This window comes from Leguminivora glycinivorella, chromosome Z, assembly GCF_023078275.1.
Source record: "Leguminivora glycinivorella isolate SPB_JAAS2020 chromosome Z, LegGlyc_1.1, whole genome shotgun sequence".
NCBI lineage: Eukaryota > Metazoa > Arthropoda > Insecta > Lepidoptera > Tortricidae > Leguminivora > Leguminivora glycinivorella.
Window position 1 is genome coordinate 29,905,581 of NC_062998.1, and position 144,179 is coordinate 30,049,759.

Sequence of the window (144,179 nt, forward strand, 5' to 3'; positions counted from 1 at the left end):
CCATCAGCAGATCTAATCACATAGTAATGAGATTTGCAAGTGGTCGTAGAACCGTGACGCTGAATTTTACACCAGCTACTGAGTTATGAATTTATGAACAAATGCCGAGGCTATATCTTATCGAAGTGTGTCACGATTTACTATGTATTTTACGACAGGAACAGTCTCAATGATAAGAAAGGATATTTTAGTATGATTACATTGTTAACGTTCGCAATTAGCGACAACAAGTATATACTTAATACAAGAGTAGACACTACTGATTGATAAACAAGTTTTTTTTACAAAGTGTTGAACAAATTCCATGTTATGTATATTTAAGAATTGACTGTATAAAGTTATTGGATCGTGTTCGTAATCAGTGATGACGAACACTAGACAAAAATATCTTCTCCTTTAGTTAATAAATAATATATAGGAAATATTGCGAGCGACGCTCAGCTGACCAGAAATATTTGCTTGTAATATAAAAAAATATAGTTAATGTAATATTAGTAGCTAAATTAATGTTGTAAATATATCATTTTCCTAAGCTATGTCTTTCATTTTCATCTCAACAAGTTTTATACTAGGATTACGTACCGAATGATCCCAATCATCGAAATGTAGAGAGATTTGAATGCATTTGTTGATGAATAAACAACAGCAACAGCAGTGATGATTGATATCGATACTCGCAAACAAATAACAAAACAAACATTTCAGAAGAAAATTTGTATAATAGGTACTTTAATCTTACATGTATCAGCACTTTAGGAAATACATACTTTATGATTGTAATAATAATATAAAATAAAACTTTAAATACACTTATATGTTAATCGGAGGAATCGAACCGGAGGAAGCTGGACTCGTCTGATGACAACTCCTGAAAAGAAAAGCTATTAAAAGCAACTAACTATGGTCTAGAATAGCCTTACAATAGAATGTAATTAATGAAAAATTTAATTTCATTCGTGCTTTTCAGTAGTCACACTAGTAATAAATAAATTACAAACTAAAATAGATATCACACACTAAAGAAAAAATAATAGTTACATAATTATGATGAAAATTAGCTTACACCACAAAACATTGGGACGGGTGCAACCGCCAAGGAGGTTCGTTTCTTGTCTCTGCTACCAATTGATAGGTTATTTTTCTTTAGTCTACTCTATGACATCTATTTCAATTTATTGTTGTACCCTGTCATATATTTTTGTATGTTTTATTTGATACTCATCATGGTATATTTGAAATCAAGACAATTATTGTACCATACCATCTACTCCATGGCGTCATGTTTACCATTAGACACACTAATTTCACGCTTATTTTATATTCATTGAATGGAAATATGTCAAATTGAATGGAAATATGTCTATATCTGAAATTACTTCAGCTAAAATCCATTTGTGAAGGGAGACTGATATTAATTACTGATCAACGATACATACAATCAATTACTGTTCTACTAACATAGTCTCGCATAACTTCAAGTTTTACTTTGTAGAGTCGACAAAGTAGGACTTGTTATTTATCACCACACCAACAACTGGTAAAGGATCTCTCAGTTCGTCAAAAACGGATCAGAAAGTTGCATTTTATCCACAAGGGGCAAAGTAATTTTAAACAAATTTAACTTTCGAGGTGGTAGAAAAAATTGTATTTTACTCTATGACAAAATTCGTTTAACCTTCGTGCCTTGAAACCTTCGCAACGCTCAAGATTCCACTTTTCGAACCACTCGCTATGCTCGTGGTGCAATATTGAAATCTTTCGCTTGTTCGTAATCAATATGGGCACGTGCGGTTAAACAATTTTGCTCCCTTGTAAAACCAATATAATTATGGATACATACATTAACAATCGCATGAGAAGACAAACTGAACGATGATGTCTACAACTCTGCTAAGGGCCACTTGCACCAACGAAAATGGTGGGCGGGTTAACCCACCATTTTATAAGGAATTTGACAGATGACAGCCCACTAACCCTGAGTTAAGTGATTGGTGCAAGTGGGCCTTACACTATAATTTTGTATCCTATAGACATTAGCACTAGTTACCTTAATGGTAGACCATTAGATCCGTTTATTTACGATTAATGCAAACAGGTAAATAAATAACATACATACATATAATAACGCCTGTATCCCATAAAGAGGTAGGCAGAGCACATGAACTACTAAGTTTCAGTGCCACTCTTGGCAAAAAAGCCAGCCTCTCGCCTACGCCACAATTTAACCCATATCATATCCCACAGTCTACTTCTACGACACCCACGGGAAGAAAGGGGTGGTGAAATTCTTAACGCGTCGCCACACGGAAAAATAAAGAAAAGTTAATAAAATACTAATAGTAACAATATCTACCAACATGTGATAAATTTCTTCTTTCATATTGTCTCCGGTTACCGTCGTTACTCATGAAATAAAACTATGGAAACGGATTATATCGCGTATAATGAATTTACAAATTCATCCCAACGGCTTCACGTCGTTCGTGGCCAACGGGTGACTGAGGAAAAATTACAATGTGCAAAAACTACCCACATACAAGAAATATTAATAAACCATAAATAATATAGATTTTTAAGGCTGGTTCACACACTGTTAATAAAGCTAGTTATACAATATTCAAATTTTTTACATTTACTATGTTAAAAAAACGATCAATTAATTAATCTACATAAAATTGACAAAAACCAAACTGCAAATGTCCAACACAAATGCCTCACAGTCTTCGTCGTGCTTGTTCCTTTATCAGATTCATTACTGTAATAAAATAGTTGACATATTTTTTGTCGATTTAGTAACTAACTGAATCAACGCTCAGTATTATATTGTATAATTGCTTGCTACCGATAAAGATTAAATTATAAAATTATTTGCTTTGTTCAGGATTCAATGTAAACCCTCTCCTTAACCTCCTGATTCCTGGAAGCATTTGTTTTGGTTTTGAATTTGGAACCTTTTATTAGTTTTATTACTCAATGAAAGACAATAAATCAATTTTGCAATATTATTAATTTATTATACAATAGTACATTGTGCAACAAGGGGAGGAAGTTGAATATTACTAACGAGAGTAAGTTAAATCGCGACGGCTTGCCGGAGCGATTTAAAGACTCGAGTTAGTAATATTCATACTCCCCGAGTTACACACAATGTTTTTCATCACACTCGCAATGTAAAAAATATATAAATAGATGTAAAAAAGTTAAGTACGGTACAAGAAATTTCATTATTCCCTTGGGAGAACGATTTTTCTATAACTCACGCTCCGCCTGCGAGCAATAGCACATTTAAAGTGCGGGTGTGATGAAAAAATATGTACAGGATGCTCAGGAGGGTAAATATATAATTTTGCTCCCTTATGACACAATCTAATATTCAACGTGCGCTAAGTAGTGTGACTAATAAAAAACACAGATCAAAAATAATTGTTATTCTCTCATCTAACTAAACCAACCTAACGAACCTATGTATCTCTATATCTTAATATAATTATCTTCTAAATGTTACACTAGAGCTTTACGATCTGCCGCCATCTGTAGTGTTCTTATTTCAAAAGAACATTATTTCTGCTATAGTGAGCACGATCGTTTTAATTTATGGGACAGACGCAGCGTTGAACGTATGTGATCACGGAATGCAAGGTTAACTCGGATAAGTGTGTCTGGTTTTCCCACTGCGTACCTATATCAGTATACGTTCATAAATTGTCATTTGAATTGTATTTGTTCCTATATCATAGTTTACATGCGTTCAACGCGGCGTATCGCTAAAAACAACCGCGGTCGTGGGTAAGAAAACCTATCAATATAATTAAGAAATCAAGACAAAAAGTTCAATTTTTTTTGTTACTACTTTATTGCATATTTGTGCAAAACTATTATTTAATAACATGACATAGTTATTTGCAAGCCCATTAGGCGAAGGAACTTCGCGAGATTATGTGTTTTAATACTTAGGGTCGGTTGCACGTTGCACCAAACCATCTATCACCACTGTAACGTTCACAAACTTATTTTGTATGGGACTTTCCATAGACATTTGCTGCCTGGCGCTGGTGTGTCTGTTAACTGTGGTAGATGCAACTGGCCCTTATACTTATAAACAGTTCGATTCATAAGATCTACAGAGTACGAGTCCATGTTTGTCCATGAAGGCATCATGGGGCCGGTCAGAGGTCACTCACCAGAGCCTCGTCGTCCTCCAGCGCTATGCCGTCGATCTCCTTATCGATCTCGTCCATTATGTCGAGGGGGTCCTTGTGATTAGATGTGCTGTCCGTTGGTTTAGTTACAATACTGAAACAAATTACAATACATTTAGCCGAGGCTTTAGTGTAAGTGTAAGACCAGAGTGGACGCTCGGAGCCGAGCGTTCGGCGGGGCGGGTGAGCGTGCGGCCACCCTATGCAGCGCCGACTCAGGACACTTGTATGAACATCAATTGTTTCACATGCTCGCCACATGCTCAATATGAGCGTGCACTCATATTTCCTATTCCACTTCAAAAAGTGGTTGCAATTCTTATGCCTTCTTATCAGATAGGCAAAAGTGTAGGACTGTAATTCATCAATAGCTCGCTTGTGCTTGAAATTAGCAAATCGCGCGGGTTTTAGTTACGCACGTTTTGGTGCCGTGGTTTTCATACTATAACTTGTTTCTTTTTTCCAGGCACGCAGTAAATGATAAAACATCAGGCCGTCTTATCGCACCTACAAATAGTGCGATAGGGACGGCCTGATGTTTTGTCATTTGTCGCGCGACCATGCTTGCCTGCCTGAACTCATTTTACACATTAAAATAGATGAGAATACATAATATTGTTTATATCTTACGCTTGTTTTCTCAAAAGAAATAAAAGAGTATAATTCTCCTGATTTATACTAACGAGAATGTGTGTTTGACGAACGTATATTACTCAACCGCGATTAGTTTGGGATTGAGATAGCTGTCACATCATACAAACTTTGAGTACGTACACATATGGCAAGCCTGTCATTGCTAATTCACAGGTATAGCAAGGAAGGAGATCGGACATGCCAGACGATTTGTATGAATACGCCTGTCTGAAGTTCACACACGTCGATGGACGTTCGGTCCTATTGGGCTATTGCGCAACAAACGCGCATCATTTCCATGTCGGCGAGTCGTTTCATCACGCACGCACAGAACATCTGCGTCACGCTCGCCGGAGGCGGAGGCTAGTATATTATCCTCTGACAGTTATACATGTACAGTTACCGGCATAAAGAAGTGATGATTTCTGTACCTTGTCGCTTTTAATCGTTTGACAATTTCTTATGACATTTCAAACAAGACGTTAATGTGACAAGGTACAGAAATCATCACTTATTTATGCCGGTGACTGTACTGTAGGTAGTAACGTTTGTTGTGAACCAACCTGTCAGTGCTGGGTCCCTGAGCGGCCTTGGCCAGCTTGTCGTCGTCGGGCGGCGGCGCGGCGCGCTCGGGCCGCTTCCACCGGCCCGCCTGCTCCGCCGCCGCCTTCTCCGCGGCCAGGTCGCGGTCGATGTTGCACTGCTTCCAGTTCGACGGGTACGACGCTAGCTGTGAACTGTCCGAGAAGCCGAACTCGTTCTGATACCTCTCCAGTTCTAATGATTCCTGTAACGAAAACATTGGATAAATACGTGGAGGTGGGTACTTTATCTGACCATAAATATTGCACATTTTGTATAGGTTAGGATAGATGTCGCCACTGCAACCAAGAAAGAAAAGCTCTATGTTATTTGACAGTGACAGTGACTGCAAAGTAGCGTCACGTGGCGTGAAAATGGTCATCTGCCTTCGAATTGGTTGTTTCAGACGATTTTTGAACACTGGTATGTATTTACATACAATGTTACAAAGGCAGGCTAATCGATCGATTTTTTTAACAAAGACCGACCGTATGTTTAACCTGCCAGATTAAATCATTCGTTCCGCTCTGCTTACACATATTGTACGCATAGTTTACTAACCGCGAATTCGGGGAACAAGTTTTCGTAGTTCTCGGGATCAGCGAGTGACTGTCCGGATCGTTTGTTGGTGGCGCCGACGGACTCGCGCCACAGTTTCACGACTTCAACCATCTTTGAGGGAATGTATGATCTGCAACAAAAAAAGTATTAAGTTATAAACACTGGGATTTAAGGACCTTATTCTTCATACTATTTTAGACGGTGTCGCTACTGTACATAGCTAAAGCAAATTGTATTCAATGTTTACTATAACCACTCTCATGCTTCCAGTAGCCAGAGCTGCGAGCTTACACACCTCTAAATTGCTTGCAGTAGCTGTGGCTATATAGCGGAGTATGGAAATGTTTGATTAATTTTATGTCGAAGCAATTTAGAGCTCCTTTTATGAAAATCCAAATCACGTGAGTAGTTAATAAAACATAATATTGCATCAGGCGTTGAGAAATCCGCCGTGAAGTTGGCTGAGAGCGTATTGTCGTCTTCGATAAGAAAACCCACCCTGGGTTTGTCGAAACAAACGATCTCGGAACGGCATCGGTGAGAGTTAAGCAGCTGTAGACTGGCGTCGGCGGTTCAGCGAGAAGTTGGCTGACAGAGTATTGTCGCTATTATATGGACTAGAGTGGGTATGAGTCTGACCTGGCGAAGAAGGCGGCCTCGGGCAAGCGTCGCCGGGCTATGAGCAGCTGTAGGCAGGCGTCGAGGCGGTTCAGCGTGAAGTTGGCGGCGAATGCGATGTTGTCATCGCCGTTCGCGGCCGACAGTGTGGCTACTTCCTCCAGCAGTGCTTCGTCAGCTGCAACACACGTAATGATTATAACTTCAGAATTGTCGTTAGAAGAATTATAAGCGATACGAGCATGCTGTAGTGTCAAAAATTACAATATCTTTGACATACTTAATTTTGAGGCATTAAAATTTTGACTTTATTACAATTAACATAATCAATCAATCGTATTTATTAACGTAATCGGCCAGGAGTCGACGGCTAACACAACAAAAGATATTCAAATTCATTAAGAGCGCTATGACAAAAAAAGGCGATATATTGTAAAATGTACAATATTTATCGGCAAAATTGTACACTTTACTCATACTAAAAGACAGTAAAAGTACTTGTTTCAGTTAGAAAATGTAATTAACTGTCGGTTCATTAAAAAACATATGGAAGAAAAAGCGTTTTCAATTAGTAATGATTTTTTTTCTGATGCTCGTTTAGGAAAAACCGCGCGAAGCACAGATTTCGGAGCTCTTATTATGTACAATTTGATAAGCTCAATCTCATAAATGCGGTAAATTTAAATTCCTAATATCTTGTACTTTAGGCCCATTAAACAATATTTATCATTTAATCCTTTGAAATTGAGAAATTGAAAGTAAAACGAACTCAATTTTGTCTTGAAAATACATCGCAACAAGTGATCATTTCTCCGAAAATCTACATGTTATCGAAGTTATTTTAGTATATAAATAATCTGCACAATGTGCTTAAATTGCTGTTATCCATTTGTCGTTATAATATTTTATCATGATTTTTTGCCAATTTTTTGAAAACTAGCCTTCCTGTCGCTATTTTACCGGCGACGGACGCCTGCGATTTCAGTGCCGCGCCGGAGCTCGAGGAGGTGAGACGTATGTCGCTTCGCTCTCCGAGTTTTCATCGCAAACGTCGAGAATATTTATCGTTGTGTGGGTCGGACGCCTTGTTTATACACGGGCTATCCTCGCATTGTGTGTGTGTAAACAGCGACCAACGAATTTGATCCTAGATCCGTAAATATTTGCTTTTGTAATACTTTGTTATGTTTGAATGTTAAAGTATTACAACGTTATGATGATAAATATGTGAAAATTACAATACGGTCAAGATGATAAGACACATCAAGATGGTACTCGGGATCTGATGATGAAGCCAGAAGGTGGTCACCAGTACCAGTGAACCATGTAAGTAAACGACTTCGTGTTTAGGCTCGTTGGGTTCGTCTCAACAAGACCTTTGACAAGAGGTGGTACTCAGGGTCTGATGATGGAGCCAGATGGTGGTCACCAGTACCAATGAACCATATGACTAAACCACTTCGTACTTAGGCTCAATGGGATCGTCTCAATAAGACCTTTGACAAGAGGTGGTACTCGGGATCTGATGATGGAGCCAGAAGGTGGTCACCAGTACCAGTGAACCATGTAAGTAAACGACTTCGTGTTTAGGCTCGTTGGGTTCGTCTCAACAAGACCTTTGACAAGAGGTGGTACTCAGGGTCTGATGATGGAGACAGATGGTTGTCACCAGTACCAATGAACCATATGACTAAACCACTTCGTACTTAGGCTCAATGGGATCGTCTCAATAAGACCTTTGACAAGAGGTGGTACTCAGGGTCTGATGATGGAGCCAGATGGTGGTCACCAGTACCAGTGATCCATGTAACTAAACCATTTAGTAATCAGGCTCATTGGGTTCTTACTTCTTCTTAATCAGACCTTTGACAAGAGGTGGTACTGAGGGTCTGATGTTGGAGCCAGATGGTGGTCACCGGTACCAATAAACCCATGTAACTGAACCACTTCGTTTTTTTATGTTATTCAAATATGCGAGTTGATTTTTGGTGACCACAATCTCTCTCCATCATCAGACCCTGAGTACCACCTTGAAGTAATTAGAATTATATTTGACTTATTTTATCATTATATTAATATATACTTTACTCTAATACTTATCATATAACAAAAGCAAACATTTGGGATGGGATCTACTTAAATATGATCACAGTTTATAATTATTACTTTAAATTTTTAAATAAATTTTAACGTAATTAATATTATTTTGCGCTATATTCTAGTCTTTTCGTACAAAATAATGTTTATTAGAAATCAAAAGTTTATATCGAGATAGTAGATTGTGGTTGTTATCAAAATTCCATAGGAAGGATCAAGATTGTTTTGTCCATAATTGTAGTGCGAGCGAGTGATAAGACGTGCTAGAAAGGGTCGACATATTGGGCTCGCGCGGCGGGTAAAATACCTAATTTCGCCCGACGCCGAAATGTTATAACGCTCTTAAAGGGTTAATGTGCGTGTCAATATCAAAGTGACGTATTTCCGAACAAGGGATAGCATCCCCGGTCTAGAGCGTGTTTAGTATTCTTTGAGGATGGTGAGATGTCTGAGATGATAACCTCTTGTTTTGTTGCGTAGCTGGCTTCGCATCTGCATTTATTTTGTTGCGAAGATAGAATGACAGAAGATAAGTCTTACCAGTACTGGCGGCGAAGAGCAGCAGCGCACTATAATCCTGCGCCTTCTGGTAGCAGGTCTTGGTGAGTTCCTGGTCGGCATGCGCGGCGGCGGCGGCGCCGAGGCGCGCCCAGCGCGCGGCGGCCGTGCGGGAGGGCGCGCCCTCGGCCGCCGCCGCCTCCTCCGCGAGCGCGCGCGCCCGCCCCAGCTCGCCCAGCGCGAGCGCCAGCTCGAACTGGTGCTCCGGCTCCGTGGATACGGCGAGCGCTTGCTGCTTGAAGCCCTGGTCACATAATCAAATTATTATTAGCATTGGTCTATTAACACTTTTGCAACTAAGAACCCGCTTGGTAGGCACTCGTGAATTTTGCACCGCTGGGCGGATTGTCGCCATATTAGCGGGAGATAAATAAGGTCCGGTTTTTGACGTAGTGAACCATTTTTTGTCTGGTAAGGAATGTATTGAGAAGAACTGACACTTTATTTGTGTAAAAGTGACAATAAACTATTACACAGACATGCAAAATACAGCATCAATAAATCAAACCATCAATCACACAAAATATCTTGTAAATATTTGAAAAGTAAAAGGAATAATCATATTTCTTCAATTAATGATGGCGTTTACAAAAAAAAAAAAAAAAATTTTGAGAGTTTGTCCACATTTAAATTGACTACTTTAAATATAACGATTGTATGGTATGTCTATCAAATATGGCAATAGGCGAATAGCATACCTGTTTCTCTAGGAAGTGCGCGACCCTGGTGCGGTGGTCGTGCGGCACGGTGGGCAGCACGCGGTCGGCCGTCTCGAAGTCGCCGCGCATGACGGCCGTCTGGTACTCCAGCACCGACAGCAGAAGCGAGTACGAGACCACGTTCAGCTCCTTGTCGTTTAAGTACAACCTGCACAGGCAAACAGTCACGTCTCTTATGCTTTTCTTAAATGGATTATTTGTGCAGCCAACGTTTTCATAGAAAAATATTCCCCAAAGACGTTAGTAACTTATTAATAATCTGTGCCCAAAGTTAAAAGAGAATATTCTATAGAACATCACAACATTTGTATAGTTGGCGCTGGTTATCAAGTATAAATGAGTTTTATATTTCAAGTTTTAAAAACAAGAGTGTGCCAGTGGTTTTAAAGACTTCATGTAACCTTTTAATATTCATAGAGGTTGACTGAAATGGTTTCCAATCACTTTCGAGAGTATCATATACATATATTATAGTAAACTGAAAATATAATCATCCAAAACCTAATCTATTATTGTCTGTTGTCTGCTTTACCTAATAGCGACTGATGTTATGTCATCTATTACATGCTTTGAGCCAGAACAGTCATGATAAAGTTAGCAATATGACTTCAGTCACCAATTGATACTGAGGATAGTATGAGTACTAGTGGTTGCATTACCTGTTCTCCTTGGCGACGTATCCGAGGATATACATGGTGTGATCGAGGTGCGATATCGTGACGATCTCGCCGCCGACGTAGTAGTTGAGTCTGTTCAGCGAGTTGGTGTAGATGAAACAGTCGCCCACCCACAGACCGGTCTTCACTGTCTCGTTTACATCTCCGACCACCTAAAATAGATACCTAACTTTAAAATACAATATAGGTGAACATTTTATCTCATAACTAAAGTATTAACAACCCACTTGGATTTTACGTCTCGGTCGGATTGACGATTAAAGAAACTGCTATCAACGCTCAATTGCTGAAGGAAACCATTATTCAATAGGCGAGTCCACAAAGAGCGATGTACGTCTCGAGGCAATACCACAGATTATTAATAAGTTACAAACGAAACACGACGATCACTTGCCCTAAAAACGACAAATACCTACGCTTTATTTTATTTAACTAATACTAATAACTTACTGCGTAAAACTCAGAAGAATAGGTATGTCCCCTCGCGACTACCAGGCGGGTGCGTGGCGCCCCTCGGGCACTTTTTGTTCATTCGAATGAACGGCTAGCGTGTAGCGAGCGAGTGACGTAGGCATTAGTCATTGCCGCGTAACGTGCCTCGCAGTTTGTGGACCCACCCTAATCGTGTATTGTTGGTACTGCCTTGACTTTAAGAGAAAATAGAGCCATGTGGCATAGCACTATCAACATCGCCTGTTAAATTCGAAACACAAATCGACGAGAATTTTACAGTTACATCCCATTTATTGTAAATAATAGGTGATGCTGATGTAGTTACCTCGAAAGCGTCCTCGATGCCGTCGTCGGTGATACCGGTGTTGGAGGCGCGCGCGCGGGTCACGACGGCCGCGTTGAGCCGCAGCACGTAATAAGTCTCGTCGGTGGCCAGGCACACCAGCGAACCGCTCTCCGACCAGTAGACGTGACGAGGCTGGATCTCGATGCTGCACACAGTGACACGGAATAAATAACACTGAACGGAAAAGACACTTCCAAACCGAATATTCGCCTGAACCGAATTCGTGCACGATCTCTTCGTGTATTTAGGGAGGTAAAGTTGGGCCAGGTCGCCAATAATTGTACGTAGCAATGCTGTGTGTGAGCTGTGTTGTCGCTCGAAAGGCACAGTGTCGTACTACTGATTACATGCATGACACTCAAGTTAGCAACAACGTTCCAAATACAATCAATATTTATGTTTTTTTGGAAAAATGCAACACTCGCTAAGGCAGACTAGTGAATAAGCACAAGCTAAGTAATGCAGAGCCTAGTGGGTCAAAAACCTGAATGCCCTCAATGTTTCGATTTACTTAGTTTGTTTTTGACATAAAGCAGCAACTCAATTGTGTAAGAAACTTCCAAATAGAGGTATATTCATATTCATTTATTGTTGCATGTCTGTCTATGGTATTACAATCAATGGTCTACTTAATACTGAAAATCTGTTCTTTGAAAATAACTTGTAGGGTAATCTACAAAAATCGATTGAACAAGACCTTGTATAGATGTAATGCGAAAAGGTTTTCCTTTGTATTTTTCCGGACACGTTCGTATTTGTCATGCTAGTTCAGACAGTGTCAGTACGTTTCCGTAAAAATACGAAGGAAAAACTTTTCGCACTACAGTAAGCTAGTTTCCCGCATGATTCACGTGAAGCCTATTGATGTAACAGTTTTAAAACTTAAGGGGCAGACGTCGCATACGATACGAGTACTAGAGGTTATTGAAACTATAGCTTTATTTGACGTTCATATGCGCATTGTAATATGCCTACTTGAAAAATAAATATTTCATTTTCATTTCATTTCATTATATCCTGTTTAGACAAAATAGCATACCTAATACGATAAACCAGTGGTACAAAGCTTGCGTATTTAACAATTTACATAAAAATTTACGTGTCTATTAAAAATAATGAGATACAATCTACTGACAGACAGACAAATCGACGGATGTGGACATGGCATGGTTCCGTTCTACGTTTTCCAAATACGGAATTCAGTGTAAAGCTTCAAAAGTAAGGCTTCAAAAGTCAGGCTTTTTATACATATACGGAACTCAAATTAAGCAACGATTAAACGTAGGAAATGTAATAATGGGTGAACAATCACAGAACATGACAGCTCTTCAGATATTACTTCACTATTTATTTGGCAGATAAGTAAAGATCGTTATCAGCGTGCTGTATCGGTGGCAGCGTATGGTTGACAAAAAAACAAATACACAAGTATTTAAAACATTATATGAGCCATTTTTTTTCAAAGTTGTCCACCCCACTTATTTTGTAACATGGGTATTTTTTACGCGATTAATACTCAGAATCGCAAGCTTTTTCGATCCTGATAGGAGAAAAAAAAAATGTCCCAAGATTTCCATACATTTTTTCGAACCTTCCTTTCCGTTACCGCCATACAAAATGTATGAAAAAATGGTAACGGAATGGAAAAAAAATCTGGGGACACTTTTTTTCTCCTATTAGAATTGAAAGAGCTCGCGATTCTAAGTGAAAACCACATACAAATTTCCAAATCAAAAAAAAAGTGGGGTGGACAACTTTGAAAATAAAAATGGCCCATATACTTAACAAATTATGAAATATATACATATTTATAATGACTTATCTAAATTACATTGAATAAATAACTAAAGTTTGTTCAACAGCTTTACAGATAAGTTATGTTATGGATTTATACAACAAAAAATCATTCGCTTTAGCCCAATTGGAATTGGAACCACTTACTATATAAACTTTTAGTTTTGTGGAAAGTTAGGTCACTATGCGTTGAAAATTATGTGTTGTATTACTTCAGTAATATTTGTAAAATGTCATACTACTCCCACACTCAGAACTTCGAAAAAACCGACGACTAAAATTGCAAAAATACCTAATCCAAAATTACAAAACTCGCATCAGGCTAACAAAGAGAATACTACAATTAACAGTGAATTTCGCATACGTCGATTGAATAACTTCTTACCGTCTAATCAACTCCAGGTGCTCCCAATCATAAAACGAGAAGGCCATTCCGCTGATCGACTTCACTCCGAGCATGTACCCGCCAAATATTCCTGCGACACAAAACAATCATCTCACAAAATGTTAAGGGCAACAGACAGTAGGTACCTACGCAATTAGGTTAAAAGCGATTGGATTTCTTACCTTCAGCGCCGTACTCAGGCTTGAAGCTTTTTCTTTCTTTGAAGTTCTTAAAAACTTTGATTGTGCTAGAGTTCTCCAGGGTCGCGTATTCCGAGCTGTCGAAGGCCCACACGAACTCCTGGGCGGTGCCGAATGCCTTGTTCCTGAGGGCCATGGCTGTGTATATGATGTATTCTCCGTCACCGCACACGACGACGAATCTGCCGTTGGGGTTGTGTGCAATTGTTTGAGGATAGATTTCACAGGAGCCCATATCTTTGGCAACTACTGGAACCCGTTCGCCATCCTTCATCTCAGTACCTGACGATGATAAAGTTATTAGTAGATAACATTGCCGTCAGCTGTAACAGTAAAAAGGAATATTAGAAATATATACAAAGATTACCTTCAGGTAAAGCTTTCAAATTTACTTGTTGCATTTCGGAATGTTTCGCCCAAATTATTTTGCCTCCATTGACATCCATGGAAATAGCTGGCTCTTCTCTTCCAACTTTGATCATTATAGTGCCTTCATCATAACTGAAATAAGATGTCAGTTGATTAATACATACAGAAAACATATAAATAACTCCAATAAGAAAAATATATTTAAGTATACTTACCCAATAGCCACATTATTCGAAGCGTGCATTGAAGATATGGTCCAAACTCTTTCAAATCCGTAATTAAGGGAAGATTCGAGTCTGTAAGTCCCGGCATGCCATATCCTGACCGTGCCGTCCTCGGAACCGGTAAGCAAGATCGGGAGTTCCGGGTGGAATGAAACAGCAGACACATTTTGCGCGTGACCTATATGAAATATAACCATCATTTCATAAATTGTTTCACATGAAAAACAATACAAGAAGTTTTTCAAAATACTAACCTTCCAGAGTCTGCACACATGTTTTGTTCTGGTAGTCCCAGATTTTAACGAGACGATCGTCTGCCCCACTGATGAGGTAGGGTTTGTCCCCTCCATGGTAATAATCAACACAGTTGACCCCTTTCTCATGCCCTTCTAATGTGAAGTTTGACACGGACGAACCCAGCTGCCACACCTAAAATATTGACACAAAAAACCTATGAAGCATACTGCTTGTGAGATACACGTAATAAAATTTAGTAAAAAGGGCGTAACATACCTTCACAGTAGTGTCAAGACTAGCACTAGCAAAGGTGTTATTGTCTTTGGGGTTGATGACAATTTGCATGACATAGTGAGTGTGCCCCTCAAATACCTGCTGGCAAGCCCAGTTTCGGTCCCAATTCCATAATTTTATTAATAAATCATCTGCAAGAAAAATTAATTACATTGATTATACATAATTAAAGGGATAATTGTCTATCATATTTGTGTTTTGTGTTTTGTACAATAAAGAGTTTATACATACATACATACATACATATACACATAGCCATTAATGACACTTGAGCAAGATGTTTACAATAATAGTTCAAATAAAGAGTACCTGTTTAGATGATAAAAAAGGACATATACTACTTTTGTTATACTTTTGTATGTTTGTTATTTTTTTTTTTTTTTAGATGTATTTTGACATTTAGAGACTCTATACATCTCTAACATCTCTTATTAATCATAACTTGTACTTTAAACTTGTTGAATTCATACTATTTATTGCAATTGTTGACATGTAAAAGTGTTCTGTGGCCTACTTGCTGAATAAATGTTTTTGATTTTTTGATTTACTTACCACTGCAAGTCAAAATGTAAGGTTGTGTGGGATGAATAGCAATACATCGAACATAGTCTGAATGAGCTTCAAAAGAGTGTATTCTTTCCAGCGTGTTGTAGTTAAACACCCTAATCTGCATGTCATCGGAACCTGTGACTACCCAATTTTTCCTGGGTACGAATTTGGCTGAACGCACAGGTAAATCCATGCATACCTGTAATATGGCAAATATGGTAAATATTATTTTTATGGTTACAAAGTGATAAATGTTACAGACCAATGTTTCTTATTTTTGATACATGCTAATATTGCTTATATCTATATTTCTTTCGATAGGCAATCAGCACTTGTGAAGACAAATCTAACAAACCCAAAAACAAACGTTAGATTATTTTATCAGAGCTCCTATGGTCACTTCCTGTGTCAATCATCAGCTGAGCTAAATAGTGTCATAAACTTTTTTTTTACATTTAAATGTATATCAAGTTTAGCTCAATTGACCTTTTGCCAATAATTTAATTTGTGGTGAAACCTTATATGTTGGACTGTACTTTTCACAGGCAACTTATACTCATCGATACAATTCTAAAAACCTTTAACCTAACACACTTTACATTGTTTTGTCACAGTTTTTATGGCTAACATTATGGGGAGCGGGTAAATTACATTTATTACAAGTTCAATATAAGCTTGTAAAAAATAGCTGAGTAATTGGCTATGCTGTCAACAGAATCTGGTTTTAAATTTGATTTTAATTTGTTACAGTGGGTGTTTTCATTGAACAACTGGAGTTTATAGGCATCTTTTTCATCATTCATCTTGTGTCAAATTCCATCACAATATTTGTAAACATTTTCTGGAACTAACATATCCATTTAATAAGAAGCTTATCAAGAGTTTAGAAAACACTATCATAGGAGTATTTAAAACTATCTTTTAAACAACGAGATAATAATAATAATAATAGTTTGCATCTATGACAGATGATTTAATCAGCATCCTTACAACACTTGCGTTTGTGGCTATATAAAACAACGAGATAACTTACTAAAAAATAAAACACACAAAAATAATTCAATTATTTGTCTGAAATACATTAAATATATGTAATCATATTATTTAACAGCAGCCCATTATAAAATGGTTTATATGCTGCAGCTGTACAAACAGTATGATACAATCATATTTACGCATCTTAACAATTACCTCTTTTAATAAAAAAAATATTAATTGTGTGATGAAACATTACAATATAGGAATAAAAGTAATTTGCTTTTTGCCACTTGAGTCCAGCACTAGCACAAACAGTAAACCTCTCACTCTATGACATAGGGTAACACATATTTACGATGCCACAAATAGTTTTTGACAATTATTTACAGATTATTTGTATTTGTTACAAAGAAATGTGACACTGAGTCATCAAAGTGGTTTGTACACTATATACACAATAGTGTCATTAAATTAGGGAGATATTCAGCTTGAATATCTTAATTTTGACTAAAAATGTATTGATTACTAAAAATGTAATAACCAAACACAGCAAAAAACAAGCCTCATGTTATTCAAATACTTTTTATTTGGTTGTGTGCTACTTTTTAATACAACATATAGGAATGAAATACTGTAACAAATTACACTTTGTGTGTGTGTGTCTAAATGAGACTATCAACTATTGTACCCATCATTGTTCTCTGAGCCAATCAATGAGAAAGTATAAATAATATACCTAATGTTACAATTTAGCAAGCTGAAGTCATTGCTGTAGTTATTATATTCTGAGATTTTTGTTCTCAATTCTATTTTTACTGTAATTTAATTAAAATGAACTTAAAAAGCAATAGGACACAATACTACTTGAAATAGAGAGTGGGGTGAACTTCATTCCATGTTATGGCAAGAGTTATTTTCATATTTTATGTTTGCTGGTGAGACTAGTCACACAAAATATAATAGGTAAATAAATTTCACTGGATAGATACATAAAATGACACAGATCACAACTAAATAAAGGTAGTGTTATTAAGAATAATCATCACCTCTAATTGGAATATTAATACTAGAACTAGGCAAAAATATAATGAATATTGTATAAATTACCTCGAATCTCTTGATCTGCAGCTGGGTCTCATAGTTCCATATGTTCACGTCACCGTTGTAGAGCGAGCACAGCAGCCAGGGCTCTGTGGGGTGCTGGTCCACGCACTTGACGCGGTCCGACCTCGCCGTCAACTTCCTTTTGATATCCAGTCTCAACGGCTTTAAAAACATTAACATTTTATTGAGTAACACTTCAATATAAGGCAAAATAGGGAATATCAATAAAATCAGCACAAACGCCGAAGTATAACGTTGGCGATGATGACACACTATGTAAGCCGTTTTACTACGATACGTATGAGTTTGCACTGATTGTGTTTGTATTTTATGAAATCTAAATCACAAGGATCATCTTATAAATCTTACCATTTTTTTAATTATCAAACATGAAAAATTATAATGCAGAAATTAGTGGCCGAAGAACCGTGTAAGTTTGACAGGGTGGGTGGACGTGTCACTTAAATTTTTTAACTAACCACAGACTCCACGAAACACTTTAGATAAAGGTTAGTATGCATAGGCAAGCTTTAGTGAAATTCTAGGCTAATAACCTTAAGGCATAGCACTATTTTAATCTAAAAACTACTATAATTATGCGAATAAATATATAAGTCTGTTCATTTAATTTAATTCAGAATAAATGCTTAAGTAATATTTTTCTCTACACGTCGCCCGATCCAACTCGACTCCTTACAACTTGTCAGTGAAACAATCAAGAAACTTTATTATTTTATTAGGGAATATTGATCGCTTTATACAGGTATGGAAATATTTTAATACACATTACAGGCTCTTATTAGCTTATTCCTTCTTTGCTTCCTCTCGGTACAAAATAATAGTTTTATTGTAATATAAAACGTTTATATTTTTGAACGAATCATAATTGACAGCTGTCAAGTTCAATTGTGTTTCTATTTCTGTTGACTTGATTGGCACTACTGCCCAAGTACGATTTTTTGTATAATTACAATGAAATTTGTTGTGTTCTAAAAACGGCAACTTTACAACGTACAAGTTATTTCGATGCCATGTGTTCTTGTTTCGGGACTGTGCATGGAAATTTTACGAAATAGTTAATTTATATTGTTTACACGGCTATAATTGTCTCTAATTTTGAAATAGTGTACCGTATCTGGATGTTAAGTACATAAGATAAAGTTTAAATTACTAAAGTAGCCTCTCCTAAACATACTAGTTGCTTTTGCTGAAGCCGGCAGCTAGATCTCTTCTTTATTATTGTAATTAAAAATGTGAAGGGTCAATTGCTGTAATGTTCAGAACAACAAATTAATGAGATAGTATACCGTAGACCTTATTATTCATTACCAAGTTTAACTTCGTCGCCAGTAGTCGGTATACGAAATTAAGATGGGTGAAGAAAGGGTTAAAATGCGAAAACAGCTTGGGTTGTTAGAGGGGGTAGCTATAATTTTAGGCATCATATTTGGCAGTGGAATATTTATATCCCCTAAGGAGGTGCTGGAAAACACAGGCTCAGTGTGGGGGGCCTTGTCAGTGTGGGCTGCTTGTGGATTGTTGGCTACTCTGGGCGCTTTGTGCTATGCAGAACTAGGTAAGCTGAATTATTTTCTTTTCGTTTTGTCGTAGGGTGGGTAAAATAACTACATTGGTATTATAATCTAGTAAAAGGAGAATACAATTTAATTAATTACTAATTAAGTTTGATATTAATACACCGTGTTTCACTTAACACTAAAAACCTGAAAACAGTTTGTTCAGAATCGAGAGTAGAATCGATTGAGCTATATCTTGATTAGGGATTGCAATCCGGTCCGGCGGATCCGGTAATCCGGCCGGATCCGGTGCTTTTTTCATGGTAATGTAATTTAATATGTTAGAATAGTGCAAAAAAATAACATTTACGCTAACATTTGAACGTAGCTTAACGGGATTGAAATCCGGTCTGATTTCCAATCAAAAAATAATTTAATACGTACGTTTTTTGCATTACTAGGCCGTTTGGAAGTAAAATAATGTGCTCAAGTGACACGTCAAACTTTCCGTCTTTGAATCTGTAGTGAAATCTGTGCAATTGTTTGCTTGGATGCAAATTGTGGAATAGTGGAGAGTGACAAAGGGCCATACGACAAAACTTTTCGTTAACATGTCACTGAGGTCGATCCTTCGCGTTTTCTGGCCAAACACTATCCGAAATCAAGACCTATTGAGTATGCCAGCAAACACCCATTAGTGAGAAAACCGCGACACAAAAAGTACATTGGTAGCACACAACTCCAAGAGTTCCCTCTAACGAAATAACGCAACCATTTCTTTCGGCTGGAAATAACCCGCCGCTGGAAGGAGCCTTGGCTCCGGGCGCCCTGTAAACTCATGGAAGCGTTCCGTTGAGGATGAACTACGAGCGACCGGGTCGAGCTGGAGCGAGGCCACGAGGGTAGCTGAAGATAGGAAGGCATGGCGCGAGCTTGAGAAGGCCCTTTGCATCTCTGTGGCGACGTAGGACTACAAGAACAACAACGTTTTCAGCATGATATAAGAAGTAGATAAAAAACGCAAAAAAAAAAAAAAAAAAAACGCAGAACGAACTTATGCAATTAACACTAAGAATACTTAACACCATGGCGAAAGCAGCAGACATAGAAAATTTCGATATATGGGAAATAAGTGATATTCATAGATTAGGAAGGAAAGGCGACAAAAAGATAAGACCCATACTGATCAAATTTACCTTAGCTTGGAGAAAAATTGCAATTTTAAAGAATAAAAAACTCTTTCCGGATAACATATTTGTAACAGATGACTTCCCAAAAGAGATCTTAGAAACTAGAAAAGAGCTGAAAGCGGCACAACAAGACGAAATTAAAAAAGGAAACCTGGCAATTATTCGCTACGATAAATTGATAGTAAGAAAGAAAACCAGCCATGGCACGGGTCAAGAAAAACGAAAGCGCTCTCCATCTACAACACCAGAGCAATCAAAACAAGACAAAGCTACAAATGACAAAACTGCACCCAAAAAAATAAACAAAACAAATAACTGTGAGTTTGCGAGCCACCATAGCGCTAGCTCTGCCTCTCACCCTTATATGAGCGAACATAATACTCAATAACAATAAGCACACACCAGTCCCCGGAAGAAGATCAATTCAAACACAACCAATATTAAACAACTACCAAAAAAACCTTCCCCAAGCCGGACAGTGGTCACCGTGGGGAAACGAGACCACAACCTTCCAGTTACCAAGGAACATCAACATATAAAAGAAGTTTCATATAAAAACCACAGCAATACTCAACACTCAAATCAAAACAAACTCTATATCGCAACATACAATATAAGGAGTCTATCAAGCCATGAAAGACTACTGGAACTATCAAATGCATTAGATTCAGTAAAATACGACATTATTGGACTAGCAGAGGTAAGAAGACAAGGGGAAGCAATAGAGGAATATCAGGACTTCATTTTATGCTATAAAGGAGAGACGCCAGGTCAGTTTGGAGTCGGCTTCCTTGTTAGGAAACATCTAAAGCAATGCTTAGATAGCTTTGTAGGCCTAACAGAACGAGTGGCTGTAATAAACCTCAATTTTGACGGACAACTGTTATCGATAGTCCAGGTGTATGCACCGACAGAAGCTGCAAGCACTGAAAAAGCAGTAGAGATTGCACACAAAGACATGATAATAATGGGTGATTTTAATGCCAAGATAGGTCAAGGTTTACCTGAAGAAAAACTCATAATAAAAAACCATTGCTATGGTATTAGGAATGAACGAGGAGAGAGATTGGTGGAATTTGCCTTCGAAAACAGGCTATCAGTCATGAACACGCACTATAAAAGAAGACTAAACCGCAAATGGACATGGCGTTCACCAAATGGCAAAGTCAAAAATGAAATCGATTTCATACTAACTAACCAACCCAAATTATTTCAAAATGTAGAGGTCCTTAATATAAACTTCCCCTCAGATCACAGGATGGTCAGGTCAACAATTATAATACAAAAAACCAAGAAGAATAGATCACATTTCAAAAATACAAATACAAACTCCGTACTAGACAACACAGTCAACATTGAAACATACAGGTGCAACCTATTAAAGTACTTACCAGACCTTCTAGACCAAAAAGAAAGCGACACAGTTCAAGACTTCTACAATAAACTAATATCTGCAATCACCTCAAGTTTGCAACAAATCAAGAACTCTAACAAGAATGAAAATCCAATCCTATCAGACCGCACAAAAGCTCTACTCGATAGAAGACAACATTTACAAAAAACAAAACCCAAGTCGCGCTCTATGAAAAACGAGTTGAAGGCACTATATAAACTGACAAACAAATACATAAAAAACGACTATAGAAATTATAGACTTCAAATCCTTGAAAAACATCTTACTAAAACGGGTAGCATAAAGAGAGCTCACAAAGAGCTTCAAACACACAAAACCTGGATCAAAAGTTTGAAGAATCAAAAAAAATCTGCTCAGAACCGCAAAGACGTCCTTGACATAGCTACAAACTATTACAGAGACTTGTATAGCGCAAAAGAAGATACAGAAGCAAGAACAAGTTATGAAAACAACAAAAAGCAAAATAATAGTGATCGACAAGAAGACAAGGTAGAATGTATCACTGAAGAAGAAGTCTTTAAAGCAATTCAACGCTTGAAACTTGAAAAAAGCCCGGGTCCAGACAACCTGTGCAACGAAGCCATTAGAGCTGCAGACTCCCTACTAAGTACTCCGTTGACATATCTGTTCAATTTAATCTTAGAATCCACAATGATACCGAAACAATGGTCAGAATCTAACATCATCTTATTATATAAAAAAGGAAATCCAAATGACGTCTGCAACTACAGGCCTATAAGCTTAATGCCAAACTTATACAAGCTATTCTCATCAATAATAGAAAAAAGAATAGGCATCGCTTTGGATAGCTACCAGCCAATAGAACAAGCTGGTTTCAGACGTGGTTTTTCAACTGTGGATCACATACACACGATCGAGCAGATCATAGAGAAACACCAGGAGTTCAACACACCACTGTACATTGCTTATATCGATTACAAGAAGGCATTCGACACAATACTGCACCCAGCCATCTGGAAAGCATTACAGGACCAAAAAGTACATAACACCTATGTCAATATAATAAAAGAGATATATAAAAACAGTTCAAGAAGAATAAAACTAGATAACCTTGGACCTTCCTTCGCAGTTAAAAGAGGCGTGAGACAGGGAGACCCATTATCTCCAAAGCTGTTCATAGCTGTCCTAGAATCTGTTTTCTGTAAGCTGAATTGGAAGACATACGGCTTAAACATCAGAGGAAAAAACCTCTCTCACCTCAGATTTGCGGATGACCTAGCCCTATTTGCTAACAGCAGCTCAATACTCGAACGCATGTGCAATACACTGAACGTGGAGAGCAAAAACGTAGGGCTAGAAATGAATTTCACAAAGACAAAAATAATGACAAATAGTTTCGAAACTCCAATATTCATAGAAGATGAACAAATAGAATACGTAGATCACTATGTTTACGTAGGGAAACAAATAAGTTTCAATGCCAAAGCAAACGAGCTAGAGATAGAAAGAAAGGTAAAAAACACTTGGAACAAGTTTTGGAGTTTAAAAGAAACATTAAAAAGTAACCTATCTATCCGGCTCAAGAAGAGAGTTATGGACACATGCTTGCTTCCAACTTTAATATATGCTTGCCAAACTTGGAAATTTTCTTCCAAAGCAAAAAGAATGCTAGTAACATGCCAAAGGGGTATGGAGCGAAGATTGTTAAAGATCAGTAAGATGCAAAAGATTAGGAGCTCAATAATAAGAGAAAGGACAAATGTCATAGACGCTCTAACCCAAGCCCGAAAACAAAAGTGGAGATGGGCTGGACATATTGCCAGGCTTACGGACGAAAGATGGACCTCTAGAGTAACAGACTGGATAGGACCAGGAGGAAAAAGAAAAAGAAGACACCCACTGGCACGATGGAGAGATGACATCACCAAAATAGCCGGGGTCAACTGGACCTGGGTGGCTCAAGACCGCAATAAATGGATGCAACTGGAAGAGGCCTTTACCTCATAAAGGGTTCTGGTGTGACTTTATTTTAATAGTTAAGATATATATTTTTCTAATTTCTGTAACATTACTGTCTTACTAGAAATAAAAGGCTTTTTTATTTTTATTTTATTTATTTTATTTATAAGAAGTATGAGGGGCACATTGCTACAAGAATCATAAAAAAACAATTCAAAGCTTAAATATGAACATTTTTAATAGGTATCCAGTAAGATTGTGGTTTCAGCAATAGCAAATAATACTAAGGTCAATTACTCTTGATGACTTTAATTTAGCTACTGTAGTTTTTTTTAGTTCTTCTTTGCGTGTGAGAAAAGTTAACTGTAAAATAACACAAAACATAATTATCTTTTTTTAAATAGTTATCTCATTAAAAGCTCTATAGGTATTACTGTAAAACAATACAGTAAAAATAATTTTGTAATGCTATGAAATTTTAAAAAGAACGAAATAATTTTATTTGCGACTGATTATTTTAGTAATACTTGTAACTGGTAAAAATGTTGATTTCTAAGCTTTCAACTTTTGGTTTATTAATCGTGAAGCAAAATACCATCATATTTCTCATATTATGCTGAAAACATACAAAGAAAGTAACTATTTGGGTACTTTTAATCCTCAAGGCCAATCCGGCTGGATCCGGCCGGATCCGCCGGATTGGGACCGAAATCCGGCCGGATCCGGCCGGATTGGATATCAGACCGGATTGCAATCCCTAATCTTGATGGGGGTAATATTTTTATTTAAATTAGTATTATTAGTTATTTTTTACGTGCCCATTCTATTGTACTCGTAATACAACATTGTGTATATCGCATTGCTAGAGGTTGTTTACCTTTTTTCAGTATTTAGGGGTATTAATACTGGCCGGTTACTTGGACGATTATTTTTTCCGCTACTAGTTTGACGTTGTTTGTCAGTTAAATCTTAATGTTTATCATAAGTCATAACAAATTGAACTCATACCTAATTACAACCTTGTCATTTTGAATATTGAGTTTATTTGTGCTTACTGCGATTACCTGTCCAATTTGAAGTTTACTGTGACAAAGCTTTAAAGTGTTTTACAGTGACATCTTAGCTGTCTATTGGTAAACCTTATGTCGTTGCAGTAACGTACACAAATAAATAGTCTTATGGTTTATGATGGTAGTTAGCAATTATTTTATTGAGTGTAGAGCTAAAAGTCAAGTAGAGCTGTACAGAAAATTAAAAATTCAATTAAAAAAAAAGTAACGATCAAATTAAAAGATGAATACTCTAGATGAGTTTAAAAAAAATAAAACCGCCTTCAAAAATAAGCGCGTTACAAAACACGGAGAAACTAAAAAGCCAAAAATAATAAACCTTTCAATTCAGATTTCTTATCGTATTGCAATAAGCTAAACATCCAAATTATAAACAAATCAATTATTTTTGTAGTCGGTACCAGACCTGTTCGTCGCCTTGCTATTGCCTGTTTGCCCCACCCAACCATACAAAAAAAAAAAAAAAAAAAACATTCAGTCGAATTGAGAACCTCCTCCTTTTTTGAAGTCGGTTAAAAAATAAAAATCAGTTGGGGTGTCTGAGGTTTTGAGTGATACCGGAAACACCGTGTATACACAATAGAATTCAATATGCAAGATCTGGGGCAATTTATATTACCAATTGATGAATTACGGATAATGATAAAATCAAAATAAATGACCACTGGATACATGGACACTGTTTTTATCAAAAGGTCATTTTCCATCACATTGGTGGAATTTAAACAGTGATAAACAAAGAGCTTAACCCTTTAACCAATTGATGTTTGTTTCTAGACATTTGATTAACCAATATGACAAGTGAGGGAGAAATCATATTAAACATGAAGCATTACTGCTGATTTACTAACATACATTTTACATATTTTCACTCAGGTACTACTTTGGCTCAAAGTGGAGGTGATTACCACTACATCAATGAGGCTTATGGATCACTGCCAGCATTTCTTTACCTCTGGGATGCTAATTTGGTATTTGTGTGAGTACATTTTGATATGTATTTAATAGTGTCAGTGTCCCAGAGTATATTTTCTTGCTCAACAAATCAAGAAAACATTAAATTTGTCTACCCCTGTAGGTGAAATCTTGATGTTTTCAAGCTGGAGGATTTGCTTACATTTTAATATGACTGAATTACAAAATTTATACAAATCAATGTGATGAATACAATACAAATACAGGGTGATTCATGAGTCATACTATAGTACTATCAATTAAGTCATAATTAGATCGTAATTGATAATTAGCTATCAATTAAGTCATAGTTAAGAAAAAAAAACACAATTCAGTGTTGCCCCATTATGAAAGTTGCTCAGTGTGACCCTCCCCAGTACCCTGTTCACTCCTGCTCACAAATCACCCTATTTAATATACACTGCTCAGCTTAGGGTAATTGCACCAGTTGACTGCAAAGACATTAATATGAATAAAGGGATGTTGTGACTGTTTTAGCTACAACTTTTTTATGATTTTATAAATTATACCACACCACACCACATGCAAAAAATTATATATTTTTTAAAATATGTATGTAATTGGTTTAAATACTGTATCGTTAAGTATGAGGACAACTTTGAGTAGCCGTATTTATTTGCTATTATATTTTTTTCTTAAAACAAGACATAGGCTTGATAAGGCACATAATAAGGTTCACATTTTGTCCTAGAAACTCGACGTGAAGCAAGTGGTTTAGACAGTATTGACTTAATCCTCCCGAGTAACAATTACGATTCCGGACAAATGCTACTAGAAAATTCACAAAGTGCGTAAAAAACGATACGATTGCGAAAAAAAATTGTACTGTGTGAACCTCAACGACATATGATCCACAAAGCAGAATATCTGGACATAGTCTAGCCATAGTTATTTTTAAGAAATAAAGTTCAGGATCTGTGTATGGCGGCCATTTAGAGAATGTGGCATGGTGCTTCCTCTAACTCCGACTTTGATGTCGAATTTAACTATCATACACTGTTTATATCGATTTGGTTTAGGCACTGTTCAAACACCGTGAATGTCAGTTAGACTTTGGCCTATGGCTAATTTTTTTATCTGTTTCTCTCATCCTGCTTGCATCAAAAATTTACGACAATCCGGAACGTTGCTCAAAATAGCGTTTTTTTAAATTATATAAATTCACCGCATTTATTCTGCAAGTACCCAATTGAAAAACCATGAAGAGGACTCTTAAAGAATATATTTTGGCAGCATATTAACCTTTGTTTGTTGAAATCGTACAAACAGTCATTGAAATATTCTCAAATTAAGCCAGATAGGGGTTGTCCGAAATTTATTTGCTAGACCTTAATGAAAGTACCATAAAGTCTCTAAAATAAAAAAAAATTAGACCTTCTTATATCAAATAGTGCTTACCAATACCTTCAGATCATACTCTCGGAACATAATAATATAAAATTATGCACATGTCAACATTTAAACGAGGTTTGTTTTGTCCTTATACTTATCGATACAGTCCTTATTGTAAGTATAACTACAGCTATTACAATTTTTCTCCATTTGACGAGAACACATTTCTAACATTTATTATTGTTTTTAGACCGAGTACAAATGCTATAATGGCATTGACTTTTGCTAACAACTTATTGGAGCCCATATTTCCAAATTGTCCCATTGAACCATTAAGCCAGAAATTAATTGCAGCAGTAACTATTTGTAAGTACAATCTTCATACTAATTGAGAACACACTGGCTTGATTCCGGGATTCATTAGAATGATGAAACATAATAGTTATGGTACTGTTATTTTAAATCCTATTTGTTTGCAGGTTTCCTCACATTTATAAATGCTTATGATGTTCGGTTTACCACTAAACTGCAAAATGTCTTCATGTTCACAAAAATATCTGCATTGTTCATAATAATTATTGGCGGTATTGTGTGGTTGTGCCAAGGTAAATTTCATAGCATAACTTAAAAATAAACAATTAAAGTCCTATTGTACAGTCAAGTGTAAAAATATGGGTGCGTACAACTTATCAAAAATATGTCCCATAGCACTTTATGTCGGCGGAATAAGGTCTCGGTACATATTTTTGAGCGGATAAAATCGATACGTATTTTTGCACTTGACTGTAGGAGTAAGAGCTAAATATGAATGCTTGTTTTCAGGAAGGGTTGAAAATTTTGAGGATGGCTGGGAAGGAACAAAGACATCAGTTAGTGACTGGTCTGTTGCTTTCTACTCGGGAATATTTTCGTATTCAGGATGGTAAGTACTATTCAATACGGAGTAGATTACTAAGTACATTATGCGGTACCTCTGGTTGACATTCGATAATCTGGATACTACCTACTTAATGCAAAATATGGCATTTTCAACACTCGCATCTAACTCGGCCGTAGGATTTATTATGATATTGCCATTGATGGCAGCCAATTTTGCCGCCGAAGATAAGCCGTGCTCTACGCTAAGCTGGGCCCTTTGGTCTGGTCCGCTTTTTCTTCGATCCGTTTAATAACCTGTAAGGTAAAAAAACCTACTAGCTTGTTTTTATCATTTCATGTACCACAAAAAGGAGTTACTTGAATTTCATGACGGAGGAACTCAGGGATCCGTTCGTGAACTTGCCTCGCGCTATTTACCTATCTCTGCCGCTGGTGACCGCCATTTACTTGCTGGCAAACGTCGCTTACCTGGCTGTGTTGGGACCTACTGGAGTTAGGGCCACTGAAGCTATTGCTGTCGTAAGTATGGTCAATGTAAAGGTCTTGTGACCGCGCAATGTTGCAAAGTAAATTTAGATTTAACCTGACTGCATATCTAGTTGCTTCTGTGTCTAGTTGCCGTATTGTTAACGTCGTACGTCGGTATTATTTATCTACCTAAGTTCGGACTCGGCAACGTATAGCTGGTTTCGTGCAGCTGTGTTCGATTTATACCTATAGTCAAAAATAACTAGAAACCACGGTAATACGTCAATGTCTGCAGCCACCTCATTGCGCCGGGTTTCAATTTGCACCTTTCATTTTTTTTTCTCCTTTACCATTTTTGTAGTGTTAAAGTAAACAATGTTTCCAGGATTTCTCCATAGCCGCATTAGGCTGGGTGCGGTACGCCATGCCCTCACTCGTCGCGATAGCTATCCTGGGTGGGCTGACCGTGCATATCATGACGTCATCGCGCATGTGCTTCGCCGGCGCCAGGAACGGCCACATGCCTGAACTACTTGCACACATTAACGTTAAATGTATGTCTCCGTTGCCGTCCCTCGTTTTCTTGGTAAGTCGAGGGTTTGCAATGCAATTAGTCCTACGTGGAAACTCGTCATGACAGACTAAGGTCTCTTGGAAATTAGATTTGAATTTGACTCATATTCAGGGACAGATAGTCAAAATATTGAGCACTTTTTCCTATTACATACTTGTTACGAAGAAAATGTAAGCTAAAGTAGGTACAAAGGGCATTATTTAGACGCTCTCATTTCTAACAAATCTATTTTGGAGCCTATGAACGAGTAAATCGACTTGACCTCTATGTTTTTATTGTTTCAGATGATAATTTCACTGATAATGCTGATCCCTAGCAATCTGACGTCGCTGATTACGTACTGTACCATAGTCGAGTCCTTCTTCACCACCCTCAGTTGCAGCGCCGTGTTGTGGCTGCGGTATAAGAAACCGGACTTGCCTAGGCCTATTAAGGTATTTTTCATTTATTAATCTATTAACTGATCAGTTGGCACTACGGTAACAGCTTATCTTCATCTCTTATTTTGTCTGTATTCACTTTTTGTAGTAAAACTCATGTACCTAATCTAAATCTATCCACTGTGGAATACACCTGTGGATTGGATGACACCTTGGACTTGTTCGAAAAAAATAGCTCATAACATAAAGTTCACATTAAAGTCACACGTCGGACACTGGCGATCAAATATATGATAGAGGCGCGTTCCTAGCACACAGTCTAAGCACGTGTAGGTGAACGCCTACTATGTATGTATGAGTGAAATATGACAGATCGACTGTTCGCGTTTTTGACAGGTGGTAACTGTGAGGTCTGTGAGGTAACCGAAAGGGGTTGGGTGGCACTTTCAGCGGGGAGCGGAAGTGGCCATACTGTACGATAGTACTCTTTATTATACTATGCTGAAGTACAGCTTAGGATACAGTATCGCTTATCTGTGGTGACCGTCCTATCGGGTTACATAGTATACCGTCTGGTGCAGGTGCCGACATGGATGCCGGTGGTGTTCGTGTCTCTGTGCGCAGTGCTGCTGGTGGTGCCGGTACGCGCCGAGCCGGTGGCGGTGCTGGCGGGCGCGCTCATGACGCTGGCCGGCGTGCCCGTCTACTACGGCTTCGTGCGCCGCCGGCCGCAGTGGCTGGTTCCCGTCGCTAGTGAGTGTTGACTATAGGTCCTGTGCACGTGGATGCCGGTGGGCGGTGCTGCTTGTGGTGCCGGTGGTGGCAGTGATATGAACTTAAGTTGTCAATTGCCCTTATATAACTATCAGTTGTTATTTTCTTCTTCTGCGTTAATGTGACGTAGGTAGCCAAAAAATACCAACAATTAAAAGAATTCCGACCCTAGTACATAGTTCTAAATACCGATCATTAATAAATATATTTTCCCACGTTATACCTAGCATTAAACTAAATAGTTTTTTGCTGTTAACGAAGACTTTTTTGTCACTAACATTGGCTGTTTCGTAAGTCTTAAGGTATTCTTTTTATTTCAGCTCAATTCACCCACGGATGCCAAAAGCTGTTCCTATCAGCCGTAGAAGACAAAGAAGAATGAATCCTAAGACTTAAAACATTGAATCTCACATCATATCTCCCAGTTTAGTTGTTGTACAGTCTCTTGTTGAAGTTTAGTACCTTTTGCTCTTATTATTAGTACTCTCTTTAGATTATGTTTGATCTGCTTTGTGTGATTTGATTAGACTTTAGGTTGCGTTGTTTTTATTTAACTTTAAGTGTTTTGAACATTAATGTAAGTATTTTTGTGTGTTCTTTATGTAGGTACCTATTAGTAAAAAAACACACCAAAAAAGAGCTTTATTTGAGACAGTCGTTGCTGTTAACGCGCTCAAAGAAACGTAGTCCTCATTTTATTATACTTACTTTTTGGGTATTAACATAACCTATTGAAAATTCTGTGTTGAAACAATAAAATATGTATAGTATTTCAACCATAACTATTTCCCTACGTTTTAATTTTAACGAATATTCAAATGGAAGAGTATTAAAAATAGGTGAAATCTGTTTTCTGTTTCAAATTTTTTCAATATTAGAAAATGGTTATAGAGGAAATAGGGATTACTTTTGTATAGAATAACGGCTGTCCTTTTTTCTCTTAGTGCTCTTTTATTAGGTATGTTATGTTGTTTTTGATTATATTATTATAATGATGTTTTTACTCGGCATCTTACTGATTCGATTTACTAATGTAACAGTATTGCTCTCAACATTTTGACTCATTTAGTTACTTACATAATACTTAGTATGTATAGAAAAATCGGAGGGCAGCTATTATGTACTTTGGTGTAGCTATATTAATCTCATGCCTGGTTCCTGTTTTTGTCATATGCGTATAATTTGTTCACTTAATGAAAAAATAATCATTTAATCAGATATTGTTACAAGTAAATATTTACTTGGCGTTTTATAAAAACTTGGTGTTACACATTTTTACAAGTTGGATATTAGGTGCGAAAGGCCCTAGAAAAAAATTATATTCGCTTCTTTTCCTACTGACAAACTTGTGTAAATGACTATACAATGTGTAAATTCAATACCGACCATAACTTGGTTCAAGTTAGAATTTGTCCATGTCCAAAGAAACCCGGTTGGTATATTAACTTGTATGTTGCGTTACATTGTTTGCTTAGTTATTTGCAGTAAATTTTCCACATTAATTAAGTATTTACCTATAAAAAACCTTAGATTTAACAGTAACCAGTATAAATATTGGGCCGCATTGAATTTTCACACTGTATGTGTATTGTGTATCAAACTCACCATGTGATTTTTGAAGTGAAACTTCTAATCCGACTTGCAAACGAGGTTGTAGGGGGTATGAAAGCACTGTAGTACCAGGGTTCCAGAACCGAAAGGTGGTAAGTCGGGGTTACACACACGTCTGTCTGTATAAACATTTTCATATATGAACTTCCCTAGCTACACTACACCATAGTTCCGATCACATGTAGCACCAGGGGCCGCAGAGCAGAAGCGAAAGGCTAAATAATACAAATTTAGCTAGTTATATTTCCTATCACCTGTAGTACTAGGTCCCCAGAACCAAAAGGTGGTAAAGCGGGGTTTTTTCAGTGACGAAAATTGATTACCTATTTACGTCGACTTGCTGTAACTGCTCTAAGTCTCGGTGGCTAGGCGGTGTTCGTGCCGGAGTCACAAGACAGAGATCCGTGGTTTGATCCCCGGCACAGGTGTACTTTTTATGTTTTTTCTACTCCCGAACTGTTATTCGTCATTTACAGGGTCGTGCATATATCTTTTAAGCCCTATATAAAAGTCTATTTCCCAAAGCCAGCGTCCGCCGGCTTTCCGCGCATGCGCGCAGTATCGAAAAAACTAAAAACGCATTGTTTGGCTCTGTAACCATGGCAACGCATTGTTATAACGATAATGCGCGCGTGCGCGGGAAGGCTTTGGGCAGCTGAGCTGAAAGTGCAAACTTTTGCGTCAAAATACAGGAAACAGTGTGAATTTCACGAAAGTTATTCAAGAAAACAAGTGCATGGTCGTAGAAAAAGTATTGTATGCAACGGTGTTTAACTGAGTCAAAAAGTACTCGCGGCGTCTTAATAACAATTTTCGGCTTCGCCTCAAATTCACTCACGCAGTCACGCTACTCGTCTTTTTTGACCTCCTTTAAACGCCTGTTGCATAAAATACTATCGTTTGTGTTTGTTCGTATTAGAAGTTTCACTTCTTCCGCGCGAAGGGACTCCACGCCATTTTTTTGATATCTTACATGTTGTGTAACTCACTAACTACTCATCAAAAAGATGATGCCTACTTGGTGCTTATTATCAATTTTTCATATATACAGAACCATGTGTTATGGCTTCATTAAAATTGTACTTATAAAATGATGTAGCTATAGCTACCTCCTTGTATTAATTTTGTATTACTTAATTAAATGTAAGTAGATACTTATTGTGTGAGATCATAGACTTTTTTGCTTTTTACCTCATCATTGTTGTGACTGATATGAATCGCTTAATCAAGTATTTTATGAAATACCTGTTAGTGTAGATATAAGACATCCTCACTAATCTGGTCATATATGTATCACAAGTTTTGTATTATTTTTTAGTGGAATTGTACATTAGTAGCTTTTATACAAATTAATATACATTGGTTTTGCTGAGTTGATGTTACATTTACTAAATATCCCGCATCAATTGACTGAATCCCTCACTACGCTCTGGAGTTTGGATACTATTTAAGAATCTCTCTCGGAATTATTTTATGGAATCCTTCGCTTCGTTTAGGATTGAATGTACGTAGTATTAACGAATCAATTGCTCTTTTGAATAATAAGGTCCAGCAATAACAACTATGTTTCTAACAATCAATTAATCCATATCGTTTCTTTTAACAAGCTGTTCGTTAGCGATGCCGTCGGGCCAATTATTTTTTTATTGGGCTAATCAGCCCAACAGTTCCAACTGGGCGCCGACAAGGAGCGAGGCGGCATTGTAGGAATGTGGCTTATTCTTTATTTAGTATTTTCCATCGGGATATATCAGGTAAGGGATGAAAATCTGTTTATGTAGGTCTGCCATCACCAACTATTTGTTACTGCCTAGTAGTTACCAGACAGTTGAACTGCCTAACTTGGTGTGGGCGCTCCCGTGCACCCGCAATCATTATAATCAGCTATATTATAAGTACCTACCTAAGTGGTTGTTTAAGCTATAAACGCATGCACGCACGACCGTATATTGTTTCACACTATCAATGTCTTCATCTACCTAAGTGTAAAGTACCTACATTGTTGACTGTCGAGATTACTTACAATTCAGATTTCGAATACCTACCGAAATGAAACTCGCGTGCGAGTTCTCACATCCTGTAAATGATCCCTTATGGTATTTCAGGGCCATGGAGGACCAGCAAAAAACAACACGCGACTGCAGTCACACGCCTTCACGGTGTCCCCGGACGAGATCGTGCCCATGCTGCCGGACGAGGGCATGCAGATGAGCACCGTCATCGCCGGCCTCATGCCAGACTCCTTCGGGGAGATGTTCAACTTCCTCGACGGAGACAGCTTTGGAATAGGTTGGCTTTATTCTTTCTTCATCTACTTATATGTACCCGCTTATGCCCTATGTCAAGGAACATCGGTGTCTCGCGACTGCAGTCGCACTCTTAGTGCGTTTTCACATTATCCGATCCGATATCGGATGTCGGAAGCATTTCAAAGACAAAAATCAAAGATGTCGGCTTCAATGTATGGGATTTAGGTCCTACATCCGATATTGGATCGGATAATGTGAAAACGCACTTACGGTGTCCCCGGACGAGATCGTGCCCATGCGGCCGAAGGAGGGCATGCAGATCGCCGGCCTCATGTCAGACTCCTTCGGAGAGATGTTTATCTTTCTCAACGGAGACAGCTTTGGGATAGGTTGGCCTCATTATTTTTCCACCTGTCCATATTTCCGCTTAGGTTCTTTAGGAGACTAAGGGACATCGGTATCTAGGCCCTATCGACGAATGTTTTGTATTGAGTAAAAGTCCTCATGTGTTATATAAAAATTTACGGCACAATACAAACTGTATGTACATAATAATTGTATCTGTTTAGGTCCAATGCACGAATTCGTGTACGGCTGGCAAGCGATCGTGAACACCATGAGCATGAAAAACAACGTGGAAGTGCGCAAGCGCGCGGGGATGCAACGGTTCGCGCTTGCCGGTATCAACGGCATCACGCTCATCTCGCACATTGGCGTGACGGAGATCATGATCAACGGGACTAGGACCTACTGCTTCGGTGGAGTCTCGCGACCGCCTGGCAGGCGAAGTCTTATATGCAAGGTTTTATTTTAATCTACATAATTCACTCTGCTCTATTGTCCTAAGAAGTGCCCATATAATAAAAGACGGAGGGCATTTATTTTATACTATTTTGAAATTGTGATTCCAGGGTGCAATGTACCAAGAAGGGAGATTTTCGTGTAAAGTTCCGTATCTTCGCTTCCCAACGGTTATTGGCTACAAATATTGTATCGATAAATACGCTGCGGTGAAGTCCATGGATGGCACATACAAAAGTAAGTCCTGATAAATAATATACGTATTATGAAAACCAATGAAAACGCGCTCACTATCGCACTAATCGGAGACAATAATACTATATAGATATTTAATTTAATAAATGAAATAGTCAAATTATATTTCCAGAAACGTACTGTGCTCGAGGAGATGTAGTCCCCAAGTTCCATTACGACTATATTTGTGAGCGCCGGGAGATCAGAATAAAGAAAATCAACATGTCGGACCCTAACGAGCGGTTTAATATTAGGAATCCCGTCGTAAGGAGAGCCGAATACTACAGGGCACCATACGACATACTTAAGGCTTGTCCTGACTGGTAATTGTGTTACTTTTATATTTTTTTTATTTAAGTATGGGTACACCCGATATTTTGTGAGGAGACAATGCCTTACAGAATATTATTCGCATATTCGACTGTCAAAACTTACCTATACCACCATAAGAACATCTCCATTAGTGAAACTTATTCGTACCAAATTTAGGTAAGGCGAAAATTGGGAGCGTGGGTTCGCATCCTACCGGCTGCGCCATGACAAATATACAAAACCACAAGCATAAACAACTTTGATACATTTCTCACTTAGCCTATCCACATTATTGTGATTATCAAGATACCTACATTGTTTTTAGGGTTCCGTACCAAAAAGGTACAAAAGGAACCGTTATGCCGATGCTCTGTCCTTCTGTCTGTCACATCTCTAAATATCTCGAGAACTACTTATGCTATCGACTTGAAATTTGGAATAGTTATGAACATTGTTAACCTCTACAAATTGAAAGTATTATTTTTTAGTATACGTTTTGGTTGTCATCTGACTATAGGCAGTCGTATATGGAGTACATGCTCGTAGTCATTTATTGTAACACTGGCCGATAATGCAATGTTACACGGACAGGTATGGGTGCAATTTACGCATATCTCCAGAGTTGGCCACTGCGCAGCTGCCGCCGGACCTCCTGCGCGCCAACGACACGGAGTTCATCGCTCACGGCGGCAAATATTGGCTGGCTCTCTATTACACTCAGGTAACTTTATTTTTAACTACTTAAGCTGTTATAGAAAAGACAAAACGAAACGAGCTCTTGCAGCATAACTGTCTCATAATTTCTAACTTTAGAGAACTTATGATCATCAAACAAATCTTGTAAGAAGTCTCTTAAAATATCTTTCCGTAGAGAAAATATAATGTTCCTGTTTTGTGTTGCTCAACATTTATTTTAAATTTCAGCTTTCGACGTACGCAATTTACTTCCAAGCGCACGCTGAGTACCCGTGGCATTCCAACAGACCAGTAGTGCCGGCCGATAAAGGTAGTTATTGTTCAGTTCTGGCACATAGCTAAAACCAATATCTATACCACTTTCCACAGTTTGTAAGGTCAAGTTTGGTGGCTATACTATACCATAGATTAAATATAAGAAAATCATACCATCCCATACATTAAAATATTTAAAATGCGACCTCCTAAAAACGCGCATACACTACACCACACATAGATGGCGCCACAAAACAAATTAATGTACCTTTCGATTATACTTGTAGATGGAGTTCAGTGTTACTTTTGACATATATTTATGGCTTGAAAGTGACACTTAACGCCAATCTACAAATAATCGATGGCAACAAGGTATTTTTTTGTGGCGCCATCTATGTGTGGTGTAGTGAATGCGCGTTCTTAGGCGGTTGCATTTTAATGTATGGGATGGTATGATCTTCTCATATTTAATCTATGACTATACAATTATACATATGAGTATACTTGAACGGATTCTAAAATTAATATTAAATGTATTCACTGCTAGCAATCCGCCAAGCCTCTATCCGTGGTCGATTTCCTCTACAAACGGGTTTCTCGTGTTGATGTTATTGGTCGTCAAGCGTAGCTTGTCCTGGCACTTAATGTCTTAAATAACTTAATTAGTGTATAGCTATACTTAGAGTCTTCAATCTTCTATGTATTTTGCTTACAGGTGGCATTTGGGAGCAACTTCTCAAAGCTAACATTGGGCCGGACATGAATCTACATTACAACTTGAACGGCATTTTCAACAGGTTCCCGAATTACCCGGCAGCGATGGATTTGTTGAAGAACGACGGACAGGTAACAGGGGTCCTTTTAATGGCACGACGGATGACTGAGGTTGTAGAGAAAGTAAAATCTTTAGGTTATACAAATACATAAAATTCAAGATTATGAGTATTATGACATACACTACTTTGCAATAAACGGGGGCATCTCTTAATAGGCTAGTTTCCTATACTTAAAATATTTTTCAGTACAGATGGTCGTTTTTTTACGCACTAGTTCGAGAAGTGGTTCATTATATGCCAGGTCGAAACTTCGGAGGCTCATCTGTACTGAAAAACGTCGTACGATACACGTGCGAAAAGGAAATTCGTAACTCGTGCCGATTTAAAACACTCCCTTCGGTCGTGTTTTAATCTATCGCCACTCGTTTCGAACTTCCTTTTTTACGCACTTGTATCGTAATGTACTATTATGCAGGACACGAAATAAAGCACCACATAATTAGAAAAAAATATGGACAATAGTTATGTTTAAACATAACGAGGAAACACACTAAAAGGTTATGACAGATGGCGCCACCCTATTAGTTCATACGTGAGAGCGAGAAGATGATATGTTTTTTGAATGACATATGAATGACAGTGACATGCCTAGACACTTGCACAGGCGCCGCCTGGCGGGATAAAATGTCAGTGAAAAATATAAAGATCAGAAGATCAGAGAAAGATATAAAGTAAATGAATTGACCGTGACGTCACTCCTCAGTATTTCATAGTAAGGTGAAATAGCCCATAATGGACGGTGATGCCATTATGGACAAAAAAACACAAATCCTTAAAAATAAGTATCTAAAATTAGTTTCTAAAAACTGACGGCTATGTACCATAAACTAGAGTTGTAGAGCTGTTTCATTTTGAAGTTTCAATTAATTCGGTTATTTCTGAAGGATTTGGCGACAAGATAAAATTCATCAGTTTACTGAAAAAAATATCAAGACGAATTCTTAGTAATGTTGCTAAGAGAGTTGAGTTCATGTATAAAATAATAAAAAAATAATACTCGGTGTAAACTTGAATGCGTTTTACTTACTGCATTAAGCATGAGATAAGGTATAAAACATACTAGTTTGTTGCTCCAAAGATATAAAGAAATGGCGTTATTTTGCGAGTGTCCATTACTGGAACCGAAAAACTGCCTACCTGCCTACTCTATGATGGACAAGGAACAATTTACAAAACCAAAATTTACAAGAAACAATCCTATGTTAAAATAACTCAAACTAATTGTATTTATGGTATATAAAATTGACTCATTGAGTATCAGTTGGCTTTAAAAGTAAAATTTTAAACTTATTTCACTGTCCATAATGGGGGATCCATTACTGGAGAACTGCCGTCCATAATTGGAGAAAAAACACCTAGTTTTAATTTGTTAAGTATGAAGAAACTATTAGGAATATCCATTCTGCAATACGCTTGAAATGTAAAAGAAGGATAGGACATTTAAGATTTAACACGCTTAGCGGTAGAATTTTTACATTTATGAGTGAAATATCAAAAACAGGCGAAAATTTTCCTTAAACTGTCCATGATTGGGTCCGTTACCTTAATTAGTATTTATTTAGCAAATCGTTTTAACAGTTCTTAAAAAGAAGCTGATTTGCCTAGTAGGAAAACTAAGACGTGAGACGGTTGAGGTTTTTTGTTTTCGAGAATTTCGTGCTATATGTTCGACAGGTAGTTTTTTATTTGACTCATAAGTGACTTCTTCTTTTCGCCGTGCAGGTGCAACCAGCAAACTTCCGATCACCTGTGTCTGCGACCGGCGAAGAAATCATATCCAATCCGCATTTATCTGATGGACCAGGTAAACATGTTACTTTGATGTTACTAAACCGTATTGTATTCCGTATCCTTTGCGTATTCTTATGTAACTTGTAAAACATTACCTACCTACAATAAATTACTTGTAAAAAAGGGTCTACCGAGAACATCGAAATCGAGTAATTATCTCTTTTACTCCAAGCAAGGCGTAATTAGAATGATAGAGACCGTTGTCCGAAAAGTTGAATTTTCTTGGTTTATTTAGTGTCGTGACTGGTGAACTAAATGACTCGAGCATTTCATTCGTTAACATAACACCCTCGATAACATTTTTTTCACTTGCATAATGGAAAATACTCCTTTGTTATAGCTGGAGATATGAGTGCCCAGGGGCCCAATTACTTCAGACGTGATTCACAAGGCCAGCCGCAGTTCGACCAAGGATAAGAACAATATTGAAGACGTTTCCTAACACCATCACTTGATAAAATATACAAATTAGTAGATTGTCTTTGTTTTATCTCTATCGTGGTTTCAGTTTAGCGTACTCCAACGAGCGTATACTTTTCTAGTTAATACGCTCGTAAACGCCTTGAAAGAGTAAAATAAATAGTAATTTAATGTTAAACAATGTCATGTCAGCCTGTAACTCCAGGGTACCTAGACAACGTCACCATCGCTTACGCATCGTAAGTTCGACGTTGTCTAGTACCGCGTAGCTAAGTCTTCTTAGCACTGGTCCCATCTACCAAAAGCGAGTACCTAAGCTATGAGCTATCGGCTATAAAAACGAACAAAAGATAATCGCTCACGTGTAAATAAAAGATTTGTAGGTCATAGCTCGGCGACGAACTAATTATAACTCGCCTATCATCGCGTCTGTTTTATTTATACGGGAGCTATCTTTTCGTTTTTATAGCCTTTTCGGCTAGGCCGGCAGATGTGTTACGAGATATAATTTTAACCCTCTTTACCAAAGTGAACCCCACAGTGAAATAGTGTTCATACGAGGTGATAAATACGCTCCCAGAACCTATTATGCTAAACCTCGGCAAACCAGTCTTATATGGCTAGCCATATGAATACAAGTTGCTTGTTCAAGTGCCTTTATCAATTAGATCGTAGGAAATTTTTGAGTTTCGCGCATTTTTCTACTGACAAAGTAATTCATATGGCGAAATTCAAAGCCAGCTGTCATAGGCCGAAAGTATACTATCATATTATCTTTTAATTATAGTATACATTACAAAAACTTGTTTCATTTACTTGAAAATATTGGAGGTTTAGCAGATATCACATCAAATATGTAATCATCAATGCGATAAAATAAGTTCTCAGGAATTTTATTTAAAATGTGATAAGCCTTCAGCGGATGGACTACTTCTGCTTTTATTGTTCTCGTGCTCTTTCGTCCGATTGAAACGTCGATATTTACGCATTTTCGTCAATCCGTTTCGATTTGTACACATGAGCACACTTAAGGAAACAAATAAAATGATTTTGGAACATAACTGGGATTGGCTTCCACATCGGCTTTTCTACCTCCAATAAAATGTGCACTATGAATTCACCGTAAATTCAATTCAATACTTGTATCAAAAGATTACGCACTTTTAAGTAATACTTCAGAGGTTGGACGACACTTTTCTTCTTACGGCAATTATTCACTTAAACGGTGGTTTCGTTTTCACCACGGTCATGGAAATAGCTAAAATTTTTTCGATTCAAAAACGATATGAAAATGTTTACAGCTGGTTTACAGCAATATGGATTTGACAGCGTAAGTCAGCGACTAAGATGTCAATTTTGGCCGTAGTGTGCGCTGTGATCGTTTTAGCTACCCCCTCCACCCGCTTTGCACCCTGCCAATATAATATGATCAAAGCTCTTTTTCTCCAACGTGAAGAAAAAGGACGGCATGTCAGCCATAGTAGTCACTTAAGTAGTCACCACCACGGAAGTATAACTAAAGCATCGACCTACAATAGGGACTGAGCTCACACTTTTTTTGCCATACTAAATTGAACCTTATCACCTGCGCATAAAGGCGTTCTTGACAGACTAGCACAAGTGTGTCCACATGAGAGGGTCAAAGTTGGGGCTGGTGTCCCTCTCGCACGTGTGACCAGTGTTAAAAAATTACTATAAGTAGTAGTAGTATTTTTACCTGTATGATAACTAAGTTTATAAACTTCTTAAATTATTTTCGTATTATATTGAGGCAAGGGTATTAATACCTTGTAACGAATTGGTAAGTCATTATTATGAAGCCATAAAACCAAAAAATTGCGCAATTATTAAAAACCTTTAATTGGGTATTAGTAGATTTGGTAGTAACTTTGAATATTGACTGGTATCCCCAAATGATGACAGTGATGACGTCATTCAAATGATTTTGATAGTGGTAATAAGTGTGAGAGGGACACCAGCCCCAACTTTAACCTCTCATGTGGACACACTTTTTGGGCTAACAACTCATTCTGGTTTAATTATAATTCTGTGAACTAAAGCAGTAGTCACATTGTCACTCGCAGTCAGTTGTAGACACAGAATTACAGTTAAACCAGAATGAGTAGTTAGGTCAAAAGTGTGTCCACATGAGAGGTCATTGTTTGGGCTGGTGTCCCTCTCGCACTTACTGACAATGTCAACATTATTCAGTGACGTCATCACTGTCATACATTGGAGATACCAGTCAATTTTCAAAGTTACTACGTGGTTACTACCAAATCTACTAATACCCATTTGAATATATTTTTAACCGCCTTCCAAATCTCAAGGAAAGGGGTTCTCAATTCGTCTGTTGGCCGCTGTACACATATGGCCAACGGTTCCACCAACCCCCTTGGCCAAGCGTGTAGAGGGCTACTTGGCCGTAAGTTGGCAGTTGGCGCTTGCGCTTGCCGGCCAACCGATTGGTGTCGGTTTTTTGTCCACACATCAAAGGATCTTGGCGCCAATGGCCAACTGCGTTTACACGTTAGCGCTTCATTCAGTTTGTCGTCAGCCGTCAGAGAGGACAGTAGTAAAATATTTACGAAAATAATAAGTTTATCTATGCCAATAATAGTGTTGATTTTAGGAAATAAAATAACCTTGCAAGTGTTTAATGTATTGCCTAAAAAAGATAAATGTGCTTATCAAAACATTCAAAAAATTGTTAATATTTCAAATAATTTTATTTTACTACGGGGTTATTATTTTTTAATCAAATTTTGCTAACTTAAAACAACGTTAATGACTTAGAATTTCCTATTATTTTTCATCCAAAAATTATTATATAATAATTCCACGTCCATCTTTCATGAAGAGCCAATGCCATGTGGTTGGTTCGCCAATGTGTAAACAGCGGGCCTTATCTTGGCCACCAAGGGTTGGTGGAACCGTTGGCAACATGTGTACAGCGGCCATGTAATTTTTTATTTTTTTTAATGTTTGTTCCTCGATACCTCCGTCGTTACTGGACCGATTTTGAAAATTTTTTTTTGATTGAATGTATACAGATTGGTCCCATTTTTCTCAGAACCCAGTTCTGGTGGTGGGATCCTGGAGAAATCGAGGAACTCCTCAAATCTGAAAGGCATACATATGGTGATTTTTGTGTTTTTAAAGGAACAGCATGCATTTACGTACGGAACAGTGACATTTGGTGCAGTGGAACTCCTGATGATGGTCAGAATGGAACTCCTCAAATCTGAACGGCACACTTATAGTGACTTTGGTATTTTTATAAGAACAGCATGCACTTACGTCCAGAACAGTGACATTTGGTGCAGTGGAACTGCTGATGATGGTCAGAACGGAACTCCTCAAATCTGAACGGCACACTTATAGTGAAATTGGTATTTTTATAAGAACAGCATGCACTTACGTCCAGAACAGTGACATTTGGTGCAGTGGAACTGCTGATGAAGAGTGAGTCGCCCCTGGTTAGAGTTCCGTTCTGATAATCATGAATTGAATCATGGCTTAGATATTGGTAGTTTTATAAGTATTATTCTTATTAGTATGTAATATTCAACACAATGTACATTGTTATTAATAAATAAATGAAATGAAATGAATCATTCTCATTTGTAAGTACTTCAGAATCATCCAAATTTCAAAATTGGTTCAGAAATGACGGAGATATCGTATAACAAACATTAAAAATATACAGACGATATGATAACATACAGACATAAGGCTAAAGGTGATGTGGATTCTACCTCTTTCTCTCTTGATCAATTAAATTGTCACTTCGCTAAAACTACTTCCCTCAACTCACTCATTAAATTTAAAACTTTATGCCATATCGCCTCTCTCTCTTCTCCTGATATCGAACCTTTTTCCTTTAGTCCAGTCTCTCCTGAAGAGGTGCGGAAAATTATAATCTCCATAAAATCTAAGGCCGTAGGTCACGATAAGGTAAGTCGAGTCATGGTCATTCATATTCTAGATGATCTACTTCCGGTGGTCTCACACATTATTAACACATCTTTATGTACTGGGGTCTTTCCATCCTGTTGGCGTAAGGCTTTTGTCATTCCTCTTCCTAAAGTAAACAACCCCAGCTCCCTCAACCATTTTCGGCCGATCTCTATTCTTCCGTTTCTATCCAAAATTCTCGAGGCAGCGGTCCATACACAAATTTCACATTTTATACACCGGAACAATCTTCTGTCCCCACTTCAGTCTGGCTTTCGATCAGGTCACAGCACCACCACCGCTCTTCTTAAAGTTACCGAGGACATTCGTATGGGGATGGAAGCTTCAAAGATCACGGTTCTGGTGCTTATTGACTTCTCAAATGCCTTTAATGTGGTTGACCATGACTTGCTCCTTGCTACTCTGGCACACTTCCAGGTTTCGGCTGATGCAACAAAGTGGTTTTCCTCCTATTTGTCGGATCGCGTCCAGGCGGTGCGTGCTAGCTACTCACTGTCTGATTGGTGTGAAGTCAGCACCGGAGTTCCTCAAGGTGGTATTCTGTCGCCTTTGTTATTTTCAGTTTTCATTAATTTGATCACCTCAAATATTCGTAGCTCTTATCATCTGTATGCTGACGACCTCCAGCTGTATGCTCAAGTTGATGTGGATGACATTAACACTGCTATTTCACTGCTAAACGCTGATCTAGAGCACATTGCTGAATGGTCTGACTGTTTCGGAATTCGTGTGAATCCAGCTAAGTGTCAAGCTGCAATTCTGGGCAGTCAGCGTCAGATCTCTAAGCTCAATACAGTTGCCATCCCACCGATCCTGTTTGATGAGTCTGTCATACCCATTTACACTAAGGTCAAGAACTTGGGATTAATGTTTGACTCTACACTTTCCTGGAGTGCCCAGCTTGCTGACGTTAGTCGCAAGGTCACTGGCACTCTAAGAACACTGTACAAATTTAAAAATTTTCTCCCAGTGAGCACAAAAAAGATGTTGGTACAGACGTTGATTTTGCCAATAATCGATTATGGTGATGTGTGTACGACGAATGCCACCCAAGAGTCCCTCAATAAACTGGAACGGCTCCTCAACAACGGTATAAGATTCATTTTTGGCCTTCGTAAATACGATCGCATTTCCTTTTACCGTCGACAGCTCAATTGGCTCTCCATTCGCCGTCGTAGGACCCTTCGGATACTCAGCACACTATTCTCCATCCTATTTGAGCCTTCTGCCCCTATATATCTCAAAAATAGATTTCTTTTTGACACCCCTCGGCCAGGCGGTGAGCTGCGTACATCTCGTATTCTTAAGCTCTCTATCCCTGCTCACCGCACTGGGTTTATGACTAACTCTTTTGCTGTCCAGGCGAGCCGTCTCTGGAATTCGCTCCCTCTCAGTATTAGACAAGCCCCAAGCAAGTTAGCTTTCAAGCGGGTACTACATCAGTATCTGCTGAAACAAGAGTTCGAGTAGAATCCATCAATATATATATGTATGTATATATATATATATATGTATATATTTGCGAATATATATCAATTATAAGTAAGTATATTTATTTTTGTTTGCATATATTTATATTTATGTATTATATAAGTATTTTTATGAAGTTAATCAGTTGTTTTCGATAATTGTCATTGTCATTTTTCTTTCTCCTTGCACCATTTTTACATGTCTCTGTTTGGCCCGATGGTTGACTGGTAGAGAATGCCATTAGGCATTAAGTTCGCCATTTGTACATTTTTGTTTTATTTGTGCAATAAAGTTTAAATAAATAAATAAATAAATAACATAATCCAACATTTGAAAGTATTTATCACCAGAACCCTTTTCTTAAAAATTATTTAATTATACAAACCTTTGATTTATTGGCATCAAAATAATTACATTATAATTATTTTCCAGTTCTTTGAAATATATCGAAACCTTAGTTTGAATATTTTATTTATTATTATTTGGAGCCCGTCGTGTCCCACTGCTGGGCAAAGGCCTCCCCCCAATTTCTCCACTGATCTCTATCCAGTGCTATGTCTGACCATTCCTCCAAGAAGGAGTCTAGTTCATCCCTCCATCGCCGGCGGGGTCTGCCGGATCCCCGATCAGAGTTTTCGGGCTCCCACACTGTAGTGAGTTTGGCCCACAACTCATTAGGCATTCGGCAGACGTGACCAGCCCAGTCCCATTTTAACTTGGCCGCCTTCCGAGTTACATCGACGATTTGAGTTTTAGAGCGTAGCGTGGTGTTCCGGACTCGATCCACCAATTTGACACCTAGTATGCTACGCTCCATGGCTAGTTGGCAAACCCCGAGTTTGGACTTCTGAGCTATTGTCAAAGACCAAGTCTGTGCACCGTAGGTCAGAATAGGGAGTATGCATATGTCCATGAGCTTCCGTTTATGTGTCATCGGAAGATTACCTTTCATAAGATGTTTCATGGACCAATAGCTCCTCCAGGCGTTTTCAATTCGTCTTTCGATCTCTTTATAAGAAGTTTTAAAGTCAGGTAATATACAGATAAAAATACTACTACTATGGTAACCTCATTAACACTGGCCACACGTGCGAGAGGGACACCAGCCCAAACAATGTCCTCTCATGTTGACCGTTTTCGCTAGTCTGATACGATCACCGTCCTTTCTATTTCAGTGATAAGGTTCAATTTAGTATGGCAAAAAATGTGACTCCACAATCTAGTTTAATAATTCTAAATCTATGGTTGTAGAAGACTGGCAAAAAAAAGAGTAGAAATGAAAAAGTGGCAACATCGTCGTGCCGTCCCTTTCAAATCAATACTTTTTGCTAGGCTGTACGATTACTTTTATAGAAATAGAAGAACGTTGGCACGGTCCGGTAAACGATCGTCTGTTAGCACTGTAAAAAGCAAACAAAAAGCAATGGTAGTCAGTGTTGCCCGTATTTGTAAAATAAACAAGTTTCTGAACGAAAGCCACAGATTAGCTACGGGCTGAATTGTACAGTAATTGCCACCGCACTTGAGCTCGATTTAAAAAAATTTTAGCCTTCTCTGACATCTTTCTTTGTGCAATTTCTGTCAGGTCTCTAATGAAAAATCCCGTTATTTTGCTTTTGTAATTCATCTAACAAAGGCTTTTACTTGTTCTGACGGTTGACCGCGGTTAGTGGAACACGCGTTACAAACGCTGATCCATTCAGTGACATTGTGTAAAGATTTATTTTGGTATTTTAATTTATCGATTTTAGACTTCCTCTCAAAAGATAGTGTTTATTTATTAGTGAGTTCGAGTGATTCCTGCCCAAGCAACAATTTTTTGTGCCACAGTCCCATTCAAGGTATGTAAATGTAGTTCATAAAGAGTGGTTGTTAGTTATGAAACTGCAGAAGTTCGAAGTACTACTTGTACTTATTAGTTCTCTGATGGATACAGTTGCTAATGCACACTAACATTACCCTTCATCAAAGCGTAATTTTCCTGGTCCTAGATTGCCTAGCAAATACGTGGAATATCTATGACAGTCATATCATTAATTAATTGATCAGACATTAAGGTGTACTCCAAGCCAATTTTCAAAGTGCACTCATTCTAGAAACACTTATTGCCATGAAACATTAGGAGTATCACCTCATTCATATGGGTGATGATGATGAATGGATTCTGCAGAATTACCATAGGGAAATATATGGGAAAATACATAACAATGTATCATTAAATCTAATATTTGAAGAGTGACAGTCATTATCCATGACTTCCATGATTCAATTTTATATTGTTGATTTACACCACATATAACTTTTACAAATGTAAGGTTATGTAAGGTTTAGGATACTAATAATAAAGTTCTTGGGCTCATATAAAAATATGAGTCTATAATGTCCAAAAGAGTTTGAAAAACTATTAAATAGATTGTGCCTTATACTACTCCTATAAATAGGGTGTTTAGTGATTTCACAATGCTTTTTATCAATATTATGAGATTTATGCGGTATTTACTGTGATTTCTGCACTGTATTATAAATAAAATTAGCAGTAATTCACTAAATTTATTTTGATACAAATAACAGCATGAATCATATACTCTCTAGTTTTAAAATATAAAGGTTGTTATTACAACATAAAAATATAATCATTAATAATTAACACCTAAACTCATCATCATCCAAGACAGGAACAAATACCTGCGCTCATCACACTAAATGTCCTTACCGGGAATGACGTGATTAGTAGGTATGCCTCAAAACATGTACACAAGGTGTTTTGATATGGTTCTAATTGCCTGCAAGTAATCTCATTGTCTGAATTGAACCTACTGGCAGGTCTATCTAGCTTTTTACTACTATCTGCTTGGACTGGTACTTTATCTTGTTTGCCCTTTAATGTTACCAGTCCTAAGATACACTTATAGTCCTGCATATTGAACATATTTCTTATCATAGGCAGCAGTTAATCAACATAATTGGCATTTAATGATTGTAGTTATTTAAATAGAAGCAGTGTGTATACTTCTACCTGCTGTTATTCACTCAAATCATGAACCATACTGCATATAAACAGTAAAATGAATTAAAAGAAACTTATATATAAATATTTAAAGAAATACATATATTAAAGTCATTTCTTTTAACTTCATTGTGGATTACCATTATCTTGCATAATTTTTTTTGTCATATTTTACCTTCGTATAACAATGCTTGGCAGAATCCTCTTTTCGCAGAACTTTTTGCATAAATTTCTTGGCTTACTGTCATTTTGCAGAATTATTTAAAGCAGAGTAATACAATGGCATAACGGTAAATAGTATAATAGTCATATAATCGATTTATTGTTTTGTCGAAAATTGTGTCGCATTCTATTGACTTGGCATTCCATCATTTCGCACAGTTGTCTTAGGCAGAATAATACATTGGCATAATGTTGATGCGCAGAATAATGTCATTTATGTTTTATTTATTTTTTACATTAAAAAGGAGTTTCTGGTTTACTCACTGTCAACCTAACACGCTCCTCCTCGCTTCGCTCGTCGTCGCACCTATACCGACTCTGTGGCAAATTAGAATTCTGTGTCGTGTGAGTATTTTGTCTGGATAGGGATTCTAACCTAATCTACATTTCTGGGATTCTAACCTAATCTACATTTCTGGCAACATGTCAAAATAAATTCGGCGGATCGTCTATTCGGTGCAAAATAAAATTACATTCAGCAACATGAGTAGGTATTATGCGACATAAAATGCTGCAAAATTAAAGTCGACGATATTAACAGTATGCTATTACTAATTCGGTGAAATGTAATGTATATATATATACATTCTGCTATATTAAAATCGACAATATTATTATTCTACTATCCAGAATTCTGCCAAATGAATGATATGCTATATGGCAGTTATGCTATTTGTACAATTATGCAAAAGTATCATTCGGGTAAAAATGTTTCTGCTAAAGCTGCTATGCCAAATGTATTTCGGACAATCAATATTCTGCAAGATAAAGGGAACCCCTTTATTGTAAATAGTAAGAAAAATATTGAATGCATGAGACCATTGGCGAATGTAAAGTGTCAATGAATATTATGTTGGTCCACAGAGAGAGCCGTGTCTTGGGGGAGAAGCACCCCGGGCACTACGGTGGCCCCAGATACACCGGCACCAGCACCCCAGCCTCCGGGTATGTTATATTTTTACATTATGCCTTATTTCTTAATATCACGACGCAAAGGCGTATGTACATGTCTGGCACGTTATATTTATTAAACACTACCATGAAAGGGACAAAGCTTATAGGCTTATAAGCTGCATATGAGTACAAATAAGTCTAGAGATCAGAATTTGCACACTTGCAAGTGGCACAGTCTCATATCACATATCCAGAGAGGAAAATAAGAATACGATTATAACGGGTCCATTTTATTAGACTTATATTGACCGGGATATAGTTAGACCGTGATTACCTTTTTGATTTTTGTCGAGCTCCCGATATTTCGCCGCAGTTGCATGCATCATGATCACGGAAAACTCAAGCTCATGGAGCTCGACAAACAACGAAAAGGTAATCACGGTTTATATCCCGGACAATATAAGTTTAATAATTAATAAAACAGGTCTGTCGCAAAAATACTCATTCCAACCAAAACAGACCTAATAAAATATATTTGAGGATGATAATCGCTACAGTACTGATAATTAGGTATTTAGTTTGGTGTAGGTTGTAAAGCAATGCGAGTTAGTAGTAATAACTCGCGAGGTTACCGAGTAGAAGATGCTTTACGGTGTGGAATGTATATAATATGTCTATGTGCAAAGTGTACATACGCAGGGCAGGCAGGCGTATGTTTATGTACAGCCACGCTGCAATAACTAAGGGTATGTATGGCAAAGCCGCGCGGCGTCTTTTTTCATACAGTTGGCCCGACGCTACGCTCGCAAGACGGTAGATGTGGATGGGGCCTAAGGTGAAAGAACTAGTGCTCATCACGCTAATGCTCAGTTGATGACACCTTTCTGTCACATTTATTTATAATTTAAGATTGAAAGTGGTATCTACTGTGACACTGTCGAGCACTGTTACTTACTATCCACGGTATTTATAGCAAGGTATGTCATATTCTCATATTCATATCACTCATATCTATTAATAACTTTAATAGGTAGACCAGCAAATTACTATAAATTCGTTTGTACATATTGATTTTAGTACGACGATCTTCCTTATAGTTTCTACTATTCATGTATAACGTAATTTATTGCCAAATATAACAACAAATGTGCAATGTGTATTACAACATGTAGCCATCCGACTATTTAATTATTATTTGTCATGGAACAATGGTATTCCGGACCTTTGAGAGGCGTACATGGAGCCGAAGCCAACATGCTGTCTCTCTTTTGACACTAATGAAATATACGGGGTACACCGATTATTATATGTATTATTTTAGCGCAACGGTGGAACCTCGTTTTCTTAATCTGTTATAATCCAACATTCACGCTCCGTGATTGTTTAGCCTTTCAGGGTTCAAGGTAAATTGAACATTGCATAGAGTAAGTATCTAGTAACCAACTTAGCCAGGACCATAAATTGCACCACAATAACAGAGCGTAGATAATAGTATTAATAGTACGAATATTTCTTTATAAAGTAGACAGCGTAAGTAAGTGTATAACTGAAAATAATGGAAATACGCAGATACAATATAGTTCCAAATGTATTACTCGGATTGGCACTTAGGTACATACATCCTCATAATATTATAATAAGTATAAAGTTATTATTTTTTCTGTTTTGGGAGAGTTGAAAGAAAAGTAAGATCACGAACATAGCTTCTAATTTCGTGTCACTGAGCAAAAGGATCTTCAGCAACGCCACAGCGTCAAATGAACGTCTTGTGAACGTGATAACATAGTTCCTAGAATGTGATGTCAACGAGATATAAGCTGAGTTGAATAATTACGTGCTGTCGTAATGACGCGGTGATAAAAATATGACGATAAAAAATCCCGCGTACTAAAGATGGTGTCATTCTATATGTTGAGATTCGGACAACATGCTTATATTACATTAACGGCATAAATTTATATGCCATGTTTTTGTTATTGTATTGATCTTGTAAATAAAATTAACTTCTGTTAAATTAAGTTTCTGCTATGTAAAAGCTGGCCATGACGGCTATGATCAAAAGTTAAGACTTTTTAATGTGTAATAAAAAAAGTAATCAAGCTAACTCTGCAGGGATATAGATTTCACAGACTGAAGGGCAATTCCACGTAACTGTAATGTAAGTGACCACTTCATTGCATGTTTTTTTATTTATGATGCAAATTGAAGTCTTAATTTATCTCTAGATACCTACTTTTAATCCTTAGATATATTGATATTTAAATTAGCACCATGAATAAAAAAACATGCAAATAATTGGTCACTTACATTACTCGGTTACATGGAATTACCCTGAAAATGTTACTTTAAACGTCACCATTTCACACATCTGACGTTTATGATAATATTTCCACGTCGTTATGATGCTTGGAATGTTGTGTAGTTGACTTTATGTTTACTACATCTAGGTGAAAAATCAAATTAATACGGAATCGTTCAACCACAAACCTAATAAAAAGTAGTCTACAGTTGCGAATCGTTCAATTACAAACCTAACTAGTCTACAGTAGCAGAGTTGCGTTTAAATCATATTCGTGACCGGAACGCACGACGATTTGTCGTGTAAGTGGTCACAGGGGTGACGAGGCATGGAGCGCTGGTTGAGGCGTCTTTGTACTGTCACGGGCCGTTCAGTAGAGTACCTATGCGATGCTTTATACTATACCAACCCGATCCCTTTAGATTTGTGGACAGTACAGGTCTACAGGTTCATGGTTGTAAGCTCACACTCATATTCAAATGGAATACATATTTACATGTGTATTTTCTCAATAACTACAACGTAATAAAACAGTGATTAGTTATTGAGTTCAAAATATCCGAATGGCTACATAATCGCAGTGTTATTCTTTGATGTTGGTCGGTCACATTAGCAATAATTAGTATAGTATTGCTAACGATGCAGCAAGGTCGCAGCGTGACGCAATCTCGGCGTTCCTCCGCGGACCGCGGCGCGGTTGCGTCGTCACGGTGCCGGCTTCTTACGAGCGAGTACGAGCTCGTACGTGGTGCCACCTTATATCGGGTGATTGCTGCTATACAGAACAGAAAAACTAGATTCAAAGATTTCAAATTAGATTTAACACTTGTCAATGTTTCTTACAAAGAAGATTAAGGGCCCAGGGCCATGCGCTATAAAATCATAGACAGAAACGACTCCGAATGTTAACAGTACGACAACATTATGGTTCAGATCTCCCATTATTTCGGTAAACAACTTAGGGACATATAAATAAGACACGTAAAAGTTTACGAAAGAAATGTTTTGCACATCAATTCTGAAACTTGAATTGTTCAAGCAGTAAAATTACAATTTAGTTTAATTTAGGCTCAACTCAATTAAAAATCAATTATCGGATTTCGTGAGTACGTACCTATTGAGGGAATGATAAGATTGGCTCACCTTACCTAAGGTACAGCGGGGTAAATCTCGACTGGGTTCAAATATAACTGGTCCATTGTTTCCATGTTTTACAATGTTTGCATTATTAAATAGAGTGTCCACCGGCTATATGTGGTAGCCGTGTTCAGTGGATACATGTAGAACTCAACATCATAGTGTATTAATGGAAAAAATGGATTAGTTACAATTGCCCCCCAGTCGAGATTTGTCCCGCTGTACCTTATAAAGTTTTGTCAACATATCTAATACATTATGCATATTTTAAAATTGTGTGTATTTTATTAGAGTACCCAATAGGATATGAGAGTAAAATATAAATTATATAATTATATTGCAATCCAATGATATATTTTAAGTAAGGGGTTCAATTAGTTTCTTGTTATAAAATTCAGGAAAAATGTATCTGTACAGTATAAAATTAAATACAAATAATAGTCACTTTACCAAGATATTTCCCAGTGTCACGGGATTAGTTCGCACCATTCTATTACGAGTAGGTACTAATATTTTTTTTCTATTGCGCCTGTATGGAGTACCGCTTTTTATGATCAAACGATGAACCGGCTCATATTTATTCCGAGAGTACGGTTAATGTACCTAACTGACAAATTGCAAGGGGACGGGTTTCTAGGCAAGGCCTGAATCAGGGGAGACCCCAGTACTCCTAGTAACGATTCAGAGTCATGCATTTGCATTAAAATATGTACAACACATGAACCTACTAAAAATGTAGTGCGTTCCATAGTATTTTTCCGGAAACGTTCGTATTGGTCATGCTAGTTTAGACAGTGTCAGTACGTCTTGTACTGAGACTGACTGAAATAGCATGACACGTATCGACATCGTACGTTTCCGTAAAAATACGAAGGAAAATCTTTTCACACATCATCTGTAATACGGCTACCTAACGGCTACCTGTTCTTAAACAATGTATAATGTGAAATTGTTTTCGTTGCGGTAATAATTTACTAGTACATATACTGGCAACATTATGTTCTTGAAAAAAATTGGTGAATTGTAAACAATACATACTCGTAATTTACTAAAATTAATCCTTGGAATCAGAACATGATGATTAATATAAATAAGTAAATGAAATAAATGTGAATTACTCTTACAAACGATCTAACAACTAGATTTTTGAATCCGCAGAAAACTTTTTACGCAAGTTCAAGGCTCCAAGCCAACTCACAAAAAAAAAATACCAAATGATCACTCGACCAATTTTGTGTCGGCCAATTTTTACATTTACTAAATGATTATTTGTCGAAAAGTAAATCGGCGTATCAAATTTCTGCCTACCGACTCCGTTTACGAACGGATATTATGCGAAATGAGAATTTTCCAATCATTATTCGGCCTAAACAGACGTCGGCGAATCGTTGTTGTCGGCGTAACGAAAATCGGCGTATTTTATTTCGGAATATCAATCGGGCACCCTGTAATACATATGATTGGTTTGTGACATCCGCTATGCTACTTAGTATGAGGAGTAGAGGAAGCTAGTAAGAAACAAGTATTGGTGTTCCAGGGGTGCTGGATATGACGGCCACGGACAACATCCGCTTCAGCGGCCACACGCTCGACAAGGCCACCAAGGCCAAGGTCACCTTAGAAAATTTCTACACTAATCTCATAACTCAACACTATGAGAGGAAACAGAGGTAAATACTTTTATTCACTGAACTTGTCTCTGTTTATAAAAGATAATGGAGCATTCCATGGGCTGTCCGTGCCCCATACAAACGCAATTTATTTCGTGTGTTGCGATTTATTTTTTCAGCGTTTAAAGCAGGTCATTATTTTTCTGCACATTCTCTTAGAAAAATATCCTCTTTCACTTAGCGAATTAGCAGAAAATTTGTGTTTGTACGGGACCGGTAGACTATTTCATAGAATACTCCTAGTAACGTATAGTTCTTAATTTTTAATCTAAATATTATTTTAGGCTGGAAAAGCTGGAGGAATCACTCAAAGACGAAAACTTGACAGAGAGCCAAAAACAAGAGAAAAGACAGCAACATGCTCAAAAAGAAACCGAGTTTTTGAGGCTCAAAAGATCGAGGCTCGGCGTAGAGGATTTTGAACCGCTCAAAGTAAGTTAACTAAGTTGACTCTAAGAAAATAATGAGTTGACTGCAAGGCTCCTAACTGATAATCAGGGAGCGTACTTTTCGTGCCGATGACATCAATTTGACGTCACACTCCATATAGGGAGATCACAAATTGTTTTATTGTAAATAGTTAATCATTAGTCATTAATCATTTTAAGTTATGAATTTCTTTGCATGGTAATGAATGCAAGAAGGATGGTGTGCCTTACGTTAGAGAGGAATTCTCTTTTCTACGTATTTATTGGAATGTGTTGTTAACAATACTATTTAATTAAATTTATGTATAAAAACAAATGAAATAATTTTATTCACGTTTCACATTTCAAGTAGGTATTATTTATGCCACATGTAAATGGACTACCTGTATTTAAAGTAATTTGTACACGATTAAAATGATTGACGACTAATGATTAATAATTTACAATAAAACTATTTGGGATCACCCTATACGGAGCGTGACGTCAGATTAATGTCATCGGCATGAAAAGTACGCTCCCTGCTGATAACTCAATGCGTTGCCTATCAAAGTTGACAGCAGGCTTATGATATCTATGGCGCGAGCTAATAAAGCGCCCGATACTTACGATACAGAAGCTAAACATCTCCTCAGGTGCTAAACATTTGTTTATTTACAGGTGATCGGGCGAGGCGCGTTTGGCGAGGTCCGCCTTGTTCAAAAGAAAGATACCGGACATGTTTACGCTATGAAAATACTCAGGAAAGCTGATATGCTTGAAAAAGAACAAGTAAGAATACATACAAGTATACCATATCTAATTGTATTGAGAATTTTCGTGACATTTCATAAATGACATCAAATTTACTGTGACCTTGTAACTTGACAGGTGGCACACGTACGGGCTGAGCGTGACATCCTAGTAGAAGCGGACCACCAGTGGGTGGTGAAGATGTACTATAGTTTTCAAGACCCCATGAACTTATACCTCATCATGGAGTTCCTGCCCGGCGGAGACATGATGACCCTACTCATGAAAAAAGACACCCTTAGCGAAGAATGTGCCCAGTTTTATGTCGCTGAAACGGCTCTGGCGATCGACAGTATACATAAGCTTGGATTCATACATAGGTAAATCGCCTTTTGTGACTTAGAACAATTATTATATATTACGTCTTCTCTTGGTTCATAATTTGAATTGGAGACATTGTCAGGGTGCTATCGAGCAGATTTAGCTATGGAATGGATACGAAAATGTATTTCGTGGGCTCGTTTGAATCTAGAGGTAGTCATGGGATATATAGAATATGCTAACATTTTCAATCGACATGCATGCATTGAAACTTAATTTGGAAACTTGAAGTAACAGTTTTTCTTGTTATTCGCAGAGACATAAAGCCGGACAACCTACTGCTGGACGCGCGCGGGCATATCAAGCTCAGCGACTTCGGGCTGTGCACGGGCCTCAAGAAGAGCCACCGCACCGACTTCTACCGCGACCTCTCGCGCGCCACGCCCTCAGACTTCAGTAAGTATCATCCATCCATTCCGCTGCCACTTGAAACACGCATTGCTTTTAATAATAACGTATCTGTACCATTATCTCACGAGTAATTGTTATTGTCACTTACATTCCGTTTGTACAATTAGGTCAAAACTTTCATGAACATTGAATATTTTATGTTAAATAACTCATTGGTTTTATGCTCGCTATTACTTTAATGCTTTCATGTTACTTTTATTTTTACCATGTCGTTATCATTCATGAATAATTTAGTGGGTGCGTCACGTTAGACTTTTTTTCAGTTTCAACATCGTCGTCAGCGATGGACTCGAAGCGGCGCGCGGAGTCCTGGAAGCGCAACCGGCGGGCGCTGGCCTACTCCACGGTGGGCACGCCCGACTACATCGCGCCCGAGGTCTTCCTGCAGACCGGCTACGGCCCGCAGGCCGACTGGTGGAGCCTCGGCGTCATCATGTAAGTACACACACACACTACCCAACTTGTTGGCTTCTTATGCTCCAAATGCGAACTACTGTTTGTTACATGTAAGGATAAAAACTGTATAATTTAGAGGCAAACACTACAAAAACAAGAAGACAACGAATGAATGAAATGTAATGAAAATAAAAAGAAAGCTGCTCTGTAACTTCAGGTATACATCATCTACCTTGATCTTCCGCACCAACCTGCACCAACTTGATCTTTCAGTTTAGCCAATTGTTGACTGGTAGAGAATGCCACCTGGCATTAAGCCCGCCATTTGTAATTTTTTGTATTGTGCAATAATGTTTAAATAAATAAATTTATCAACCAGAAAACAAAACAATAAGCTCGCTTAGTCGTGTGATTTGTCTTTAAATATATGACTCATCGTAAAGGTAAAAATAAGTCATATCTGAGTAGCATGTCGGGCTGTATATTCTGCCTACAACTTGGAATGTCGCTAATATGGTCTGAAGTAGAGCGCTTAAAGCATGGCGAGTTTTAGGTAATTAGAGCTGTGTGCCCCAGCGACGTTTTGATTGATAGCCTGAAAAGACTTTGGTGACGTCTACATAATACGCAGTACATCAACAGAGAGTAAACACTGAAGATTAATTTAGCCTTATCATCCAACGTTCCTTGAAAAGTGAATTATAGTTGCCCGTATAAGGCGAGGCATTCTAGTCTCTCATAACATTTACATTTTTACTATGCGTGTAAAAATAATAAACACAATAATGATATTGTGTTCTAGCTCTGCTCGATGACATCACTAATTGGTGCCATTTGAAAATAATGTGCTTATAATAGTTAATTGTTTAGAAATTCTATTGACGACTTCATTGTTCTCGAATAACTCTGCATTGCGAATATACAGATGTATACAGAGGTATAAGTTTGCTACAGCATCAAAATGGGAACAAATAAATCACTATCAGAAGCCGTGAGTTCAAGTCTCACCCAAGGCAGACATTTTCCACTTATATTCAAATAAATCACTACACCTTATAACGAACACGCAGTTTAGATTGGTTTCAAAGGAAATTTTAAAATATCAAAATAATAGTACATTACGATACAAGTGCGTAAAAAAGGAAGTTCGAAACGAGTGGCGATAAATTAAAACACGACCGAAGGGAGTGTTTTAAATCGACACGATTTTCGCACGTGTATCGCACGACGTTTTTCAGTACAAGTGGCCCTCCGAAGTTTCGACCTGGCATATAATGAACCACTTCTCGCACTAGTGCGTAAAAAATACTCGGTCGAAACTTCGGAGGGCCATCTGTACTGAAAAACGTTGTACGATACACGTGGAAAAGAAAATTCGTAACTCGTGTCGATTTAAAACACTTCCTTCGGTCGTGTTTTAATTTATCGCCACTCGTTTCGAACTTCTATGTTTTCGCACTAGTATGGTAATGTACTATTTTCTACTCCCGTAGTGTTGTTATTAGTCATTTACAGTGTCGTGTATAGATCTTTAAAACCCTTCATAAAAGATGCCAGCCTCCGCCCGGCGCCCCGCGCACCCACGCATACTTTATAGCTCTTAAAGCATTGTTAGGAAGCCTTTAATGGATATAGCGGGGGCGCGGGGCGCCGGGGACTGGCGGCGGTGCGGGGGAGTGCGGGCGCCAGGGTGAGGCACAGAGGGGAGGCCGACAAGTCAAAATACAGGAAACAATGCGAATTTCACTAAAGTTATTCTAGAAAACTATTGAAAAGTAAGTGCATGGTCGTAGAAAAAGTATTGTATGCAACAGTGTTTAACTGAGTCAAAAAATACTCGTGGCGTCTTTATTAACAATTTTCGGCTTCGAATCAAATTGTTACTCACGCCACTCGTCTTTTTTGACCTCACTTAAACGCCAGTTGCATAAAATACTATTATGCAGTGCACGAAATAAAGCACCACATAATTAGAAGAAAAATGCGGACAGTGGTTATGTTTATGCATAATTTTTTTTTAATAAGAAGTCAAAGAGAAAGATATAAAGTACCTAAATGAATTGACGGTGACGTAACCGTAATTCCATATTAGCAAATCGTTTTGACAGTTCTTAAAAAGAAGCTGATTTGACTAGTAGGAAACTAACCTATTGTATTTTATGGGCACAGTATTGGTTTAAAAAAAAGTCAACCAATTTTATACGCATTTTAGTTCAGCGTTGAAATAGGAGCGATGTGTTTTAACTGTAATAGGCTGGCTACTTGCCTCCTAGTCAAATCAGCTTCTTTTTAAGAACTGTCAAAACGAATTTGAACGACTTGCTAATATGGAATTTATATGAGATTGAATTGAGTAACGTCACGGTTAACTCAGTTACTTTGTATATTTCTACCTGACTTATTAAATAGAAATTAGATTTAAAAATAACTTCTGTCCATGTTTTTCTTATAATTGTCTGAAGATTTATTTCGTGCGTGGTATAAAATATTTTATTTTAACTACAGTCAAGTTCCCTATTGTGTATGAATACATAATTATTTGTGCCGTTTGTATATCCGAGGTCTTTATAGAGAGTACGTCGTAGACGTCGCATCGGACCGATAGATGGCGCCATCGTTCGTTGTAAGTCGCTCCGGCGTCACACCGCCGCGATGTTGGTAGTCCCGTTTTTCCCCACCTGCAACCATTTATTTAAAAAGTGGCTTATAACGTTTCGGAATTATGAAATTTTTAAATTTCAATTTCATCCGTCAATTCTTTCTTCCCTTTTAATTTACGCTCGTTCGTCTTGAATAATGAGATATATTATGCCTCGCTAGCGATCATTGTTCGTCTTTCGGGGTTCTCACTATAGAAATGAACGAGCGGTGCTTTATGATTCTACCCACTTTTTTGTAAGAAAGTTCCATGCTGCAAAAATCGTTACCGTTAGTCAGTTTTCTTTTTAAACTATTCGCATTTCCGAGACTAAAGTAGGAAGTGTTATCCGCGTATTAAAAGTTTCGCGCGAGAATATAAGCGGTAACGTAGGTAAGTTGCTCCGCCGGGGACCACGTGCTCCGGGGACCACGTGCTTCGCGACCGCGGGCTGCGCGACCTGCGGGCTGCGGCGGCGGCGGCGGCGGCGGCGGGCGCGGTGGAGGAATACCGCGCTCCAAGGAGGTTTGAATTTCTCCGACGAATGGGTGAGCAGATTCATATTATTTTAGAAAGAACATGTTCGGTTTCCGATTCGGTGCGGAGGCCCCAAGCCACGTGTCGGCGCCGAAACTTACTGTAGCGCTGCGATAGCGCCGCTGACCGCGGCAGTGTTGTCCGCCGCGTCGGCGCCGCCGAGGTTGCGTAGAAGTTGCCTCCTCGTTAACGATGGCCATCTCTGCGGTGCCGCAGAACAACGTTGTGGCCGCCGCATAGGCGTCGCGTGCGACGCTGTAAGTATGTCTGCTGCTGCCCCGACGCGAGCGCCGTGCCGTTAGTGATCAGTCGTCAATACGCAGGCTACCAGCGCGGCTACCTTCTGCCCCCGCCACAACGCCGCGAGCCTGCTGAAGCTTTAACGTTTATTGCCAAACGTTAAATAGTTACTGTAATGATTCACTGTGGCGAACTTTAAAGAGTCTATGGGTAACCTTTACTGGAGATAAATTAAACTTTAAATGTCCGATATTAACTCTGTATTTAATCCGACTTTATATGATCAGAAGGTTACAATTATAAGTACACAAAACTATGTGAGGGCCAGGCGGTGCCGCGGTACGACTACTAGTTTGTGTGCGCGCTGTATGCCTCGCGCTCAGTGACTGTTAGCTAAAGCTCCAAAGTAATAAGTTCATATTTGCTGACTCTAATGCATGCGTCACCGCCGTGCCCCTACATCATTCCCCCCCTTTTCTTTTTTTCAAAAAGAAAAGAAGAAAAGAAAAGGTCCAAATTAATACAACATCATACAAAAAATAATCAAAGCTAACAATAGCCAAGTACTTGCTAACAATGTAACACAAACCTTACAGTGCTAAAGGTTCAAGGAACGCTTACCAAGCTAACGTTCATATGGTATTAAACAAGAGTTGCGAAATCATATCCGCTCTAGTTACATTACATTACACAAACACTGTTTCATTTATAATAACATACATCTAGTTCTGAGAACTTAAAACTTAATAACACAAGCTAAACATGTTTCTTCACATAATGACACTTATTGTTAATACACTTGTTGTGGGTTAGCAGGAACAGTATGGACTTTGATCGCTGTGGGTGGTATGTTCTCCACAGTTCTCTGTACCCACGATCTTGCACATTGCTTACATTTCGTTCTTACAATGTAACACATTGCCAAAAACAAAATTATTCCCAAAACGATGAGTCCAATTCCGACATAATTTAGTTTTGACTCCACTTGATTAGACAAATTTTCTACTTTTGCTATAGCTATAGCACTGTGAGAGTTACTATCGTCCTGCTTTCCTTGAGATAATCCCATTGTTACACAATCAAGATGTTCTGAGTTCTGACACTATGTGATACTCTAACGTCTAATACGTTTCGAGATGAATTTGGATTTAATACATGTATTTAAAAAAACATCTGTTTAAATATGCTACAACAATCATGAATCAGTATATTACTACTTATGACATATCACGTACCACCTTGATACGCATACTTAGCAATTAAACATCGTCACAGTACCTACGCGACCTGCCGTACATTAACTCTAAACTAAGTTGCGGAACTCTTATATAGAGCCCGACTTGAAACTGAAAAACTTTAGCAATAAGTAATTATGTTTGAATGTAGCCATCCACCCGGTGGAGTGACTAACGTCCTACTTTAGGGGATTTCCATCCCCAGGGTCCAGTCTCCATCCAGGAGATACTAAGTTAAAAGACAAATGTAGTGGACCCGGGTTTCCTGAATTTAGGAAAACCTGGATTAAGAAATGATCACTTGCGGGAAACCCTCCGCGCAAGTAACTTTACTCCTCAGCTCTCGACATAGATATTCTTAAAGTCATTGTACTCCCATATATTGACTGTGGTACTACTTGTATTGTATGTGACAACTATTCATCAAGCAAAAATCTAACTGGCCTATTTATAACTCGCCCGCTCCGCGTGGTACGAGTCACAGGTGTCGGCGTTTGTTGCACTAAAGGCTGTTTAGGCTCATTTGTGCTAAAACTTGTATTACTATTACCTGTCTTTTCAGAGGAACTTTCTACTTCTGGCTGTTCATTTAACAAAAATGCTGGTTTTAACCTATCTATGGATATCTCTACTTGTCTGTTAGGTAACTGAATTTTATAAGTCTTAGGCCTTCTATTCAATACTAAATATGGTCCGTCATAATTAGGAGTAAGCGGTTTACGTACCATATCATTTCTTACAAAAACATGAGAACATGACTCTAACTCTTTATGTACAAATAATTTTCTCGAATCGCTATCCGCTCGTGACGCGGGACGTAGACTCTCGACTACCGATCTAAGTCTTTCTACATATGAAAATGGGTCGTCGGAACTTTTTTGTGATTGAACGTAAAAATCACCCGGTAATCTCAATACATGACCGTATAGCATCTCAGCTGCACTTACCTCATTGTCTGACCTGCACGCTTGCGGAGTCCTAGTAGAACCGTTGGAAGCTCGCCCGTCCAGGATGCGTTGTCTGCTAACCTGGCTGTTAGAGCACTTTTAGCTACCCGATGCCAACGTTCGACGATCCCGTTGCTCTGAGGGTGATAAGGCGTTGTACGTACCTTCTGAACGCCTAGAAATTTCATCAAACCCCTAAATAGATCGCTTTCAAATTGTCTACCTTGATCCGTTGTAATTAAACTTGGACAACCGAATCTACAAATCCAATTTTCATAAATAACTTTAGATTAGATACTGTTTCCGCTGTCATGTCAACAATTGGTATGGCTTCCGGCCATCTAGTGCGACGATCTATCATAGTAACTATGTACCTAAAACCTTGAGCTGTCGTGGGTAAAGGTCCCACGATGTCCACATGAATATGCTTAAACCTTTCCGCGTCCTGAAATTTACCTAACTTCGATATCGTGTGCCTATTTACCTTTGCCCTTTGGCACTGTACGCACGCCCTTGCCTACATCTTTATTCATGCCTGGCCAAAAATATCTTTGGGCTACCATCTTACGCGTGGTCCTAATCCCAGGATGACTAACATTATGTACTGACTCGAACGCTATCTTCCTGAATTGTTCTGGTAAATACGGTCGAGCCACGTCACCTGATATTTCACAATATAACCTTACGTTTGAATTTGGCATGCCTAACAATTTATACTTTGTTCTATCTGTTGTAAACAGGTCCGCGAACTGCTTATCTGCTTCCTGTGCTTGCGCAATTTCTTCGAAATCGCTTGCTACAGGGCACGCTATTGTTTCTACACGTGATAGCGCGTCAGCAACTATATTCTGAGAGCCGCTAATGTGTTCTATTTCGCTCGTAAATTCGCTTATAAACATTAGCTGTCTCGCTCGCCTAGGTGTTTCTTTCGCTGAGCCTACTTTTGTTAACGCTACCGTGAGGGGCTTATGGTCCGTATACACTATCAACCTCCGGCCTTCTACCATGTTTCTAAAATGTACTATAGCCATGTATATTGCAGTCAATTCCCTATCATATGTACTGTACTTTTTCTGAGCCTCTGAAAATGCTTTTGAGAAATACCCAAGGGGTCTCCAAACGTTATTCGTGCGTTGCTGTAGCACGCCACCTGCACAAGTTCCAGACGCGTCGGTCATAAGAGCTAGTGGAACGTCCGGTACCGGAAATGACAATGTAACGGCGCTTTTAAGGCTTTCCTTACACTGCTCGAACGCGGTCTCTGCCTCGGCGTCCCACTCAATTTTCGTCTGATCTTTTTTCTTCGAGTTGTGCAAAAACTTATTTAAATGATTCTGTATCTCCGCGGCTTTACCTAGATGTGCTCTATAAAAGTTAACCATTCCTAAGAAACGCCTAAGTTGCTCAACGGTCTCGGGTCTCGGATAGTTAATAATAGCCTTTACTTTGTCGTCGCGTGGTCGTAATCCGTTTTCTGAAACTGTATAACCTAAAAAATCTACCTGCGATAATCCAAACTGACATTTACTCAAATTAATCGTTAAACCGACTCTTTCGAAACGCTCAAAAATTTTTGCAAGATGTTCCCTATGCACACTATCGTTCTCTGAAGCTACTATTATATCATCTATGTAACAAAATAATGAAGACTTTGCGCCTAGGTTATCAGTGATCGCCTCGATGTCCTGTAATTCAGCGTTCATGAAACGCTGAAACGTTTGTGCTGCGTTACGTAATCCAAAACATAACCTTGGGAACTCAAATAATCCGAAAGGCGTAATTATTGCCGTTTTCTCGATGTCTTCAGGTGCGACTTCTATGGCATGATATGCTCGATTGATATCTAAAGTGGAAAATAGTGACTTACCCGATAATCCGTACGTGAAGTCTTGTAACCTGGGAATCGGGTACCTGTCCGGCTTCGTGACAGCGTTCAGCCTCCTATAGTCTCCGCACGGTCTGATCTGCCCGTCCTTCTTCGGAACTATGTGTAGAGGGCTGGCCCAAGGACTCTTACTCGGCCTGCAAATACCTAAAGCTTGCATGTTACGAAATTCCTGCTTTGCCTGCTCATATCTATCTCGCGGTAACGGCCTAGCTCGCGCATATACCGGAGGACCTGATGTCTCTATGTAGTGCTTTACACTGTGTTTAGCAGGTTCTTTAAACGATACGGGGTTTGCTACGTCCATGTAACGCATCAAGATGTCACGGTATGGGTTATCATCCCGAATACATTTTATGGACACATGTTCACAATGCTCAATAGACCCTACGCATCTAAAGTTTGTCACTTTATCAACTAATATTCTACTGTCCAAATCTAGAGTCCTTAAGAAATCTGCACCGATGATGGCTCGAGTCACGTCACACAATATAAATGTCCACCGAAACGCTCTTCGCAGTCCTAAATTGAGCTCTAGCGACACTGTACCGAAAGTTTTAATTTCCGTGTTATTAGCTGCGTACAATTTTAAACCACACTCGCGACGCACTGTGGCACTGAATCTACTAGCTGGTACGATGGATACGTCTGCTCCGGTGTCTACGAGAAAATTAATACCACTATTGAAGTCTAAAACACACAAGCGGTGGCTTTCCGATCTCGGCTCCACGCACCCCCCAGCCGCTCCAGGGTGCACCGCGTCTAGTTTCCCTGCGGTGGCTGCCAGTTGAACGCGGTCGGCGGCTCCGCGCCTGCCGACTGCTGCTGCCAGGTATATGCTGTCGGCGGCGCTACGCCTGCCGACGGCTGCTGCCTGCCCCAGGCACACGGCTGGGTACAGCTCCGTGCATTTTCCCGGAACTTGAAGTGGTATCTACACAACCAATTCGGATTCCTGTTCGTGCCGCGCGACCTTGAACGCGACCGGTTCCTGTTCCGACGGAAATCTCTCGTCGAAGACCTTGACCTGAGTTCGTTCACTTCAGTCCTAAGTTGCCTTATTTCCAAAGCCATATCTCGGAACCCACTTATCAGGTCAGCATTTATCGCCGTGGTCAACTGGCTCTCCGGGGTTGCTACAGCTGCTATCACCCCCGAGCCCATGGACTCCTGCACCTTGTCGGCCATCGCTGCCAGATCCTCCAACTTTGCGCTCTCTGGTACCATTGCGAGGAGCGCTCTCGATGCTGTCGGGAGTCTCTGCAACCATAACCTCCGGACAGTCTCTTCTCCGACGTTAGCGTCTCTGGCCGCTTCAGCCATTCTTCTGTAAAGCTGCGACGGCTTCTGTTCCCCTAAGTCCATTTCTTTCACTAGTTTGTTGAACTGCCGGTCGGCGCTTTCCTGAAACGCCTTGATGAGCCTAGCTTTCAGGGTGTCGTAATTCCTTTCCGTATTATCTAATATGTCTCCTATCGTGGTCAGCTCTTCTCGGCCTAATTTGCCCACTACCAGGTCGAACTTTGCCTCTTTGGACATCTTCTGGAGACCCACGATCGCCTCGAACTGGTTGAACCATTGCTTAGGCATATCTTTCCAGAAAGGATATATCCTAGCTGACACTGTAATCGCGGCTAGTTCACTCTCCATGGTCGCTGTTTTCTGTTCAGTTGTCCCTGTAGTCTGCTGTTCTAACCTCTCGGCGCTGGATGCTGGACGCTCTAGCGGTACCTGTACCTGCACGGTCGCTGGCACTGGCACGCCCGCTAGAACTGGCACGCCCACTGGTCTGGATCCTTGATCGCTCATTTACGCACTTGTCACTGCACGGAATGTCACTTTCATTCACAAAAGTCCTCACAACTTCGCAGCCCGCCTGGCTCCTCTGACTTAAATGATGTTCACCACACCGGTTTAAAGATCACGTCGGGGTCACCACTTTAACGTTTATTGCCAAACGTTAAATAGTTACTGTAATGATTCACTGTGGCGAACTTTAAAGAGTCTATGGGTAACCTTTACTGGAGATAAATTAAACTTTAAATGTCCGATATTAACTCTGTATTTAATCCGACTTTATATGATCAGAAGGTTACAATTATAAGTACACAAAACTATGTGAGGGCCAGGCGGTGCCGCGGTACGACTACTAGTTTGTGTGCGCGCTGTATGCCTCGCGCTCAGTGACTGACTGACTGTTAGCTAAAGCTCCAAAGTAATAAGTTCATATTTGCTGACTCTAATGCATGCGTCACCGCCGTGCCCCTACAAGCTGTCCACCAATATCGCTGGCCGCCACGCTTATGCTGGCGCCTCGATGGTGATGCAGAGCGTTCGTCTGCCGTGACAACGCCGCGATCCTGCTGAAGCTGTCCACCAGTATCGCTGGCCGCCACGCTTATGCTGGCGCCTCGATGGTGATGCAGAGCGTGCGTCTGCCTTGACAACGCCGCGATCCTGCTGAAGCTGTCCACCAATATCGCTGGCCGCCACGCTTATGCTGGCGCCTCGATGGTGATGCAGAGCGTTCGTCTGCCGTGACAACGCCGCGATCCTGCTGACTGTCCACCAGTATCGCTGGCCGCCACGCTTATGCTGGCGCCTCGATGGTGATGCAGAGCGTGCGTCTGCCTTGACAACGCCGCGAGCCTGCTGAAGCTGTCCACCAATATCGCTGGCCGCCACGCTTATGCTGGCGCCTCGATGGTGATACAGAGCGTTCGTCTGCCGTGACAACGCCGCGATCCTGCTGACTGTCCACCTGCTGTAGCTGTCCACCAGTATCGCTGGCCGCCACGCTTATGCTGGCGCCTCGATGGTGATGCAGCGAGCTCATCTGCCGTGACTACGCCGCGATCCTGCTGAAGCTGTCCACCAGTATTGCTGGCCGCCACGCTTATGCTGGCGCCTCGATGGTGATGTAGAGCGTTCATATGCCGTGACAACGACGCGACCCTGCCGAAGCTGTCCACCAATATTGCTGGCCGCCACGCTTATGCTGGCGCCTCAGTGGTGATGCGGAGCGTAATACTGTTAACCGCTGCACAGGCGTCGCAATCCTTCTGCTGCGTCTGCCGTGACAACGCCGCAAGCTACTTGAAGTTTTCCACCGGTGTCGTCGGCCGACACGCTGATGCTGGCGCCTTGATGTCGCCTCGATCGCACGAGGTAAGATTGCAGACGCGGCGACCTTCATCGCGCCACCGAGCGCAATACTGCGGCTGCCGCGAAGGCGTCGCTAATTTTCCTGCCGCGTTTGCCGTGACGACGCCGCGAACTCTGTCGATGCTGTTCACCGATGTAGCTGACTGCCACGCTGGCGCCGGTGCCTCCCGCGCTGACGGCGGCGACCTCGAGAGGGCCACCGAGCACGATACTGCGTGACGCGACAGGGCATCGAGACGCCTTTCGAGCTAACGACGGCCGTCTCAATCTCACCGCCGAACATAACAGCGTCTGCTGCAGTGACAAGCTGATAAGATTGCTGATGTGGGCCCTTGGTGCTGCTAGCCACCACGCTGATAACGCCCGTCGCGCCTAAGATGTCACGCTCACCGCGAACACTGTCTTCCGCTACAATGGTGCCACGACCACGACTATCCAGGCTCCGTCTGCTACGGTATCGTTGCAGACTCTGTTGCTGACCAGGCTGATACTTCCCTCCAATGTGACGCCGGGCGCCGCTATCAGCTGACATCCCGTACACTATGGTATCCACTCTTCTCTTTCCAGTTCCCGTGAAGTACGACAGTATTTACACTCTATTTTGACCAAGGACTCCTCCGTCGCCGAAGTGAGAACAGATAAATTCTAAAGATGCTACGTCCTAACGTGGTTTGGACACCCATAGTTGAACGAGGTAAGACGTCAATAACCGGACGAGGAGCCGCACTGCTGCGAGGGTGTCCTGACGATGTTCGCGAGCTATCTAATCGGAGAGGCGCCTCGCGAGACGACCCTGTGATTCCTGTACATCGCTCATTGTGTAGGTCAAAGACATCTTAAAGGTTTGCGCAATTAAAAAAAAAAAAAAAAAAAAAAAAAAAATTGTGGCGCCCCCTGTCCATTCGAGAGATTAACTTATTCGCCGAGCCTCTAATAAACAAATTGGGAAAAATAAACCCGCTTCGCCTTAGTGAACTTGAGATTCCAGCTCAAAGCGAAAGGGGCCAGGAACTCAGGAGGACTTCAGTAGTTATCATCTGGCTCGACTATACTGAATTAATATAGTGTTTGATTCGATCGTAGAACCTGATTTCATCAATTTCACAACTTTCGTGGTCTACAGAGGAAGGTTGCACCGCTGCTGTTTCCAGCATTACCTCGTACAGCTGCCGATAGCTGTAGGCCAATCGCCCCTGTTTTGCTTGCACCTGCAGCCCGATAAGACCTTCAATAATCGGAACATTGTACGAAGTAAAGCTCTTCCGATGGAAAATAATCTTCAACAGGTGGTGGCGCTGGCGACTGAAGTGACATGCAGCCGGATTAAGGTTCGCATAGCACTATATGCTATGCACAGTTCGGTTGTATGTTATGTTATGCTGTACGATGGCAGGACTACATCTCTTCTGTTACGAGTAACTACGACAGTAACTGCTGACTCCAACAGACTGTCGTACGAGGTCAGTATGCACCCCCTGGGAGCCAAGTAAGTGACCTTCGGTGACCTCGCCTTCTTCTGCTTCGCCCGTCATCGTACCTCTTCGTCTGCGAGAGCCCTGCATTACGCCGTACAACGGTACGTATTAAGCCTCCGCCACACATAAAGCGCATTCCGCTTCGCTAACGTTACGCCACAGACCAACCCCTATAGACATCTATTACAAGACGACTCGCTGTGGCCAGCCTTCCTAGTATTTGCACTGATATAAGCGCGGGCGCTCGCCGTGCCCGATCAGTATCGACCAAGTAACAGACCCGAAAGCAGCGCGTGTTTTTCGCACAAAAAAATTGGAAAAGGGTATTTTGATGCCTTAAAGATGTCCACCTGTAGTGTGAAATGGTGTGGAAAGGTAACAAGAAGCTCAAATTTAAAAACAGACGGCATTACATTCCACAAATAAGTCATATTTATAATTTATTCAGAGCCGGCATAGGTCAACTTACATTGGCCACTTACGCGTCAGTAGAGGGACAGTCATACTTCTGTCCCTTTTCATCTGGCGCGACTGCCCGCCGTCCTTGAAACGGCCAATCACAGCGCGCTTAACACATTCCCCGCCCGCTCCTCGCACCCCAAACACTGGTGACTCGTATCGCGAACCAAATATACAAGACTGCCACTCTATAGGAGATTCTCTGTGCGTTACGCTATCAGCGCGCTGAATGCGCGTGCATTCCGCTCGCGTCCCGCGCGCGTTGCGCTTGCAATCAGCGCTCGTTAGTTCCCGCTAGCGCCCACTGGGCGCAACGCCAGCGTTTGTGCGGTGCACCGCCATTATTACGCTCCGCCTACGCTCTTAAAGCGCGTATGTGTGGCGGTGTTTTAATTCACCCCTTGACCTGCTACCACGACGTGTTCAGCAACCACCAGCGATGCGACACGGACGTCTCCACCTCTCAGTCTACTCTGTCGACCTTCATTGCACGAAGTAGAAATCCGTCGCATCGGGTTTTGGATTAGGTAATGGATTACCCTAAGAGTCAATGACTGACTTGAAGAAATCGACTGATACCTCCGTCCAGTGTAGTAGCAATCGACAGCGCTCGTACTTTTCATCTTCTAGGCTAGTTTTACCGAGCGATCGGTATCCTCAAATGCCCTCACTAAAAAGAGTTCAGAGTTCAGGAGTCTCGCTTGCAACCGCGCTCGCTTGACGCGAAATAGTCTGATCGAAAATACCAGTATTGTAACAAATAGCCCTTGGGCGCCTGAGTGATGACCTTTTTCTGTGTTTGATATGGACGTAAGACGTTGGACTTTAAATAGTCATATCAAAGCTAATATTGATTTAGATAATTTTTACGAAGGGTTGACAAAAGCAGTATCAATTACGTTACCCTGCTACAGTACAAATAGTTACACTACTTTTACAGTTAATTTCCACACTTTGTGTCTGAAATTGGGTTTATAACCTGATAAAATAACGTGTCTGTTAATAATAATAGTGTATCTAAGGTTTTTGTATCTTGTTCAAGTCAGCCTCGCCTACATCTTTTTTGGTTTTGATCTGCGATGTATAATAATGTCATTTCTCTAACTATTCGCTGACTAAAGCTAAACGTCATCACGAAAATCTCTTTAGGCGTTTCTGGCACCGAGATATTCGCGGATCGAAGGCTATTTCGACTGATACATCTGTCAAATCGGTTCAACAACTGATTCACTTATTCTTCTATGCTATGCCAATAGGGCTACCAAAGGCTTGCGCGCCAGCTGACTCGCCACCAGGAGATAATAAACAGGTCTCTATAAAGACCTCGGATATACAAACGGCACAAATAATATAAAAATTTTACCTTCCAATAAAATTCTTATTATTTTGCCTGGTATATCCGAGGTCTGAGTGATGCCTTCCTGGTAGGCTTAATATACCGTCGGCACTTCTCCTCAACAATGTGGGTGGCTGGTGGCGGGTCGGGGCGCGGGGGGGGGGGCCTTGTGTTGCAGGTGGGGAAAAACGGGACTACCAACATCGCGGCGGTGTGACGCCGGAGCGACTTACAACGAACGTTGGCGCCATCTATCGGTCCGATGCGACGTCTACGACGTACTCTCTATAAAGACCTCGGATATACCAGGCAAAATAATAAGAATTTTATTGGAAGGTAAAATTTTTATATTATGTGAGTTTGAACAATAGGTTCTTGTATGAAATTATGGAAATAGATTGTGTATTGTCATATTTGCTACCTGACCATGCTTATATACAGCATTTTTGACACAAAAGCCCCGCACGGTTCAAGCTAGTAGTTAGAAAGGAAGGTGTGCGAGTTCCTGTGCGAATGTTCATCTATTAACGTTTACGTGTAACGCGTCCTTTATGTACATTTCTCGAGCGAGCTAATAGTCAATACCAATCTTTACGTGTAGTTTATGAAATTTATCGCATCAAATACGAGTCGTTTTACTTCAAACTCGGATAAATTCAGGTGTCATATCTGCCTATGCCTATCAGATTTAACGATTTTGTTATTAGGAAAAGTAATAGCGGAGATGTTTCCTAAGAAAATCGAATGGATTCATCCGAGTTAGAAGTTAAATATATGTAAATAATGGTGCGTATGTATGTTTCATAAGTTTATGTTTGTTAAGGGGCTTTATTATGATTATATTTAGTATTGTTTTAATGCTAAAACTAATAAAGCATAGTAATTTTCTGTGCGTTATAATAGCGAGCATAGACGCAGATGGTATTCCGCCTGTCCAATTTTAGATTAAAATTGTACTAGCTTCTCACAATTTGTTAAAAGGAAAAGTTAGAAGCAATGCACATTTAATGGAATACATACCACCCTAAGTGCGTTTTCACATTATCCGGACCGATATCGGATGTCGGAAGGATTTCAAAGGCAAAAATCAAAGATGCCCGCTTAAATGTATGGGATATCGGTCCTGCATCCGATATCGGATCGGATAATGTGTAAACGCACTTAGGGTCGGTTGCATCAAACCGTCTGTCACTGTTGAAGCGTGCGCAAATTTTATTTCTATAGAAAGTGTCATCTCTGTCGAGTGATGTCGATCAGTCTGTCAACCGTTGTTGTTTTCTAATACAAATAATGTATTAAGTAAAACATATTGTGAAGTGGTTGCTCTTGTTGGTGCATTATCGGTGTGTGGTGTGTGTTGCAGGTACGAGATGCTGATCGGGTACCCGCCGTTCTGCTCGGAGTCGCCGCAGGACACGTACCGCAAGGTGATGTCGTGGCGCGAGTCGCTCACCTTCCCGCCCGAGATACCCATCAGCGAGGAGGCTAGGGAGACCATACTGCGCTTCTGCTCCGAACCTGACCGCAGGTGCGTTTTCGTTCGACGTTTTACTGTACATATGGCCAGTTACATTTTTGTCATAAATTGCGTAATGAGCTCAAGTGCGGCAATATAACGGCATAAGTAATAAATAGCTCTTGAATCTTAACATAAGCTAATTAACTTTGAAACATTGTGTACTGAAACGTTTCGACTGACAAGCATGAAGTTTGAATATACATATAAGTTATCGTAAACTTTGATATATGATGCACGAAAGATAAATGTAAAGCTGTGGGAGTCAGTAACTCCCTTTGGCTATTGGACTAAGAGCCCAGAGCCGCCAGATCTTTCTCATTTTCTCAAGCATGAAACTTTGGTATAAAGTAGAATTCGTAGCGACGTTTAAATTCTGCATAATACCAAGTTCGGCCCGTCGGCCATTTTTTTGCTATTAAGTGTTTTCTAAAAAACACCAACTTTCCTTAAATTCTCAAGGCTTATATAAACAATTTTCTGTTTCCTACTCTTTAACATTTATATGGCTCAATCAAGTAATTTTTTTCTTGTATGGGTCTTTCAATTGAAACGATTTTATGAATGCGTCCTGACGTGTGTTGTAGGCTGGGTTCCGGGCGCGGCATCGAGGACGTGAAGTCGGTGCCGTTCTTCCGCGGCGTGGACTGGAGCCACGTGCGCGAGCGCCCCGCCGCCATCTCCGTCGAGGTGCGCTCCATCGACGACACCTCCAACTTCGACGACTTCCCCGACGTCAAGCTCGAGATACGTACGTATTATTCACGAACTACTTTAAATCATACCGGTTAGTGAAAATCCCGAGCCTTCATATTGGATTATGTTTGTTACAGCGGCAGCGCCAATCACGCAAGACGGTGAGGTGGCGTACAAAGACTGGGTATTCATCAACTACACGTTCAAGCGGTTCGAGGGGCTCACCCAGCGCGGCACGCCCACCAAGAAGTGAGCCCACACCCTCGCACGGAGGGCCCTCCTCGCCACTCGTAACACTGACGTCTTAATAGCCCTCGCTGTCCTGGATATGCCCATAACTAGAGTGCTCTCTTTTTTAGTCTGTAACTCTTCTTATTTTCACACACATATCGACTATTTATTTACATACAACGACCTGTTAGCTATCGATTCACAAGAGCAAATAAAATGAAGTTGACACATTTTCACATCTCTTTACAATATGGATATGTTGCTGTTCCGAACCGAAATATGTATTGTAACTGAACCCTAGAGGAGAAAGCGTTTCCATTGTATATCTTTGATGTCCGATGGCAATATATAGTTATTATGAAAGTCGTAGAACTGAAGTTGCAATAAAAAACTTCTATTATCCGGCAAATGGGTCTAGTGACTCTAATGTAAAGTGCATAGATATTCGCCACATTTCTTCTGGCGTCATTTATTGTACGATTCCAGGGTCTTTCCCATCCGGTGTTTCCTAACTGTTTAATTTGTACATTATCTTTTTGACCGAGTATTAGCGACGATCTATGTTTCAGCTTCGTAAAAATGCTTTCGTATGTCAGGATTATTTAATAGGTATTTTGCCAATGCTGTTTGTTTTTCATTGATCAAAAGAGTAGGTACCGAAAGTAGAACAGTATAATATTTATTTCGTTTTACCTTTTCACCGCCATTGACACTATAAATAAATATGAATACAAAACGTTGCGTGTCTCTCACGCTACTTCTTGATACATACACAGGTTATTTACCTGCAATTTTCGACATGGCGTTGATGACATCTATTAACGTGGTGGTTAAAGGGTTAAAGCTATCCTCACGAAGACACTACACTACACTTACAGAGCCACTGGCTTGTTCACAACCGTGTGGCTAGGTCTCGTTGTTGCTCGACAGGCAGTTAAGGAGGAATATCTCAGCAATATAGTATTCGGTCACTTCAGGGCACATGCAAAATTTTGTAAAATTTGTCCAGTATTTAAACCATGAAACTCAGATATGCAGATTTACTTGTGGATGGCGTTTGTCACTTTTGACATAGATTTATGGATGTAGTTTAACAATGGCACAAGTATTTTTTGAAGTATTGGAATAATATTTATAATCACACGACAGATGCAACAGCTGTTTACACGAGCAGATACAACATTGCCGATAAGATCTATTCATGAAGTTTCTCAGGATAACTGAATGTACGGTATTTATTAGATGCATAAGGTGGCAAACAACTGTAAAAGTAGGTATCTAAAAAAAGTTAATGCTTTTCTACTCAAAATAAATGTATATTATAACGAACAGTGTTCTGATTTTTATTAGATAGTCAACTAGCTTTTGCCCGCGGCTTCGCTCGCGTTAAATTCGAAAATTGCGGAATGCTCCATAAAAAACTTCCACCCCCCATTTTACGAAATTGGGGGGTTAGAAAGAGAGAAAAAGTAGCCTATGTCACTTTCCATCCTTACAACTATCTCCACTTAAAAAATCACGTCAATTCGTCGCTCCGTTTTGCCGTGAAAGACGGACAAACAAACAGACACACACACTTTCCCGTTTATAATATTAGTATGGATGGATATACTTGTTATATGCTTCTCGGTAATCGAAATGCCTGTTTAGTGGTCAACAGAGTACTCGTTTGTTCAAGCGCTGGATCATGCGCACACGAGCTACGAGTAAACTTGTGCATGTAGTAAAGCCTCGCTAATGCCGAACCCCAGATAATGTACGGCCGGTCATAAAGTCTGTTTGCCCTTTGTTATCTAATTAGAAGCACTTCGAAATGTGCACGCGTCGATGCAAACTGCATAATACAACTAAAGCGAAAATGAGATTATAATACCCCACAAGGGTCTGGCCAGGGGCCCGTTTCTCGAAAGGTACAAGCCTTGTATTACAAGTGCGCGAACTGTCAAATCGTATGGGTTGTCATGGAAACACACTTGTAATACAAGGCTTATACCTTTCGAGAAACGGGCCACAGGTATCTTTTGTTTTCACTAATGTTATTGTTAACGCCTAACCGTCTCAACTGCTATCGGGGCTTCGTATTTGAAATGGAGTATACAATGAACCGTCAATCTTATCCCGTGTCTGAAATAAAATATGGCTTTAAGTCATGAATTATGCATACGAGGCTTTTTAATTTGTTATAGGGATAATCTTAAAAAAAAAAGCATATTACAGGCTTAAGTGTGAAGGAAAACATCGTAGGATTCCAGCATCAGATCCTGCACCGATAGCATGGTCGCGCGATAGACGATAAAACATCAGGGCGTCCCTATCACACTTACAAACTGTGCGAAATGGACGGCCTGGGGCCCGTTTCTCGAAAGGTACAAGCCTTGTATTACAAGTGCGCGAACTGTCAAATCGTATGGGTTTCCATGGAAACACACTTGTAATACAAGGCTTGTACCTTTCGAGAAACGGGCCCCTGATGTTATATCATTTACCGCGCGACCATGCTAGCCTGCCTGGTCTGGTGACAATAATATATACTAACCATTTAAAACAAAAAAAATACATTTCTAAGGTTTTACAAAGCTGGGTAAAAGTTGTTTATAACATCCGGTTTCAATTATTTTAATTTTAAACTGATTATTGAATGCTCTATAGTATTCGCCGCCATACTTGTTAAAATCTTTATGACTGAGGGTTTTCTTTTACACGGTGAGACGTACACATAACATATTACCGATATACAGTAAATACCCATATAATGACGGATACCAGTATTGGGATGGTATAGACAAACCTTTTAAATTAAGTATTTATTTTCACTCTTTCAGCACTGCCAACATTTTACTATAATCAAGAGCCATAGAGATGCTTCCACATTGTATTATATACTGTATTCGTTTTAAAATTATAGGCGCCATTTATCCAATGACTGGTGTGTGTGTGGATTGAGTGAGCACCTTCCGAAAATAAAAAAAAATATGCTGATCATTTAGTAAAAGTTCTAAAACAATTGTAAAACGAATCTCTGAATTTGTAAAAAGATAAATCAAAAGATACAGCCATTAACATGTGCTCACTCAGTTCTCACAAACTACCAACGAAAACAGTGAATATATTCATTTAACATATAATATTTATATACTAACATTTAGTAAAAAATAGGCCAACCTACCTCTATAAATATTAGATCACCTAGTGACGTATTAAATTTTTTACAAATAGTTTCTTATGCTCACTCAATCCACACACTTTTGAAAAGCCGAATTTTGATGAAAAACATAAGATTTAGACCGCTATTATATGTGTATAGTTTAGTAAAAGTGAAATGGGAATTTGTAAAATACAAAACGAACCACTAACGTGTCAGGTTTTTTTATAATAAATTTTTGTAAGTGCTCACTCAGTCCACACGTTTTGAGAAAGTTAAAAATGTAAATATCTTACGATTTGTAGCACCTAAGACACTCGAAAGTACTTCAACATTTAGTAAAAATTTTTACTAAATATCCACCATCTAATATTTTATATTCGTTGTCTGGTTTTAAAGATATTCAGACATAACTTTTCTCATACAAATGTATCAAGTAGGGTGACTACACTATGTCGGCTCCTGATTTTCCCCACCTTCCCATTGTCATATTGAGATTGGGAGTTTCGTTCGTTCAATTTTGATAATATTAAACTAATACCATATTAATTAATAATTATCCATCTGCAAACTGTTTTTAGGTTATGTTCTTGGCCTAGTGATGATGTGTATTGTGTAATTTTTATCGACGTCAGGATAATAACCATATCGACATGCATGCATTAAAAAGGACATGAATGATAATTGGTAAGAAACAAAGAATATAATACTTCACTAGTAAGAAACCAGAACCTGGTAATCTAATCGCGCTAACAGATGAGCGTACCGGATTTGTAAGTGGGAGCGAGAAATAGTTATTCTTTTCTCGCTCCCACTTACAAATCCGGTAAACTATTATCAAAATTGAACGAAACTCCCCAATCTCAATATGACAATGGGAAGGTGGGGAAAATCAGGAGCCGACATAGTGTGGTCACCCTACTTGATACATTTGTATGAGAAAAGTTATGTCGGAATATCTTTAAAACCAGACAACGAATATAAAATATTAGATGGTGGATATTTAGTAAAAATTTTTACTAAATGTTGAAGTACTTTCGAGTGTCTTAGGTGCTACAAATCGTAAGATATTTACATTTTTAACTTTCTCAAAACGTGTGGACTGAGTGAGCACTTACAAAAATTTATTATAAAAAAACCTGACACGTTAGTGGTTCGTTTTGTATTTTACAAATTCCCATTTCACTTTTACTAAACTATACACATATAATAGCGGTCTAAATCTTATGTTTTTCATCAAAATTCGGCTTTTCAAAAGTGTGTGGATTGAGTGAGCATAAGAAACTATTTGTAAAAAATTTAATACGTCATTAGGTGATCTAATATTTATAGAGGTAGGTTGGCCTATTTTTTACTAAATGTTAGTATATAAATATTATATGTTAAATGAATATATTCACTGTTTTCGTTGGTAGTTTGTGAGAACTGAGTGAGCACATGTTAATGGCTGTATCTTTTGATTTATCTTTTTACAAATTCAGAGATTCGTTTTACAATTGTTTTAGAACTTTTACTAAATGATCAGCATATTTTTTTTTATTTTCGGAAGGTGCTCACTCAATCCACACACACACAATGACTGCACCAAAAACACATGTTTTTAATTTGTTAATTAAAAAAAATTGCAGTTGCTATAATTAAATACATCAAAAACATAAAGGAGGATAAGGACATTCAAATTTTAACGTAACTATTATGTGGTAGAAATTTTGCACATGTTGGCAAAATATAAAAACACTACAAAATTATCTTAATGTCCCATGATTGGTTCCTTTAACATATTTGAAGATTATTATTACTGCACAAGTATAACGAGTGTTACATCTTAGAACCACTCTGTACCTAAGCACATACTAGTTAGCTCTTGTTCAATTCACTTGGAAAAAAATGCCGTCCAAAATTATGTTACTATCGCATTAATTATTTTAATTATATCTACTATCACACATATTATATTAAATATATTTATACCTACGTAAACGTATTATAAAAAATTGTAAACATAGCCGCGCCCCACGTAGTACTAAACCGAGTATCATGGTAAATACAAGATAGTAGAATAACATGTGGCTTACAAAGTTAATATTTACAACTTGTATGTATTGAATTGGGGTATATCTAACTCACTAAAATAAGAACAATCTGTCACACGTTCAAGCATTTCTGAAAATTGGAGTTAAATGTTCAACTACTACGTTTCTCCCATGCAGATGACCATTCTATTAAACTTAAATACGCAACCAAGAAGTGGAAAGGCTCATCATTGTTTTTGTTTCATATCTTAACTTTTTTTCATTAGGTGAAAAGTATGATAAATTATGTAACTTAGTGATAATTCGTTAAGAATAATGTAACATTTTCTGTTAACTTTTTTGTTTTCTATCTAGTATATTACCTAAAGGCATACGTATCTGAGTACGTACGTATAATAAGTACCTATATTCACCTGAACATTGACTTAAAAAGGGGAGACGAGAAGACCACTGTGTGGCATATGATGCATTACACTAGATAATCCGATAGTGATAGATCAATAGCAAACGCTGCGAACAGACTCTATTAGTAGTCTTTACATCATTGATTTTAGCGAACGAATCTTGCCTTGTATATTTGCAAATCTGTTTTATCTTGCCGCTAGTATACTAAAAGTGGAAATCTAGCTGAACTATATAGCTGTGAGGATAAATACACTATCTTACGCAACGCTCTAGCCCTGAATATCGTTAAGCATTGCGTCGCTAAGTGAATAGGTATGTAGTAATTGTTTTCTAAAATATTGTATTTCTCGTCGTCCACGAGCACGACCAACTTAGGATAAAGCCAATAAGTACCCACTTTTCATTCACATAAATCTGCTTAAGCCTCAAGCTCCTACAATCACCTCAAAAATTGATTAGCGTTGACTTCTTTTGAACAACCTAGAATACTTCTTTTTATATTGTAAAATTGTCTTGAGTATGTTATCATCAGTGCCTCCTTCATAGTGCCGTTGACATGAATTAATCTAGTTTGATACTGAAATGTATTTTTACACGTGATTATTCGAGTAAATGTATTGTTCGATGTGACGCCTGTACGCTTACGTATAAGTACGTACATTTTAGATAGTTGACTTAATGTAGGTACCCCTCTCATAGTCTAGGTAATATGTACGCATGGACAGCAATATTTAATATATTTGTAAAATATGGAAGTACAATTTGAAAAGTCTTGTTCGTTAGGTTTTCCATTGAATATGCTAGATGCACTATATTTGACAATTTCGTTTCTTCTAGTTTCTACGGATCATGTATTAGCATTTCTGCTAATTGTACATTATACTTTGCGCCGTATTGTTAATTGGTCTTAATGATAGTACGTAGATTTGCTAAAACCTATTAAATAGTGCAATTAACGATTAGGTTGTTTTAATGATGAATTATAATATAAAAATATGTATATTTGTATAAATGCGTAACATGTAACAATTAATGCTATTGATACATTATCAGTATCTCATCCCAAGTCTAATACTTCGATAAAATATACCAGACCCTGCAGGTAACAACCTACTGTCGTACAGACCACAAGCTGGATCATAAGTATTGATGTATGAATAGTAGATCAAACCTATGACTATTTTATAATATATGGTGAAGTGGAACATTTTTTTGTGTACAGGCTTTGCGCAACCACAACATAAAGAAATAACTGAATAAGGAACTAGGTAGTAATAAGGAAGTACTAGGGCGGATTCTGATATTCTCTTTGGAGCGGAAAATTTACATAAGCGGGTACTTTAATAATACATTCAACGTTTTAATTTTAGTCTTTCGGCTCCACGCTCTGAAAATGCAGAGAGGTCCTTAAGACTAAAATATAGAATAGCTTGATTTGCCACTGCGACAAGAGCACAATAGAGTTTTTATGAACCAGTAAACCGTATGCTAGCGCCGGCAGTGCTGCCATGCATATCAGCCGTGAGGACTGTTGCTGACAAACTTGTGCCGTCTTTGTTTATTTTAATATTATACTCCATTGGGGAGCTGATCAAAACAGGACATCTATTGAACCTAGACTTGTTGGACACGAGTGAGATGTACTAAAACGGTCAAGGTTTGGTCTAAATCTTTATAATTAAGGTATGCTGATCAGTGAGTAATGAGTACGTGACGCATATCTTTGAATACCTACTGGTCCCATAAAGTTTGATAACATTTAATTTTGGTATATTTATATGTTGTATGCCCAAGGTATTAAACAATTATCTGTAACTTTTCTTGTAATATTAATATTATCATCAATTTGAAGTGATTGGATCAACAATAAAAATATTCATACAATAGATTTTAGGATTGTAATGAATTCGTTTTATATATACAATAAAAGAGTTAGATTTACAAAATGCTTTTTAATCCGCGATGATAGTCGTTTACACTCTAAAATTAGCTATTTGCTTTGTTATTGTTATTGAAAATAAAAGATGAATTATTTAATTTCTTAAATTGTAAGTTTTAAATATTTTGTTTAACACTTTTTGTTTCTTCCTTGTAAATTAAGAAGGTGGCAATACAAATAAGCATTAAATCAAATTGTTATTTTATTCCCCTTTTTCGATCCCTTTACTCAATCTGATGACTTATTCTCATTGGTCTCCATCGGTTTGTAGTTACTAAAACGAATAGTGTTTGAGTGGTAAGGGAAATGGTTGAAACTAGCCAAGATATATAACGATGGAACAGATAGAGCAAGTAGCTATAGTCCTACTAATCAACATCAGTATGTATTCTTTCGGCCACACAGAATCATAACATAAATTGTCGATTTCTCACTAGTGTCACTAGGGAAACTTTATCCGAAAGAAATCCAATCATGTTAAAACTCTTTTAAAGGAAACCCATTCCAAAAATTACAATATTACTCCCGTTAGGTTTGTACCTAACTTATTTTTTTACGAGATGGCAAGTTATGCGAGTACAAAATTCTTTTTAGTTAAATACTTACGCGTAATTTCCCAATGAGTAGGCGAAGTCAAAAGCACAAGCTCACATGGTAGCAAAAATGTATTGCGAAATGAGGATTTTGTTTTAGAATCCATCGGTTAGTTTGGGATTCAATAAAAGTCTTCGCTGTGATATGAATTTTGCTTGTGACACAACACACTCAAGCGGCCGTAGTGGCCAGGCAGGAGGTTACCGCTTAACCCTTTACCTGGCCCCAAAGAACTAACGTGTCTTCATACGTACTGTATATGTATACTGTTACAACCGTATTGAACGCCTTGTAACAAATGCATTTACGAAAGTCGGAGATGTTCCTTTAAACCAGAAATAAAAATGTGGGTTACGGTTATCCCATCGCCTGGCCAAGTAACTAACTGTCATACTCGATTTTGTCTTATTATATTATTTACCAGGCGAAGGTATGTATTCCTCCCACACCTTATATCGGTTACCGTAGTCAGGTTTTAACTCCAAACCTCCTACAAAATATTTTGCGAATCCCTGAAAATAGTATTTTATGATCTACATTTACAACACGCTTCTAAATCGCATAATATATCTTTGGCAGTCGTTTAAATTCACTTGACCAGTGATGTTAGTGGTTTGTTTACAAATCCGAACACTATACTGAATTTAAGAATAACACAAGGAGATATATCGAACCATTTTTTGGTATTTTCATGATCTTAATGATTGTCAGGTAATATAATCATATATTTTGCTAAATACTCCTGCGTCCTTGTGATATGACCAGAATTAGGATGTGGGATGACTCTATCCCATTGCCTGGCTGGAATTTGCCTGTGTGGGAACTATTATTTCCATGGCCCGATTAGATTTTGAGTCTCTTTGGTTTTTGTTATTTATTTTTAAGTATACAGGGTTTATCAAAAATACGAGTTTTCGTTTAAAGGCATTCTCGGTACTATGTATTATATATTTTTGTAACTATATATATATATATATATATATATATATATATATATATATATATATATATATATCATAGTTACAAAAAATAGACAGGCAATGGGATAAATACTTACCTCATTATTTTTTGGTTAAAAGCAACACAATTATTAAATTTTATGATATGATACTACTTATCTTCAAGAAGAATTTTTTCAGGGAAAGTCTTTAAAAGGAGATTTTATAGCTAGGTACATGAATTCCCTCTAGGTTGAACACAAAAACAGTTTTATTACTAACGTGAGTTTTTATGACATGACAAGACAATTTACTGGGCCATGGGAAGAATAGCTCCCACACAGTTAAACTCTAATAAGGCCATGGGATAATGTCAACCCACATCCTAATTCTGGTCATACACAATAATGCGTAAATATTTAGCAATGTTTACGATTACATTACCTTTCAACACTCAAAATCTACAAAATGTCAAAAAATTGTTCGACCTATGTACTTCTGTTTCATAGAAATTAAGGAAAGTGTTCGAATTTCTCCGTAGTTTACTGACTGATTAGCGTTCAAGTGAATTTAAACGACTGCCAAAGATATATTACACGATTTAGAAGCGTGTTGTGAATGTGGATCATAAAATACTATTTTCAGGGATTCACAAAATATTTTGTAGGAGGTTTGGAGTTAAAACCTGACTACGGTAACCGATATAAGGTGTGGGAGGAATATATACCTTCGCCTGGTAAAGGGTTAAGCTGCAAGCGCTGGTTCGATTCTGGGTGCGGATATACCGGCCATCACAGGCGACATAAAATAATAGAAATTAAATTAAAGTGCCCCCCCCCCCCATGTGGGATTTGCAAGTCTGATTACTTATTAAGAATCTTACGGCTTTGCAATAAAATTGTTAAGGAAAAAAAATGGCTTAAACTGGTTTGTCAATGGAACACTAAATGTTTTTAGAACATTTTGTGACAGTAAATATGAACTCTGGATATTATAGAATATTATAATCTGGATATAATTTGCAAGATATGCGGCTACATCAAGTTCAATTTATACATTAACACTTTCAAGCATATAGGTACTATAACTAATTGAACAATGTTCTTATTACTATCATATCAATAAGCTCTACATTTCATAATGAGATACCTAATTAGTATAATTTGATGCATCCGAAATATGTGTCTTACTACTTAGTCGGTCCTAAAATTCTGTCACTGGCACCTTATTTTTAAATTTAGAACATAATTTTAAGACAATATTTTTGGGTTCCATTTTTGAATGTTTGACAATTAATTTAAAACAAAAAACAGTCATTTTCTCAAACATGCAATGAAATATTGTCTTTACGTTCCTTAAAATGGGCTGGGAAGTATCGCTTTTTGGGCGCAACAACTCGAGGGGACTGTAAAGGGATTTCATATTATTTTTTAGGCCTAGGCCTGCAAAGTAACTTTTTTTTATAAAATATTGTCCTTTAGAGCATTTTTTTTTTATTTCATTGTATGTTTGAGAAAAGCACTATACATGCCTCGGCGTGAAAACGGATTCCCGACCTCGTATCCCTATCCGGCCTCGCTCGCACGCTCGCTCGGCCGTATATACCCACTTGGCCGGAAATCCTCATTTTCCCGGCCTCTGATGTAATGTACTATTGCTGCGATTGCTCACGATAGTCACGATGGAGTGGGCATTAAAAGAAAACCGAATAGCTGTTTTAGCGTTGCACCTTGCACCGCTGTGGGCACTCGCCAAGTACCATTTTTAAGTTGCTCAAAAAATTAAATATAACGCTTAGGTTTGTGTACCGTACTATTGATAGGTACAATGAAGTCTCTAGTGTTGAGGACAAAAAAAGAACTGGCCGGCCACGCTCCGTAAGAACACCAGCAGTGATCAAAGCGATCAAGGCCTGTATAACAAGAAATCATGTCCGAAAATAGAAGTTGATGGCTTTGCAGATGGGTGTCAGTAGGAAAACCGTCAAAAAGATTTTAAACGAAGATCTTAGTCTTCGTTGATGTAACAATCAAACAGTGATGGTTTGGTTGGGAGTACGAGTATCTTATTACAGGCCAACTGAGGTTAATTTTTGCAAAAAAGGGGGCAAAATCAGTGCAAAAGTGTACCAAGAGACGGTTTTGGATCATATTGTCAAAGATCTGCCCAACACGCTATTTTCGGGACATCATTTTGTGTTTCAGCAGGATTCTGCACACAAAGCCAAGACCACTCAAGCCTGGTTTGAGCGTCAAAAAATCGACTTCATAAGACACGAAGATTGGCCTTCCTCCAGTCCGGACCTTAATCCTGTGGACTACAAAATTTGGCAGGTCTTAGAGGAGAAGGTCTGTGCTAAACCACATAAAAATTTGGAGATCCTGAAGTCATCTATAAGAAAAGCAATCGCTGAAATAGACATGAATATGGTGCGTGCTGCGATAGACGACTGGCCGCGGCGTTTATTGGCCTGTATTAAAAATAATGGAGGTCATTTTGAATAATTTTAAGTTATATTCATTCTCTATTAAATGTACTTCATTAAAAATGTACTTGATATATAATTTATTAAAAACTGATTGGTACTTTTGCTTTTTTTATTTTTTTTAGACAGAAATTTAGGACCGACTAAGTATATTATATACTCGTATATAAATATTAGAACCAGTGAACAAATTCTGCTAGTCAATACTACTTTGGCGAGAGTTTAAAAGCCTATTTACACGGCGCGCAAACTCAAATATCTACCGCAATGTATTGAAACTGGTATACGAGTTCTCGTACCGTATAAATGGGCCCTTGGGCCACCCCACATTAGCATGTGCCGAGCGTCGGCAACTATTATAGTTATCTACCTCCAACTGGGGCGCCTAGCCGAAATCCAATAGTTATCGCTCCGTAGCGTAACCAATATAATATATTATTCTTTATCCCATATTAGTGCGACAGAGGCAATTGGCGTTTCCTTTGTTACGGAGAGTAAACGATTGGCATCTTGACCAGGCACCCTGGGTAGCGACTACATTTTCCATAGCGCTGACTATAGACTAAAGCTGCTAGTGTGTGGTGGCTCTTAAGGCAATTAGATATATCATAATTACACAAAAAACGTTCAATATATATTATGTAGAAAACAGTAGGTTGATAGGCTAAAGACCAACTCAAATACCTATAATAAGTATGAATGTCAATTTAAGACTATACAATCACTTTATATTCATATATTTTATGACCCATTTACAAGGTGCGAGAACTCGCATTCGGGTAATTCCATGATAACGTGCGTTACATTTAGAACGCAAAGTTGTCAAATAAAGGTTATTTGTGGCTTGATTCATACTTAAATATCTTTTTTTGCTGGTGCACCATTTAATTCAGTTAAATCTCATTAAACTACAGTGGAAATTATTTGAAACAAACATTTTCTGGCCTCAGTACACTAAAATGAGGTGGTAACTTTCGTTACAGAAATTGGACATGGGTTTTTAAAGCATCATTTAAATACGATTTTTTTTATTTCCATATTGGTTTACGAATTTTCTTGTAACTTAAGTCGTGTCAGTCAAGAGTAGGGTAAGATGGTTGACAGTGGATCACTCAATTTTTCGGAGGCCATATCTCAGGAAAGGTTTGACATATTTACATTTTGTTTGGACTCTTATATACATCATTTATTTAAGATTTATTGTGTTGTGGTTTTAAAGCTATATTATGAGACATGTATGGTCACTAACGCTTTAAAAAAAAAATGGAATTTGATCCACTGTGCAACAGGGGGTGTGAACAATGGATATACCAGTGGTCCACAGTGGACCAAAGAGAATCATATCAGAAAGATAAGGGGAAAAAGAATGAAACAGAACATGTATTAATTTTTATTAAAATATTCAATACTAAATATCAAAACCTAGTAACATAGGTGTACTGATCATCTAACTAAAAGATCCAATTTGTAAGAATTTCCACTTTCGGCCATACAAGCTTAGTAAACAGCCATACAATAAAACAAAAATAAATATTTCTTGTTATCTAACTTAAACTTTATAATGTAAGAAAATTAGACCAATAATTATTATGCGTATATAAATAATTAATTACTCAAAATGCTTTTATGGGATCAATATTTCTGAAATGAACATTTCTGACCATACAACATAAGTAAGAGCCACATAAAAATAGTCTTCCAAGATTTTTTTATGGCAGCCTATGCTTTTTCCACTCGTTCGTTTGGTATTCCTCCTTCATTTCTACAGGTGTGACCCTTTTTCGAGGCAGTCTGTAACATAGGAATGTGTACTAAATCTGACCCACTGTGTACTTGACCCATATGACCCAATGTCAACCTACACGCCAAAAAAATTAAATAATTAAAAACAAATACAAAAAAAATATTTATAGCGGAAAATGTTAAAACACACAATAGCTTTTTAATCAAGGTAGTAATAAAAACGATAACAAGACATTCAATGGCATATAATTCGAAATTATACGATAAATTCCAACGTACGTAAATATGCTACCCGCGGAGTGATATCACGTTCACACCTGCACACAACGTTCTGTTCGCGCGGTCCCCTGGGCACTGAGCTAGTAGGTACGTGTTGGCCAGAGGTATCCACGGCGCGTAATAAATTAATAATAGTGTATTTGAATTCGTCGTAGTGTGCGTGACCTATTGTGCACCAGCGACCCACTGTCAACCACCTTACCCTACAGGTATGTTTATGTAGCAAAAAGGAATCTTAATATTTTTCAATTATGAAAATAAACATGCAAAATATTGGTAACTTGCGTTTCAAGAAATCAGTAACTTTTGTTACGTCCGAATGAAACGTATTTTTTAATAGTTAGTAGGGTGGAGCGAATTTAAAAATTTTGGAAATATGCAATTGAATACCACTCAAAGAATGCCTAATTTGATGAAGATTACGAGAAAAATAATTTAAAAAATCTAGCAATATACTTTTGGCCCTCTACCATTGATTTAATAAAAAAATATTAATATTTTTTTGTAAAATTTAATTTTTTATTTTTACAAATTTTTATTAAATTTATATATTAAATATAGTCTTTGATGTCTGAAATGATTTTAATTTTTTTTTGTACTTTAAAACATTTTTTTCGGAGACCTAAATTTATATCAAAATCGGAATTTTCCAAAAATTCCTATTTACATGTATTTCGTGCTTAAAAAAATATTCTTAGCATGTGACAGAAAAGCTATCAATGAAAATAAACTCAAAGAATATTAAAAAACATATCAGTCCAACCAAAAATTTTAGTTATATCGCTTCAAAGTATGCCTAAATTGCCTAATAACGCCTAAAATGTCACTTTTGGTCATCATGTAAAAATAGGAAAAATCAAGAAAAATGCAAAAACCCAAAACTTTAAATTTATATCTAAATATGTCCTTTCATATAAAATACAACCCAAAAAATATACTGCACGTGTTACTTAGTTTATCGTATTTCGCACGATAACGTGATTATTGAGTTAAAAATGAAATTTTGAAGTATCATTATTTACCACTTTTTAATAAATTTAAACATTATTATGGTTAAATTCACTTAATTACAGCTTCTTTTATAATATTAATTAATAATAAGAAATAAAAATTGACGTCAGACATATTTAATTTATTTCTTAATTTTACCTCATTTTTTTTGCTTTTACGGCTGGTAGAGGGCCAAAAGTAGTACCTTATTTTAAATTTGATGCCAGAAATATAATCTGCAAATTTTTCCGCAACTTTTGACACCTATTCCGTTATGAATTTCTAATTTTTATTTTTCTCCATACAACCACGCTCCACCCTAATAGTTAGTGATCGAAATATGAAGTAAAAGTTACAGAAGTAAAAAAAAAACACAATTCCTTGATTTTTAGGGATAAGAGGGAAAGTTATATTATTTCCCCCAAAAAAGATATTCAGTTTTTATTTATTTTTTGGATTTTTTTAATATTATGTTATTTTAGTATGTTTCTAAAAATGTCAGCTACTTTTTATAATTAGAAAAATCCCTTGAATATAATGTGAGTCTTAATTAGTTCAGTTTACGCACGTATCTTAAAAAGCACGCATTTTAAACTTTAAAAAAATTGCCATACTTAGTTAAACTCAGTTTATTAAAAAAAAAATCGGTTCAAGTAAGGTCTAGAGCCAAAGAACATTACCCCATAACCAGATTTTAAAAATTCTGACCTCAAAAAATTACTTTTTTTCGCTCTCTGCCATGGAATTACCCATTCAATGTTACATACAGCTTGACAAAAAACGTAGAAAATAATAGTTTGAACGTGGCAACTATTGAGTCGCTTTTGTAGGAGAACAGTGTGTTGCTAGGATAAATAAAAAAATATGACTATTACTACTATGACTTATGAGGTTACATTCCTTCCAGCTGGCCGATCAAATGTCCCATTGTATTGCAACTTGCGTGCGAGTTCTCCTGCTGTGTAAATCGGTATTATTTTGTTTCTCGGAATAGAATCACAATATATTTACCTATATACAGTTAATATATCATGTACATGCATAACACATTTTATCAATATTATGATACATTTAATAGTATTATGTTATGATCCAAAAAATACATATTTTGAAAAAGACACCATTTATGACAATCACAAATATGTAGTTTAAATTAACCCTACTTTTACGAAATTTTAATATTAACAATTATAAATGCTTATAGATATAGAGGCACCACTACGATTAGGTATATAATATAAACAACGGGCGAAAGTTTCAGACAATTACGTGGCCTTTTGTATTGATACTTAGTTCATTGATTCATTTTAAAAAGGTATACTTAATGTATCTCTTCGTTCCAATTACGCTAGAAGTTAAATAGTTATTTGTTTTACAAGGGGGCAAAGTTGTTGTTTAACCACACGTGCCAATATTGAAGCCCGAGCAAGCGAAAGATTCCAATATTGAACCGCGAGCGTAGCGAGTGGTTCAAAAAGTGGAATCTTGAGCGTTGCGTGGGTTTCAAGGCACGAAGGTTAAACAAACTTTGCCGCCGAGTGAAACACAAAATTTTTCACCACACCAATAAAATACTGACTATAAAACATTAAACTAAATCAAATCCATCAATTTGTTCAATATTTATAATAAAAATCATCATTTATAGGTAATTTCTACCAGCCAGCTCAAGATATCAAGTTAAAATTTGTATGAAATTACTTTGCACTCTTGGGGATAAAATGCAATTTTGCTATCTGTTTTCGAATAGCAAAGTAAGCCTTTATCAGTTGGTGTGGTGAAAACAATATTTTCCCCCTTTTCCGAGACCAAAAAATGCTAATTATATTTAAAAAATCCAGATTTGACGATTCACCCGAAGACCAAAAAATATACACCTTAAATCGCACTTCTACGGTAGTAATTTGGAAAAGGGTTAATTGCTAGTGATCATAATCTTTGCACCCGTGTTACTGATTACACACCAATGACTCTTATTAATATTTGAACATGCCCACAGGTCCATTTCTGAAAGCTGTAAGTTATAAGTGACAAGCGGAAGCTCTATTCAACTTGTAATTTGTAACTTGCATAGATTGTAGAAATGGATTTATGTCACAAAGGCTCTGTACAGAGTGTAGACATACGTGGTCAAATTCTACCACAAACCGTAATCCAGAACCCAGGAGCTCAAAAGATGCCAGAGACCCTACATTCTTTAGTCATTGATTGAGCCGTAGCCGTCTTTGCCATTCGATTACAAATGTGACACCTCGTAGTGGTATCTCGTAATGGAAAATAACATAGGTGTAGTTAATAGACGTAGTTATACTCCATTTGAAATACGAAGGCCCAATAGCACTTGAGATAAAATAAAATAAATAAATAAATATTATAGGACATTTTTTACACAGATTGACTGAGCCCCACGGTAAGCTCAAGAAGGCTTGTATTGTATTGGCATTGTTGTGGAGATGGTCATTAGGCATTAACAATAGGATTAGTGAAAACAAAAGATACCTGACCAGACCCTTTTTCCGTTGTACCCATACAGTTTGCAGTGACGCGTGCCAATTTGAAGAGCGCCTTATTAGATAACAGAAGGCAAACATTATAAGGTCTTTTGTTTATTTTCAAGTACTATCGGGTCTTCGTATTTGAAATGGAGTTTACACACAGCGTAGATCAGTCTCAAGGTTGAGATCGGATTTGAAATCATACTAATCCTAAAGTATTCTTTCTACTGCACCTTAGGCTTTTAAAGCCTTAGGCGCCTATTCTAATAGGCGCTTTCAGAGAATAGTCCACTCAATTTGATTACGTTGTTTTATAATGTTGATATATGACAGTTTATAAACATTCAATAAGAACTAGGTGTAAGCGTTCAGTTGATAAACTACGGGGCGGATACAAAAAAAAAGTGTACCTTTGAAAAATTACAAAATTCATTATTTGTTTTATCAATCATTGTGTGTTTTTGTAACATTGTGTGTGGTGTAATATTTTCTGAAAACTTCCTGATATTATTTGTCTTAAAAAATATCAAGTACGTATGTAATAAATCTGTAAACATTTAACTTCCTATGTCAAGTCAATGGTCGTGCAATGAAATTAAAGTAGGTACCTATTTACGTAATTAACTTCCATTTTCGTGCGTATTGTGATTGCGCCGAATTTCTGGTTCCAATACGTAGATAACTGTGGTACGTTACTAAGCAAACAATACTTTATTATTTTATTTATTAAGATACAAGTGCGAAAAGTGTAGGAATATAAATTAAAAGTTTGGACATAGTCAAGTAAATTGGGTACTACTTATTATGCGGTTATAATGCGATGAAGTTGCGCCACATCTCCTGTGAAATACCTAAAAACAAATAAAAAAAATCACATGTGGCGCTATTTTGCCATTCTTTGGCGAAAATCAGTACCAACATCTACATTACTTACCTATGTCGAAACTATAACGAATGGGTAATTCGCAACTCTTTCGAGAATTTATTGCCAGTCGTTTTGATTTTCCTTTTTTCCGCACTTGTATCGTAATATAACATTGATTTTACTGCGTTTTCCCTTTTGTAACATACAGTTATTGTGCAAGTTGGCATTCTCAGTGCGAAAACATTTGTGACCAAAGGTGTACACCTTCTTTTAGCACCGATCAGAGTCCATTGCCATACATGCTTTACAAGCTGCTCATGGCAACGCCTCGTCCAAAAACTCGAAATAACACAAGTTGTGAGGGGAATGTAGACTGATAGAAAATAATAGTAACAGATAAGTAGCTAATTTTAACAAATGTGCTCGATTTAGGCACTATACTCGCTTTATGCCCTCTCCCCTAAATGCTAGTATAAAGGTATAGTGTGAAGACCGAAGTCATTAATCTGGGTGGTTTACCCCTGCAACTGCGTGACGGAGGCGGCGGCCTGCGGGGCGGGCGGCGAGGCGGCGACGGGCGCGGCGGGCGCGGCGGGCCCGGCGCGCTCCGGCTCGCCGGCCTCCTCGTCCTCGCTCTTGGGGATGTCGAAGATCTCCGAGAAGAGCGCGGGCAGCACGAGGCGCGGCCAGTGCGCGCGGCACCACGCCAGCAGCTCGTGGTGGCGCAGCCCCAGCGCCTGCACGTCGCGCGTGGCCGCGCCCAGCGCCTCGGCTCGCGCGCTGCCCCCGACCGACCCTGTCACCTGGAACAACCATGCGCCACATTTAGGGTCGGTTGCACCAAACCGTCTCTTACCGAATTTAGCGTTCGGTAAATTTGTCTGAGTCTCTGAACTGTGGTTGATGCAACTAAAGTGGCCCTTATTGTTTTAATATACGCGCCTTATCCGTCGCATATTGCAACATAAATGGTGGTGTGTAGAACAGAAGTGATATTATTATACGTGGCGCTAACACCCGCTACAAGGAGATACTGACGGTGTGGTGTAGGGCGTCGGCGAGCGCGCGGTGCAGCGCGCTGACGCGCTCGGGCTCGCTGAGGCCGGCGCGCGTGGGGTTGAGCAGCAGCGCGCCCGTGTACAGCGCCAGCTCCTCCTCCGAGAGTTGCACGGCAGACACGTCGCGCACGTAGCGCAGCGCTCCCGTCGAGAACGCCACCTGAGATCATTGTATGCTTTAAATTATATATTTTTTGAGCGGTTGCGTAATTCTAAGTTACAGTAGAAATCGTAATTTATTACTATAACATAAATAAAAGTCAATTCATCATTTAGAATATGTCGACATGTTAAAAATGTACGTTGGTAGTAGGTACCTTTATCTATGTTATATTCGTTCGCTTTAGCATTTTAATTACTTAATAAGCAATTGAATTCGTATGTTGGGGGTGTTAAAAGTTATAGGTACATACTATGACCTGTTTGTAGGTAATGTTTTAAGAAGGTGGGCCTACCAATAAGTGTTACGTTACAAATAAACCATTAATTTCTTAAACATTGGTGTGTTAATGAATGAAATACATACGTCATATACAATATCCAGTTGACTCTGAGTAATAGTAGTGCCGTCGTCGAACACGATGCAGTCCGGAGTCGACAGCCGGGTCACCCGCGACAGCCATACCTCGAAGAACCCCAGCTAAAAACATTATGTATTTTGATGGAGACTGTTATTTCATTGTCTACGCCTGTGCGCCGGTACAACACGGAACCTTGTTATGTAGTGAGAAGATCTTATTAACAATTCGCATAGGTATAATTGGAAATATAGCTTAACTAGCTTTTGCCTGCGGCATCGCTCGCATTAGAAAGAAACAAAAAGTAGCCTATGTCACTCTCCATCCCTTCAACTATCTCCACTCAAAAAATCACGTAAAATTCGTTGCTCCGTTTTGCCGCGAAAGGCGGACAAACAAACAGACACACACACTTTCCCATTCATAATATTAGTAGGTATGGATACATTCGCAGCTGCTAAACTGAATTAATTTCATAGGCCATATTATTAATTGGTCGAAAAAATTAATAATAGGTAATGATGATTTATTACGCTGACGAAAGAAATTGTATGCTGACGACATGGCTATTGCCATACTACTTGAATTATGACAAAATATTAGGGTTGTGTATGAAGAGGTCCAGAGCCTCCCTTTGAGATGTCCTATATCCGAATCTGAGCAGTTAGATGTTCTTTGTTCTTCTTCCAACGAGTTGATGATGCAATATGCTCGATCACATAGGTGTCAATAAATAATAAGAGTCTTTTAAGTAGAAAACCTGTCAATTGCTGAGAGGAAGTATGCGCCTTGAAATGAGTCAACGCCTGTTACCTTGATGAGGATGAGCTGGTCGTCCTGCGGCAGCGTGTGGAAGCCGGGCAGGCGCTTGGCGAACTCCACGACCTGCTGCACGGCGGGCGTCATGCGCAGCGCCACGTGCTGCCACAGCGCGGCGCGCGCGTCCGTCGCCCGGTCCGTCGTCGACGACGCCGCCTCCTCGCCGCCGCTGCCTGCCACAACATATTCCGACCATCATGCATCGTCCTATTCTACTCTACACCAAGAGTCTCCAAATTTATTAACCGGCTCCACACAAACCGAGCGGCGTAAAACGCGCGCACTGCTTTGCCTCGCGACGCGCTCGCTCTTTATGGACGCGCATATTTGCTCTCTGAACTTAATGAACACTTCAAATTATGACTGAGGTTTTTCGCTTTCCGGTTCTCTTTTGCAGAGTCTGGAATGTGATTTAGGCGAATCTCCAAATTCCCGGTAGGTTATACTTAGTATCGAACATTAAATAAACATCACATCAGACATTAAATATCTTGGTCGGGCACTGTGGCACAATAACTACTATTTTCGTAGACATTTAGTTTTTTACCGTTTATTGTTGGTTCAATATAGTAATTACGAGTACTCTTACTTGTACTAGTTGTAGTTATTTATAAGTGCAAAAAGTATTAAATGCAACAATAACTAAATGCACAAGTATTTTTAGCATAGCAACATTTAGCCAAGTGCACCATACAAACGTTTACATTTTCCAGTATTATACACAAAATAACCAATAATGCAACTCTTCTCTAATACTTGGTTGACTTATTTGGTTGCTAAGCACACAAGTAGTAAGTAGTTTTAGCGGCCTTCCTTAGCCCTTTGTATACCGTGTCGGGAATCTTTGTTGTCAGCTTCATATGAATATCAAAACAATTATTCTTTGAACACAGATTTTTGACAGGAGATACGAAAGGTTAAGACGGGTATATCATTATTTTAATTCATTTCCTTGTGCTAACTGGGAACAGGAAGTACAAGTTATCGTGTCTATCAGTATGTCTCAACGCCCTACATCTGGTGACAGTCTAGTGTATATTCAAAATATTCAATAAATGTTATAAACCTTAAAATGAGCACTGGTTTTGCATACCAGTAGGTTGAATGGGGAATATGTAATGTTTGTGGAAGTAGGTAAGGTAGCACCCTAGAAGTAGTTAAGGCACTTGCCTTCGTTGTCGGAGTCGTCGACGTGTAGCAAGATGGCCCGGGTGGTGAGCGAGCGGCGCAGTTCCTCGGTGTAGGAGTTGTTGGTGCGGTGCGCGGCCGTCACCATTTTGGTCAGCTCCTTGGCCACGCCGTGCCGCAGGCTGTCACCGTCCATCTCCTCTAGGCCAGCGATGGGAACGACCCCCGACGCCGACAGATTCCTGCTCAGGTCGGGCATGCTATCGGTGCTTACCACCTCCCTGGGCCTTTTCGGTACTCTGCCGTACCTCACAGCTGGGGAGTGAGCTCTCATTAGATACGAGTAAGCCAATAGACCTAGACAAAATAATTATTCGACTTGGTTTTATATTATTGGTATCACGCGTAAGTTTAATGAAAAAATAAGGAGAAAGTTAACTAATAATATATTTATCAACTGGTTAGATTAAGTTGGGAACGTTAACAGTCACTTCGATTGTAGATATTCAATAAGTCGTATCACGACATTTAAACACGTTTGGCGTATAAGTTAATTTGAGACACTAACAACTCGTGTCGATGCGACTGATAAACTGCGTGATGCAGTTGTATTGGAGCTCTTCTTTTCAATTGGTAAATAGGTGCGAGGATAGGCCGAAGCCCAATAATTCAAATCAGAAGGGAGAGAAAATACGGTGCATGCGAAAGCGGTAACGGGATGCATTTTATTGGCAACATGCCGTAGATACCTAATATACCTACTGCTAAAATACTAGCCGTGATGTGGAAAAGCTTTATGAAGTTACGTTGATCACTGGGTAAATGTGAATGGCGTGCGATTCTGTCTTTAATTTGATTGGTTTGGTCAGTAAGACAAAGGTTATGCAAACTTAAAATTAATAATAGGTATCGCATCTAGAATGCCTGTGCTTATACAGGGTCCCTATATAGATTAACGGGTGAAAAATAATATACAGCTCGAGGGTGATCATTAGCTATACTCCAATATGCTAGTTTCCTACTAGTCAAATCAGCTTCTTTTTAAGAACTGTCAAAACGATTTGCTCAAATGGAATTACCATGAAATAATGAGGAGTGACGTCACGGTCAATTCATTTACTTTTTATATCTTTCTCTTTGACTTATTAAATAGAAATTATGTTTAAACATAACTACTGTCCATATTTTTCTTCTAATTATGTGGTGCTTTATTTCATGCACTGCATGAAATATTTTTCCCCTCACTAGCTCGGAAACACGTGTTTTGTCCTTTAATACCAGCGGGTAAAAACGCATTTTATCCACTAGTGAGTAAAGTAATTTGACCTTGAATCAAATTAACTGCTTTAATATCGCTAAAAGTAGGTGAATCTAGTAATAAAGATGATTTACCACCTGTGGAACTACTGGAAGCAGTGATAAACGCATTTTTTGCGTTGTAGTTTCCTCGCTATAGTGACGGGAAAAGTTTTGTGTTACACTCGGGTGCAGATGTATTTTACTTCTCGTGTGTTAAAAAACTCGCAAGTTCAGGATTCTATTCTCGAACCACTCGCTTCGCTCGTGGTTCAACTATAGGATCCTTTTACTTGCTCGTTTTTCAATTCCACACTCGGCGTTAAAATACAACTTTGCCCCCTTGTATAACATAAACTTAGGAAACTAGCCTATTCATGGAAACTATACTGGATTTTACCAATTTATTATTGATTAATTTTACAGGAATTGTCAGGACCACAGGCACAGATTATATGTACACACGATCCGCAAGTTCATCAACATAATTTTAAACCAGCAAAGTCGACTTTGCATACATTTTTGGGAAAAATTACGTAGATTACAAAATTCTATGTATTAATCTATACGCAGGTATTCTCGCAATTAAAAAAAAATATCTTACTAGTAGTGTAACAAATATCTACAGCAAAGGTTGGAACACCACACAACTAAGAAGTCATAAGCTCATGAGCATCGGATTCAAGGTCGCCACTAAGTTTAGAAATCGCCAATATTGCTGTCTGGCCTAGTTGGTAGAGAGAGACCTTTCGTTTACAGTTCATAGTCTCAAAGATCCTAATCCAGGGAAGGACAATTATTTATGTAATGACCGCGATGAGTTTATTAAGTACCTATACCTACCTATATGTATTTGATGCTTTGATGTCACGGATTCGTCCCATTCATTTATTGTCAAGTTATTCAATTCCTCCCCTTCTGTTTTCATCACCAATTCGTCCGTACTATTTTGTTGACTTTGAAAATATTTCTTGTATGATTTTCAGTGCCCTATTGATTTTCCTATATAAATCGGTTCACTAACAATGATTCGACGATGGGTTCTCTGGCCGAATAACGATTGGAACTATCTCATTATTCGTAAGAGTCGAAATAAGAGCCATCAGTAAGCAGAACATAATTTCTGTGTGTGTGTGTGTGTGTCTGTCTGTGGCATCGTAGCTCCCGAACGGATAAACCGATTTGGATTTAGTTTTTTTTCGTCTGAAAGCTGAGTAAGTCGGGAGTGTTCTTAGCCATGTTTCATGAAAAACGGTCTACTATGTCGCGGTCGGGGGTTTTTTCAATATTTTAATTTTGTAGTTAGGTTATATTAATTGCCATGCTGCATCGAAATTGCTAGAAAATGTAGGTACGTGTTCTTTTACGCATTTGTTGAATTTACATCGTGGTGTCATTTAAAAAAAACCGTGATTTACTTGTGGAAATTATCGTTGTATAAGTTATATCCTGATTGGTAACCCACGAAAAAATAAATACCTAATATCCCAAATGTAATATTGAGATTTTGAATTTGTGGTGGAGGTTTTATCGAAGGTCAAAGAGACCAATGACCATTAAATGGCAATAATGGTTTAATGAGTTCAATCATGGTCATCGTAAGTTAACGACAAAATTTCAATCGAAATCAGCTATTATTATCCCATAAAATATAAACAATGTGCGTGAACCCATAATGCATGATCGTTATAGTACATTATAACAACGAGGAAGAGGCATCTGTTGGTTATAATATGACGGTCGTTTGCAAGATGTCAGTTGAGCACGTTTTATTATACCTTTTAGTTTATTATTTATTTTTAATTTAAATTGTTCTAAAGGGGCTCTGCGTTGTTGGCTTCGGCCCCACGTATGCCTCCCAGAGGTCCGGGACCCCATGGTAAGAACACTCAATTAAGTAGGTATATTATAATAGCAATATTTTAAAACATATATTATGTTAAATAATTTATGAATCCCACTGCTGGAAAACATTTAACGGGAAAAACATCTCGGATGGTACAAAACTCGCACAATTATACTACTTATGCACGTTTTGTACACAATAACCAGAATAGGAAAAGGTGCTTTGAAAAGTGGTATCAATGTATGCACATGTCTATCATTTGTCTTGGCTAATAAAAATAAAAGCATGTGCATTTATAGATATTTTGTTCTCCGGATACTTAACTAGCCCTCGCTTTATTTGACGTTCATATGGGCATTGTAATATGCCTACTTGAGAAATAAATATTTCATTTTCAGTTTACGAGTTCTTGTGCAGCGGGTTTAATTTTTCATTCACTGGGTCGCTTGATGCACTGATAATTTAAAAAAAAATATAATTATTATTTTAGTTCTTATAATTTCGCCATTAGGACCGCAGGTCTATCCTTGGCCCGGCCAAGAATTTTAATGTTGTTGTTTGTGTGTTACGACTTTTAGGTTACATGATTACTAAGTGTGCGTAAAGCGCGTGATACACAGAGTGCGTCGCAAGTGGTAGCTTGTGGTGTACTTACAGTCTCGGCTCATGCCGACGGCTAGGCACTTCTTGAAGCGGCAGTATTGGCAGCGGTTGCGGTTGAGCCGGATCACCAGGCACTTGCCGTCCCGCAGGCAGCGATATTCTATCTGCTTTTGAATACTTCGTCTGAAGAAACCCTGCCCAAAAGTAAGCATTGCATTTATTCATGTATTGTAATTGTGACGGACCTACTTTCATAATACTGATACAACTTCAAATCAATACACATGGAGAGAGGTCAAATGGTTCTGTGATTATTTTTGGAGAGATGTTTGACGTTTGGTATAAATACATATAGCTGCATAAGTAGTTATTATTATGGATATTCGAAGCGACATACGAACAATATTTACATTAACCGATTCTTTTTTTAAACTTCAATGTGTTTAGGGACATTACGAATGTATGTATGTAAGTATTATTATAAGTTATAGCCTCTAAACTAAGTATTTAGGGGCTTAACATTATTACAAAAGACAGTCCGTGCGGTAAGGGAAGAGTAATATGTACATAAATTCACAGCATTGATTGGGCCCTGTACGTACAACGACTCTTTTTCTTTCCTATACATAGACTCTAGTACGTTATTATAGGGTTAACAATATGATATTGTCTGTCACGTTTCGAATTTCCCGCTGGAAAATAAATGTATTCTAATCCAATTTGTTCTAGAAACGACCTAACAAGTTAGTGAAAATTATACCGAAGACAAAAATAACATTTTTAAAGGCAAGTATCAACTGGAACTATTTAATCTGAATTTAAAGGTCAAATATTCATTGAAATTAAAACGGGTCTTTAAATAAGGATTTAAGTACATAGTAAACCATTAGACTTATATTGACCGGGATATAGACCGTGATTACCTTTTTGATTTTTGTCGAGCTCCCGATATTTCGACGCAGTTGCATGCATCATGATCACGGAAAACTGACGAAGGCGGGTGGATGTTAAAGTTGTAGGTATAGACAGCGCGCGATCTACCCTCCTTCGCGCGCGTCGGCTGCGTTCACTTTCAGCGTTACCACTGGTCGCGTTCACACTCGATGGTCTGTCCAAACACACTACACTCACAGTGTCACTACGTTTGTTCAATATCGGGAGCTCGACAAAAATCAAAAAGGTAATCACGGTCTATATCCCGGTCAATATAAGTCTAATGAAAATAACCGTGAATCATTCAAAACTCTTATAGTAAACCATTGGTACTAATATGTATCTTTTATTTGTATCAGTTCGTTTTTTTTTATTCATCATGTATATTTTTTCTATTTTAGATGTACTTTGACACTTAGAGACTCTATACATTTCTAACATCTCTTATTAATCATAGTAGCTTTGTACTTTGTATAATTTATTGAAAATAAATTTCCATAGAGCAGGTCCCTAGTCTGTTAATATTTTTTTTGATGAATACTTTTGCTTTTTAAATTGTATCTTGTTTTTTTTTAATGCATGTTAATTATAAGATGTAATGTTTTGAAAAGAAGTGGCCCGTCGAATTTATTGCCGGTCCCATAGTGGATACCCCCCTCCAACTGAGGGGGGGACTGAAATCTTCTCGAGGCTGAGGCGTAGGGTTAGAGCCGGCGTAGCTTTATTTGACGTTCATATGCGCATTGTGATATGCCTATTTGGAAAAATAAATATATCATTTCATTTCATTCGTATGAGTACTTTAAACATTTTATAGTACGTATCATATCTCTATAGTTTGGGAGTACAAGTAAAATTAAGTCGGGCTAGTAGTATCTCTCCGGCACCCCCTATTGATTACCAGCATAGCATACAACTTTTCCAACAAATAAGACGATAGAATACGAATGTTTTGTACTCATGATTCACAAATAATATATATAAAAAATAGTATATATTTAATTAGTATAATGCCTTAAATTGGTTGTATTCATTGTATCGTAGTAAGTATCAAGACCCGAGTAGAGTATTATAGGATTTATAGGTCTTCAGCCGGCGTAGCAAAATGTCAGTCGTCGACGCCAGATGCCGACACAAATGCAGTCTGGCTCTGTCACGCCAATACGCAAGAGCGAAATAGATAGATCGCTACGAAACAGATACATATTATCGTGAGCGTTTGTGCATTATTAGCTACGTACCTGCGCTGGTATTCTTATATCGCTTTCGTAGTTATCTATCTCTATCGCTCTTCCGTATTGGCGCGACAGAACAGAGTGCGCCTGCGTTTAGATCGGCGTCAACGATTGTCATTCGGCTAGGCCGGCTGGGCTGAATTATTAAATAGGAACGTATACTAATAAGTATGACAAATAGGTACCTTGCAGCCCTCGCAGGAGGTGACGCCGTAGTGGTAGCCCGAAGCCTTGTCGCCGCACACCTTGCACGGCGCTGCCGCCTTCCCGCTGCCCGCGCTGGCGCTGTCGGCGGCGTACCTGCCGACTACACCATGCCACAATATTAAACACCACCACTCCACACCTTACCTAACATAAATTATTATATTATTTGTTTTAATAATCACTAACCCCCTTATTCATAAACGTACACTAAACGTTATCAAGACGATAAAAGTCGTTTGTCCCTTTCCGACGTATTGGTGTGATAGAAAGGGACAAATGAACTTTGTCGGCTTGATAACTTTAGTGAACGTTTATGAATAAGGGGGTTAGCCCGTGGCGATATTTACTATATTATTACATAGTTTTGAGTATGAATTTACATTACAGGAAAATTCTTTAGCTCTAGAACAAGTGTGGTGCGTCAGTTTCAACCCCGAGAGATTCGCGCCAGTATGTGCTAGGCTTAATTTTCAGCAACCTGTCACTGCAATGCCACAATTAGGATTTCTTTCAACCCCTTTTTGCCAAGAGTGGCACTGAAACTTGAGTGGTTCACATGCTCTGCCTGCCCCTTTGTGGGATACAGACGTGAATGTATGGTTTAGTCATATAGTTATATGACTGGATCCAGTTTAGTGGAATGATTGTAGGCAGGAGTGCGGCGGTGCGGCGGAGGTATAGTTATAACCCTAGGGATATAATTATATGCCGTAACATAGCTAAACGAAAGCGATTCCTTACCATCTTACTAGGAATATAATTATAATACGTTACTAGTTTAGTTATATAAGTATATCACTGGATTAAACTTAGTCTAGGGATATAATTATAATACGTCTCTAGTTAAGTAATATAGTTATACACCGTGTTTCACTTAACACTAAAAACCTGAAATCAGTTTGTTCAGAATCGAGAGTAGAATCGATTGAGCTATATCTTGATGGGGGTAATATTTTTTGTTTAATTTGTATTATTAGTTATTTTTTACGTGCCCATTCTATTGTATTCGTAATGCGACGTGTGTATCGCATTGCTAGAGGTTGCTTACCTTTTTCAGTATTTAGGGGTATTAATACTGGCTGGTTACTTGGGCGATACTTATACATACATACATACATGGATGTATGTTAATTTTCAGTATAAATCAAATTTGACGACAAACTATGTGATAAAACTGTATCACAAATTTTAATAACAGTAACACTTAGCAGCGAAAGGGCATTGATTATTACGTCAATTAATATACTTAGATTACTTTTTTTTTCTTTTAGCTACACACTGGAAAAACACTAGGTAGGTACGCACTTAGAAAATAATTCAAGAAATGTGCACACGGCAGCCAGGCGAGAAGACTACTGCTCTTCGGGATTCAGTTATTTATGTGTAAAGGATAGAAAGGAGACTTTAATAAACCTTTTGTTGTTTTTACAAAAGAAAATATAAATAACCTTTATACGATCCCATACCTACCTACTGACGGCTCGAATTACATTCAACGAGGTAGGTAGTACATAGGACGCTCTACTGTGTACACTATTGATCTATGTACGTCATCTGCAGACAAAAATATACTCTCCAAGTCTCGACGCAAAGAAACTTCTCCGGGGGTGCATACTTTAGCAAGTTTCGCAGTCTCTAGCTGACTGCACATGGGCAGATGGTTATATCAAAAGAATAAAATCCCAAATATTAAGGATATATTATGAGAATATATACGTTAAAATATTTGTAATTAGATGTTAAAATAAAATATTTTTTAACATCTAACATCTAAATGTAAACCTTACGGTTTCGTAATAAGACGTGCCGTGACACGCACTGGACAGTAAACTTGGTAAGACATAAAAGGGGAGGGAGGGGATTATGTAAGCAAGTGATCACTTTTTTTTATATTGGAGGACATCTTACACAGTACTTACTAGGCGACGACATATATGTATGTGCTCATCGCAAATGAATGCCCTTACCGGGATTTAAACCAGGACAAAATTAGGTTGATTAGGTCGGTAGAAGTATCACCATAATGTCAATATTAAAATACCTATAAAACTATATAATGATTATAAATTCACAGATACCCCTTGCTACGTCCAAGAACAGGGTTAGACGGTATCTATGTAAGTATTTTTTTCTTGGCATTTATGGTGCTCCCACACTAGTTATAAATGACGTCATGCTCCCCGGCAGAAACATCATCTTTCATAAACATAAACATGTCAGAAAATATTTATAAGAAATCACTCTGATAATTTTGAATACACGAATTTACGACATTTGTTATTAAATAGACTGAACAACGCCTTGATGCAAAGCTTTACAATCAGCCCGTCGTCACTCCATAGTATGATAATATCATCAAGCAATGATTCCCAACATTACGACACAAAAAAAATGCTATCAAATCAAAATGACATCTATTATTAATAGTACTAAAGTCCATTATACATATTTTGGTAGCAAAAATACATAGATAATAGAGTTTCATATTTCCTTAGTCTATGGCCTGACCTACGTGTTTTTTTTTCAAAACGTCAAGTCGTCAACGTCAAATCTGTCGTTTTGAATTTTGTAAGTTAAGTAAATAATAAAATAACTAAAGTTATTATTGAAATTTCGGTCAAACCAATAAGAAAGTGTGAAATTTGTGATGGTGGCTTGTTTTTGCCTAGCTTTGCAATGGATATATGCAGGTCGGTAACTAGTATTTTATTATATTTTCGTTTCGAGTTGCTAACAATTACCTACTCATTTAATCAATTTAAAGTAGTACTTATCATGTACAGTCTACGATTTAAGCGAAAACATTCTGTAAATAAGTTTTTTCGTAAACAAACAAATAACCTAAAATATCAATAGAGGGTGGCCAACTTATCGATAATCTCTATTTCAGATGACGATTAATTATGGGTAATTTTAACAGGTAACGAAGAATCGGCATATTTATCCATCTCCTGTATGAAGATAATGTTGGGCAAAGGTTTTCAAGGCTTTTTGCAGTAAATATTAACTTTCCCTGGTAAACATGCAAGAAACACGAAGATTGAAGCAACAAATACTGGCTTATAACAGTTATAACAAAACTCTTAATTAGGAGGCAGTGCCAAATATGAACGTCAGGCACAGTAAATCATAGGAATTTTCTGCAAACGCCTCAAAATTAGTTCAACTGAGAAGTGCTGTAAACTAGTTGTAAAATTACTTCATGTAAAAGAAAAGTGATAGTATATTTTGCTTTTGTTTTATTCATTTTATACAGGGGCGTATTAAAGGCGGCAGGCTCTTTTTAGAATAGCGAAGCAGCGTTTTTTCTTAAATTTCATACTTTATCGTCACTTAACGCGGCGGTAATCCTGACTGGCTCAGGATGCCAACGCCAAATCCTTGAAATACGCCTCTGACAGCCATCCTAGACATTTTTTTTTAAATATATGTATAAATACTATAAATTTACTGTTAAGTCGCCATAATGCAAAATATCGCAAATTTATCGATATCGATAAATATTAGGGACTGGGTTGGTCGAGCCCTAGCGATTTTTTCTTTGTGTTGGTAGCAGTGACATGACCTCACGACCGTCGAAAAAACGCCTGCATAAATCGGTTCGAGGTAGGGCTTGCATTCCGGAATTCCGGAATCTCGAAATTCCGGAATTTCGGACAATTTTTCCGATATTACAGTTCCGGAATTGAAACACATAATCTCGAAAATTCCGGAATTGAAAAAAGATATATTTTTGGACGAAAACGTGTAATATCAGCCTGGTTATTTTACAAAACTACCACCGCGTCTATAAAAGATATGTAAATTCATTAAGTTAGACACTCCTCGGATTCAGGTAGTGCCTATTTTATGACCAAAGGGTTGCATCCAGGGCTAGTTAGAGCGAGATAGTGTAGTTTTAACCCGCTAATATTATACCATTGTCACTTTCTGGTTTTGCTCTCAATTGTTTTAGCTAATAAGTGAAATTTATAATCATTTTAAAGTAAATAATTAAATATTTGTTGTAGAAAGTTTTGTTTTGTGATAATTTAAAATTACTAGCCGGGAGTTGAGTGTTATGCTCAAATACTGAAGGACAATTAAACATAAATAAATAACATTAGGTACATTATTAATATTATTATTTTATTGGCGTTATTTATGCTCAATTTATTAGATCGAACTTAAATTTCAGTAATAATCTAAATTAATCGGTATTGAAGCGGCATAAACTCAAAATTTTACTTCTTTTCACATAGCACTGAATATTTTAGGCATAAAGTCTTAAGTTCAGAAGCAAATCGTAGTATTTGGTATTACATTAATTCACAAGCATAACGTCACTTTTCACAAAGACGTGTGCATATTTTACTAAACTCTATCTTAGTCTATTACCACCAGTCTATTTACCATTAATACCACAAAATCAAAAGATTTGAGAAGCAAAAGAATGATTTATTTTTTTTACAAAAAATTAAGGTGTAGGTACTAGGGTGTGCAAACCGGTTAACCGGTTAACCGAAAAACCGGTTAACCGAGACTTTTTGGCCTCTGTTAAAAACCGGTTTTTATAGTCTCTAACCGGTTAATAACCGAAACTATTTATTTCTCAAAATTTGGAAAATTAGGCATTAAAAGGTTCAAAAATACGTAATTTTATTTAATGTTTTGTAATAATAAAGATTTATTCATTACGTTTCATTGACAACGTTATTATCTATACAATTAGGGAACAAATCAAATTATTTTATTGAATATTTTTGATTTGTTGTTTTTGTTGTTGTTGTTTTGGTTTTTTCTTTCGTGTATGAAATCTATTTCAATTTAACATTATTATCTGTAATGATTTTATTTTAAAAATTAGTCCCGAGTCTACTCAATTATACATTTTATACAATACAGTAGAGTCCGGTTAGTATATTACGACTCCGCATAGACCTAACGTCCAACCTCTTACAACGACATAATCACAGGTATTTATTTGGTTTTCGTATGTGATAGTATGGAAGTACATCCGTTTATTACGACTCCGATTTTAACGACCAGCCGCTTTTTACGACACATTTTACACAGAATCCGTCCATCAAGTCCGATTGCAACGACGAGCGACAACGTTTTTAGTTTTACTAGTAAATTGAGGAAACAAAGCTACTTCCACCCAAGCACGGCCCCCTGTCTTGCCTACAACAAGTAGCAAGATTACATTGTGGCCACGTAACTTTTTGGAGTATTGCTTTTAAAATTTTAACAATTTGTTCGCCTCGGGTCTAATCTTATAAGCTAAATAGAACCCAATTTGTATTTTTCGATTGCGTATAAACTAGCTTTACTTGAAAATGATGAGCAAGCACGCATACTAAAAAGGACTTTTCTAACTAAACAAGTCACAATAAAATAAGATATTAATACTATGATGATAATAATAACCTGTAAATAAACCTATTGATTGAAATGTTTTAGTAATAGAGATGTAGATATTACTTTTAATTAAAAGAAATGAAATACGTTTTGTACGACATCCGGTTAGTACGACGTAATATCAGTGGTCCCTTGAGCGGCGTTGTAACCGGAGTCTACCGTATATTTCAAACTATATTTTATAAAAGAAAGGTAAAATGGAGATCTTGGTTTTCTTATATCAATTGCTTGTATTACTAGGGGCTCTGGGAGCTGTAGACCTTCGCGACATGTCTAGAAAACGCAACTGACGAATCACATTCAAACCACACAAGCCTTTTTTTCAATTGCAATTTCCGCATTTACCAAATTTCCAAAAACTGGATAAAAATGATCTTCATCGTGCAAGTAATACCTGCTACGATATCATCAACATCAGAATTCTTAAAGGTAATGGTAATTATTGCGTAGTACGGCCATTTACTAAAAATCCTCAAAACCGGTTAATAACCGGTTAACCGGTTTTGAAGGAAAAGTCTCGGTTATTAACCGGTTTTTTAAGTTAACCGGTTTTTGCATACCCTAGTAGGTACATGTAGGTACCTAGGAATAAATCATAAAATCTGTCTTTTTGGGCTCGCTTGGATATCTTTTGTCCCTACTCGAGTCTGATAAAGGTAATTCAATATTTCTTTTATTACAGTAATGCGAACAAGACGTTATGCAATTCTTGTAAATTATTACTTTTATTTTATTTCGATGGATAAAAAAATAACTTTAACGTTGACCACTATCAGAAAACTGGCACTAAAACCTCGTTTGTATCGTTAACTGTAGTTCGAAATACCTTGCGAGACCGATTTTGACGCAAAATGGGCTTTCCTGTAATATTACTAAAATGAAAATTTCAGTGTTATATGCCTTTCAGGTACGCAGTTATTGTCTTAAACGTCGATTTATAAGAAATTTCAGTTTAAAATTGTATTATTTCATCGAAAATCCACCAGAAAACCAAACCAAAAAAAATTGTTCAATTCCGGAACTAGTTCCGGAATTCCGGAATTGAAGTCCAATCTCGAAAACCAGTTCCGGAATTGAAAACCGTCCGATATTGCAAGCCCTAGTCGAGGGTTGTTCGAGAGTGCCGACTCTTAAAACGTAGTGATTCAATGCTCTTTGCTTTACAATAGTACATTACTACAGAGGCCGGGACAAATGGGGTTGCCGGCCGAAGACATATAGACGGATAGATCTGAGGCAGGCAACCCTATTTCCCGCCGAGGTATGTACTGTATAGTGCTTTTCTCAAACATGGTATGAAATAAATAAAGTCTACTGAAAATAGTAACTTTGGATGCGCAAAAATAATCGAATTTTCGTTCCCCTTTAATACCCCGTATACGCCTATAAAAAACAAAAAATTAAAAAAAAACGAAATAATTTTTTTTTGTATGGTAACGCACCCAAAATCAAATATTGTCTAGGGCACGTACCAGTTGCAGTCGGCACGTCTATAAAGCCCCTTATAGTTTTTTTTTAATTGGCTAAATACCTGGATGTTATGTCACAATTATCTGTGTTTGGAAATTAAAAAAGAAGACTTTGCCGGCCTTGGCCTGCAAGGTTTGTATGAAATTCCATTATCTATCAATCGTCCTAGCCGCACCTGCAACGTCATACTTCGCTGCCAATTATAAGGCACATAACATCAATATTTCATACCATGTTTGAGAAAAGATGATTTGTACAGGCGCTTGACACATAGTTCTTTAAAGTTTGACATGTCGTAAATTTGAGTATTCAGAATAAGAAGAGTGATATAGTAAACTAGATAAATATAGAATTATTTGGTGTGGTATAGATAGGTATATGTGGTTTGGTTAGGTATGTTAGATAGGTATATGTGGCATGTGTAATAGTTAGAAGAATATCTTGGTGGTTCTGCTGGGAGGAAGCTCTGTAGTAGAACCACTGTGAAATTAGATTTACACAAAAACTAGGCATATACAATTTTTCCAAATGGTTTTAGAATTTTATAGATATCTTATAGATATTTTCTGATATATTTATGTTTCCGAAAGACAATGTGATTCTGCCGGAGAGCATGACGTTATAAATGTTACATAACACGGTGTGACAAGGACAGCGCGATGGCTTAACACACCGTGTTATATTTATAACAGCCAGTGTGGGAGCACCATTATATAATGTATTTCTTACTTTCATTTATTTAAATAAAATGTAAAATTAAGTAGTTTCTTGCAATCGGTACACTATGTAATAGAAATGTGCAAAAGCAGCCGTTGTATTAGAATGTTTCTTTTATTTATTGAGTATTAAGTAGTTAGGTAATGGTGCGGAGACTTATGTCAAGATTGTCATGTCTCAGATGTTTTGTCCTGCTCTAGAGGGCCCGCGGAAGCGAGCCCGCGCCTGACACTTTCTTACAACACAGGGCTGCCTGTAGCCAAAAACCTCTATCCTTATTAAAATGATATTCCAAATACTCAAACACGACATTAGATACTTACTCCTAGAAAATCAAACATAAGAAAGGCCATTGCAGGTAAAACTAGCTTACGTAAAAGTGTGGCATATTGGTAAGTTATAAAAACACCTGTGACAAGCTGACAAGGCGTATATACTTATCCCCATTTACCACACTTACCTGTCTTTGCCTATATACTTACAACAGCAGTTCTCAAAAAGTTTGTACATAGCCACGTCAGCAAATTTTAATTGATCCTATTTTGTTACCAACATTTGGTGATGTAAGTCAAATTTTGTAAGATATATACAGGATGATTGTTATAATTAAGAAAATATAGATACTAGAGAACCTTAATGACCAAATAAAACGTACTAAAATGTCAATTCATGAAATAAATCTTGGTAACAAAAAAGGAATAAAAAAAAAACAAATTTATCTTTTCCCTTTAATTTTTGTACAAACTTTTCGAGAACTGCTGACATATGTCTAAGCTAGTTTAGCTAGCTTTATATCGACTTTAAACAGTGGCAGGCAATCATGGTCGCGCGATATAGGTCGTCCTTTTCGCACCATTTGTAAGTGCGATAGGGACGCACCGATGCGATAAAATGTATCGAACTAGTGTGCTACGCCCGCAGAACGAAGCGAGGGGGTATCATTGTAACATAAACTTTATATAATATTATGTTCGTAGGTAGAATATTTATTTATTTATTTAAACTTTATTGCACAAATAAAACAGATGACTTACTTAATGCCTAATGGCAATCTCTATTACCAGTCAACCATCGGGCTAAACAGAGACGTAAAAATGGTGCAAGGAGAAGGAAAAATGATAATGGCATAATTATGATAATGATAATATTGTCCTTTACTAAATTGATTGTTTGAAATAAATGAAAAGTTAGTACTTTTACATTAATTGTATCTATTCATTTTATATAGGTAATATTTTACATATAATACTTCAGTTTTTAAATCGTTCAATTAAATTATACGAGGAGAATTCCCTGTAACATAGGTGTAACTTATTATTATTTATTATAATATTCCATGTCAATTACATACATAAAAAATATAGGGAGCATCAACAACATCGGCTACAACCCTAACTTTTTCCCAAAGCAATGATTGCAGTTCAACAAACTGCGCGCGAGTCGATCATTGAACCTGCACTAACAGTTATTTCTATCTCTCTCCCGCAACTACAATAAAAGCTTTCTTGTCTTTTACTAACGTAACTATCTTATGCTTCTTTAATATAGTTCCACTGAAGGTATGGTTCTCCGAGAAAATTATAACCTGCATAACGAAGCATCAGTGGACTGTGCCGAAGCGCTGGTGATCGCGTAAGTCCCTCCAACTTCCAACTGCTTAAAGTACCTACACACTCACAAAGCGATACTAGGAAAAATGTTACGTAAGAATTTCATCGGACCATTTGTGTTTTGATAAAAACTGTATGTATACTTTCACGCTTTGAGGCCACAGCTACCAATAGATATGTATGGCGGATTCGTGAGTTGATTTTATAAGTATGATAATTATTGCAGTTGTAGTTTTTATAGGTGCGAGTACCGAAGTAAAATGTTTCTTTTGTTATATCCTTACCGCGGGTTTGAAACTGACTTTGATACTGGTATTTTTAACCCCCGACGAAAAAACGACAGGGTGTTATAAGTTTGACGTGTCTGTCTGTCTGTTTGTCTGTTTGTCTGTCTGTGTGTGTGTCTGTCTGTGGCATCGTAGCTCCTGAATGGATGAACCGATTTCGATTTAGTTTTTTTTTATTTGAAAGCTGGAGTCGGGAGTGTTCTTAGCCATGTTTTTATAGCGTGTGCATAACATAGATAATTTCTATGCACCTCGAACAGTGTTCGTCCTGCACGGGAAGCATGGTTGCGCGATAGACGATAAAATATCAGGCCGTCCCTATCGCACTTACAAATAGTGCGATAGGGACGGCCTGCTATTTCCCGTGCTGGTATATTAGGGCGAGCGAAATGGATATACAAGAAAGTACGTTACGCGGACGTTAGAGAATACGTCTGTGCTAAAATCGTTGTACCCGAACTACTAGTAGGTATAAATCTGTGTGGAAAGAGAAGAGTTAATAACGTGTATGCAATATAATGCAGTCCTAATAATAGGCGCCTATGTTGATCTCTGGCAGGTCTTCTTAATACTGTCCACCCAGTCGGTTGGTGGATGTCCAACTCCCCCGTCCTCCATCCACCATGACAAACATAATACGTTTTTCAAGGTTATCCGGCTCCCGACTGGCCAGGTTAACCAGTTAAGAAATTACCAATCTTAAAGAACAAGTGACATCAACGCGCCTCTGATAAGTACACAGGATAAGTATGAAGATTTTTCGGGACTAAGATTTTTAAACATATACATACATACAATCACGCCTGTATCCCATAAAGGGGTAGGCAGAGCACATGAAACTACTAAAGCTTCAGGGCCACTCTTGGCAAATAAGGGGTTAAAAGAAAACGAAACTGTGGCATTTTTAAACAATTAATGAAATAACCCTATCATAGAGGTTATAATAAGTTTGAAGGCAGTGTCTGTCTGTTTGTTTATCTGTAGCATTGTAGATCTCCAGCGGATCAGTCGATTTCGTTGAAGAGTACTCCAAAAGTGATTTTCCTTGAGGTAGTTCTTCAGCTGTTTGATAGAAATCGATCTATAAACTGAAATAAAAGTCATATACAAAGAAAAAAAGCCAAGGCCAAAAGGCCAAATAATTTAATTTATTCTCAGAGAAATCGATCTTTCGCACCGAAAGTTTCGGTAGTTTTCCAAAATGCGGGACGTTTTCGGAATTCAGTTGTTTTTTGCATGCGGTATGTAGGCCGACAAGGTGTTTTTTTTTAAATGTATATAGTTAGTTTTCATAACTATACCTATATACAACATTGTCGTTTAAGAACGAGGACGCACTAACAGGTAATTAGTATAAAGACAAGCAAATTTCGTCCTTATAGTAAACGACAATAAGACACCTTTTACTTGAGAACGTCACCAATAGTGATCCATTCTTATCTTTTAAAGAAGGAAATCCAATAATATAAGTTATAGAAAAAAAAATAAGCTCGTCGTCGTCGTATGGATCAATAATCGAATGAGAGGGAATAACTGCATTAGAGAGTCTGAGATCCGGCACCAGTGGTAAGTCACCACGGGAACGAATCTGACGAGTCAAGTTGCTGCAGAATCAACATGAACAATAGAGAATTATAACTTAGATATGTAATATACACCGTGTTTTTTTTGCTTTCCGTTAAATTCGACACGCAGTTAGGTTCATCATCAGGAATCACCCTGTATATCGCTTTTTGTTAAATTCGAAAAAAATATTAAATGGGTTAATTAGTGTGAGAGGACCTTAATCAGGTGTTTCACGGCACATGTCAAAACAAATAACATTAGGAAGTGGTAAGGGATGCCACATACGTGATCATTATTATTTTTTTAATTTTCGAGTTAAGAGGCTAGTTTCTTAAAGAAATTGATTGTATTTGAACTTTATGCATCTTCCCTTAAAGTTAACGGAATTCAATAAAAACTTGTTGTATAATTAAATTAAATCTTAACTGAGCACCTTCAAGACCTGTCATACCATTCACTGCCCTCATAACGGTCAACTGCAATGTTTAGTTATTAAACTTACTCCATTGACTTGTTTAAAATAATTGGTAAAGATGTTCTAGGTAGACCTGTACCTGTTCGTACGTGAACAATAAAAACAGACTAGTTACGGAACACTAACAGGTTAAACAATAAAGGTGCAATATCACGGACGTCTTTATCGGAGGCTTACAGGCATTGCATAACGTTAGCGGTCAACGACACCCTCCCGCCACAACTCTGAGTCGGAGCAGTGATCTCCCACCATGTCTGTGCAAGACGCAAGACCTGTTCACAAATTACCGAGCGCATCGCTATAGCCATGGCAACCTAACATTGATCTCTGATCACGTATACTCCTGTTGTGTCTTTGGATGAAATTATACTGGGGACAGTCGGACAGTGCCGATATTATCACAGGGGAACGGCACGTTTGTGAATATGGGCAGCACGATGGCGATCGTGCGGATTTGCACTGCTTCCGCGTGATAAATCAAATGGCATAAATATACGATGTGGAAAATTCAACGCCAATTATTGCCGTGAAGAGCCATGGTTGAATTGAACACTCTAAAATAAGGGTGATTGATAACTATCACATGCGTACATAGTTTATTAGTTATACCTATGTACATACATCATTTCAATTGTAATGTAAGTATGCGTGTGTTAAATTAGTCATTACTGTCATTAGTGAACTCATTAATCATGTGAATTAAATGTGACTTTCCACCGACGGACATAATAAGGAATTTTGAGATCGTATCATTTTACAAAAATGAAAATTCACTGTCGTATAATAGTTAATATCTGGGGGACCGAGCTTCGCTCGGTTCTATTTTAATACTTCACGTCTTTAGATAAAAAAAACTCTTATAAATACAAAAACAAAAAAAAAGACAAAAAACAAAAACTTAATTTCTGGCTGGGATTCGAAACCCTGACACCTACGATCTATCTGCGTACATTACACCGACCTCGTACGACTGAGCTAAGCGGAATCGATGCGCGCGCGGCGAAATTAACGACCATATTTTACGTTTACTAACGCGAAAGAAAAACTCAAAAATTCGCGTTTTCCGGGATCTAAGGCTACGCTAGATCGATTTTTCACCCCCAAAAACCCCCATATAACAAATTTCAGCGAAATCGTTAGAGCGGTTTCCGAGATCGTCGGTATATATAAATAAATAAATATACAAGAATTGCTCGTTTAAAAGTATAAGATTTGTTTTACAAGGGGGCAAAGTAGTTGTTTAACCGCACGTGCCAATATTGATACCCGAGCAAGCGAAAGATTCCAATATTGAACCGCGAGCGTAGCGAGTGGTTCAAAAAGTGGAATCTTGAGCGTTGCGAGGGTTTCAAGGCACGAGGGTTAAACAAACTTTGCCACCGAGTGAAGCACAACATTTTTCACCACACCAACACGAACAAAATACTGACGATAAAACATCAAACTAAATCAAATCCATCGATTTATTCAATATTTATGATTCTAAATCATCATTTATAGGTAAATTCTATCAGCTAGCTAAGGCATCAAGTTAAAATTTGTATGTAATTACTTTGCACTCTTGTGGATAAAATGCAATTTTGCTATCTGTTTTCGAATAGCAAAGTAAGCCTTCCCGTTGGTGTGGTGAAATAGTTATTTGTTATACAAGGGGGCAAAGTTGTATTTTACCGCCGAGTGTGGAATTGAAAAACGAGCAAGTGAAAGGATTCTATAGTTGAACCACGAGCGAAGCGAGTGGTTCGAGAATAGAATCCTGAACACAACACTTTTCCCCTCACTACAGCGAGGAAACTACAACGCAAAAAATGCGTTTATCACAGCCTTCCAGTAGTTCCACAGGTGGTAAATCATCTTTATTACTAGATTCACCTGCTTTTATCAATTTTAAAGCAGTTAATTTGACTTTACTCAAGGTCAAATTACTTTACTCACAAGTGGATAAAATGCGTTTTTACCCGCTGGTATTAAAGGACAAAACACGTGTTTCCGAGCTAGTGATGGGAAAAAATATTGGTAATACTTAACAGGAAAGGTACCCAACCGTCCCTCTCCGATTTGATTGATTTTTATAAGGTTTAGTAAAAGTCGCCTAGTTTTCGAGATTTTCACACTTTTTAAAATTTTAGGTAGTATTAAAATTTAAAAAAGTGTGAAAATCTCGAAAACCAGGCGACTTTTACTAAACTTTAAAGTCGATTTTCTGGACCAGTATAAGATGCCCTCTTGGTGGTTAAAGGTTGTCCATTAATTACCGGGCACCCGGTATATGTTATGGAACTTATAGAGTAGTCTAAAATAACACCCCGTATATACAGGGTACAAACCTTAGTGTCGATTTTCTGGACCAGTATAAGGTGCCCTCTTGGTGGTTAAAAGGTTGTCCATTAATTACCGGGCACCCGGTATATAGTTACGGTGGGTTAGGATCTGTAAGTAACCTTTCCTTGTAAGTTCTGTTACCAGAGTTTTGACTCAAAACTCATAGTAAACGGTTTGTAATAGGTTACAAAAATATATACATGATTTTAAAGCTTATTACGTTGTAACAAAATATAAAAAACACCCTAAGGCGGTTGAGAGTTGAAGGAAGGCATGGATAAATTCGCACACATCCAGCAGGCCTCCGTGGCGCAGTTGGAAGCGAAATGGCCCCGGCAAGGCCAGAGGTCGCAGGTTCGAGTCCTGCCGGAGGTGTGAATTTATCCATTTTTCCTTTAATTTAAAAATAAAAAAAATATAAAAGAACCGATCTGCAAATTTTCCTATTTACATAATTTTTATATAAGTACCTTACAAATGTTTATCAGACCAAATTGTGAAAATTGTACTTCATAAAAATATATTTTTCAGTTATCCAGGAACAAGGCCGATATTCCACTATCATATCATATGTGTATCATAGAAATATGATCATAGGTCTGTATGCGTCGCTTTTTCTCCAACGTGAAGAAAAAGGACGGCCTATGATCATATTTCTATGATAAACATATGATAGTGGACTATCGGCCTAACAATATGGTAATTCTATTTAGGCTCTATATTACACCGTGTTTATATGATTACGAACATTTTATCCCAGAGGTCTGTGCTTAACTGCTTAATAGGTTTTCTGTTCTTGAATGTAGCGTGTTTTTGAATTTTTAGCAAAAATGCGTACTTGGTCGTGCAACAAATTTAGAAGACTTGATAATACATATACACCGTGTTTTTATTGAATTCCGTTAACTTCGGCACATAGTTAGGTCCATTAAAGGAAATTCGGCCGAATGTTCGGTTCGGTAAGAGCTGAACCGAATGTTCGGCCGAATATTCGTATTCGGCAAAGTCCATATTCGGCCCATCTATAATTGAGATAAAAAAGGTAAGTATTCAATCTTCTTCTCAGACCCTAAAATGATATATTGACCTCTAAACTTACCTATTTAAAAAATCTAAGGTTTAATGCTGAATAATTTACAAAAAAAAATCTTTCATATCGTATAGGTGCCGGGCCGTAAGTGCGTTTTCACATTATCCGATCCGATATCGGATGTAGAACCGATATCCCATACATTACAGGTGCCATCTTGGATTTTTTCCATTGAAATCCTTCCGACATCCGATATCCGATTGGATATTGTAAACACGGACCAAGACGAGCAAAAAATTAAACCATAGGTTGTACTCCTTAACAGACAAAAGTGATAAACATTAGTCCAGCCAGCGTAATTAATAACTTATTTCTAGTACACTTTTAATTTTGTAATAATCACGCAATGTATTGAAATTTTTTTCATGTCCAAAGCTCGAAAACGAATGTCAAACAAGACTGACGGTAGAGTAGGTACATTGAAGCTTATGTTTTATTTAGATTCTTTATATAAACCCACGCGTGTACGAGTATTCCCTAAAGGGATAGCAAAGCAACTGGAAACTGCTTATGTTTCAGTGCCACTTTCAGCATTAAGGGCTTGGAAAAAATCGAAATTGTGATATTACAGTGACAGGTTGGTAGCCCACACCACAATTGATCACCCAGGCACTGCAGACCTGATTAAATTATCATTATTATCAAAAAGTTAGCCATCAAAATCTCTAGGTCTGACTCTAGATATCAAAATAAAGTTATCCGTTCCCCATCCGCTAAAAAATAATCAATAAGCTTTAATTGCTTACGTACCTACAGTATGAATCTGTTTTTATAAGTGTCTGTCTTTTAATTAGGGAGATATAAGGTACAGCGGGGCAAATCTCGACTGGGGGACAATTGTAACTAATCCTTTTTTCCATTATTACACTGAACACGCCTACCATATATAATAGGGTGGAGCGAAAAAACACTTTTCTGGAATTAGCAAGCCTAATAGTTATCAATCAATGCCCCTTAGTCTATAAAGCCTTTGTGCAAATTTTCAGATATTTATATCAACATCTTCTGCCTCCGCAATAAGTTTGAAATTTTGAAAATCTCATACAAACCTGAAAATTCAACTTTTAGATAAAAATTTCTTTTCGGCAGTATTATGTTCAGTATACATTATTGATACATATTATTACAAGAAACTACCAAAAATTGCGAAAATTGCGTTAAAAATCGCCAATTTTCAGTATTTTAGCGGCTATTTTGGCGAATGTACTGAAACTAGACAAACTTTGGCGATTCTTGACGCTACTTTCGCAACTTTTTGTAGTTTCTCATAATGATATGTATCAATAACATATACTAAACATAATACTGCCGAAATTTTTTTTTTATCTGAAAGTTGAATTTTTAGGTTTGTATGAGATTTTCAAAATTTCAACCCTAATGCGGAGGCAGAAGATGTTGATTTAAAAAGCCGAAAATTTGCACAAAGGCTTCATACACTAAGGGGCATTGATTGATAACTATTAGGTTTGCTAATTCCAGAAAAGTGTTTTTTCGCTCCACCCTAATATATAACCGGTGGACACTCTTATTTAACAATGCAAACATTGTAAAACATGAAAAAAATGGACTAGTTACATCGTGTTTCGTTAAACAGTAAAAAAAAAATACACGTACAAAAATTCGCTGTAGCCAAAAATGACGATATTTACGTTGAATGATATTGTTTAAGTATATGTTTTGCGATTTCACTTTCAAATCACTAAACATTTTCCCTAGAAAAAATATAATATAGGTAATGGGTGATTTTTCCTGCTTACTTTTATTTGGATGAAATGTATTGACTGTTTTATCCATTAGATTTATGGATATTCCTTATTGTTTACTTTAGAGTACCTAAACATAAACAGCATATAACATTGTATTGATCAACTCGAAACAAAAAAAGCAATTAGAAACACAACAGACCTTGTTTCGGTGGCGGAGGGGGGGTGGCACCGTCCTTATCAAAGAAAGTGAGAGCGAACCCTTCGCCCTCGATCGTCAAGGGCGGGGATGCGGCGCAAGCGGGCGGGCGGCCGCTCCACAAGTCCATAGTCGGCACATGTCACGGTGCGGCGGCGTGAGCTGCGCGAGCGCCGTGCGCCGGCCCGAGTCACTACCCGCGCACTGAGCTTTCCTCAAGCTCGCCAACTCGCCACCACCGGCACCGCGCCAAACTAAACTGCTCAAGCGAATTATCTACAGTATCTACACTACAACCAGGGGCCTGTAGCTGTAGGCGCTGTAGCGCACTCTTCTCGAAACATTTATGTCTCCAACTAGTCGGTCACATTATTTTCCATAAAATGAACATTCGATTTTACAAAAGAAGATTTGGAATAAAATACGATTATTTGTACATCGTAAATCGTAAGCTTTCGTCTATTGTTTTGTATATTCTTAATAAATGTTTTGCACTCTAAAGTCTAAACCTTTATTTTAAAGTCAAAAATCATATTAATATTTACAGTATATAAATATGGAGCTACTAATGAATAAATACTCTTTGACAGGACCTACGCGATACACTCTATAGGTACATACCTATGTATATCATATAGTGTGATCAAATAGATAATATTGTAATTAATAGAAACAAAACTGCAAAACGATATCAAGAAATCCCTAAATACCCTCATATGCATGCATACATCTAATCCAGTCATGATTATTGATTAGGGTTTTAAAGAAAGGCAGTCAGAACTGTCACAAGTCGCAATTTCGTTTTCACCATTTCGTATTATAGTAATCAAAATTGTAAAAAGAATCGCCGCATTTTTTATTATTATTACATGATCATGATCATGTTGAAAAGGCCCGTTAAAAGCTCAGCCACACATGCGCGTTTTGAGAGCGTAGGCGGAGCGTTAGCGGAGGGCACTGATAGCGGTGCGCCGGACGAACGCTGGCGTTGCGCTCAGCGGACGCCGGCGGGAACTAACGAGCGCGGATTGCCAGCGTCATTGCGCTCCGCTGACGCTACGCTGCAAAACGCTCTATGTGTGGCGGAGGCTTTAGAACCTAAAGCCTCCGCCACACGATTTAGACGAATCCCTTTTAATGACAATTACTGCGTCAATTCAAGTCTGAAGTTTATTCTTTATTTATTTTGCCCAACTAGTCAGTGTCCATAGAAGTGTGAAACGCGACTTCTTAGTTTGCGATTAAAACTAAAATCAATTTCAGAACAAATTTATAAGTAACGGATACATCCTTACAAATATATTTGAGTTTAATAGCTATAACCGCGTTAAAATGACATCGGGTGAACATTGAAAATATGGTCTGAATTTTAAGTTGTTAGTTGATTTGTAATTCTTATAGGCCAGTGTTGCGGGCATGACGTTAGCGACCCGCACCCGGCGGCGGCGTCAAAACACCAACTCGCATAATTATTATGCTAACACTCCTCATGTTAAATTTCTTTATTTAAACGAGCCTCGACACTCTCGATTCGACGTCGCATATTATACACGTATTTTTAAAATTCTTTTAGTCGGGTTATTTGACGATCACCAGCCGCCTACGCAACAACAACAACGATCTCTCTACGAAGATAATTAACCTATTACTTAACTATTTATTAGCTACTCCTTAAAGGACCAATTCATGATAGGTATTGTTTTATCGATGTATGTATTTTATGTATCTAACAGACGGAAGCCGAACAGCACAAAAAACTATCAAAAAAACGGAAACCATTGAATTTCAAATGATTATATAATGCTGACCGATTTGAAACTGTGCAGGAAATCGGTCAAGAATAATCGAGTTTCGATGTTGTTTCCAGGGTAACAGGAGAAAAATGTTTCATGTTAAAACGTATTGTAATGAATAAAGACTTCGTTAATATTATGGCACTTTTCAAAAATATGGATTACAAAATTATAGCAAGCCGTATACCACGCCGACCACGCGTAGAAAATGGTACTGAAAAACACTTAGATTTAAGGTTAGTTTCCATCCAGGGCCCGACTTATCTTTCCACTGTATAGTGTACAAATATTAAATAAAAAAGAAAAAAAAAACAAAAAACATATGAACAAATTAAATTAAATTAAATAATAAAATTAAAAAGATAATTGGTTGAAAATTGCGACCGAATAAAATATCCGGATATTGGCAGGGTGCAAAGCGGGTGGAGGGGGTAGCTAAAACGATCACAGCGCTCGCCACGGCTAAAATTGTCATTTTTGTCGCTGACTTGCGCTGTCAAATCTATATTGCAGTTAACATTTTCATATCGTTTTTGAGATAAATTTAATATGGGTATGCTTGCAACTTTCACAGCTGGGCTATCAGTAGATGGCTATAGAATCCCTAATGCAAATGCCAGCAACGTCTACATTACTCCACTTTTAAATTGTCGCCACTTTTTTTTTGTATTTGACTGTAAACTCTTTTACCTACTCTTAGAAAATAAGTCTCGTAAAAATAATGTAGGTAACTGTGTCCAATAGATTTAAGGCGTTTTAGCCAAATTTTGTCGAGATATTATAGTGTTCAAATTGGTCCTCTCATATGTAATGTAATTATGTAATTAAGTACATGCTATCTATTTAATAAGTACATAATGTATAAGTGAATAAAAAAATGCTAACACGAGCTGAGCCTTGTTATTGCGGGCAAAATGCAGTCGCACACGCGTGCGTGAGTGCGCCTTCACGCTGGCTGCGGCCCGCGGTGACCGCTCACGTAAAAAGCCGTGCTGCTTCTATGGCGAAGGCATTAGCGCAGGAAGCAAACCTTTACGCAGGTCACTGAACTGGATATAGCTGTTAGATGACCGGAGCTAACTAAAACGCACCTTAAGTCGTCGATTCTAAGGAGCATTAATAGTTGACTCGTTCGCATATCTAATCAAACGTGTTTTGAGAAGAGAACTTTACAAATCGATTCGTGTTGGAAAGCGAATAAAGCTCCATTTAATTTGCAGGAAACAAGGAAGTTTTGCAAAGGCAGTAGTACCATTAGTGGATTGGTTAGCCTGTCTCATAAGATATGCCGATAGCCGAGATTATGTTAGAATTTAAGACTAGATGGAAGCTCTTCCTTTTGTAGTAATAAATATGGCCTTTAATTAAATTTTTCTTATCTATTACAGTTCAGTGTAGTCGAGTCGAACGCTGTATTCATATTGGGAATGTCCGCGCATTTTCACTTATTTATTTTATAACCTATTAGCACGCCTAACGAAGACATTTAACTGTCCGTCGGCGGAAATAATTCGTGTATAGGCGAATTTTGGCATAGTTGTAGGGAATGGTGTTCTAATCCACATACTCAAAGTACTGATGGGTAGGGGAGGAGCTAACGGGTGGAGGGGGGTGTAAAGGTCCCTTTTTTTAGTTTTTCGCGAATAACTCTTAAACTGTGGCATATAGCAAAAAATGTTCTGAAACACAAGTAATCTTCATAAAATTCTCTACAAAAAAGTCTTATACACTTTTTATCTGGGACCAATCGTTCATGAGATATGGAAGGAAAAAGATGGACAATAAAGGAATAAACTCATTTGTTTATGAACAATACGTTTATTCTTATAGAGACGCGGTAGCGTGTCAAGCCAGGTTCAAGTAACAAAAGTAGCAAGCAGCACCGTGTGTAATATTACACGAACCGTTTGGAGCCACATTTGACCCCCTTCTAACTCAAAAACTATTTCACATAAACGTGTTATAATGCAACGTAAAAAGAAACCAACGCGCGTAGTAAAAGTATGAGCTATAAGCGCTCCTCAATAAGCCCGGTACTAGCAGCCCGCCTTAGTGCGTTTTCACATTATCCGATCCGATATCGGATGTTGGAAGGATTTCAAAGGCAAAAATCCAAGACGGCGCCTTAAATGTACGGGATATCGGTCCTACTTCCGATATCGGATCGGATAATGTGAAAACGCACTTACCCGCGCGCGCGCGCAGCCCTTTATAAGCCACCGCGCGGCCGGCGCTCGTTCATCCTAGTCGTCCTCAAAACGTCGACGTAAGACCGCCCCACAAGGATGGGGCGCGACCAGATACAGCCCTCACAGCGCCCAGCGCGGAAGGGGCTACTCACACCCCAGCAGGGGTGTTGAACGACATTACAGCAGCGCTCGCTCAGTTTGTCTCGCGCAGCGATCCGATCACATTGTAGCTGACTTGACGAGCAAAGCATCACGACCGCCCGGTATTGCTTTGATGGGATAAATTCATAAATAAAATTCCTATCTTCCGTCTCTACTTCGATGGGAGCTCCGTTAGTGCATGCTCCCGAGCATACACCACAGACACTGGAGCAGGCAATTCCTGCTTTTCGGCAGCGGCATCGCACCCCACACCCAGTCTTGCATCGGCAAAATATAGTTTTGAGAATGGAGTCAGGTGCCACTGGGTCGTTGGTTTGTCACTGGCTTTAATATTCCATCGCCTCTTCTAGTTCATCCCCATTCAGTAGGTGGTAAATAAATTGTACGTTAAATACAAAAATATTTGTACGCCTTTTTTTCGGATTCAATAAGTAAAATTTTTCTAAAATAAGTTTAGCACGTGCATTCAATATTCAAGCATGCAGGCGTACAAATATTTTGTATTTAACGTAGGTATACGAGACGGAAGATAGTTAGGAATTTTATTTATGAATTTATCCCATCAAAGCAATACCGGGCGGTCGTGATGCTTTGCTCGCACAGACCAACCCCTATAGACATCCATTACAAGACGACTCGCGGCCACCAGCCTTACTTGTATTTGCCATGATATAAGCGCGGGCGCTCGCCGTGCCCGATCAGTAGCGACCAAGTAACCGACCCGAAAGCAGCGCGTGTTTTTCGCAATAAAAAAATTGAAAAAGGGTATTTTGATGCCTTAAAGATGTCCACCTGTAGTGTGAAATGGTGTGAAAAGGTAACAACAAGCTCAAATTTAAAAACAGACGGCATTACATTCCACAAATAAGTCATATTTATAATTTATTCAGAGCCGGCATAGGTCAACTTACACTGGCTACTTACGCGACAGTAGAGGGACAGTCATACTTCTGTCCCTTTTTATCTGGCGCGACTGCCCGCCGTCCTTGAAACGACCAATCGCAGCGCGCTAAACACATTCCCCTCCCGCTCCTCGCGCCCCAAGCACTGGTGATTTGTACCGCGCACTAAATTTACAATATTGGTACTCTATAGGAGGTTCTCTGTGTTTGCTCGTCAAGTCAGCTACAATGTGATCGGATCGCTGCGCGAGACAAACTGAGCGAGCGCTGCTGTAATGTCGTTCAACACCCCTGCAGGGATGTGAGTAGCCCCTTCCGCGCTGGGCGCTGTGAGGGCTGTATCTGGTCGCGCCCCATCCTTGTGGGGCGGTATTACGTCGACGTTTTGAGGACGACTGGGATGAGCGAGCGCCGGCCGCGCGGTGGCTTATAAAGGGCTGCGCGCGCGCGTGGGGTAAGTGCGTTTTCACATTATCCGATCCGATATCGGAAGTAGGACCGATATCCCGTACATTTAAGGCGCCGTCTTGGATTTTTACCTTTGAAATCCTTCCGACATCCGATATCGGATCGGATAATGTGAAAACGCACTAAGGCGGGCTGCTAGTACCGGGCTTATTGAGGAGCGCTTATAGCTCATACTTTTACTACGCGCGTTGGTTTCTTTTTACGTTGCATTATAACACGTTTATGTGAAATAGTTTTTGAGTTAGAAGGGGGTCAAATGTGGCTCCAAACGGTTCGTGTAATATTACACACGGTGCTGCTTGCTACTTTTGTTACTTGAACCTGGCTTGACACGCTACCGCGTCTCTATAAGAATAAACGTATTGTTCATAAACAAATGAGTTTGTTCCTTTATTGTCCATCTATTCCCTTCCATATCTCATGAACGATTGGTCCCAGATAAAAAATGTATAACACTTTTTTGTAGATAATTTTATGGAGATTACTTGTGTTTCAGAACATTTTTTGCTATGTGCCACAGTTTAAGAGTTATTCGCGAAAAACTAAAAAAAGGGACCTTTACACCCCCCTCCACCCGTTAGCTCCTCCCCTACCCATCAGTACTTTGAGTATGTGGATTAGAACACCATTCCCTACAACTATGCCAAAATTCGCCTATACACGAATTATTTCCCGCGAGATAGGCTTCATTGAGTGTGCTATATTAGATACTCACTTGCACATGAATAGTACACATAATTTAAAACTGCTGGATCTATTTTTATCAAATGTAGAAGGAGTAGGTAGTTCCTACTCTAACCATATAACATTTAATCTTTCTTTTGGCCTCAGAAATGCGTGGTTAAAATCTTTCGGTTTCCTTGTGTTACACCGTGTATGTATTCTACCATCTTCAATCTAAACCAAACTGACCTATATGTATTTCTGGTTAAAAATGGCAAGAATAATCTGTTTTTAAAATTAGGGCCGAAGAGCGAACTGCTAAAACTATTCGAGGTGAGTATCTATCTGTGTAAGGTCAAGCGGGGCAACTGCGTGTGCATCAGAATGACTGACCAAAGTGGCAGATCGATGTTGGAGTACCATCAGCATTTACTACCTATTTGCTACTATTTACTACCTATATTGACATATTTGCTACCTAAGTTAAAAAAAAGATTTTCCAAAAATAATGTGGGCAGTCATTCTGACGTCAGGATGACTGCCCAAACTGAGTATGTCGGGGTTGGACCCCCTAATTTGCAACAATGTATGTACTATGATTTACTGCCTATTTGCTACCTGCACATATATGTATTTTTTTCGGATTTTTTAGGCCAAGATTAACGATTTTATAAGCAAAATAGTTTTTTTGTAGAAATGTGTTTCATAAAGTGGGCAGTCATTCATACTTCAAGTTGGACCCCCTAATTTGCAACATTCTATGTCCTATGATTTACTACCCATTTGCCTACTTACATAATATATGTATGTTTTCAGATTTTTTTAAATATGAAAAATTGAATAAAATGAAATAAATATAGGCCCCAAGGCCCCATTTGCCTACCTACATAATATTATGTATGTTTTCAGATTTTATTTATAAAAAAATAAAATGAGAATATATAGATATTATATGTAGGTAGCAAAGGTAGTAAATCATAGGACATAGAAAGTTGCAAATTAGGGGGCCCAACTTGAAGTATGAACGACTGCCCACTCTATGGAACATATTTCTACAAAAAAACTATTTTGCTTATAAAATCGTTATTCTTTGCCTAAAAAATCCGAAAAAAATATATGTGCAGGTAGCAAATAGGTAGTAAATCATAGTACATACATTGTTGCAAATTAGGGGGTCCAACCTCGACATACTCAGTTTGGGCAGTCATCCTGACGTCAGAATGACTGCCCACTTTATGGAAGAAATCTCTAAAAATAATACTTTGCTCATAAAATCGTTATTTTTTACCTAAAAAATCTGAAAAAAGTATATGTGTAGGTAGCAAATAGGTAGTAAATCATAGTATATACATAGTTGCAAATTAGGGGGTCCAACCCCGACATACTCAGTTTGGGCAGTCATCCTGACGTCAGAATGACTGCCCACATTATTTTTGGAAAATCTTTTTTCTAACTTAGGTAGCAAATATGTCAATATAGGTAGTAAATAGTAGCAAATAGGTAGTAAATGCTGATGGTACTCCAACATCGATCTGCCACTTTGGTCAGTCATTCTGATGCACACGCAACTGCGACTACTAAAATATAAAGTACAACTTTGACTGCCTAAAACTACTATCAACGGTAATTTTAATTACAATTGATTGCCTTCACACTGTAGATTAGTTTTATTTCATCTGGCTCTCATCCAAAAATAAAGATTCCGTATACTTTAAAATACGATTTTTATATGAGATGGCCGAAATAGTTATAATTATCCCGCGGAGGGGGAATTCCAACTATTGATAATAAGTTTCGTTACGGTGAACTTACACTGGTAAACCGGATATCATGTGATTTGTCAAAACGTAAGGAACCTAACTTAAACACTCATTTTTATGTAGGTCTGTCGGTTTGTGTAAAAAAACACTTACAAGATGTCAGCGGGATAATTAAAACTGGTCGCTATTAGAAATCTGTCGATACTATGTCTATAGGTGCATACCGTGTACCCGCGCACACCTTATTCTCTGTTCATAATCAGACCAATAAAATAATCGATAATACACAATGACGTTCAATTAAATATACTTTTAGCCCTTTCCAGAGCCAGAGTCACTAAATGAGGTATTAATATCGATTCAAAACCTCGAACCGAGTACATCACTAGTGTTGTTGATTTTCATATAAAATATGGCGGGGCAATTAAACTACCAAATAGTCGAAATAAGCCTCCATCGCAATTAAGGGGGTAATTTAAACTATCGCTTAAATACTATTAAAACATGAAAATCAGAAGATTGATGGACATACAGTCATACAAACATAAAAAAGTTTATAATTATAACTGTAGATTTTTTTTAAATTACATTAAAACCATATTTTTTATGGAATGTTTGAGAGGCTGTCTCTCATGCGCATACTACCAATTTCGTCGAAAACTTCACGGTCGTGTAGATCAGAGATCATTAGGACTATCAACACCATCTACGATGAAATGATGAAAGAGCTTATGCGCTATCTGGACATATATAGAACTACAGTAAATGATGTAAAATATGGAAGATATTTCGATTAGTTACAATTGCCCCGTAGTTACTATTATCCCGACTGACCTTATTCATAAAGTCGTCTACAAGTCTGCGCTGCGGCTGAGGCGAAGCCAGGATGTTCATACTGTGTCGAAAAACTCCAATCGAAAAGCAATAAGTCAAGTTTACCGCACGTAATTAATAAATCAGCATTATATATCTCACTGCAACATTCTTTCAACAAGCTATTCGTTTTCAGTGCTTTCACGACACAATTGTTTTTTAACCGATTTTTTCTTTGACCTGGGTAATATACACCGTGTTTTTACAGAATTCCGTTAACTTCGGTATATAGAGTTTTTTTTTATTCATAACTTTTTTCTGAAAAACACCATACACCTGCGATAAATGTTACATCTATTGCTGTTAAGGAACGGGCTTTGTGTTTGATATACATATATGAGATTGACATGTCATAGTTTTAACACTTACTTAGTGTGAGTTAATTGTAAAGCCCGTTTCTCAACAGCAATTGATGTAATATCTATAGGAGGTGTATGGTTTTTTTAGAAAAAAAAATACGAATTTAAGAAAACTAACTTTTCCATTCTGTTTTCTAATGGTAAAACTATATGCCTAAGTTATGGAATTCAATAAAAACACGGTATACAGTAGCGGAAAAAAAATGTATCATACTGGTTATAAACGAAAACAATAAGTCGAAAATTCAAAAAAAATACTTTTATATCAAGCAACCAACTATTAGTAGCATCATTAGAAATATACAAGTAACACGTAATGTTTAAATAAGGGATGTTTGTCTGAACAACCGTCATATCTGGCACTGACGTCACTGGCATATACTATGCAGTAGATGCTTATATGTTCGCCAAATAAATAAAATAAAGCGTAGAAAGCTTAAGCACACATTAAATCATCATTACTGGATGGATGCATTTAACACTCACCTGCCAAAGTCTCCGATTCTGGTGAAAGAGGTTCTTCCTTGAATCTGTAAAGAAATGAAAACTAATTAATACGTTACGATATAGGACTTACACAAAGACGTGATTAAGATGTCACTCATTGTAAACCTTACTCATAAACGTTCACTAAAGTTATCAACCTGATGAAGTTCGTTTGTCCCTTTCTATCACACCAATACGTCGGAAAGGGACAAACGAACTTTATCGGCTTGATAACTTTAGTGAACATTTATGAATAAGGGGATATTATGTTAAAGAAAAATATCTGGCAGGCGTAATTAATTGCAAAATAATCGATTTTAGATCTACAAGCTACTGAAAAAGACAAACACAAATTATTTTACGTGTCACAAAATGTTGTTTTGCACGAGTTCCTCCAAAAAACAAGAGCTATTCGTTCTTTCGCTGAGAGGGTTGCGTAAGCAATTTAAAAGTATTTTTCTCCTCAAGCCAGACTCACGTTTCATCATGAAATTCATAAACTTGTTGGAGGTCTTCCTATGGGTAACTTTTATTATTTATGCGGTTTCAAGTAAAAGGTTACCTTCATTGTTGTTTCAGCATAAGGACGGTTTGACAGGTTACCTACTCGTATAAAGATTATGAGCCAAAATCATCTTATTTTAAGGGACAATGTGTACTTATAAGATTTAATATTTATTGTACATAAAGGAAATAAAAGAGACACAGTTACAAGGTATCAGTAATATACAATGTAAGCGGACTTATCCCTTAATGAGATCTCTTCCAGTCAGCCTTTGAGGAAATGAGTAGAAGCGAATTAATGATGAATGACAAATAAATTTACAAATGTAGGTACAACCACTAAACAATTAAATGCAAATAAAACTCAAAATGTCACTTTTTTAATGTCGTATACCTAGTAATTTCCCAGATAAGGAGGAATTGTTATTTTATTATATGTGTGGTCTTTAAGATAAGACTTTTCATTAAATAGGTATACGTACCTACCACATAATATTAATGAAAAGTTCAAATCATTTGATTGACCTCCCAAAGTGGTCGCCATTTTTAACGCGATCACTGATTTAAAAACGGCCACCTTTGCGTCACCTAAGTTTCATATACCTACGTAGGTTCGGCCCAATCGGGCTAATAGATTCGGAGGCTGTACGTGACATATGGACATACGCACGAGTGATCCTACTAAAAGGGGCCTGTTTATTAGGGTTTTCCTTTTAATGTACGCAACTCTAAAAATACTGGAATCATCTAAATTATAGCCTACTAGCTTTTGCCCGCGGCTTCGCTCGCGCTAAATTCGAAAATTGCGGAATGCTCCATACCAACTTCCAACTCCCATTTCAGGGAAGTGGGGGTTATAAAGAGACAAAAAGTAGCCTATGTCACTCTCCATTCCTTCAACTATCTCCACTTAAAAAAATACATCAATTCGTCACTCCGTTTTTCCGTGAAAGACGGACAAACAGACACACACACTTTCCCATTTATAATATTAGTATGGATTAGTGTGAGAGATCTGCCACGTTTTCATGTTTTCTTTTCGAACCGACCCTGATATCGGAAAATATGCTTAAATTACAAATATTCCAACGAATTGTGAACATCCGCTGTTCGAAATTCTGAAGTTGCTTCTACATGTACAATACCTACAAAAACTAGAATAATTACCTATTGCCCACTAGGTTATTGGGGAGCCAGTAAGTCTCTCAAGGACAAAACTAGTTTTTATACTTCTTTTATGTCCGACGTGACATCGAATTCGAGGGGTATCCGAGACTGGGACTTCTGATTTGAATTGTAAACGAAAGTGACGAAAATCTCTTTATGCATTTATGTGACTCGCTATCCTTCGTGCTGGCGATACAGATTATATTTACAAAATTTTCACCAAAAAACTCAGTCTAATATATCTGTGTTAAAAATAAGTATTTTTAGTTTTAATGTTTTCCAAAACGATTGAATTGACGCAGATATGCTGAATATCTGATACAACTTAGGTAGGTAGGTACCTACTGTGTGGTTGGGACAAAAAGAGCGCCTAAAACCTTTCTGCTTAGGTATAAAATATAAATATCTCCACATTTAATTTAAAGTACTTAGTTTAAATTCAATGAACTAGAACAAAAGGGCAGCCTTAAGAATTTGGAAAGATGGGCGTCGCGTAAAAAGTTAAACTGGATGTATTTTCCAATGAATTAATTTCGTATTTCTTTCTCCATCACTTCTAACGACGACGACCATTAAAGGTTTGGTACTCCGTAGGTTTGGCTAGGCCTCCGCTCAAAATCACTTTTGATACTCGTAGTTCTGATGAATGTTAATAACTCCTTAACATCTCAATATCAGTAGGTGAGAATGAGGACCTAACCCAGACAAAATAGTATCAGTAAATATCACTATCCGGTTATGGAATATGGCTATGGTCACAGAAGAGCGATATGGAGACCTAGCTATGAAAGGCTTACGAAGCGTAACTCGTAAGCTATTGGGACGTTGGCTAGGTACCCAGAAGCAGTTGTATTTCGCGTTTCTGCTTGGTCGATCTAACACAGATCAATGTTGTAGTAGTTGTAGTACATAGTACATTTACTTGTTTTGAGGGTTGTCATGTGCGTTAAAAACGCCCGTTCTTGAGTCCGATTGATTGATGGAGTTAGATAGTTCATATTATACTGTATGTTATATTGTTAAGCGAACTAATTGAGTACCTACCATCGATGGCATCGACCGTCAACATAAACGATTGGGATTTTTTAAGCAATACGTCCCGATAGTCGGTGCCTATCATGGTCTGAAGGACGACGCATCGATCACGTGACGTCACGACTCTCGCGACTCGCGGTCGCGGCCTCGCTCACGGCTAATACACCCATAACGTACCAACGCATTTTAAACTCGCTTACTAGAGGAAACATGTCAACCAATTGGTACTCTGTAATCATCCGAACTGTTAACTAAAAATTATTTAAGAGGTGGATATAAGTAGAAGAGACAGGTATAGGTAATTTGAAAAGTACTGTCATACTAAAATCCATACCTACAAGGCCTATCTAGGACACGGGGTATAGCTTTTAAATAGATCATAAATATTTTTTTATTTGCAAACATAGGTATTAGGTACATATAGATCTTACATGGAGTTGTGTCAGTGTCGATGCTTTGCCTGTAGGCATACAAATATTTTTTTGTGGCGATTGAGCATGCAGCAAATATTAAACAAATAAGACCTAAGACTAAACCTAATCTAAATGATTTTCTACAATTCAGAATCGGAGAGAAATTCTTTAATAGAATAGTAGGCTTTCCTTGCCAAAAATTTTAATTGACTTTTTTTTAAATCTACTATGTCACCTAATTCTAGTATGTTGTTTGGTAATTTATTGTAAATCTTAGGTGCCATACCGAAAATACTTTTCGCAAAAAGAGCCGTTTTTATTGAACTTGTGTAAATTTGATTACATCGCCGAACACTATTGGAAACAGAGAATTGGCTAATATTATTTTTGACATAGACGGCTGATTCAAAGATATACAGACAAGGCAATGTTAGAATATTATATTTAGGTAATGAAATGTGGTTTGCATGTATTGTCTATTTGTAAATTACACATCGAACGTAAACATTTTTTCTGGGCTTTAAAAGCTCTTAGTCGATCTGTAGAGTTACCCCAAGATAAAATATAAGTACGGTACGGCATAGTCTCCATCCGCAGTGTTAACCTTATAGCCTCGAAAAGTACCGAGGATTTCGTGAATAAAGCCATATCCGTATGTACCTATACTAAATATAATATATTGTATCCATAATCAAATATATGTCCATAATCAAAAAAATATTCCATATTCGTACGTATATTTATATCTAAATCCTACTCAACATATTGTTTAACTACGTACATATGTTGTTTTTAATCATAACTAGCATAATCATATATGCGATACTATAAATCATTCGGCTCATTCGCTCCCAAGTACATAATTATTAATTTTACTCACACATAATACCTGTAGATCACTGACACTTTACCCAAGGTCTATCTCAAGGCCATGAAAAAGTCCAGCTGATGTTGAGTAATCGATCGGGACCATTACCTACGTCACTATACCTATTTGCACTAATATAAAACAATTTATTTACTCAAGGACCACTACTGATTAAATTCTACTTACGTGTAGAGGTCGTCTTCTATACTTGAAGAGCTCGTAGCCTCCACCAACACAGAGCAGCTCATCACTATTTTTTTCTAATAATTCGAGGAACAATCTGTTTTCGTTTTATGTTTTGTTTACCGCGTTACACTAAATGCGAAGTCATGGTGTGTTAAATTTTGCGGGACGTTCGGCCTGACCAGTGCCATTAGAGTGGCCTCATATAATATCTTACTGTAAGTTCCAGGCAATTCCGGCGTTTGATAACAGCGTTTCGGAACTAAAATCTGTGTAGGCTACCGAGGAAGGCACTGGCTTCCTGTGTTAACTTTGTGAGGGGGTAAAACTGATAGAGACGGTTTTTTCATGTGCCGGGCCGCAACATTTGAATTCTATAAGATGAATTTGCTTAACCGTGACCATGGTGACGTTCTGATGGCAAGAGTATGCTTACAGGCGAGGTGAAATGAATGGTGGCACATCATTGTGCTGCTTGCGATGTTAGTAAATTTGCTATTATTTTGGTAGCAATTACGATCATGCGGTTTTATATTCCTCTTCCTATAATCTTACTTCGGCAAAAACTTCTTTGGCTACGCCTGTAGTTTAGCAGTGAAGGAGTAGGTAAGCTGAAAAACCAGATATATAGGTGGAATCTGATAAAACCTCACCGATATTTCCAAAGTCACATCGGACGGTAGAGGGTGCAGAGTGCGCATGCTCGGTTTTAACCTTGAGCACACTTCCCGGTTCACGGGCAAAGCGCTGTCACCTGCCTACTAGGTCAATGTGTTTATAGTACAAATAGGTACTTCCGATGTTCCATACTCATCTATTTCGTATGAGATGTGCCCATAGCAAACTTTTCGGCTAGAAAAGACCTTAATTTCACGAAATCAGCGTAGTTGGTTATACATGGGATATATTTGTAAGCCGGTAGCACTACTGACGTGGCCCGTGGACAAGTTACCAATAACTAGGTTTTTTTAATTCTTGAAATATCAGGTATGCACACTAAGTATATACCTACTTAAGTATTGCAAAGGATGACTATGCCAAAGGTGAAGGACAGTTCTAAGTATGAAGACAACCTTCATATTTGTTATGCTGCAAACTGCACGAGAAAGAGGGAGAGAGAGCTTGTGAGGGTCGTTGGTATCAAATATAAGTACCAGAGAACGGAACGTAGTATCTAAAATACGAAAGCCCTGATGGATGATGAATTGATGATCATAGTTGACATAGTTCGGAAAAGAGACCATTGATTGTAAAGAGGAGACCATGGATTGTACTTCATTGTACATTGTACGTAATAGAGGAGATATATGAAAAAGCGGGAAGTAAAGTAAATAACAGCTGCTCCTGGGTCTCCTAAGGTCATGTAAATGAGAACCACAGGGCTAGACACAGACGCTAGGTACGCTGAGCGTGATGTGTTCACGTGATGGTACATTATCTTTTATTCACCAAAAAAGACCGAACTTGTTGGGCATTATTTAAACAAACAAAAAGAAAAATGATCAAAAAAGCCCTTACACACGTTCAAAATAATACTTTGTGATAAGTGTGCTAATTGATCATATGATATGTGCGCGTGAGTTGAAAGCGAGCTTATTTTGCTTCATTATACACATCGTATAATTAGCAATACACACGAGTTTCATACGGCGTTTTTCAATAAATTTGCAAGGAAATAAGACGAAAATGACATATACTACTTAGTAGTAAAAGTCCAAAATCTGTTACCTGCGCGCCACTGCTGCAGCCCAGATAGGCGCCCCGCGCCGCGCGCAAGGAGTAAGTACTACAATCAGCTCCATGTTACGAGAAAGCGTGTTGAAAAAACGATACTACTTAAAATACTTACAGTGCACAAAATGTCTTAACGAAGTACCTATATTCACGGAGAAAATCTCAAAATAGTTTGTCGAATAAAATTATACAACACGGGTAATTTAAATCTTTATAAACAAAGATTTGAAATTAAATTAAGTATTTACGCGCTACCTATTAAATATGAAATAAATGTTCGATTATCTCGAAAACTTTTCTGGGCCAGCCCAGGTTTCCCTGGCAGTGGTCAGAAAGTTATTCATTAAAAATTAACATAGAAAAACCAACAGTAAATTAAAAAGTACTAAGTTCTGCTATACTCTAGAAACGTGTTTTCGTGTGATATGTTGCTATAAAAGTGATGTTGATGTTGAAGAAAGTGAGATATTAATTTTAACTGAAAATAACCGTTCGTTTTTATATTATTCAATAATATTCTAATATCCAACATACCTTAAAATACAATCTGTAGTCGTGTCGCTATCGCAGTACTCGTAGCATTTTTCGGTGGTTTTATTCTTCTACCTTACAAAAAGCGAAAAATTTAAACTGCTATCTTATATTTTTGACAGCACTTGTCTAGTTGGACTACTTGTTCCAAAATAGTTACAAAGGAATAGGTCGTTTTCGAAAGGTTCGTCCAAACATGCAGGAGTCTATTATTCATGTATTAGATTTCATGCATTATTATATTTATAATATTTTTTCTTTGATTGAACTAACTCTCATCTGTCTGGACGCATACCTACTGGTACAGCTTGAAAAAAAAAGAGATCGTAGCGTCGTCCCGATTTCTCACACAAATTAAAATTTGAAAAGGAGGACATGGGGAGGACACTATAATGTTGCCACTTTTTAATTTCTACTGGTTTTGGTTAGACTATAGTAATGTGGTAATGGTAACGAGTAGATTTTGTGAATTTTGTTCTATAAAATTAAGCCATTATTAGATTTATGATTCATGTCATTTGTTTTTGAACATATCCCGACCACTAGAAGAACGATGACATTCCTACCCTACTTGACATTTGCCACATGTGACACTTCGTGATTGTGACAGTTGTGTTAATCGTAGGTTCTCGGTGATATAGATATTTTTGTTAGAATAAGCACGGTACGGAAATGAATTTCTAGGAATCGTGTTACGACCAACGTGCCTTATTCTCGAAACAAGCTAAAGACGGTTATATTCTCATAAATGGACATTTGGTTCTCAGTGATACACATTAATTTAAGCAAAAAATACAAAAAAAGCTGTAATCGCATTACAAATATTCACTGTTAAGCATCTTGATCAACAAATGGCAAATTTGAATGTACTTGTTTTGTAAAAGTCCCTGCTACAATTAACTGTACGAAAATGATGGAAACTCGGTATTATGAAGGCTGCGGGCGCGAAGGCCCCATACGATGTATCTTTTTGGGCGAGTTTCATCCCATAGCTGGCCCAAAAATTGCTTGTCAGGTTAGTTTAAGATTAAGTACTTCAGTCTAGTAATCCCTACATATATCGTAAGACACACAGTGGGTCATTACTATGTATCTCACAATTATAATTTTAATGTTTGCCTTCAATGACAATGCATTTAAAATGTATATTTAAGTAAGTCACTTGAATCATAATTAAGTGTTGTTTTGTCTGTGACGTCTAAATAACAATTCTTTCATGTCCATGTCAGGTCCCCAATCCTTCAATCCTTCCCAAAATCCTCAGTTCACCGAACATTCTTTACATGCGTTGTATGTTGAGAAACGTCATCATTGGCAAAATCCACCTCGGAAAAAAGACTGAGGAGTGAAAGCCATATAAAAAAAGTCACTTTAAGTAGTACTTAATTTAAACTAATTCTTTTATGTTCAAAGTATTATTGAATTCTAATTAGCTAAGTATTACTTACCATTGGAATAATTCTTGTATTGTAATTTCAGTTCCCGGAAGATTATATATCAAAGGAAGTATTTGATTCAATAAGTGCCTACATCATTCCCAAGCCTCAGATACAGAGATGCACAATGACAATGTAAGTAATATTTAATTTTTTAGAGGTCTGCTATTTTAACTGATATGCAATTATAAATTCATGATTTAAAGACCAAAGCAAGCTCTTCACAAACAAATGAATGGTAAAGTTTTGGTAAAATATTGTAAATGGACCATATATGTGTTGAACATCTACTTGTAATTGATACTTTGTAAAAAATGTATGAAATGTATGTAAAATATTTTTTAATGCAAAACAAAGTTTATTTAAGCAAAATTTTACTACATGTAAATATTCCTAAAATCATAAGTAGGTTAACTGTGTATATTAAGAGTATACAAGATTTTTTCACGAGATAAGAAGCGAACAAGCAGAGAGATTACCTGATGGTAAGCAATCACCACCACTCATGAACATCTAAAACACCAGAATTGGTTTGCATATAAATGTCCAAAATTGTATTTGTTGGGTGAAAATGTGACATCTATCCTATCTTACTGTAAGAAAGAAAAAAACTATAGAATAGACCCTGTGAATTTTAAATATAAGTATTGGTACTGACTAATAATTATTTAACCTTATTTGGGGTCTTATGATTGCATAAGCAGAATTTTCAACTTTTTCAAATACTAGTTAGTATAAGTTTCACACAGCAGTGTAATCTGGAAGTTCTAGAACCAAATGACTTTCTAGACTTATTTTGATGGCAAGAGCGAATTTTATCAGTATTTAGTAACTTATTAGTGCAATAAACATTTAACAGTAGTCCATCCTGGAGTGGTGTAAGGTTAAATGAAAAATAGTATGTGCAATGCTAACTGACAGTATTGATTAAGATACTGCCTTATAAAGGGTTTCATATAGATTTTTCGTAATTCTTAACTCACCACAACCTTATGTGACTTTTTTGCTTTTAAGTCTATATGATTTACCCGTAAAGCACCAACTAGCGAACTATTTTAATAAAAGCCTTGCAATATTTAGACACACTTTTTTTTGCTTTGTTAATGTCTTTGTCGGGTTGCATAACCCATGGCGCCTACAAGTTTGTGTGAAACTGTTCAATTAAATATGTTCATTTGTTACGACTTTAGCATTAATTTAATTAGGTTTCCTCATGCTGTTTTATCTGTATCTTATATTGGGCCCAACCCATAAATTATTGATTATTTATTATTACACTACAATATGAGTATTTAATATCAGACATCTGTTGATTCCAAAATAATTTTGCTTATGGAATAATAAATTTGCATAAACTTAAGCATATACAGATACTGACATACCACTTGTTATTATTGGAATTGTTACTAACACCCTGTACGAGTCCCCTGTACTAATTCCCTGTACCTGTTGTCAATAGATCAAACTCACAGCAAAATGACCAAGTCTCAACTAATCTAAAAGTGAATCCAAAAATATTATGTTAATAAGCGACCAGTTCGTAGCAATACAACTAGATAAATAACTTGGTATTGATTGTAGAAATGCGCTGGGTCACAAAATAGTGGGCTACCCCATCCGGATAGACAGCTCGCGGTACGAGCGGAACGCTTACCTCTTCAACCTGTGCTTCGTGTGCGACAGCTGGTCGAAGACTGTGCAGTATGAACCCGTTGTCAAGAAACTTGGAGAGCATTTGGTGAGGATATTTAGTATATTTACTTGCTATTTGTATTGGGAAATCGTTCTTAAGGTTTGACTTGTCTCAAAAGTAAAAAAAAATAAACCTATAGGGATCATTTTGTTACCCCTTTCTGTCTGTCTCTCAAGACCTTTTTCTCGAGAACGCAAGGACTTGAAATTAAAAGCAAATATTCAAGCCCCTTACAGATAAATACTTAAACTTCTCAGTCCACTTAAAAAAAAATAGTACCAGTTACTCTGTATATGAGCTTAGGTTTAGGTTATGAGTCTGTACTTGATATAAATAATTAAAGTCAGATTTCTCACTGGACCACACAGACAAACATACACTGAGAGAAAAAACAACCAGTTTTCATGTTCGTTCAATAAGATTTTTGGTTAAAATAGTTAACGTAGGCGTGCTCTTTGGTTGTTAAATTCACAATGCAATTTTTTCTCAGTGTAGGTATTATATTGTTTTACATAGCTCATAAAACCCGTCACATGTGCCAAACTCGTTCATCATGATGTCCAGAAAAGAAGTCCGGTTTCATGAACTTTGTTTTATATGTATAGGTAACAAAGCCTTCTTTAGCTTATCATGGGGCTCCATACTCAATATGTGTAAGATTGTTCCTATAATATTAGATTTTTTTTTATTAGACTATAATGGAGGAAGAGACGCGTTTCGTGTCGAGCGGCGCCTCGCGGCTGCCCACGCTGCTGGCGCACCTGCTGCACGATCTCAACACGCACCGAAAGTCTACGCTTGTCGGTACGTATATATACTTATTCAAAAACGTAACATTGATATTGTGGGTTATTTTTGCCTTACTTTTTAATACCTCTGCCACACTATGCCACTCGCGCTGCCGCGATGTTACCCTCTCCGGCCTCACACTGTCCACTCGCGCGATTATCGCACTAGGTTGTTCCCCGCCCTTTGACTCTGCCTACTTCCCACGCCGCTTGTCGTGTGTGGCAGAGTATATGATAGCCTGGAAGTCACTCTCGAATTTGGGAGCTTGTAAGACGTCTCAACGGCGTCATGCTGTTTTTCATAGAAAGGTGTTTTTATATTATAGAAGGCGACACGGTAATGCACCTGAAGGTGGTGGAGGTGCGCGCGGACCCGGCGCCGGTGCACGACCACGACGTGCCGGTGCTGCTGGCGAGCGTGGGGCAGCCGCGGCCGGGCGCGCCGGGCCGCCGCGCGCCGCGCGTGACCGCGCGAGGCTCGCCCGCGCGCCGCGCGCAGGAGCACATCGACAGCGACCTGCCCGTTGACGTCGACGTTAATGACGACTGGGATCTCACTACAAGACAGGTTGGTGGAAAGGACATTCCACGAGAAAGTCGCTTACCACATGCTTTTGCCTTGTATCGCAGCTATTTTAATCAAATCCGTAAAGCTCGAGAAAATACTACCAATTCGTTAACCAAGTCATAAAGAGTTGTCAGACACAACTTCGCTTTCTTAGCGTCATTAAAGTATTAGAAGAATTGCATGCCGTAAGCGACTAGCACTAGCAGAGAAGAGTGCATGCAACTTTAGGTAAAAAAAGTTCTCAGCTATGCAGAACTGCTGCCGGCGAGCCCAAGCGAAGCCCGATTACGATCTTCTGTAGTCTAGAAAATATACGACATAATAACAAAAAATATGATGGTTTACACTCCTCAGGCATAGACATCCCACAGTATCCTTGAGTCGCTCCGAATGTAGCAAGTAATCGGCTCTAACGATTCGACGAAATTTGCTGCGAGGTATGCAGCAAATTTCGTCGAATGGTATATGGATACCAATTTAAAAACAATATATTTCATGGTATATGAGAATAAACAACCGTTTTCTACGTATATACCAACTCATAAGTCTGTATTCCTTTACAGATTTTACCGTACATTACCGGTTACAATCACGTGTCGAAGATCGCGGCAGACACCAACGTGGAGAAGACTTTGGTCAAGTCTTGTATTCAAAACCTTGTCTATTACGGAGTGGTAAGTTTATTATAGTTGCGTAGTCGCGTACCTACTACAAATATTTTGAGCTTATTCTTTCAATTGACGGGAATCAAGTAAAATTACACCCGTTAACAAGATAGCAGATGATTATTGAGTAACCATGCGATCCAAAGCAACATGGGCAATGCATATATAATTTCAAATGAACATTCCATTTTGATGCACTTTGGTGAAACGCTACGAGTACAACGCTGTTGGTTGATGATGATGAGTTCGTACGATTAGTCAATAGGGCCATCGACAATAGACAAAAAACCTATGCTGATGGATGATGTATGACGATTTAAACGAAATGAGTTCTATATAGCGATACGCGTTGTAGCGGCTTGGATATCTGGCCATTGTAGTAACTTAAATTTAAGTAATTTATCCGTAGCTATAGTCTTTAAGTATGTTTACAAAACAATTCACTTTACAGGTGACATTGATACCAGTGATTAAATTTACGAACATGTACCGAGCTACTCCGAACCTCAGCCGCCTGTTTAGCGATAAGGAATTGCAGAAGTCATGTCTGGCTTTCATCACCAAAGGATTGGATAGCAAGGAAAAGGTGCGTATTATATCTACCTGTCTACTAAGGTTGGTTAAATGCAATATGAAATCGTGTGATAACGTGTTAAGGAATATTAAATTATGCACTACAGTAGATCCAGCCAGCGTCACAATCGCTTACGCTTCGTAAGCGTTTCGTGGCCAGCTATCCTTATCGCTCTTCTGTAGTGGCGCGACAAAGGCCGATAGTCCACTATCATATGTTTATCATAGGTAACATGCCGTCCTTTTTCTTCACGTTGGAGAAAAAGGGAGGCATACCTATGATCATATTTGCATGATAAACATGTGATAGAGGACTATCGGCCAAAGCCAGGCTGCGTTTAGGAGCGTCCATCTAAAAGTGTGTGGATTCAAGAACTTGCGACCGACGCATTCAATAAAAATCGCACAGCGTGTCCGGTTTCCTTCCTCCCATGCTACGAGTATATGCTCATTGAAAAAGTAAAATGACTTTACTGAGGATTATTGAATAAGTATGATGTTTACAGCCGACGATATCCGACGTGCTGGAGATGTTGTGCGCGCTGCAGCAGGGCACGACACTGCGCGCCGTGTGCGAGCGGCACGCGGCCGGCGCGCGCGCCTCCTTCGACGTGCGCCGCCTCGTGCTGTACGCGCAGCTGCACGGCCTCATCAAGTGCCTGAAGAGGTAGCGATAGTGGATTATAATAGAGTAGTGTGTAACGATGTACGACGTGCTGGAAATGCTGTGTGCGCTGCAGCGGGCCACGACGCTGCTGCGCGCCGTGTGCTACAGTCAAGCGGCAGGTAGCGCTGCAGTCGGGTTTTATTATGGTCCGTTAAAACTCAAAAACTACTAAATTAATCTTGTAACAAGTAAATATCACAATATGTCAATATACTTTCATAAATAGCATGAGTATTGACATACTTGCTCATTCACACTGAATAGGAGGGACAAAGTTGAAATTTTGCCGTAAATGCACTTCAACAGTTGTATCAAAATACTACTTGTACAGTCTTATTTATAGACAATAATATAAAAATTTTACCTTCCAATAAAATTGTTATTATTTTGCCTGGTATATCCGAGGTCGCCATCGTTCGTTGTAAGTCGCTCCGGCGTCACACCGCCGCGATGTTGGTAGTCCCGTTTTCCCCACCTGCAACATAAGGCTCCTACGCGCCCCGGCCCGCCACCAGCCACCCTCATTGTTGAGGAGAAGTGCCGACGGTATATTAAGCCTACCAGGAAGGCATCACTCAGACCTCGGATATACCAGGCAAAATAATAACAATTTTATTGGAAGGTAAAATTTTTATATTATTTGTGCCGTTTGTATATCCGAGGTCTTATATAGAGACCTGTTTATTATCTCCTGGTGGCGAGTCAGCTGGCGCGCAAGCCTTTGGTAGCCCTATTGGCATAGCATAGAAGAATAAGTGAATCGGTTGTTGAACCGATTTGACAGATGTATCAGTCGAAATCGCCTTCGATCCGCGAATATCTCGGTGCCAGAAACGCCTAAAGAGATTTTCGTGATGACGTTTAGCTTTAGTCAGCGAATAGTTAGAGAAATGACATTATTATACATTGTAGGCGAGGCTGACTTGAACAAGATACAAAGACCTTAGATACACTTTTATTATTAACAGACACGTTATTTTATCAGGTTATTATAAACCCAATTTCAGACACAAAGTGTGGAAATTAACTGTAAAAGTAGTGTAACTATCTGTACTGTAGCAGGGTAACGTAATTGATACTGCTTTTGTCAACCCTTCGTAAAAATTATCTAAATCAATATTAGCTTTGATATGACTATTTAAAGTCCAACGTCTTACGTCCATATCAAACACAGAAAAAGGTCATCACTCACGCGCCCGAGGGCTATTTGTTACGATACTGGTATTTTCGATCAGACTATTTCGCGTCAAGCGAGCGCGGTTACAAGCGAGACTCCTGAACTCTGAACTCTTTTTAGTGAGGGCATTTGAGGATACTGATCGCTCGGTAAAACTAGCCTAGAAGATGAAAAGTACGAGCGCTGTCGATTGCTACTACACTGGACGGAGGTATCAGTCGATTTCTTCAAGTCAGTCATTGACTCTTAGGGTAATCCATTACCTAATCCAAAACCCGATGCGACGGATTTCTACTTCGTGCAATGAAGGTCGACAGTGTAGACTGAGAGGTGACGTCCGTGTCGCATCGCTGGTGGTTGCTGAACACGTCGTGGTAGCAGGTCAAGGGGTGAATTAAAACACCGCCACACATGCGCGCTTTGAGAGCGTAGGCGGAGCGCAATAATGGCGGTGCACCGCACAAACGCTGGCGTTGCGCCCAGTGGGCACTAGCGGGAACTAACGAGCGCGGATTGCGAGCGCAACGCGCGCGGGACGCGAGCGGAATGCGCGCGCATTCAGCGCGCTGATAGCGTAGCGTTAGCGAAGCGGAATGCGCTTTATGTGTGGCGGAGGCTTAATACGTACCGTTGTACGGCGTAATGCAGGGCTCTCGCAGACGAAGAGGTACGATGACGGGCGAAGCAGAAGAAGGCGAGGTCACCGAAGGTCACTTACTTGGCTCCCAGGGGGTGCATACTGACCTCGTACGACAGTCTGTTGGAGTCAGCATGGTTACTGTCGTAGTTACTCGTAACCGAAGAGATGTAGTCCTGCCATCGTACAGCATAACATAACATACAACCGAACTGTGCATAGCATATAGTGCTATGCGAACCTTAATCCGGCTGCATGTCACTTCAGTCGCCAGCGCCACCGCCTGTTGAAGATTATTTTCCATCGGAAGAGCTTTACTTTGTACAATATTCCGATTATTTAAGGTCTTATCGGGCTGCAAATGCAAGCAAAACAGGAGCGATTGGCCTACAGCTATCGGCAGCTGTACGAGGTAATGCTGGAAACCAACCTCCCTCTGTAGACTACGAAAGTTGTGAAATTGATGAAATCAGGTTCTACGATCGAATCAAGCTCTATATTAATTCAGTATAGTCGAGCCAGATGATAACTACTGAAGTCCTCCTGAGTTCCTGGCCCCTTTCGCTTTGAGCTGGAATCTCAAGTTCACTAAGGCGAAGCGGGTTTATTTTTCCCAATTTGTTTATTAGAGGCTCGGCGAATAAGTTAATCTCTCGAATGGACAGGGGGCGCCACAAGCCTCCGGGAAATCGTCGTGTACTTGGAACCCCCGCGGCCAGATTACCGATCGGTTTTGGTGTCCGCCCGGTAAACAGACGCACGCTCAGGATGCAGCACGCTGGCTCGAATTCAGATCTGGACATTCTGAAAGAGTTTTTTTTTTTTTTTAATTCCGCAAACCTTTACGATGTCTTTGACCTACACAATGAGCGACGTACAGGAATCACAGGGTCGTCTCGCGAGGCGCCTCTCCGATTAGATAGCTCGCGAACATCGTCAGGACACCCTCGCAGCAGTGCGGCTCCTCGTCCGGTTATTGACGTCTTACCTCGTTCAACTATGGGTGGCCAAGCCACGTTAGGACGTAGCATCTTTAGAATTTATCTGTTCTCACTTCGGCGACGGAGGAGTCATTGGTCAAAATAGAGTGTAAATTCACGGGAACTGGAAAGAGAAGAGTGGATACCATAGTGTACGGGATGTCAGCTGATAGCGGCGCCCGGCGTCACATTGGAGGGCAGTATCAGCCTGGTCAGCAACAGAGTCTGCAACGATACCGTAGCAGACGGAGCCCGGATATGGTCGTGGCACCATTGTAGGGGAAGACAGTGCTCGCGGTGAGCGTGACATCTTAGGCGCGACGGGCGTTATCAGCGTGGCGGCTAGCAGTACCAAGGGACCACATCAGCAATCTTACCAGCTTGTCACTGCAGCAGACGATGTTACGTTCGGCGGTGAGATTGAGACGGCCGTCGTCAGCTCGAAAGGCGTCTTCGATGCCCCTGTCGCGTCACGCAGTATCGTGCTCGGTGGCCCTCTCGAGGTCGCCGCCGTCAGCGCGGGAGGCACCGGCGCCAGCATGACAGTCAGCTACATCGGTGAACAGCATCAACAGAGTTCGCGGCGTCGTCACGGCAGACGCGGCAGGAAAATTAGCGACGCCTTCGCGGCAGCCGCAGTATTGCGCTCGGTGGCGCGATGAAGGTCGCCGCGTCTGCAATCTTACCTCGTGCGATCGAGGCGACATCAAGGCGCCAGCATCAGCGTGTCGGCCGACGACACCGGTGGAAAACTTCAAGTAGCTTGCGGCGATGTCACGGCAGACGCAGCAGAAGGATTGCGACGCCTGTGCAGCGGTTAACAGTATTACGCTCCGCATCACCACTGAGGCTTGTCACGGCAGACGAACGCTCTGCATCACCATCGAGGCGCCAGCATAAGCGTGGCGGCCAGCGATACTGGTGGACAGCTTCAGCAGGGTCGCGGCGTTTTCACGGCAGGTGAGCGCGCTGCATCACCATCGAGGCGCCAGCATAAGCGTGGCGGCCAGCGATACTGGTGGACAGCTTCAGCAGGATCGCGGCGTTGTCACGGCAGATGAGCTCGCTGCATCACCATCGAGGCGCCAGCATAAGCGTGGCGGCCAGCGATACTGGTGGACAGCTACAGCAGGATCGCGGCGTTGTCAGGGCTGACGCACGCTCTGCATTACCATCGAGGCGCCAGCATAACCGTGGCGGCCAGCGATACTGGTGGACAGTCAGCAGGATCGCGGCGTTGTCACGGCAGACGAACGCTCTGCATCACCATCGAGGCGCCAGCATAAGCGTGGCGGCCAGCGATATTGGTGGACAGCTTCAGCAGGCTCGCGGCGTTGTCAAGGCAGACGCACGCTCTGCATCACCATCGAGGCGCCAGCATAAGCGTGGCGGCCAGCGATACTGGTGGACAGCTTCAGCAGGATCGCGGCGTTGTCATGGCAGACGAACGCTCTGCATCACCATCGAGGCGCCAGCATAAGCGTGGCGGCCAGCGATATTGGTGGACAGCTTCAGCAGGCTCTCGGCGTTGTCAAGGCAGACGCACGCTCTGCATCACCATCGAGGCGCCAGCATAAGCGTGGCGGCCAGCGATACTGGTGGACAGCTTCAGCAGGATCGCGGCGTTGTCACGGCAGACGAACGCTCTGCATCACCATCGAGGCGCCAGCATAAGCGTGGCGGCCAGCGATATTGGTGGACAGCTTCAGCAGGCTCGCGGCGTTGTGGCGGGGGCAGAAGGTGGCCGCGCTGGTAGCCTGCATATTGACGACAGATCACTAACGGCGCGGCGCTCGCGTCGGGGCAGCAGCAGACATACTTACAGCGTCGCACGCGACGCCTATGTGGCGGCCACAAC

General features: G+C 38.6%; 6 protein-coding genes across 9 annotated transcripts in view; 4 read left to right on the forward strand and 2 right to left on the reverse strand.

The window, feature by feature from the left end:
• Positions 1-288: 288 nt before the first annotated feature.
• Positions 289-18,086, reverse strand: LOC125240948 (coatomer subunit beta'). 2 transcript variants are annotated; one of them, XM_048149155.1, is made up of 18 exons: positions 17,947-18,086; positions 17,581-17,739; positions 15,499-15,694; positions 14,929-15,077; positions 14,670-14,844; positions 14,407-14,593; positions 14,190-14,323; positions 13,805-14,104; positions 13,623-13,713; positions 11,423-11,588; positions 10,627-10,796; positions 9,947-10,115; positions 9,231-9,492; positions 6,615-6,771; positions 5,976-6,105; positions 5,396-5,619; positions 4,182-4,293; positions 289-868 (listed from the first exon to the last, which is right to left on the reverse strand). In XM_048149155.1, the coding sequence occupies exons 1-18, from the start codon at positions 17,947-17,949 to the stop codon at positions 818-820; spliced, it is 2,835 nt and encodes a 944-aa protein (XP_048005112.1). In that variant the 5' UTR covers positions 17,950-18,086; the 3' UTR covers positions 289-817. The 2 variants fall into 2 exon arrangements, with proteins under 2 accessions (XP_048005112.1, XP_048005111.1); XM_048149154.1 differs by lacking the exon at positions 17,947-18,086 and having other exon boundaries at positions 17,581-17,751.
• A 518-nt stretch (positions 18,087-18,604) lies between these two features.
• LOC125241527 (Y+L amino acid transporter 2) lies at positions 18,605-32,322 on the forward strand. Its single transcript, XM_048150055.1, has 10 exons — positions 18,605-19,153; positions 25,565-25,667; positions 27,246-27,361; positions 27,475-27,600; positions 27,818-27,917; positions 28,225-28,393; positions 28,728-28,928; positions 29,201-29,350; positions 29,878-30,049; positions 30,391-32,322. Exons 1-10 carry the CDS (start codon positions 18,949-18,951, stop codon positions 30,450-30,452), a joined length of 1,404 nt encoding a protein of 467 aa, XP_048006012.1. The 5' UTR covers positions 18,605-18,948; the 3' UTR covers positions 30,453-32,322.
• Positions 32,323-33,295: 973 nt separating this feature from the next.
• On the forward strand, positions 33,296-39,332 carry LOC125241194. The gene is made up of 10 exons (XM_048149553.1): positions 33,296-33,435; positions 33,787-33,970; positions 34,500-34,732; positions 34,842-34,968; positions 35,099-35,288; positions 35,869-35,998; positions 36,202-36,283; positions 36,944-37,074; positions 38,787-38,868; positions 39,196-39,332. The coding sequence occupies exons 1-10, from the start codon at positions 33,391-33,393 to the stop codon at positions 39,270-39,272; spliced, it is 1,281 nt and encodes a 426-aa protein (XP_048005510.1). The 5' UTR covers positions 33,296-33,390; the 3' UTR covers positions 39,273-39,332.
• Positions 39,333-46,241: 6,909 nt separating this feature from the next.
• Positions 46,242-73,703, forward strand: LOC125241091 (serine/threonine-protein kinase tricornered). Of its 2 annotated transcripts, none has more exons than XM_048149406.1 (11): positions 46,242-46,564; positions 48,817-48,897; positions 53,820-53,952; positions 54,237-54,384; positions 55,038-55,148; positions 55,248-55,489; positions 55,747-55,886; positions 56,153-56,336; positions 71,578-71,742; positions 72,318-72,481; positions 72,564-73,703. In XM_048149406.1, exons 3-11 carry the CDS (start codon positions 53,831-53,833, stop codon positions 72,677-72,679), a joined length of 1,392 nt encoding a protein of 463 aa, XP_048005363.1. In that variant the 5' UTR covers positions 46,242-46,564; positions 48,817-48,897; positions 53,820-53,830; the 3' UTR covers positions 72,680-73,703. The 2 variants fall into 2 exon arrangements, with proteins under 2 accessions (XP_048005363.1, XP_048005364.1); XM_048149407.1 differs by having other exon boundaries at positions 56,165-56,336.
• Positions 73,704-88,873: 15,170 nt separating this feature from the next.
• On the reverse strand, positions 88,874-117,211 carry LOC125241141 (ecdysone-induced protein 78C-like). 2 transcript variants are annotated; one of them, XM_048149473.1, is made up of 8 exons: positions 117,051-117,211; positions 100,187-100,308; positions 97,886-98,027; positions 94,131-94,403; positions 92,955-93,133; positions 92,150-92,263; positions 91,604-91,783; positions 88,874-91,368 (listed from the first exon to the last, which is right to left on the reverse strand). In XM_048149473.1, the coding sequence occupies exons 1-8, from the start codon at positions 117,175-117,177 to the stop codon at positions 91,081-91,083; spliced, it is 1,425 nt and encodes a 474-aa protein (XP_048005430.1). In that variant the 5' UTR covers positions 117,178-117,211; the 3' UTR covers positions 88,874-91,080. The 2 variants fall into 2 exon arrangements, with proteins under 2 accessions (XP_048005430.1, XP_048005431.1); XM_048149474.1 differs by lacking the exon at positions 94,131-94,403.
• A 16,564-nt stretch (positions 117,212-133,775) lies between these two features.
• LOC125241232 (GATOR complex protein NPRL2-like) overlaps positions 133,776-144,179 on the forward strand; it is a 13,796-nt gene continuing 3,392 nt past the window's right edge. The window contains exons 1-8 of the mRNA XM_048149599.1: positions 133,776-134,152; positions 134,617-134,708; positions 136,155-136,311; positions 136,959-137,070; positions 137,381-137,622; positions 138,186-138,296; positions 138,739-138,873; positions 139,367-139,527. Of these exons, the coding sequence (XP_048005556.1) occupies positions 134,048-134,152; positions 134,617-134,708; positions 136,155-136,311; positions 136,959-137,070; positions 137,381-137,622; positions 138,186-138,296; positions 138,739-138,873; positions 139,367-139,527 (1,115 nt within the window). The 5' untranslated portion in view covers positions 133,776-134,047. The remainder of the gene's footprint in view (positions 134,153-134,616; positions 134,709-136,154; positions 136,312-136,958; positions 137,071-137,380; positions 137,623-138,185; positions 138,297-138,738; positions 138,874-139,366; positions 139,528-144,179) is intronic.

What these genes read in the sequence shown, in the direction of transcription:
- LOC125241527 (XM_048150055.1), top strand. Translation starts at nt 18,949, where the DNA reads ATGGGTGAAGAAAGGGTTAAAATGCGAAAACAGCTTGGGTTGTTAGAG. An exon ending in TTTGTGCTATGCAGAACTAG is followed by an intron (nt 19,154 to 25,564) that starts GTAAGCTGAATT and finishes ATTTTCACTCAG; the next exon opens with GTACTACTTTGGCTCAAAGT. An exon ending in GATGCTAATTTGGTATTTGT is followed by an intron (nt 25,668 to 27,245) that starts GTGAGTACATTT and finishes TATTGTTTTTAG; the next exon opens with ACCGAGTACAAATGCTATAA.
- LOC125241091 (XM_048149406.1), top strand. Translation starts at nt 53,831, where the DNA reads ATGACGGCCACGGACAACATCCGCTTCAGCGGCCACACGCTCGACAAG. An exon ending in CGCCACGCCCTCAGACTTCA is followed by an intron (nt 55,887 to 56,152) that starts GTAAGTATCATC and finishes GCGTCACGTTAG; the next exon opens with ACTTTTTTTCAGTTTCAACA. An exon ending in CGACGTCAAGCTCGAGATAC is followed by an intron (nt 72,482 to 72,563) that starts GTACGTATTATT and finishes TGTTTGTTACAG; the next exon opens with CGGCAGCGCCAATCACGCAA.
- LOC125241194 (XM_048149553.1), top strand. Translation starts at nt 33,391, where the DNA reads ATGTGGCTTATTCTTTATTTAGTATTTTCCATCGGGATATATCAG. An exon ending in CATGGATGGCACATACAAAA is followed by an intron (nt 34,969 to 35,098) that starts GTAAGTCCTGAT and finishes TTATATTTCCAG; the next exon opens with AAACGTACTGTGCTCGAGGA. An exon ending in GCATTTATCTGATGGACCAG is followed by an intron (nt 38,869 to 39,195) that starts GTAAACATGTTA and finishes CCTTTGTTATAG; the next exon opens with CTGGAGATATGAGTGCCCAG.
- LOC125241141 (XM_048149473.1), bottom strand. Translation starts at nt 117,177, where the DNA reads ATGGACTTGTGGAGCGGCCGCCCGCCCGCTTGCGCCGCATCCCCGCCC. An exon ending in CGACGACTCCGACAACGAAG is followed by an intron (nt 93,134 to 94,130) that starts GCAAGTGCCTTA and finishes ATGTTGTGGCAG; the next exon opens with GCAGCGGCGGCGAGGAGGCG. An exon ending in ACCAGCTCATCCTCATCAAG is followed by an intron (nt 92,264 to 92,954) that starts GTAACAGGCGTT and finishes TAATGTTTTTAG; the next exon opens with CTGGGGTTCTTCGAGGTATG.
- LOC125240948 (XM_048149154.1), bottom strand. Translation starts at nt 17,751, where the DNA reads ATGTTTTTAAAGCCGTTGAGACTGGATATCAAAAGGAAGTTGACGGCG. An exon ending in ATGTGTGCAGACTCTGGAAG is followed by an intron (nt 14,594 to 14,669) that starts GTTAGTATTTTG and finishes TATTTCATATAG; the next exon opens with GTCACGCGCAAAATGTGTCT. An exon ending in TACGTCGCCAAGGAGAACAG is followed by an intron (nt 10,116 to 10,626) that starts GTAATGCAACCA and finishes TTGCCTGTGCAG; the next exon opens with GTTGTACTTAAACGACAAGG.